The sequence below is a fragment of the Bos grunniens genome, chromosome 21 (genome assembly GCF_055505025.1).
Source record: "Bos grunniens cultivar Pamir isolate PY7600 chromosome 21, Bosgru_T2T1.0, whole genome shotgun sequence".
Taxonomy (NCBI): domain Eukaryota; kingdom Metazoa; phylum Chordata; class Mammalia; order Artiodactyla; family Bovidae; genus Bos; species Bos grunniens.
This window is the reverse complement of record NC_141185.1, coordinates 11,286,539-11,428,888: the sequence shown is the minus strand read 5'-3', so window position 1 is coordinate 11,428,888 and position 142,350 is coordinate 11,286,539. Positions and strand designations below refer to the sequence as shown.

General features: G+C 48.4%; 4 protein-coding genes across 7 annotated transcripts; 3 read left to right on the top strand and 1 right to left on the bottom strand.

Moving 5' to 3' along the window:
• Window positions 1–12,499: 12,499 nt before the first annotated feature.
• On the bottom strand, window positions 12,500–49,353 carry LOC147349073 (serpin A12-like). Of its 3 annotated transcripts, XM_086365204.1 has the most exons (6): window positions 49,323–49,353; window positions 41,923–41,980; window positions 21,400–22,050; window positions 19,485–19,755; window positions 15,621–15,768; window positions 12,500–12,986 (listed from the first exon to the last, which is right to left on the bottom strand). In XM_086365204.1, exons 2-6 carry the CDS (start codon window positions 41,951–41,953, stop codon window positions 12,795–12,797), a joined length of 1,293 nt encoding a protein of 430 aa, XP_086221330.1. In that variant the 5' UTR covers window positions 41,954–41,980; window positions 49,323–49,353; the 3' UTR covers window positions 12,500–12,794. The 3 variants fall into 3 exon arrangements, with proteins under 3 accessions (XP_086221330.1, XP_086221333.1, XP_086221332.1); XM_086365207.1 differs by lacking the exons at window positions 41,923–41,980; window positions 49,323–49,353 and adding an exon at window positions 27,719–29,102; XM_086365206.1 differs by lacking the exons at window positions 41,923–41,980; window positions 49,323–49,353 and adding an exon at window positions 27,891–28,058.
• Window positions 49,354–72,097: 22,744 nt separating this feature from the next.
• Window positions 72,098–86,750, top strand: SERPINA4 (serpin family A member 4). The gene is given in 7 exon segments (XM_086365203.1): window positions 72,098–72,341; window positions 72,344–72,658; window positions 72,661–72,738; window positions 80,627–80,900; window positions 82,429–82,588; window positions 83,567–83,640; window positions 83,642–86,750. Coding segments are annotated over 7 exon segments (1,266 nt in total). The 3' UTR covers window positions 83,763–86,750.
• Window positions 86,751–91,675: 4,925 nt separating this feature from the next.
• SERPINA5 (serpin family A member 5) lies at window positions 91,676–104,694 on the top strand. The gene is made up of 5 exons (XM_086365202.1): window positions 91,676–91,741; window positions 99,849–100,473; window positions 102,322–102,592; window positions 102,946–103,093; window positions 103,663–104,694. Exons 2-5 carry the CDS (start codon window positions 99,867–99,869, stop codon window positions 103,849–103,851), a joined length of 1,215 nt encoding a protein of 404 aa, XP_086221328.1. The 5' UTR covers window positions 91,676–91,741; window positions 99,849–99,866; the 3' UTR covers window positions 103,852–104,694.
• A 15,824-nt stretch (window positions 104,695–120,518) lies between these two features.
• Window positions 120,519–129,546, top strand: LOC147349070 (serpin A3-1). 2 transcript variants are annotated; one of them, XM_086365200.1, is made up of 5 exons: window positions 120,519–121,658; window positions 123,483–124,109; window positions 126,518–126,788; window positions 127,922–128,069; window positions 129,131–129,546. In XM_086365200.1, the coding sequence occupies exons 1-5, from the start codon at window positions 121,484–121,486 to the stop codon at window positions 129,320–129,322; spliced, it is 1,413 nt and encodes a 470-aa protein (XP_086221326.1). In that variant the 5' UTR covers window positions 120,519–121,483; the 3' UTR covers window positions 129,323–129,546. The 2 variants fall into 2 exon arrangements, with proteins under 2 accessions (XP_086221326.1, XP_086221327.1); XM_086365201.1 differs by having other exon boundaries at window positions 121,601–121,654.
• Window positions 129,547–142,350: the final 12,804 nt, after the last annotated feature.

Genomic DNA, 142,350 nt, shown 5'->3' with positions numbered 1-142,350 from the left:
CATATACGTATATCCATTCTCCCCCAGACTTCCCTCCCAACCAGGCAGCCACATACGTTGAGCAGGGTTCCCTGTGCTATACTGTAGGTCCTTGTTGGTTATCCATTTTAAATATAGCAGTGTGCATGTCCCTAAGGGCTTCCCTGGTGGCTCAGTGGTAAAGAATTCACCTGCAATGCAGCAGACCCAGGATGGATCCCTGGGTTGGGAAAATCCTCTGGAGAAGGGAATGGCAACCTACTCCAGTATTGTTGCCTGGAGAATCCCATGGACAGAGGAGCCTGATGGGCTACAGTCCACAGGGTTGCAAAGAGTTGGACACAAATGAGTGTTAAATGTACAGCATGTCCCTGCCTAACTCCCTAGCCATTTGTTGTTCAGTCGCTCAATCATGACTCTTTGCAACCTCATGGACTGCAGCATGCCAGGCTTCCCTGTCCTTCACCATCTCCCGGAGTTTTTCTCCAACTCATGTCCATTGAGTCTGTGACGACATCCAATCATTTCTTCCTCTTTCATCCCCTTCTCCTCCTGCCTTCAATCTTTCCCTAAATCAGAGTCTTTCCCCTAACCATAGGGCTACTTTTTGTTGTTTTGTTTCACATGTGATATTTTACATGTTTCAGTGTCATTCTCCCATATCATAGAGGCTACTTTTTAAAGAAGTGAGAAAGAGAAATCAGACTTCAAAGTCCCAACCTCAACAGCCAGAAATGCTCTTACCCCTTAGAGATTCCTCCAAATACCCTTCATCCCTTTTGTGTAGATCTGATAATTTTCTCACCATGGCTGCCTGCCCCTCCCTAGCAAGAGGTGTTTGCTGGTGTGTAGATGCCCTTCAAAAAGTGAAAACTCAGAGTAGAAGCCTACCTACAACTTTGGTTGTCCAGATGCCTCCTCCCTTACAGGTGTCCTCCTTTGGCATAAGGAGGATTTTAGACTCAGTGACCCGACTGCCACTGGAAACTCCAGCAGTTTTGGAGTAAGTAAGTCAGGGTTGAGATTAAAAAAATATGTATTTATTTATTTGGCTGCATCGTCAGGTCTTAGCTGTGACACGTGTGATCTTTGTTGTTTCATCTGGGAAGGCTCGTTGTGGTGCGTGGGCTCAGGGGTTGCGGCACTCGGGCTTAGTTGCTCCACAATATGTGGGATCTTAGTTCCCCAACCAGGGATCAAACCCTTGTTCCCTGCATCGCAGGGTGGATTCTTAACCACTGGACCACCATCAAGGAAGTCCCAGGTTGTGGTTGTATCAACTCTGAGTCCATGATGGGCAATTTTTTAACCTCTCTGGATTTCAGTTTTCTTATTCTGCTCTGTGACATTGAGATAATAATACAGCCCTGTAGAGCTGTTCAGAGGATTGAGGGCAATAAGGCTTGTCTATGTCAGGCCAGTCCTAACATGATAGCCGCATTCCCAACAGCTTCTTTGCTGAAACTAAATTTATGTAAGTTGGACATTTTATCATACCAAATATAACTAAAGTTTGAGAAATCTTTTTGATGAATGAATAAGTACTTTCAGTTCAGTTCAGTCACTCAGTCTTGTCCGACTCTTTGCGACCCCATGAACCGCAGCACGCCAGGCTTCCCTGTCCATTACCAACTCCAGGAGTCCACCCAAACCCATGTCCATCGAGTCGGTGATGCCATCCCACCATCTCATCCCATCGAGTCGGTGATGCCATCCCACCATCTCATCCTCTGTCGTCCGCTTCTCCTCCTGCCCTCAATCTTTCCCAGCATCAGGGTCTTTTCCGACGCTACTCCCTCTTCTCCTCCACGTCCTCATGTGTCGGCAAGCCTTTCAGTGCCTGTACTTGGTTGTGATGCCCTCCTCACTTTAATATCTCTGTTTTACCCAGCTCATCTCATCACACCCACGGGTTCGCTACTAAGATTCAAATCACTCATTACTTTCAATCTCCATCTCATCTGAACTTCCTGTATCTAACCACCTACTTGATATCTCCTTCTGATGTCACAAGTGAACCTTAAGCTTAACGTGACCCAAATGGAACTGACACTCTTTTCCAAACACACTCTCCCAAGGAAAGTTACAACTGAAACTTCCTTTCAACATCTCCATCTATGCCACCACCACTCAACTAGCTATTCAAATGTAGGATTTGTCCTTGAATCTCCTTCTTCCTCTTTCTCCTTATCAACGCATCACTTACCAGTTTAAATGTACCCATTCTGAAGGGTGAAACTGACCAGAAACGAGCAAAAGAGTTTTTTTTTTTAGGGTCTTAATTAGGGCGATCATTCCACAGTTTTGAAGGTAATTTTCACTGTCAAAATCAGTGTTACACACCATAGAGGAAGACAACAAAATCTGGATAAAATATTGCAATGCCACAGTGTCCAGCATCCAACCAAAACTGCTAAATATTCTAAGAAATGGGAAAATGTTATCTATGTCCAGAAGAAAAAAATTAGCCAATAGAAACAGATGCAAACGTGACTGAAATTACGGAATTAACAGACAGCAACTTTAAAACAGCTGTTTGTGTGTGTTAGTCATTCAGGGGTGTCTGACTCTTTGCGACCCATGGACTATAGCCTGCCAGGCTCCTCTCTCCATGGGATTCTCCAAGCAAGAATACTGGAGTGGGTAACCATTCCTTTCCCCAAGGGATCTTCCCAACCTAGGGAAAGAACCCAGATCTCCTACATTGCAGGCAGAATCTTTACCTTCTGAGCTACTGGGGAAGCTTTTACAATAAAGCATGATATAAATCAAATGTATAAAAAGAATCACATTGGCCTTTCAGAGATGAAAAATTCAGTATCCAAAATGAAAAATTGGCTGGCTAGCCTTATGAGAAAATTTAAATTATACAAGAGATCAACAACCTTGAAAATAGAGCAGTAAGAGAAACCCAAACTGATGAGAGCAAACTGGTGGAAAAAAACAGGAGTCTCAGGGACCCATGGGAAAAAATGAAGTGGCCTAATATCCTTGTAATTATAATCTAGGCAAAAACTGGGTGTGGGAAGACAGAAAAAGCTTTGAAGAAATAATTGCCAGAAATACTGTGTAATTTGCCCTGTATACACTATACCTAAGTAAAAAAGACTAAATGCAATAAAATGAAATGAAGGCAACCCTGCCAGTTTTTCCCTTATGCTGTATGATCATGCATGACTGTCCATCTGTCTAGATTGCCCTGGACATTCTCCCCACCTGACAAACTCCTTTTCAAACTTCCAGCTCCAGTTCCAAATCACCCGGTCACCAAGTATTCCTGAATCCCACAGAATGTTTGACCCTCCTTTTACAAACCCCTGCGACAAGCCATAGTGATCTACCTTCCTATGTGTCTGCCTCCCTGGTTAGAGAGTGTGGACCTTTTGTGGCTTCCTCTGGGGCAGGAAATATGATCAGGGAGTAATGGGGAGAAGACTAAAGGGGAATATAAAGATGATGGAGGCTGTGGATGGGAAAATGGGAGCCCCGAGGGCCAGGTTCTGCTGACTTACCCATACCCAGGGACTTCTGAACCATAAAGAAAGCTGAGTACTGAAGAATCAGTGCTTTTGAACTGTGGTGCTGGAGAAGACTCTTGAGAGTCCCTTGGACAGCAAGATCAAACCAGTCAATCCTAAAGGAAATCAACCCCAAATACTCATTGGAAGGACTGATGCTGAAGCTGAAGCTCCAATCCTTTGGCCACCTGATGTGAGAAGAGCCAGCTCATTGGAGAAGACCTGACGCTGGGAAAGACTGAGGGCAGGAGGAGAAGGGGATGACAGAGGATGAGATGGTTGGATGGCATCACCGACTCACTGGACATGAGTTTGAGCAAACTCTGGGAGATGGTGAAGGACAGGGAAGCCTGGCGCGCTGCAGTCCATGGGGTCCCAAAGAGCCGTACAGGACTTGGTGACTGAACAAGAAGAGCTCTGGGTCTTTGTTGCTGTGCAGGGGCTTTCTCTAGTTGCAGTGAGCAGGGGCCGCCTTCTGGGGGCAGTGTGCGGGCTTCCCACTGTGGCCGCTTCCCTGACTGTACAGTGTGGGCTCCAGGGTGTGGGGGCTTCAGTAAGAGCAGCTTGTGGGCTCTACAGCTCGGGCTCAATAGTTGTGTCACATGGGCTTTGTTGCCCCGCAGCATGTGGGATCTTCCTGGATCTTGGATGGAACCCATGTCCTCTGCATTGGCAGGCAGATGCTTAACCACTGGACCCCCAGAGAAGTCCTATTTAATGTATTCTTGCTCTTAACTGTAGAGCGGATTGGGTGCCTCAAGGCTGACCCTGCAGCACCATCTTAACCAGAAGTGACGCTTCAGAGCTTCCCAACAAGGACCCAACGTCATCCACTGTGGACCTGTGCACCTGCCTCGAGGGGAAGGGCTCCCCAGAGCTCCCGGCAACCTCTTTTGCTACAACACCGCTCATTTCTTAGCTTGCCTTGGATGGTCGCCTGACTTTCAGGAATCTGAGCCAAGCTGAGGGTGGAGATGGGGAAGGGAGGCAGGTCTAGATGGATGCCCAAGCCCCGAGGAGGTTTTTTTTCTGTTTGTTTCTAGTTGGTTTTTCCTAGTCCAAGAATCTGTGAATCATCTGTTCACAGCATGCCAAGAAAAACAACAGCCAAAATGTGACTCGTGCTGGAAGGGCAAGCAGCTTTCATGGGAGCGCACACAGTACAATGCCCTACAGACCTGGTGCCTTTAACGGGCGTCTCAGATATGGATGGGTGCCCCCCAGGTGCAAAGTAGATTCACATGCATTTCATCACCTAATCCCCCTCAAATGCCCCGTGAGATGGATATGATGATTCTCCAGGCAAGAATATACTGGAGTGAATTACCATTCCCTTCTCCAGATCTCCACTTCACAGAGAGGAAAAACTAAGGGTCGGGCCCAATTAAGTGCCTTGCCTAATGTCACAAACCAAATGCAAGGCAGAGCTTTGAACATGAACTTCAGCCTGTCTGACACCAGGGCCTCCTGCCCCAATCTCCAGCCCCTTGAAGCCCCTGTCAAAGTCCTTAAAGTAAAAGGTCATTAATTTGCAACACAATACCTTGGGTTTTAGCCTGGAACAGATGAAGAAACATTAGTGAAAAAAGCTGTTGAAATCCAAATAAAGTTCAGTTAATAGTACTGTACCAGCTTCAGTTCTTTGTGTCAAATGTCTCCTGATTGTATGTGGGCTTCCCTGATAGCTCAGTTGGTTAAGAATCTTCCTGCGATGCAGGAGACCCCAGTTCAATTCCTGGGTGGGGAAGATCCCCTGGAGAAGGGACAGGCTACCCACTCCAGTATTCTTGGGCTTCCCTTGTGGCTCAGCTGGTAAGGAATCTGGCTTCAATGTGGGAGATCTGGGTTTGATCCCTGGGTTGGGAAGATCCCCTGGAGACGGGAAAGGCTACCCACTCCAGTTTCCTGACCTGGAGAATGCCATGGACTGTATAGTCCACTGGGTTGCAAGGAGTCGGACACAACTTAGCGGCTTTCACTTTACTGGTTATATAAGATATTAGTATTGAGGATATTGGGGCCAGAGAATGCAGAAACTCTATACTATGTTCACAACATTTTTGTAAGTCTAAAATTATTCAAAAATTTAAAATTTATTTAAAGAGAATGGCCAATCAGGTAAATAAGTCATGAACACATTCCAACATTGATCTGAGACTCTGGGTGGTGGGGTGTGGGGTGGGGAAGGTAACTTCCTTGCATTCACACATTAAACGTCTGTGCTTTTTGCCCCTGACATGGACCCACAAAGTGGCTGTATCCTTCCCTTACCAGATCTGCTTCCTGATCTCCTCAAGCAGACAGTCTCTTCTTCGTTCCAGCATGTCTTTACAGCCGTTGGATGGCTGCTGACTTTCCTTTTCAACAAAGTAGACCAGGCTTCATGTTCAGAGGCTTTAGGAAACAACAGTCTCAGTGGAATTTAATCACTGGCTTGGTTTTGCTGTATATTTTTATAATTAATTTTTATTTATGTCAAGTTTGGGGGGGTTTCTATACATGACTGTGATATTAATTTTCCTGTTGAAACATATTTTCTTTTTAATGTGGATTGATTTAAAGGTCAATCTAGGTAAATAACAGAAGGAAAGAGATGAGGACTCAGCCGCAATCAGAAAAGGGCTTCAGGAATGGATGTAAGTTGGGAAATTAAGTGGAAATGGAAAGAACAGTTCACAAAGAGAGATGATGTGTTGGCCTTGACAGCTTAAGGTTACACTTGATCACTGACCTGGTGACCCAGTGGGGTTGGGAAACGCTCTCTGGCTGGGCCTGAGCCAGAGGAAGTCAGCCTTGGGACCCTAAACTCTCACCTGGCTTTTCCACACGGGTACCCTGCCTGCATGAGTGTGTGTTAAGTCGCTTCAGTCATGTCCGATTCTTTGCAACCCTATGGACTGTAGCCCTCCAGGCTCCTCTGTTCATGGGATTCTCCAGGCAAGAATACTGGAGTGGGTTGCTATGCTCTCCTCCAGGGCATCTTCCCTACCCTGGGATCAAACCCGCATCTCTCATGTCTCCTGCCTGCATTGGCAGGCAGGTTCTTTACTACTAGGGTCACCTGGGAAGCCTGGCACCCTGCCTGGCACAGACTCAAATGCTCAAAAACTACTTGTTGACTAAAGGCGTGGAAGAATGAATATGCACATAAAGCTCTGGAGTTAGTTCTGTGGATTTCCAACACGAGTGTCAAAGTATTGTCCAAGACAGCAGGGCCTTGGGGGCCATCCAGGGACACCCCATCATGGCACAAAGGGGAAACACAGGCCGGGCAAGAAGGAGGTGTTTGCTCGAACCACACAGTGCGGGGAAGAGCAGGCTGGGAAGGAGCTTCTCACCTGTGATTATCCTCGCCAGCACGCCAGCCTGTCACTTCCAGTGTGTGACCACAGGAATGACCTCCGCCCAGGCAAACAGGAAGCCAGCCTTCTGGCACCCAACGGGCACTTGAAAAGCCATCTGCTCAGAAGCTGCCTGAAGGCGTTCTGCATTAGTTGGAAGGTCAGGTTGGATCACATCCCAGGGTCCTTCCTACTCTGGGATTGTGATGTCGGGCACTTCCGTGCAGGGGCACTTCCATCCTCTCCTCTCGAGGAGTACACCCATCCGTGGGCATCTTCTGGCTCAGAAGGCTCCAGGCACTGCCTCACAGACTGAGGAAAGGAGCATCTCAGTGGTGCCACCTTCCCCAAAAGGGCAGACTGACCACCATTGTCCCTCCAATCACCATGACCTGCTCTACACGATGTTCTTATTTATTTATTACTCATACTGTTTATGATCTGCCTCTGCCTCCAAGCCTGGAACTCCCGCAAGGGCAAGGAGTTTGGTACATTTTGTTTATTGATATGTCCCAGCCCCTAGAACAGTCCCTGGCACTGTGTAGACACGGCAAATATTTGTTGGATGGCTGGCTGGCTGGACAAATGTTCCAGAGTCCCAACTCTATGGCTTCCTAGCTGTGGGGATTTGGGCAAATTAAGCGATTTTGAGCCTCAGTTTTCTCATCTGTAAAATGGAATGGCCATACTAACTTGAAGAGTTGGGCTGACAGGGACTTGGGGGCAGGTCCTATTCAGTACCAGGCTCCTAAGAGGCATTTAAACATATTCATTTGCTCATGAGGTCGGTCAGTCCACAAACACGTGGCCTGGTGAGGCCTGCGTCTGACTCCTACATCTTTCTTAGAAGACGTAGGAGTCAGTCTTTTCTAGAAAGATGAGTAACACGCTGAGAGGAACTGCGGGAGGCGGAGAGTATGGGAAACACTGGGAGTATCTGGGAGGGGTGGAATGGCAGGAACAGAGGCTGGAGAGGGTGACGCAGAGGGTGTGTTCAGCAGATCCTTGTGAAGAAGAGGCATGGACGAGCCCCCTGATGGGCCTGCCAGGTGGGCTAAGGCACGTGGCCTTCCCTCCGTGAGCAGGGGAGAGCTCGGGAAGGGGCTGGCCGTGCCTGGAACATGGGCAGTGACTGGGGCATTCTTTCTTTTCAGCAAACATGTGCTGGGCATCTTTTCCATTTCATGCATTGGCACCTGGGCCCCAGGGGACTCGGAGATGCCCAGTCTGCAGCCTTAGCGACACTTACAACACAGAGTCTGTCTGGGTCACCCTCTAACTAAACGCCTGCTAAAGTTCCCCACAGTCCTTCAATTCAAGACCACCATTCTCACTGTAGCCCAGGAGGACCCACTCTACCTCTCCAGCCTCACTGCCCACTTCTTCCTGCTTTATTTTGTTACTCTGGTATATTCATCTCATTTCAGTTTTTTGTCCACATCACTTTCTGACCTCAGAGCCTTTGCACACACTGTCCTCTCTGCTTAGGACAGTTTCCCTCTGCTCCCCACCACAGCCTTCCCTCTCTTGGTTACCCAGATAGAATTTATTTCTGTAGTGAAGAATGAAAATATAACTGTGCTCATTTCACATGCTAGCAAAATAATGCTCAAAATCCTTCAAGCTAGGCTTCAACAGTATGTGAACCGAGAGCTTCCAGGTACAAGCCTTTAGAAAAGGCGGAGGAACCAGAGATTAAATTGCCAACATCTGTTGGATCATAGAAAAAGCAAAGGAATTCCAGAAATGCATCTACTTCTGCTTCATTGACTATGCTAAAGCCTTTGACTGTGTGGATCACAACACACTGGAAAATTCTTAAAGAGATGGGAATACCAGATCACTTTACCTGTCTCCTGAGAAACCTATATGCAGGTAAAGAAGCAACAGTTAGAACCAGACATGGAATAGTAGATGGGTTCTAAATTGGGAAAGGAGTACGTCAAGTCTGTATTTCCTCACCCTGCTTATTTAACTTATATGCAGAGTATGTCCTGTGAAATGCTGGGCTGGAAGAGCACAAGCTGGAATCAAGATTGCTGAGAGAAATATCAATAACCTCAGATATGCAGATGACACCACCCTAATGGCAGAAAGCAAAGAGGAACTAAAGAGCCTCCTGATGAAGGTGAAAGGGGAGAGTGAAAAAGCTGGCTTAAAACTCAATATTCAAAAAACTAAGATCATGGCATATAGTCCCATCACTTCATGGCAAAAAGATGGGGGAAAAAAATGGAAACAGTGAGAGACTTTATTATTTGGGCTCCAAAATCACTGCAGACTGTGACTACAGCCATGAAATTAAAAGACACTTGCTCCTTGGACGGAAAGCTATGATAAATCTAGAGAGTGTATTAAACAGCAGAGACATCACTTTGCCGACAAAGGTCTGTATAGTTAAAACCATGATTTTTCTAGTAGTCATGTATGGATGGGAGAGTTGGACCATAAAGAGGGCAATGAAGAATTGATGCTTTGAACTGTGGTGTTGGGAAGACTCTTGAGAGTTCCTTTAACTGAAAGGAGATCAAACCAGTCAATCCTAAAGGAAATCAACCCTGAGTATTCATTGGAAGGACTGAGCTGAAGCTGAAGCTCCAATACTTTGGCCACCTGATGCAAAAAGCCAACTCACTGGAAAAGACCCTGATGCTGGGAAAGATTGAAGGCAGGAGGAGAAGGGGATGACAGAGGATGAGATGGTTTCATGGCATCACTGACTCGATGGACATGAGTTTGAGTGACCTCTGGGAGACAGCGAAGGACAGAGAAGCCTGGTGTGCTGTTGTTCATGGGGTCGCGAAGAGTCAGGTAGGACTGAATGGCTGAACAACAAATAAGTAGGAAATCTTACAGAAAAACTGGGACAGTGACTGCAGCCATGAAATTAAGAGACACTTGCTCCTTGGAAGAAAAGCTAAGACAAACCTAGACAGTATATCAAAAAGCAGAGACATCACTTTGCCAACAAAGGTCCGTCTAGTCAAAGCTTTTGTTTTTCCAGTAGTCATGTACAGTTGTATGACTTGGGCTATAAAGAAGGCTGAGTGCCGAAGAATTGATGCTTTTGAACTGTGGTGTTGGAGAAGACTCTTGAGAGTTCCTTGGACTGCAAGGAGATCCAACCAGTCCATCCTAAAGGAAATCAACCCTGAATATTCATTGGAAGGACTGGTGGTGAAGTTAAAGCTCCAATACATTTGCCACCTGCTGCGAAGAGCCAACTCATTGGAAAAGACCCTGATGCTGGGAAAGATTGAGGGCAGGAGGAGAAGGCAGAGGATGAGATGGTTGGGTAGCATCACTGACTCAATGGACATGAATTTGAACAAACTCTGGGAGACAGGGAAAGAGGACTGCAGTCCATGGGGTCACAGAGTCAGAGACAACTTAGTGACTGAACAACACCACTAGTCCTATTTAGAATACAGCTGGTTAAAATGAAGATGAATGAAGCACTAGACAGTGACCTTCATTTCTATTAATATTTGAAAGACCAATCAAGGTTTTACATATTATTAACTATATGAGGAAAAACACACCCTTATGCAGTTTTAATTAATAGCTATGATTCAAAACAGACATGCTCTCAACATTCAGAGCTGTTCCCAATTGTCATGTTCTCAGTGTCTGAGTCCCCAGACAAGGTCTGGCCAACTTGTTACAAACTCTGAAAGCACCTGTGACCAGCTTTCATCATGTTCACTAGAGCCCACGGTCATGTCATTATTTGATTCATGCTTGTTTCTTTCATTGGATTTAACTCCATGAAGGCAGGGGCCAGGTCTGTTTGTATTAACAACTAGCCCAGGGGTTGCTGTCCCTTGAGTCAACATTTCAGGCAGGATTTATTGTAACCCATGTGGAAGCGGTGGGGAAATTCAGATCCAGGAGCCATCACAATGCATGGGAGGTGAGTATTTTATTGAACAACTGCTTGGTAGACAAAATTCCATAAAGCGATTATTATGGATTGGGCATTGGAGGATGAGTAGGAGCTCGTTGGGCAGGAGGTGAGCATGACCGGTAGAGGAGATAGCAACTTTCAACACATGAGGAGGTGCTCAGGCTCAGAGGCTTTAAACGACATACCCAAGTCACCCAGCTACTAAATGGCTTGCCCTCTTGTCCCATGTCCCCAGTGGCACATGCCATGGACCTGAGCGAATTCCTGGGGATTCTGGTGTTGCCCTGGTGTCCTCCCACCCCCCAGCCCCCAGGCTGGTGCCTGGGAAATGGTGATTGTCAGCAAAGTGCTCCAGGGAGTGCTTTTGCCCCCACATCTGTGTCCTGGGTGCAGAATCTCAACCTTCTCACCCTTCCCACCTTCTTAAACAGAGGCTGCTTACTCTGGTGCTGCCTGATCTTAGCACTTAGCATCCTAAACTAGTCCTCTCCCTCTCTAGGCTACCTTCCCTACCAGCTTGTGTGGCAGCTGCGTCTCCAGGGCCCTGCAAGGGCCCGGGACAGAGGAGGAGGTGCTTACTGAACACACGTATGCGCACACACACACACACACGTGCGTGCACGCACATGCCAAATGGGGCAGGGCAGCTCTCTCACCTGGGACTGGATCTGAGAAATGCAATAACTAGCTGGGCCCCCAGGTCTATGTGGAACCCCTCCCTTCCCGCCCTAGACCAGATGGCATGGCTGTTTGCTGCCTGTCACTAACCACGAAGACACAGGAAGTCACTTAGTCTCTCTGAGCCTCACTTCCCACACGTCTCATACGAATGTCCATTCTGGCTGCGGGCAGGGTAGCTGTAACCAGGACAGAAGAGGCATGGTGAGCCGTGAATTGCCAGGGGATGGCAATTGCTGCCAGCTCAGACTTCTTGGAGAAGGAAATGGCAACCCACTCCTGTGTTCTTGCCTGGAGAATCCCAGGGACGGGGGAGCCTGGTGGGCTGCCATCTGGGGTCGCACAGAGTTGGACACGACTGAAGCAACTTAGCAGCAGCAGACTTCTGAGTGCCAAGCCAGTGAGGATCCCTTCCTCCTTAAACACCTTCAGCACTGGCTTTGGGTATTCACCAAGCAATCAGGTGCTTAAAGAAACCCCACACGCATACTTAGTCCTGTGAACACAGGTGCCCTCTAGTGGTTATAGGCAGACCCTGCATGGCCATGCTTTCTGGGTAGGTGAACCGAAATGATTAACTCTTCAGCTGAGCTTGCTGACAGGTTCAAACTTCATGCTCTCCACGCTGTGCCCAAAATAGCGGCTCTGGAGTCAGACAAACCTTGTGCTGGGTCTCCTGGCTACTGCTACTCTGGGTTTCATCCGCCTAATGCTGGACCAGCCCCACTGCTGTTTTGTCATCTGCCTGGATGCTTGGCTGAGCACAAAGCTCCCAAGGGGACCCTGTGCGGAGGATATCTGTGTAGCTCACATGCCAAACACCCCAAGCCAAGGGCTCACAAAGGGGAACTAACTCTTCTCAAGTGGTGTGCTAGCCTCCTCGGAGCCCTGGAGAAGTATCATTGTCCTCAGTCTTGGTCTAGTTCTATGGGGAAACATAAGTGCGGAGAGCATATGACTTTCCCAAAGACTCTTTGTTTCTGAGATTTGAGCCCAGGTCTCCTTCACTCTGAACCCCAGGCGGGTACTCTCCTTGGCTCACAGCATCCCCATATTATCCACCAACAGTCAGCAGATCTTGGGAGTGTTGTTTATTAAATCATAAAACCCCTCTGCCTACCAGGGGCGGGGGAGAAGGTTACTATCAACTGGGTGGGAATGGGGCATCTAATCCTGAAATTTGAATGGGCGGTGAGGGGGCTAAGGGGGGGAAATGGGGCCCAGAAGCCAGTGGTGCTGCCTCTTTGGATGGTGGTGTGGAGAGCTCAGGATAATGTGAGATGAGATGAGAAAGTCCCTGTGGTCTCAAGGAGACAAAACGCATCCAACCCCAGGACATAGCTGGGGTCTGCAGGAGGTCGGGTTTCTGCCTTATCTCCCAGAAGGATTAACAATCTTTCCAAAGAAGAGCAGGTTATTCATTTTAGTCTCCCAGATCATCAGCAGGAAGCGGTGGTTTATCTTGACCCGAATCGGTGTCTCCATGGGCAGCGTCTGCGCTCCGGAGCCCGCGGCTCCCTCTGTGCCCTTCTCATCCATCTTCAGGGTAGCCTTGTGCACCGCCTGCGGGAAACGGGAGTAGGGTCAGTGCTTGGGAAGCCACTTGGAGGCCCTGGATAGGCAAAAGCTAACAAGAGGCTGTGGAACAGAGCGCTTGCATGCGTGCTAAGTCGCTTCAGTCCTGTTCGACTCTTTGTGACCCTGTGAGTGGTAGCCCACCAGCCTCCCCTGTCCATGAGATTCTCCAGGCAAGAGTGCTAGAACAGGTTGCCATGCCCTCCTCTGGGGGATCTTCCCAACCAAAGGATCAAATCCTCTTCTCTTACTTCTCCTGCTTTGACAGGCAGGTTCTTTACCACTAGCACCACCAGGGAAACCCTTGAAATGAAGTATTTCCTGCCATATCAATAAATAAGGATGTCAGAGCCATCAGCTATTCCGGCCCTCCAGATGGGACTTCCTGAGCCTGGGGAGCACTCAGAAAGAACAATGCCTAGGATCCAATGATGGTCAAGGAACTAAGGATGTGAAAAATCAAATCACAGGATGCTGGTCCCAGATAGCTGAGATACATATGAAAGGAATGATTTCAGTGAAGCCAGACTCTTGCATCTTCCCAGACAGAAAAACAGTGAATTCCTTAACTTGAAATCTCTGGTTTTCCTTAATTAACAATAATCTTTTGATGTTCAGACTACCTGCCCCTTGTCACCAACTTCTATATAACCTAACTCCTTCACCCCCCCCACACCCCTACTTCCTCTGAACAGTTTTCTCAGGGTTACTTGAGATGCTGTCTTCCAGGCTTGCAGTCTTAAAAATTCCCACCGAATAAAACATAACTCTCAACTTGGAGACTGTGACTATTTTTTAAGTCAACAAGGCTCAGAGAAGAAGAGGCCTCTGCCTGAGTCACCCGGTAACTTGACTGGTGCCAGTGACCCCAGGGCTCACAGCTGCTCTGCTGTCATCAGTTAAGGATACTCAACAAGCAGATGCAGCTTGAAAGAAAAAGTGATGCAGGAGAGCATCAGTTACTGGGAGGGGAGACGGAGTGGGATTTTCTATGTTTCCCAAGACTCGCAGGGATTCATCAATGGTAATAATTGCAGAAAGGCTGTGCTGAACTTTAGCTGGATGGGAGGGAGGTGAAGGCACCCCTGGCCCAAAGCAGCCAGCCCCTCTGGACTCCTTTCATCCTCCTGGTGGAATGTTAAGAGGGAGTCTGATTCCAGGGTGGCTGTTAGAGATAACTCAGGCCCCAGATCCACCCCAAAGGTATCAACATCCGTGAGGAAGTAATGGACACTGGAAAATTGATGGGCTTCTGTTAAATATTGATACATTTCACTCCATTCTGCTGCTGCTAAGTCCCTTCAGTCATGTCCAACTCTTTGTGACCCCATGGACTGTAGCCCGCCAGGCTCCTCTGTCCATGGAATCCTCCAGGAAAGAACACTGGAGTGGGTTGCCAGGCCCTCCTCCAGGGGATCTTCCTAACTCAGGAATAGAACCCGAGTCTCTTACATCTCCTGCGTTGGCAGGTGGGTTCTTTACCACTAGCGTCATCTCACTCTGTTCTACAGAATGCTAATTATTTTACTGGCAAGTCAATAGTTGATGTCTACACATAGAATCACAGCTGTCAACTCCAGCCCCTAGACTCCACGCCTTCTCACCTCCCAGCCTCAGGCTGAGGTGCTTTCCTCCTGGAAGATCTTCCTCCCACCTGTCTCTGCTTGCTGAAATCTTCCCCGATCTCAGTGCCCTTTGAACCTCAAAGTACGATTGCCATAAAAGTATGGATAAATTTGAATTTCCAGTTAAATTTGAATTTCAGATAAATGATGAAATTTTCAGCGTAAGTATATCCCATGCAATATTTAGGCTATACAAAAAAACATTCATTCATCACTTATATGAAATTTGAATTTCGCTGATGTCCTGTGTTTTATTAATTTAAGATTTTTTTTTTAAACGTGGACCATTTTTAAAGTCTTTACTGAATTTGTTACAACATTGCTTCTGGTCTATGTTTTGGTTTCTGGGGTCATGAGGCATGTGAAATCTTAGACCCCCGGCCAGGGACTGAACCCTAACCCCCTGCATTGGAAGGCGAAGTCTTAACCACTGGACCACCAGGGCAGTCCCTGGTGTATTGCAGTCTGTCTGCTACGTCTGGGCGCCTCCCCGCACCATCTGGTCCTTCTGACTGTCACCAGCAGGCAGGGGCTCAGCCTTGGTGGAGACCAAGGGGTCCTTAGCTTGCTTATCTCTACATTATGTAGAAAAATGTTCACAACTTACTCCTCCCAAGCCTGGGTCACTTCTAGGCCTGACGACTGCTCCAAGCCTCCATCCGTTGTTGCACTGAACCAACTTCCAAAGTAGGACTAGGAGATCGACAGGTCTGATTTTGAAGACTAGAAACATGAGGCTTGGGAGGGTACGTGATTTGCCCAGGATGGACAGGGAGGCCTGGCGTGCTGTGACTCATGGGGTCGCAAAGAGTTGGACACGACTGAGTGACTGAACTGAACTGAACTGAACTGATAGGTGGTTCGGGGCAGTCAGGCTTGGCCTGACTGGTGGGGGCACTCTTGGCTCATGCAGCTGCTGTGAGAGTGTGTCTGGCCCGGGGCGGTAAGGCGGGTCCCTGAGCTGGAGGAGGGCCGCATCCCGGCCAGGCAGGCTTACCTCACCCACTTTCAGGTTCCAGTGAGGGGAGATCCTGGTGAGATCACCGTGTTCCTCAAAGATTTTGCTGATGCCCAGGTGGGAAAGCATCTTCTTCAGGTCGTAGTTACTGGTGATGGTCAACCTGGGCACAAACACATCTGCGACCCTAGGGAGGACAAAGTGACAAAGATGAACAGCGGGGCCCTGCCGTTTTTCCAGGCAGGCTTTAGGATGGTGACGAGGCATCTGGCCTCCCAGCCCCCGAGGTCTCAGAATTTTTCTCTATCCACAGAATAAAGAGAGACTCCTTAAGCCTGGACTTAAAAAAAAGAAAAAAATTTAGTTGTGCCGGGTGGGGTCTACTTCCCTGACCAGGGATTGAACTGGGGCCTCCTACATCAGGAGCTCAGCCTTAACCACAGGACCATCAAAGAAGTCTCCTGGGATGGGTTGTTAAAACATCCAGGCTCTCTGACTTGCGTTCTTATTTTTCTATCAAACTACCCGAGCCCTCATCCACAGCAATGTCCCCGAGCCCCCCTGTCTCAGGACCCCTTCAGGGCAGCCATGGAGGGTCTCTCCACTATAGCCTCAGCCACACCCATGCGCTGAGCTGATGCCAGCAATCTGGTGCTCTCGAGGTAGCAAGGCCCTGAGATGGGAAGCTGGCAGAACTGAGTTCAGATCTACTCTGCCTTCCAGGAGCTCTGTGGTTGGGATCAGATGATGTCACCTCTTTAAGCCATTTGTATGAAAATGAGGACGGTGACCATGGCAACCACAGACCAGAAGGGGCTAAAGTGCGTGCCTCGTGCATCGTGCATCGGAGGCTCAGCAGTCAGAGAGCAAGTGTTCATCCTCTCAGCCTTGAATGAGCCGCTTCAGATTCTCTGTGGTCGGGACCTGGGTTGGTGTCCCTGCCCTGGGGTCAGCCATGCTGAGGCCCCTGTGGAACCTGGGTTCCTGTCCACGGGGTCACGGACCCCGTTTCTTTCTGCCTCTCCAAGGACCTCATTCCTGCCTATGTTTTTTTTCCCTCCTGCACAGTCCATAAATGGCTTCTACTGGACTGCCCTCAGGGGCAGACCGCAGGCTCGAACAACCCTCGTCCTCAGTTCAAAAGCAAAATCAATTCCCTTGGCCTCTAGTCACATCTTCAGCTTCCAGCCCACGTCTTTCTTTCAGAGCAGAGAGGAAACGAAACAAAACAAAACTTGTCCTCCCATTATTTGTTGCTGTTGTCTCTCAGTTGCTAAGTAGTATCCGACTCTTTTGCGACCCCATGGACTGTAGCCCTCCAGGCTCCTCTGTCCGTGGGATTTCCCAGGCAAGAATACTGGAGTGGGTTGCCATTTCCTTCTCTACGGGACTGTCTGGACCCAGGGATCGAATCCGCGGCTCCTGTGCTGGCAGGCGGATTCTTTACCACTGAGCCACTAGGGAGCCCACTTCTATTACTGGCTCAAACCATTTTCCAGAGCGGCCACTGACCTTGGCTTGTTAGAGCCAGAGCCAAAAATCAGGAAGCGGCACCTGATAGTCAATCCATTCTGAAGCAGTCCCACCCAGATCCATGCCCTCTGCCCTCCCCTCCATCCCTGGGTGCTCCTTCTCTCATCCTTTGCTGGCTCCACCTCCTCGCCTGTCGCTCACCATTGAAGTGCTCCCAGCCTGCCTCCCACCAGGTCCTCCTTTCTTTTGTTTTTTTTCCCCCATCATCTGTTCTATCTTTTTTCCCTCTTGGAGGATTTCATTCTGCGCCTTGGATTTTAACATCCACGATAGGCCCAATGACTCTCAAACTTACCTTTCCACTTATCTGTTCATTTGACACAAGCTTATTTAGTGCCTACTGTATACCAGGCTCTGTTCTACATGCTTAGATGCATTTAGAACAGGCAAAAATCCATGCTTTTGAACTTGTGCTCTACTAGGGAAGAAAGACAATAAAACCATCACAACAAAAGGGAGACAAAGAGTAGATACATGGACTGGGAGTCTCAGTAAGTGCCATGGGAAAAATACACAGATTGACTTGGGGATCAGGAATGCTGGAGTAGAGGGAAAGGCTGAGCAAGCTTTCAAGGGGGCAGAGGAGTCCGGCAAGTTTCTTTTTTGTGTGTGTGTGGTTATTATTATTCTTTTTCTGAATGAAATGGGGAGTCATAGTAGAGTTAGACTTTATCGTTCAGAAATAGAATTTCTCTCCCATGAGCTGGCAGCTAAATCTGGATATCTAAGACGCGTTCTTCAATTTCTCCAAAGACTTGTTCCCATGTGAAGGAAACTCTGTTGGTTCACTTATCACTCATGGACAGCCCAGCTCAGTCCTAGCATTGTCTCTGCCTCTCTTAGAACCCTCCGCCACTCCTGACAGCATGTTGGGCGTGGCAGAGGTTCTCAGAAAAGGACTTTTGGATGGAGAATTATGGTGGAGCCAAGGTGGAAGAGAGAACAAAAGGACCAAGGAGATATCCTGACATTGTTTCTACCAAAGTGGAAGCTCCCCTTTCCATCTCATAGACCCACTGAAATGGAGCAGGGCCCTGTGGTCTCTTCCCTGCACGTCCTCCACCTGCTTTTTGTCTGTGGGAAAACTTTAGCCAAAGAATAAGTTTAATCAGAGAAGTGAGAAAAAGGCAGAAACAAAGGAAGGCAGTCAAATGAGACCAAATAATTATAGTTTAATCATCAAACAAGGTCAAAGACTTTTAGTTCCTCTCAAGGGCTCAGATAATATTCTGAACCATATCCTTCGAGCTGTCTTGTAGATACTGACAATGCTACCAGGTAGAAGCAGTTAGCTACATGATGATCAGACGATAGCCATGACACAAGTGGTCACAGTTCCGAGAACTGGCCTCAAAGAAAAGGGAACAAACCAACCCTGGATCTGAAGACTTAAAACAATCCAGATGATGATCAGACCACTGATGACCAATTTCAACATGACTGCCAGAGGTTTCTGCATGGAGCCCCCTCCCTCCTTCTATAAAAGCTCTTGGTCACTGATTGTCAATCGGCCTTTAGACAGCAGTCTGCCCTTCCTCCCATTCCCTGCCCCACTGCTGGCATCCAAAGTAAAGTAAACTTTTCTTCCCATCAATTTGTCTCTTTATTGGCTTTTGAGGAGTGAGCAGCAAGACCTCCGGTTTTGGTAATATCACCATGTCTCCTGGCTGCCACAGACCCTGTCCTAGCCCAGAAGCCTTCAAGGCGCCTTGCAGGTCTACACTGATGTCAACTCCTCAGTTCTTAATTCTAGCTCTCATCCTTCCCAAGAAAAGCTGTCAGTAGGCTCGTGCCTGGGTGAGATTCTGGAGGCTTACCTTAAATCTGTTTTAATTTTACGTTTGAAAAGAAAAGTATTTAGTGACTTCAGTCCCTCAACTATTATTAATACAACTTACTTGGCTCATCCTTCACTGGTTTCATTATGACACCATGGTTGAAAACATCCTATGTACAATGTACAACTCACAGCTCCCTTTGACACCCCACTTGGGCTTGTCCTCACCTAGGACACCTCACCTAGGGTTTCTCCTCCTTCTGCCTAGGATTCTGTCTCTCCTCATCCTTCCATATGTACTGCTATTCAGCCTTGAAGATGTGGCACCAATGCCACCTACTCCATGCAGCCCTCCCTGATCACCACTGCCCACCAAGTTGCTTCATCCTCTGCACTCTTACAATGTTTAAGTATCTACATTTCTATGACTTGTTCTCTAGCATACTTCCTACCAAAATATAAATTCATCATGGAGCCCAGAACGGGCTTATCCATGGGGTAGGAGCTCAATGAATCTGAGAAAGAAGAAGCAAAGACAATGGAGGAGAGGGAGGAAGACGGAAGGTACTGCATACGTCAGGCACCCTCCTTACCTTCGTACGAGTAACTTCTTCCATCTGGCAAAAGTGTCCGGCCCCAGGGCTTGCTCCACTTGCTTCATTCTGCCCTCCTCAGGAAGAACAAAGATGGCCGTGAAGTTGCTCTGGTAAGGCATTTCCAGGATGGTACAGGAAAGCTGGTCGTCATGCCCCACTTTATACATGCCCACATGGAACATCATGGGCACCTTCACGGTCTTGTTTCTATCCAGAATGAAATCTTCCTCTTTCGTTTCCTTTGGGTCAAACTCATGTTGCCACCTGGCTTAAGATGGAAGAATAACAGAGTGACGTAAGTGTCCTGAGGGAGAAGGGGCTACTGGATCCTGTTAACCATGGGGTCTCTGTCCCCACGGACTTAAAGAAGGCTCTGGTGTATCAGAGCCGGTGCACAGGAATCCTTGGCCTCATGCCATGCCCTGAACACCTCAGGGGACGTGAGCTTGGTCCCAGTTATCATTTATTCCAGTAAAGCCAAGACCAGGGCTGCTGACTAAGAGGGGAACTTCAGACTGCCCCAAGACTCAAGGCTCCTGAGGCTGAGAAAGCCTGTGGATTCTGTTACAGAAGCAGACCCTGGATCACACTTAGTGGGGGCTATTTGGGTCTGAGTGAAAATTCTCATGTCTACTCCAAGTCAGCCCTGGAGAAGCCACTCTCATGTAGGACTAAGAAAACTAAACTAACAGACTGCCCTTGGGAGCATGCTGAAGTGCAGTGAACTCTTAAAACTGGGCATTTTGATTCTCTATTTTTGACCCGGAGACCTCTCTGATGGCATAAACTCAGACCTGGGTCTTTCCACTTGCTACCCTCAGAGCCCCCAATATAAGGCCCTTAGGTCCAACTCCCCAAGCTCAAATGTCTGGCTTTATTGCCAGACAAAACCTTGGTCAAGTGTCTCAACCTCCCTGGGTTTCTGTGTCCTTGTTTGCCAGCTGGGGGTATTGATGGGAATCTCACAAGGCTGCTGTGAGACTCGGTGGGGAAGGGCAGCACAGCTCAGTGACTGTGGGTAGGTAAGTGTTGAGTGGATGCTCGGCACCATCACATCACTGTCGCTATGGTTCTTGCTGTCATACAGAGGACGTAGGGCCTTTGGGAAATTCCTAATTTTCCTTTCTTCCCTGCTTTGGACAGTCTACCATTACCACTCCTGTTTTACCCCATAACCATCCATCTCCTTGTGGATTTTGGGAGAGCTGAACTTCCATATTCAGGATCATGTTGTTGACAGCCCCAACAGCCTTGCCTGGTCCTAGGGATGTTGGCTTCTCATTCTCACCTATGTTGGCCAACATTTGTGTGTGTGTGCTGTGACTGGGTGTGTATCGTGTGGTAGATGCAGCTTGAATTAGGGAATATACTTTCATCTTCTTTTTCAATACCTCATCCTCAGACTTGGGGAGTCTATAACATGTGGTGAGAAGACCAAGGCACCTACCAATGTGATCATGGTCATAGTGTGATCATCAACACGGTCACCATCCTGGGCATCTACTTGGAGTGATGGAAAGCATAGCCATCAGGTCAAGAGAAGTGAATTCTACTCCTGACTTTCATTAGCTGGCTTTGTAGCTTTGAGTAAATTAATTAATCTCGCTCTGAATTTCACTTTCCTGATCTAAGAAATAGGGAAACGGATGACACTTCAACCTCTACAACCAATGTTGTCTTAGGATAATCAGTAATCATAAAAACGCACATATGAGGCATTCATTTATCATTCATTTTCACTTTGAATACTAATAACCACCCTATCAGCTATGTATCAAGGTACTCCTTTTTCAGACAGGAGAAGTAGGATTCAAAGAGAGCAATTACATGTGACTTCAGAGTCACAGAGCAAGTAAGTAGACAACCATTGAATCTGACTCAAGTCTACATGCCAACATACTCTAAGCCTTACCTCGAAAGAAAATATAGTTGATAAGAAGCATCACAGTGCCAGGGTCTATATTCTTGACTAGGTTGTTGATTTTCCCCTGGGTTTTCTGACTGACATAGTTATTGATCTGCTTCTGAGCATTTTCTGAGTTCCGGAAGTTGGTGGGGATGGTGTCTGCCTTGTACATATTCCTGACTTCTGTCAGAAACTTCTGCTGGGGCTTTACCTTCTGGTCAATAAACAAGGCATTCCCGAGCCCCAGCCTTTGGTCCTGGTTCCTCTGATTCAGCCTGTGGATGAGGTAATGGAAGGCTTCATGGAGGTCTTTCTCAGGGATGTTCCTGAAGTTGAAGCCCTCCTTGATCTCAGCCAGGGTGGAGTCCTGGGCACCCAGAGACAGCATGGAGAAGGCCATAGAGATGCTCCAGGGGGAGAATAAGATGTTATTGTCAGGGCTGCTGAAGGACAGTTTCTTAAACAGCTTGAGTCCAAAGTCTGCGTTTCGCTTTGCGAGCTCCTGAGCTGTCCCCTTTCCCTTCTCTACTTGGCCCTGACTCACAGCTTCATGATTCTCTGGAGAGAAGTTGGACTTCAGAAGACCTTCCGCAGTGAGGAGGCCAGCCAGAAGCAGGCCCAGGCCCAGAAAGGGGTTCATTTTTCTTGGAGCTTGTCCTGTTGAGTAGTAGACCCAAGGTTAGCAGAAAAGAGAACAAAAGAACTCCATTACCCTTGTCTTATCCACAAGGAAAACCAATGAAAGAAGTGATACTGTGACCAGCGTGTACTGGGCATAGCAGTTCATAAATGCTTTGACATTCATTACAACGTCTAGCCTTTGCAATCACCTCGGAGACTAGAAATGATGACATGAATAAGAAGTCTGAGTGTAGAGGATAGCTCTTGCTTACCCCTTCCCATGTCTTATAGTAACAGGATCTCAGTTCGTTTAAGGAATTGCTTCCTTCTCTGCACTGGATCACAGTAAGAATAATCCATGGTGTGGGCATCTGACCCAAGCTAAGTCATCATAGTACTCCATCCCCCTGCCACCGAGTACTTAAGGAATGAGAAGGGGACAAAAGTCGGATCAATCAGTGTCTTTCTTTGAGAATGCAAAATCCATTTTATCTCTGGGGTAACTGGCTTAATGTTAAAACCTGGGACCTGAATGTGAACAAGACATCCACATATAGAAGGAAAGGTGAGAGAGAGAGAGACAGAGAGAGAGATGGAAAGACAGACGGAAGGAGAGAAAGGAGAATATGTATTTGGTGACATCTTTGAAGTTCCTGGATTGACCTTTACCTGCAGCCCACCCACTTCCTTTTTTCCAAGTTATAAGAGCAAATGAATATCCCTTTTAGAGCTGGCTGGCTTGAGTTGGTTTATTTTTCCTTACAACCAGAGCTAAAGTTTCCTAGAGAGGAGAGGGGAGCTGTGAGCTGGTAGCAGCCAATGCTCACAGCATCACCAGCCCCAGGGACGTGCACCAGTTAGGCTCCTTTCAATTGACTGAAAGAGAGAATAAATGAAGAGCGACCCATGGACAGAGGAGCCTGGTAGGCTGCAGTCCATGGGGTCGCTGGGAGTCGGACACGACTGAGCAACTTCATGCATTGGAGAAGGAAATGGCAACCCACTCCAGTGTTCTTGCCTGGAGAATCCCAGGGACGGGGGAGTCTGGTGGGCTGCCGTCTATGGGGTCACACAGAGTCGGACTCGACTGAAGCAACTTAGCAGCAACAGCAGCAGCACAAGGCCTCACGGAGGAGAGCCCCATATCCTCACTTTTTTCATGCCCCCAAACCCTCTATGCCCAGGTCCTGTGGATACAGCCATCTTCACAGCAGACATGAGTCTTCAGGAAGCTTGGGATCCTGCGTCTGAAAATTCTATTCGATACTGCCTTTGCTTCCCATGATCCCTTTCTGTCTTCCAAAGGAAACTTTTTTTCAGGTATCTACCCTTCCCTTGGGCAGCTCACATTCCTCAGGGACAGGACCCCAACTCCACCTCTAAGGATAGCCCTGAATGGGGCAGGTAACCTCCACTCTTCTACTGCTGACCGGGGCCTGAGCCAGGCCTAATCCAGCCAGCGCACAGAGAGTTTCTTTTGTTAGTTTTCAGAGAGGGACAGAGGACTTAAGTGATCCAGTGAGGGGGTATGTCAGGGTTCTTTGCTGAAATGTTGGGGTGCTGTTTTCCTCTGTCTTCCTCTGGATGTCCTGACCAGGGAGATGTAGACCCAGGGACTACCATAGCCCTTAGTCCCATGAGGGGAATGACTCCAGGGCAAACCCAGAACATAAATAGGGTGCCTACAAGGGCTTTGCTGAGAAACTGAGGTTTGGGTCCCAGAGTAAGCTCACCTGGAGCCCACTATACCCTAAGACTTTCCATGATGCCAGTGTGCGATATGTGGTCAGTTACCTCAAGGCGAAAGAATCCTAGCAAATGCAAGTTTTGTTTTATTTCAAATGTTGGGACTACCAGGCAGACAAGAGTCTTGACTCTGATGTGTGACACTGAGGAAGTGCCTTCCCCTCTCTGAGCCTGGGTGATCTTCAAATACCTTTTACTCCTAATGACTCACTGTTTAGTAAAAATTAAAGACAGTCAGTGATGAACAAGGGCTCCAGGGGCTGTCTGAAAATAGAGTATAGAAATGAAGATCAGTAAAATTCCCAGGGTTGTTTCAGATAAAGGGAAGAAAACAAGAAAATGGAAAAGATTCAATGTCTCAGGGTAGTGGGCTGGACCGTACAAAGACTGCCTGGATTAAAAATAGAAGTTTTTCCTATCCAGAGGGGCAGGCCACGTATGCATTATTTTCCAATGCCTGGGAATGAAGAAGTGAAGACGTGGCTGTCAAGGAGCTGAGAGAACACTCTAGCAGCAGGATGACCAGCCAGGTGGGTTGGGAAGCGGTTTGAGCAACTTGCCCTGGGAGCCGAGCTTGGATCAGGGCAGGACAGGGCCAGAACTTGGAGCAGGGAAAGGAAACTGCTGGAACTCCATCCCAGAAGCACAGATGACTCACATGCATAGTTCTACAGTGATGCCCTGTCAGTGACCCCCAAAGTTGATTCCCTACTTCACTGAGTTTCAGGAATAAGATCTGACTATTGGAATAAGACCTGGAGAAGGGAATGGCTACCCACTCCAGTATTCTTGCCTGGAGAATTCCATGGACAGAGGGGCCTGATGGGCTACAGTCCATGGGATTGCAAGAGTTGGACACGACTGAGTGACTAACACACTCACAGGGCATAGGAAGTCCGGATATTGGTCTTCTCTGGCTTATGTGTTTGTTCAGTGACTCCCCAGAAAACTTTACAGAGCCTCCACATTTGCATCTAATAAATGGGGAAGGAGTGATATCCTACCCTTCTCCCCACTGGATGCTGTTACTCAGCTCGCTGCGCCCACCCCTTAGGACACAGCCCACCCTGCCAAGCCTTAGTGTCCCCTGCCTCTGTAACCTGTGTCACAGCGGTCCCCACAGGCCTCCGACTTAGGCTCATGCAGTGCTGACAGTCTGGCCTTCCTCCCCCGCAAGCAGCCCACTCTACCCCCCAGTTCTGGGCCCTTCCATCTGTCATCACAGGCCCTAAATCGACCTGAACTCGTCAGATGGGTACCAGTCCCAGATGCCTGAAGAGGCCACTTTTTTTATCCCATCAATTAAAATACCCGAGGGACTGGTTATTTCCCAATAAGTTGATAGATTGTCCAAGTTGAGCAAGTCTTTGCTCATTTTTATTTTGGGGTGTGTGTATTTGGTAGTCAAATGAAATATTGGGTTGGTCAAAAAGTTTGAATTTTTCCATATTCTACGGAAAAACCCGAGTGAACTTTTTGGCCAACCCAATAAAATAGGTAAATAAAATAAAGGAAAAGAGCAAACTGGAAACCTAACTTTGTGGACTACACAGGGGGCAGATAAATCTGTAGCAGAATTTCAGCTCATCTGTGACCATCTTGGTTTTACATTCCCTAGTAATGTGGGAAAAAAAATTTCTTCTCTTACTAGTAGTAATAGCGTGGCATGGACTCAGGACTTACTTATCCTAAAGACAGATGCAAACCAAATATATTCCAGGTATAAACCTGAAGCCCTTTGGACTAGCAGTTCAGGTGCTTGAAGTCTACCTATGGGGTGGGGGTAGGTTTACTCATGGAAGGGCAAGCCAGCCGTCACTGCATTTACCCGCAACACCATCCTGCCAAGCCCAGTAACTGGAATCTCCTTATCACAGCAACTCAGGGAGGGCGTGAAAGTGAAAGTGTTAGCTGCTCAGTCGTGTCTGACTCTTTGCAACCCCATGGACTATGGTCCACTGGTCTCCTCTGTCCCTGGAATTCTCCAGGCAAGAATACTGGAGTGGATTGCCATTCCCTTCTCCAGGGGATCTTCCTGACCCAGGAACTGAACCCAGATCTCCTGCACTGTAGGCAGATACTTTACTGTCTGAGCTACCAGAGGGCAGTGAGCTAAAATAGCACTTTTAACAATAAGAATAGTTGTAATTTTGCAAAGTGCTTTCATCCTTGTTATCACCAGTAGTTTGAGGAAACAGCACTAACAAAGGGAGCACACACAGGGTACAGCAGAACAGTTCCATGCATGGAGCTTCGGAGCCATTGTCTTCAAAGAGAAGAGACCTCCACCCACCCTCCCCAGATCTCCTGTCTCCTCCCTGTCTGCTCTATTTCTCTTCCCTGTGATAAAACCGAACAACAAGGAAAAGTTTAGGCAGTATCCGTCCTCAAGTCAAAGTTTAGGATGCTTGGGGCGAGCTCCCATCCCCTAAAACTCGAGCCCTAATGAGTGAGAGCCACCAGCCCAAGGGCCGCACTCAAGTGAGGGGGTTGTTGTTGTTCAGTCACTGAATCGTGTCCAGCTCTTTGTGACCCCATGGACTTCAGCACACCAGGCTTCCCTGTCCCTCACCATCTCCCAGAGGTGGTGGGGGTCTCTGTCTTCAAAGGCTGGACACAGGCATCCTGCTCCATCCCAAGGAACCCCAGGCCCTCAGAGATCCCAGCTTTTCTCCAAGCCTTTCCAAAGTTCTCCATAGAGTGCACAAGACCTGGATAAACTCAGAAGGCACCTGAGGGACACTTCCTTCCTAAAGATGTACCTTAGCATCCCAAAAGACCAGCACAAAAGCCCCACACCAGAGGAGACATCTCAGGCATGCTCTGTGGTCCAACCTGCTTTAAGGGATTGATATTGTTAAAAGAGATCACTCTGGACATATTAGAAGTTATTATTTTTCAAAGCAAGTTTAGAACTCAGTGGAGGTGAGACATATCCTCCTTCCCCTGTTGGAAGTGACAGAAGACCGATCCATGAAAGAACTCTAGTGACTATGGCAACAGACTTCATTCTCCTTCCCGGGAAGAAGAGGCTGAAACACAGGTCCATCATCTCATCTCTGGATTTACCCTGGAGATTTCTGCTTTCATCTTTTTAAGAACTATTTTGAGCCCTTGCTATGCATTAGGCACTAGGGCATTTGAGCAGTCCCCAAGAAGTGGCCCATGCCAGTGCTGCTGACTAGCCCATGGTCTCCTTTGAAACCCAAGCATGGAGCTCCCTCTATTAAGGCAGTGTCAACAGCCATCCCCAAAGACTTCTCCAAATCCTCAACCACTTTCCAGTTCTTTGCCTAGCCTGTTCCTCCTACCTTATGACTTCATTCTAGGATGAGGGATTATGTGGGTTGAATGACCATCGACTTTGGGCCACTTGTGCTATAAAGGGAAACCAAGGCCCTGAGTGGACAAAGGAGCTATCTGAGGTCAAAACATGCATTCTGATGGGTCAGAACAGGGATCTAATCTATTAAGACAATTCTGCAAAAATTCATGAGATGGGCTGCTTGGCCTCACTTTCTCCATGGAATAGTTGTTGTTTGTTGTTCAGTCGGCCAACTCATGTCCAACTCTTTGTGACCCCATGGTCTGTAGCACGCCAGGCTCTCCTGTCCTTCAGTCTCTCCTGGAGTTTGCTCAAACTCATGTCCATTGAGTCAGTGATACCATCCAACCATCTCATACTCTGTCACCCACTTCTCCTCCTGCCCTCACTCTTTCCCAGCATCAGAGTCTTTTCCAATGCTGGAATAGTACATGGATGGATGCAGCCTCTGTCCTTGGGAAGAGATAAAGATATACAAAAAGCTCACAGACAGGACTGGCTATGGCCAGAACTACAGGGAAGACACAGACCCGATTTGGAAGGGTCTCTTGATCTTCCTAGGCAATCCCCATCCCCACACCCTCTAGAAAAGCACAAGAGATAGACAATCTGGGAAAATGATCAGGGCCTCACCTGATCAGCACCCTCTCCAAAAGAGGGGTTTCCAAGCTCTAGAACTCCTCCAGAATTTTCTTCTAGACAACCCTTCCAGGACTCGACTGTACCCTCCTTCAAGCCGAAGCAAACTTTGTGTGGAATAAATAAGAAGCAGTTGACCTTTTCAAAGAGAAGGTCTCATACTCACAGTACATTCAGAAGAAATCTACGCAGCCAGACAAATGGATCTGCTTTTCTTGCTTTATTATTTATACTTCCATGGCCTCTTGGAAAAGTAGACCATAGGCCAATAAAATTAGATGGCCTGATTGGGCAGATGATGGAGGTTCCAAAGTAAAGGCCACACCACTTCCTCCAGGGCTTCTCATCTCAGGAGGCGGCTGCCTGATATTTAGACCACACCCACTGGGGTGTGGCTTCCCTAATGAAGTCCATTCATAACTTTTGCAACTATTATATTTCCCAATCATGCTGGCCCTGCAACCTGGGGTATTCAACCGGTAGATCATTCTGTAGTTCTGATGCTAAATATTCGACCCAAATATCACCACTGTCATCAGTGGGAGGAGGTGGAAAACAGGATTTTCTGGTCTCTAACTCCCCTTTCTTTCTTTTGATAATTTTTTCAGTCTCTTTACGATTGGCAGTTCTATCAGCTTAGCTTACATGGAGTCCTTTGAGAGAAGAGAACTCAGAGAGAGATGAATAGACAATTCAGTATATAGTTTTGGTTAGGGAGAAACAGGAATCAAAAATTCACATGGACGTTTGTGATCATTCAAGAAAATTACAAATTGGTTTTTGATGGCATATTTGTAGCTCTGAGTGATGAGACAAGGGTTGGTTTTCTGCCTCCTGGCTTTTCTGTATTTTCCAAGTTGTCCTTCGGAAACAGGTATTACTTTAGAGTTCATTCTAAGAAGATTTAAGATAAGATGGCATTTTTATCTTCTTTATCAGAGGGTGGTGATGATGTCTGAAAATGTTTCAGACTGACTGATGCTGCAATGGATCCAAGGGAGCACTTTTCAAGTCTGTTTTCATTCATGAACGCTAATGAGGAGAAAAATCATTCGAATATTCCTTCCCCATTTGGAGGTGTTTCACACTAGGTTCTGTATGAGCAAAGCACCAGGAGTTGGGGACAAACAAACCACCAGGAGTTTTCCCTCCTTTGGGATACTACTTTTGTCAGACCTGACTCTCATCCCCAAGAATGTATAGAGCAGGTGACCCAGCAATGACTTCTAGAAGAGAGGTGACCCTGGCTCTTCTCTGAGCTTGGTTCAGCCCCAGACTCGCTCACAGACCTGGCTAATCAGGCAGTGGGGATGTGGGCGCCAGATCTCCCGGAAGCAGGAAGCTGCCATCTCTCCTCACTCGGGGAGGTAGGCCCGTCTGCTGTGATGCATCTGGGTCAGGTGAGAGGCCTCCCTGTGTGACTCTGCTCCCTGAGCCCCTGACTGAAGGACAGGCGGACGGGAAGGCGGTCCCGACACTGATGGGCGCTGACAGTCAGCCACACAGACGCCGGCCCAGAATCCAGGTCAGGCCGGAAATAACCCTGCCTGCTAATGACAGGGTGAGGCCAGTGGGTGTCTGCCAGCCACACCTGCCGGCCGGGCCCAGACGCGCTCGGTTCCAGGGCAAACTCCCATGAGGATGCATGGGTGAGGCCGGGAGGGTCAGTACCTGGGCGAGTGGGGATGCCCATGGAGCCACTGGGGATGCCCAAGCACACACAGCTCCTAGGGGACAGTAGGTCACAGCGGAGGGCAGCCATGGGTGGGCTGGAGGCCAGGCCAGGCACTAAATCTCAGTGAGGAGCCGCCCACCCTTGCCGGAGGAAGCCATATTCAAGTCCTCCATCAGCCAAGGTAGACTTGCAGGGGTAGTGTCAGTGCGGAGCATCAGGGGGTCGGCTACGGGAGGTCCAGCTCCCATCTAGCACCATCAAGGGACCACAGCTTAGACTTGAGGCCTCCCCAGTCCCCTGTGGATAATGGGATTGGAGCCTAGTGTCCATCAATGGCTGGGAGGATAAAGATGACAGTCAAGTCTGGGGACATTGCAGGGAGCTGAGAGATGAGAGGCAATGCCCTGAGACTGGGCAGTGGCTTGAATATGTTTTTACAGCCTGGCCATGTGCAGGGGTGAGAGGGGAGCAAGGAGTTTCCATTTTACCCTTGCTCTTTGGTTCTCCCAGATGCTGGGCTTGTGAGAGGTCTCAGTTCAGTTCAGTTCAGTTGCTCAGCCGTGTTCTACTCTTTGCGACCCCAAGAATTGCAGCACGCCAGGCCTCCCTGTCCATCACCAACTCCCGGAGTTCACTCAAACTCATGTCCATCAAGTCAGGGATGCCATCCAGCCATCTCATCTTCTGTCGTCCCCTTCTCCTCCTGTCCCCAATCCCTCCCAGCATCAGAGTCTTTTCCAATGAGTCAACTTTTCGCATGAGGTGGCCTAAGTACTGGAGTTTCAGCTTTAGCATCAGTGCTTCCAAAGAACACCCAGGACTCATCTCCTTTAGGATGGACTGGTTGGATCTCCTTGCAGTCCAAGGGACTCTCAAGAGTCTTCTCCAACACCACAGTTCAAAAGCATCAATTGTTTGGCACTCAGCTTTCTTCACAGTCCAACTCTCACATCCATACATGACCACTGGAAAAACCATAGCTTTGACGAGACGGACCTTTGTTGGCAAAGTAATGTCTCTGCTTTTGAATATGCTATCTAGGTTGGTCATAACTTTCCTTCCAAGGAGTAAGCGTCTTTTAATTTCATGGCTGCAATTACCATCTGCAGTGATTTTGGAGGCCCCCAAAATAAAGTCTGACACTGTTTCCACTGTTTCCTCATCTATTTCCCATGAAGTTATGGGACCAGATGCCATGATCTTCGTTTTCTGAATGTTGAGCTTTAAGCCAACTTTTTCACTCTCCTCTTTCACTTTCATCAAGAGGCTTTTTAGTTCCTCTTCACTTTCTGCCATAAGGGTGGTGTCATCTGTGTCACGCGAGTGTATATTCCTCAGTTCTTTGTCTCGTCACAACAAAGATTTGGAGCGACGGATGTTAAAGCCCTTGGTGCGTCACAGCTCTCGGGTCTTGGACAAATTGTGCTACAGCTCTTAGGCAAATCAGTGTTACAGCTCCATTTTATTTAGAAGATAGCAGGAGAGAGAGAGTGAGAGAGAGAGAGAGAGAAAGAAAAGAGCGCATGCACGCGGGAGAGAGAGTCTGTGAGAAAGCGCTTTGGCTCCTCCTTTTATATGTTTTTCTCCTCCACCTGGGCCTGCCCTATGCAAATTGGGCTTAGCCAGGAGTGCTGTTTGTTCTGCCTGAAGTCTTCACTCTGGTCTCGGACCTTCCTTTGACCTTCCTTGTCTTTTAGCCACCGCCATTTTGGACTCCTTTTCCCTAGTCTACCTACCTAACAATCTGCATATCTGAGGTTACTGATATTCTCCCAGCAATCCTGATTCCAGTTTGTGCTTCTTCCAGCCCAGCGTTTCTCATGATGTACTCTGCATAGAAGTTAAATAAGCAGGGTGACAATATACAGCCTTGACATACTCCTTTTCCTATTTGGAACCAGTCTGTTGTTCCATGTTCAGTTCTAACTGTTGCTTCCTCACAGTCAAAGGCTTTGGCATAGTTAATAAATCAGAAATAGATGTTTTTTCTGGAACTCTCTTGCTTTTTCAATGATCCAGCAGATATTGGCAATTTGATCTCTGGTTCCTCTGCCTTTTCTAAAACCAGCTTGAACATCTGGAAGTTCACGGTTCACATACTGCTGAAGCCTGGCTGAGAGGTCTAGGAACATATTAATGACTATGCCAGGCCCTGACTCCAAGAGTCCAAGTCTGGTGGGAACACAGGAGAGTCCAGAGATACAGACAAGCTTGGTAAAGACTGAGGTAGAGGTAGCTGTGGGAGGTGAGAGCAGATGAGAGGCACCTGATTCCTCTTGAAGCGCTTGGGTTGGTTTCATAGCTGGGGCAATCTTGAACTGGGTCCTGAAGGATGAGTAGGAGTCCTCTGAGTGAAGACTGAGAGCAAGGGTAGCACAACAAAGGTCTTGCAGCCTGGAAAAAGTGAGTGGATGATCTAGAAAAAAATGACTCTTCTATTTCCTTTTCTCCAAAAATGGGCATATCCTATCTCTAAAGTAGTTGTCTCAGGTCTGGGAGCATGTTAGAATCATCTGGAAGCTTTAAGAATATTCATCCCCTGAATATCCCTTCTGAGCTTCTGATTTAGTTGGTTTGGGGAAAAGCCAGTGAGAGGCCACTTTTAAGAACCTCTCCTGGGGGCTGTAATAAACATCCAAGTTTGAGATTCTCTGCTCTAAAGCAACTAATTCCTGCCTGATGATTGTGGGAAGATTCTGGGACATCTCTGAAAACACTGAGCTTTCTTACATGACCAGCTATCAGTCATGGCTGTAAAGCTATAGCGATTAAGACAGTGAAGTATTGGCACAGATGTACTACTTAACAAATGGAGTAGACTAGAGAATCCAGGTCAGACACGCCTAAGAAGAGTCACCTGCTATGCGGCAAAGAGACCACTGCAATTCAGTGGGAAAGAAAGATCCTTTCAATGAACAGTGCTGGAAGGTCTGAATATTCACATGGCAGAAAAAGAACTTTGACCTCATCTCACTCCACATACAAAACTAACTTAAGAAATAATAGACCCAAATGTGAAAGATACTAGAATGAAACATATTAACTGCTGATAGTCAATGTTATTTTTACCTTAGAAACGACAACTATTGGACTTCCCGGGTGTCCCAGTGGTTAAGGATATGTGTTTCCACTGCAAGGGGTGCAGGTTCGATCCCTGGATGAGAAACTAAGATCCTGCATGCCACACTGTGCGGCAAAAAACAAACAAAAAGCCCCACTACAATTGTCAACACAGTCTTCTAGAAGAAGGTGTGGTAGAATATCTTCATGATCTTGAGATAGCAAAGACTTCTTAAATGGCACACAAAACATATGAGCCATAAAAAAGTGATGAATTGACCTTCAGGAACATTAGGAATCTCTGTTCACCAAAAGTCACCTAAGAGCATGCAAAGGCAAGACACTGACTGGGGGATGGTACTAACAAGATGTCTGTCTGATAAAGGACTGATACTATCCGAGTCTTAAACGTTTCTACAAATCAATAAGGAAAAGACAATAACTTAGAAGCAAAGGCAAAGGCTTGAACAGATACTTCATCAAAGAGGATATCCAAATTACCAAGAGGCATCTGAAAAAAGGCTGAATAACATCAGTCATCAGGAATGCGCAAAAAAAAACCCTACGAAAACCAAAACCAACCAAATAAAACGACAATGACCCACAGCAAGATACCACTACCCACCTACCAGAATTGCTGGAATTACTAGGACTGACAACTCCCTGGTGCGGAGAAGTGGAATGCTCTTTCAAGGGTGGTGGGTATGTAAAGACTGAACACGCATTTCTTACTGTATAACAATATTACACTTGCCAATTTGATTTTGGCAGTGTGCCCATGCATACACAAATGCACACACATAAACTTAATTCTTACAAGCCCATGGGGGATGGACTGCTGTCCCCCACTATGTGTGCATGAGTGCTAAATCACCAGTCTTGTCTGACTCTTTGCAACCCTACGGACTGTAACCCGCCAGGCTCCTCTGTCCATGGGGTTCTCCAGACAACAATACTGGAGTGGATTTCCATGCCCTTCTCCAGGGGATCTTCCCGACCCAGGGATCAAACCCACGTCTCTTATGTCTCCTGCGTTGGCAGGCAGGTTCTTTACCATTAGCGCCACCTGGGAACCCCTCACTCCCACTCTAAGATTAGAAAATTGAAGTTATCTCAAGCCAGATAAAGAACAATCCCTGGAATATCATATCATTATTAAGAGATGCATGTCCTCTTAAGAATATTTTGATATAAAAGAAAGAAAAAAATTCAATGTAGAGGCCATTTAGTGAAAAAGTTTGGGAGAAATTGAGGAAAAACTAGGACTCTCTCCACAGCTCCACATTGCCATCAAGTGCTGAATCCTTGGCAAGACTTTGCAGTTTTCTGTCAAATTTTCCCATCACCCTGGGCTTGGGGACAGAGAGAAGAGACAGGCAGATGTGAGCAGGCTAGGAGGAGGGAAGCAGGGACAGAAGATGAGGGAGGAGATATATGGGCCCCAGGCTGAGTGGCTGGTATTCGTCCCCTGAGGACAGACACTTCAAGATCAAGGTAATGTTAGCAGCAGAGCACAGTTGAGCCCCACATGGATCAAAAGTTAAGGAAGCTACACACTTCTCATTCTTGCAGTCAAGGTCAAGGAAACCTCACAAACTTCACATGCACAGGAAGGTTCCTCAGGGGTCAGCAAAGGGAGAGGGCACTAGCCCATAATATGACCTGCCAACCTCCCAGAGATCCCCATGTTTGATTCTGTCTTGAATAAAAGATGCCATCCACATCTGGAAGGACCCTGAGTCAGACCAGATATGGACATGGAGTCAGACAAAGCAAGATGATTGGCCAGAGGGGACCCGGAAAACTGCCCCCTTATAAATGATTTAAATCACCCCAAAAGCACGTGGCTCCCTCTGGGTCTGCCCATGTGTCTTCCCCACAAGTACTTTACTCTTAATAAACGCTCTATCAACTTAACAGATTCCCATCTCTTTGCTGGAACTCTTCCTCCAAAGAAGAGAAGAGCCTGCCTCTAGCCTCTCATCCCTACTAGGCCAGCAGTTAGGATTCAGTACCTGTACCACTGTGGCCGGAGTTCGATTCCCAGTTAGGGAAGTAAGATCTGGCTTTAAGATGCCGCACACTGCAGCCACTGCAGATCTAGGACAGGCAGAGACTCAGGTGGGGTGGGATCACTGTTACCTGCACCCATCACAGGTACACAGTGAATGAAGCCAATGCCTCTAAGAAAAACCCAGCACCATCTGTCTCCCCATCGGCTCCTCAGCCCCAATCTCAGGGATGTACTGTGACACTCAGGTGTAGCTCAGCTCCTGAAGTCATGGAGACCTGGGTTCTAACCCTGGTCAGTCCATTAGCTGGACTAATGGTGGTCCGTTAGCTGGGCCACCTTGCCCAGGTCCCCTCATCTCTCTCTGCTTCACTCCTGCCATCTGTTCAGTGGGATCACAGAAGCACCTGCTTTGCCAACTCCACCAAGATGTTAGCTATCAAATGCAATGGGCAATGTGAAGGTGGCAATTTGGTAATAATTATAATAATAGCAGTAAAAAATAATGATAATAGTAGTAGTGATAATGAACATGAGGAACAGCTGATTCTGCTCTTCCAGGTCACACACTGCTCGTCATTTTAATCCTCTGGCACTAGACAGAGTGAGTTGTTGTTCAGTCTCTCAGTCTTATCTGACTCTTTGTGACCTATGGACTGTAGCACTCCAGGCTTCTCGATCCTTCACCATCTCCCGGAGTTTGCCCAAACTCAATGTCCATTGAGTCTGCGATGTCACCCAGCCATCTCCTCCTCTGCTCCTTCTCCTCTTGCCCTCAATCTTTCCCAGCATCAGGATCTTTTCTGATGAGTCAGCTCAACACCAGGTGGCCAAAGTATTTAGAGTGCAGGGGGCTTAATGCTGCTGGAGGCCCAGGGGCAGGACCGTTCTTCCCCATCGAATGGAAAAACGCTATAATTAACAGATCAGGTAGCAGGAATAGTTTCAAGGAAGGCTGAGGTTGGTAGGTAACAGCACAGGAAAAGCTGGCCCTTTTTGAGTAACTTCTGGGTGTTTTATGTGCTGCAATGCAGTCAAGGATGGGAAGCACTCATTTCTGAGTTTTTAGGAATCAAGGAAAACAGAATGGCTCTCTACCTTGGACTAAGGAAAGGACCAAGTCACAGAGCTGGGGAAGTCGCACTGTGTGGGTGAAGAAGTGATGAGGAAACCCCCAAGACTATATATCCATTCTCCAGCAATGCTCTACAAATCCCTTCTGGGGTCCAGGACCAGCCACGAGCCATGAGTGCAGGAATGAGGGGTGAGGGAGCTCTGAAAGCCATCATCAAGGGCTCACCCTGCAGACGGAAGGAAGCTCAGGCACATCAAGGAAGTGCTTGTGTGGGGGGTGGAGGGTGGGGGTGGTGGAGATTCCTTTCATTAATCCACGTTTTCAGCACTCCTTCCAAGATGAAAAAAAGCAGTGTTTTGAAAACCATGCATGTGCTAGTAAGCAGATGCACTTTATTTATTTGCTCTCAGATGGCACCACCAGTTTCCTGATCAGAGATTATCCTTTTGCAGAGGACTGGCTCTGCAATCCAGAATAAAATGAAGGGCAATTGCTTTTGGTGAGAGAATATATTGATTGAGACTTACTCATCAGTTCAGTTCAGTCACTCAGTCGTGTCTGACTCTTTGCGACCCCATGGCCTGCAGCACATGCCTCCCTGTCCATCACCAATTCCCGGAGTTCACCCAAACTCATGTGCAGTGAGTCGGTGATGCCATCCAGCCATGTCATCCTCTGTCATCCCCTTCTCCTGCCTTCAATCTTTCCCAGCATCAGGGTCTTTTCAAATGAGTCAGTTCTTCACATTAGGTGGCCAAATTATTGGAGTTTCAGCTTCGGCATCAGTCTTTCCAATGAATATTCAGGACTGATTTCCTTTAAGATGGACTAGATGGATCTCTTTGCAGTCCAAGGGGCTCTCAAGAGTTTTCTCCAACACTACAGTTCAAAGGCATCAATTCTTCAGCACTCAGCTTTCTTTATAGTCCAACTCTCACATCTATACATGACTACTAGAAAAACCATAGCTTTGACTAGATGGGCTTTGTTGGCAAAGTAATGTCTCTACTTTTTAATAAGCTATCTAGGTTGGTCATAACTTTTCTTCTAAGGAAGAAGCACCTTCTAATTTCATGTGCATTGGACATTTTGAAGGAGATCACCATTATCTTCATTATATCCACCATAGTTTGGCCTCAGGTCAAATAACAGGGAGGGAACACAGCCCCGCCCTTCAACAGAAAATTGGATTAAAGATTTACTGAGCATGGCCATCTAGTCAAGGCTATGGTTTTTTCCTGTGGTCATGTGTAGATGTGAGAGTTGGACTGTGAAGAAGGCTGAGTGCCAAAGAATTGATGCTTTTGAACTGTGGTGTTGGAGAAGACTCTTGCGAGTCCTGTGGACTACAAGGAGATCCAACCAGTCTATTCTGAAGGAGATCAGCCCTGGGATTTCTTTGGAAGGAATGATGCTAAAGCTGAAACTCCAGTACTTAGGCCATCTCATGCGAAGAGCTGACTCATTGGAAAAGACTCTGATGCTGGGAGGGATTGTGGGCAGGAGGAGAAGGGGACAACAGAGGATGAGATGGCTGGATGGCATCACTGACTTGATGGACGTGAGTCTCAGTGAACTCTGGGAGTTGGTGATGGACAGGGAGGCCTGGCGTGCTGCGATTCATGGGGTCACAAAGAGTCAGACACGACTGAGTGACTGAACTGAACTGAGCATGGCCCCACCCATCAGAACAAGACCCAGTTTCCCCCTCAGTCAGTCTCTCCCATCAGGAAGCTTCCATAAGCCTCTAATCCTTCTCCATCAGAGGGCATACAGAATGAAAACCACATTCACAGAAAACTAACCGATCTGATCACATGGACTACAGCCTTGTCTAACTCAATAAAACTATGTGAGCCGTGCTGTGTAGGGCCACCCAAGATCGACAGGTCATGGTGGAGAGTTCTGACAAAACGCAGTCCACTGGAGAAGAGAATGGCAAACCACTTCAGTGTTCTTTCCTTGAGAACCCCATGAACAGTATGAAAAGACTATATCATACTAAGAGGTAAATAACTGATACCATTAATGGAGACAAGGAAAGACCCCCCGCCCAGTGGAAAAGATCAGATAACAGGGACACGGAGTGGGTGGGGGGGGTCAGAAGACTCAACCTGGAGTTAGACAATCTGGGTCCAGGCTCTGTATCTGCCACTGTCCAGCTTCACAACCTCCTGAAGTTACTCCATCGCTTAGGATCTTGATCTCCTCACCCATAAAACTGGGGAGATGCTTGAGAAATCCACTGGGAGGATTCAATGAGCAAGAGCCTTTGATCGGCACAGTATAAAGCACCTGCACCTCTGGATAAGCTGTTCCATGACTTCAGAATTTTGCAAGGGTCCCTCAAGACAAGACCAGTTGCTTTTCATACCCTTCCCTTCTGGGATGAATGAAAACAGACATACTGTGTGCCCAGCTGGAAATCTGCAGTGTAAGGACTAAAACCTACACTTCACACAACTGCCAACACCTTCCAGATGTGTTTCCAAACACCGGAAAAAACCTGACCTGTCAGCTCCTCTGTGTGACTTCCAAGGCCAGAAATGATTTTCCGTTTCAAATGACCAGCTAAGTCATTCTGGATGTTTCCTGCCGGTCACACTGAGAAGATATGTGGGTCTGAAAAGGGTCAGACTCCTTGTACTCCTTGAATCTCACCATATCTTTGTGCCTCAACTTGTTCACCTATAAAATGGGCCTCCCTCCCTCCCCACAATTGAGATAACCCATGCTAAGCCTTTGTGCTGTGCCTGGCATGTGGAGGCACTCTGCGGAGCTGGTTTCATTACTTGATCATTATCATTATTACATATCATTTAAAGTATTATTTTATGGTGACACTGGTCATGGAGATGGAACCCAGAAGGCAGAGCATCTCCACAGTTATGTCCACAGCTCCTTGACACACCCACTCCACCTCCCAGTCACAGCTGTCTCCTCCCTGGCACACCCTGGCTGCCTTGGGCTGGGCAGGAGATGTGCGCCACAGATGCACTTGTGGGGCTGGATGCTGGCAGCAGGAGGCAGGCACTCTCAGGCAGCCCCTGGCAGCTTTGACTCACCTCTCAGGTATAGCTGGCAGAGGTGGGGAGCAATGGTCTAAGCTCAACACTGGGTCGGGGTGTGGGAGAAACTGGGCAGAGCTGGGGCAGGACAGGGACCTGGGTAGGTCCTCGGAGGTGGCTCTGAAGCCTGAGTTGGGCACGGTCACTGACTCTGGGGTGGGGATTGGGGTGAGATGCGATTTGGGTCCACATGGGTGTTGGGAGGGAGGCTGGCAGGTGGGCCATATGTCCTCTGGACCAGTGCATCTGATCTCAGGGACTTGATCAGGGCCAAGGTAGGTACTTAGGGGGCCCACAGGAATACCGGGCCAAGGGGCTTCAGAGGTGGTGCCAGCTGGTGGCTAGAGACAGGCAGGGGGTGGAGCTTCGAGCCCATGGTCATTTGAGCAAGTCCATGGTCATTTGAGCAAGTCCATGGTCATTTGACGGAGAAGGCAATGGCACCCCACTCCAGTACTCTTGCCTGGAAAATCCACGGACAGAGGAGCCTGGTAGGTTGCAGTCCATGGGATTGCTAAGCATCAGACACGACTGAGCAACTTTACTTTCACTTTTCACTTTCATGCATTGGAGAAGGAAATGGCAACCCACTCCATTGTTCTTGCCTGGAGAATCTCAGGGACGGGGAAGCCTGGTGGGCTGCCGTCTATGGGGTCGCACAGAGTCAGACACGACTGAAGCGACTTAGCAGCAGCAGCAGCAGCATGGTCATTTGAATCAGAGCTTCAGTAGCCAGGAGTTTGGGGGATGGAGTCCAGGTGATAGGAGGTGGGAATGAGCAGGATGAGAGGGTGGGTGTCAGGAAGGGAGAAGAAACAATAAATCAAGACCTGGAAGATGGCTCTCCAGAGGTCTTCTATGCCATTGAGACAGTTCTGTTCCATGTTCTCACTCTAGCGGAGGGGCAGTGGTGGGGAGTGGAGGGGCGGGTGGTTCTGACCTTGCAGTTCTCTCTCTCTGCTCTGGTCTCTGCTCCATCTCCCCGAGTCTGAAGCACATCTCCCTGGCTTATTTCATTCATAGCCTTCAGTACTTCTGAAATGGTCTTTTTTTCACCTGCTTGCCTACTTCTGCACTGCTGGCCTTCCAGCATTTGGATACTAGCTCCTTGAGTACAGAACTTGGCACTGACCACAGCTGCATCCAAGCTCCTGGGATAGACTAGGTGTGTGCTCAGGGCAGTCTTTCCAGGTGGTGCTAGTGGTAAAGAACCCACCTGCCAATTGCTAATGCAGGTTAGACGTAAGAGACATGGCTTTGATCCCTGGGTTGGGAAGATCCCCTGAAGGAGGGCATGGCAACCCACTGCAGCATTCTTGTCTGGAGAATCCCGTGGACAGAGAAGCCTGGCAGGGGATGTGGAGATACCAAGGGAGAGCCACTGATGGGGACGCTGCTTCATGATGACAGAGCTCCCTGGCAGGTGAAGCCCAGCAGTGCCTGGCACCCATGCTACCCTTTAGAGAGTGTTGGCTGCTATTTGACCTCTACCTTCCAAACCTCCAGGACACTTGCCTTGTGATCAACCCTCACCTGGAACCCACACAGGAAAGGAAATTCTGGGAGTGTGATCCTTTCTGAATTCAGCTGACACACCTGGCTGGAACTGGTTGCTCCCAATATCTTCCCTGGTGTGTATCTTCCAGTTTCTGCACGAGAGATTGCCTTAATTCTCCCTGGTCCAAATCCCCGATCCCAGGACCCAAATCCTCCCTGCCTGCTTCAAGGGTCCTTTTGTTGTTGTTGTTCAGTTGCTAAGTGGTGTCTGTCTCTTTGTGACCCCATGGACTGCAGCATGCCAAGCTTTCCTGTCCTTCACCATCTCCCAGAGTTTGCTCAGACTCATGTCTGTTGAGTCAGTGATGCCATCCAACCATCTCATCCTCTGTCTTCCCCCTCAAGGGCCCAGTCCTGAGCCAAAAACCTCTGGACAAGAGGTCAGGGCAGGACAGGTGATAGGATGGCAGTGCCTGCAGGCGATTTCCTGAAGAAGGACAGGAAGGATGAAACTCTATGCCACCTCAGTTATTACACACACATGCACACTCACACACCTTAGTAGGATAATGTGGGGGAAGAAACAGCAGTAAGAGAAGGGCAGCCAGTCTGCTGACTACAAATGTCAATGCTGTTGCCCTTTAGGGAGCATAACCCATAGTCCTCTGGGTCCTAGTAGCCAAGGACCAGAGGAGGAAAGGAACTTGACTACATGTAGCACCCCCGGTCTCTGTGTGTACATGTGTGCACCAGCTCCTCCCTCCCTCAACTGTGACCTCGGAGCGTGGGGACAATGGCCAACACCACTCAGCACCCTTGGCAGGACCTGTCACAGCACGAAGCACAAGGGGGAGTCCCAGTGGGCTTGGGGGCTCATTCTGAGCACCAGTGTCTCATTATTTGCCATCTGTCTCCTCAAAGCCAACAGGGCAGCTTTTACAGGTTTCTTCTCTCCAGGAAGGCACCACCCAGCTTTCTGGTTAAATCCTTCTTCAACATTCCTTCATTTCATTCATTTGCAAACATGCATTTGGTACCAAGTGTGTGCTGGGCACTGGGACACAGAAATGGGCTAAAGCTGACATTGGCCACATCCTTGCAAAGCTGCAAGTGGCATCAGGGAGAGAGACCCTGGTCACCATGACCACCGCTGGCCCAGGGCGTCTGCCTATGTGGAATGCCCGCTTACCTGGGTGTTGATTGCTTTCTTTTTTATGTTGGGTTGATATTTCCCTTCCCTCCCGAACACTGGAAGTTTTGCTTTGTTTCTCCCCTGGGTATAAGTGATGGCCCAGACTTCAGATGATGACTCAGCAGACTGGGCTCGACTCGGGCGTGGAGCGTGCTCAGTTTCAGACAAAGGTTAACAGGTTTCCAACCTTCTGTCCTTGCAGATGCCAGCCAGCCATCAGCCAGGAGGCAGGTGAGGATTGTCTGCCCAGGGGATGGGGGGCCGTCCTCAATATCCAGGGAGGGGCTCTCATCTTGTGACACACCAAGTCTCTCAGAGGTGGCTCAGGCTGAAATGTAGCACTGGGATGTGTGGAAATGAAACCTGTGAGGATGTTCTAAACCTCAGGAGCCCCTGGCTGGGAGGAACCAATGGGAGTCCACGCTCAGCAGACTCCCTGGGGAGCCCCAGGCATTCCCCCACCCCCGCAGGTGGAGCAGTGGGGGAAGAAAGGAAAAATACTGGAAAGAGAAGACTGTCCTTGCATTTAAGCACGGGTGCAAAGAAGGCACGCTGAAAGCACCGTCGACAGCAAGTACATCAAACTACATGTCGAAAACATCCCACAGGGCATGACTCACCTGACGGCCTGGTGTCAAGTTCCAGCCTCATGGCTTCATCCTCGTGCTGCAGACAGCGCTTTGAAAGGAAAAGAGCGCGTTTGGCTGTCAGACCAGCCTGGCCATAGCCCTTCTCAGCTGATGTGTCTTGACTGGACAGTCAGCCTCTCAGCTCCACGTTCATCTGAAATGAACTTCCTACTCCCACACAGGGCTGTCATGAAAAGCAACTGTGGGAATGTCAAGTTTAGGGCTTGGAAGTGATTTTTATCCATAACTATAAAACAGATAATCTGTCACAGCATCCAAGGTTTATTATTGATGAGATCACTGAAACACATTTTGTGGCTTTATTTATTGCTCTATCCTTAGGCTCTGCACATAAAGGACACTCAATAAACAACTGCTGAATAAAGAACAAATGAATGAGTGAATGAATGTGATTTTCTCTTTAAAATTCTTTTGCCTATGAAAGAAAATCCAAGCTTTTACAGCTGCAATAGAGAAGAAATACTGTGTTAAAACGTCCGCACCTACCACTCCCCACCCCTTCAATCCACCAGCTGGTTCAGCTTCTTTTCCCTTCACCATTCTCTAGAGGGGCCAAATCCTTAGCTTCTCCCTCCTCAACAACCCCATCCTGTCTTCACACATCTGGGCCTTGGCTGGCAGTACCTGCCTCATGCCCTCTTGGGAGATTCTTACTCATCTTCAATATTCAGTTTAGACATCACTTCTTCCAGGAGACCTTTTTTGAACTCCCCTCCTCTCTGCTCTCAACACCATGCTTCCCTGCACTGGGTCCACCATCCTGTGGCTGGTTCTGCCAGATTTCAGTGTAGAAAAGTTACTGTTGTCAATTCTGTCTCCCCACTGAAGACAGGAGAACTTCTCTGTCCTCTCTTCCTTTCTTCCTTCCTTCCTTCCTTTTATTCATCCTTCTTCCCTTCCTCTCTTCCTTTATCTTCCCTTTCTCATTTTCATTAAATTATCCAGGCATTTTCTCCATATCTAGCATCAGGAATACAGTAGCTCATAAGACACCAGAGACTTGGTCTTCATGTAGCTTGTATTATGGTGATGATGGAGGTGATGGAGGTGGTGGAGGTGATGGTGGTGGTGATGGTGTTGGTGGTAATGGTGGTGATGACTGAGGAGGTAGTGGAGGTGATGATGGTGGAGGTGGAGATGGTGGTGATGATGGAGGTGATGGTGGTGGTGATGGTGTTGGTGGTAATGGTGGTGATGACTGAGGAGGTAGTGGAGGTGATGATGGTGGAGGTGGAGATGGTGGTGATGATGGAGGTGATGGTGGTGGTGATGGTGTTGGTGGTAATGGTGGTGATGACTGAGGAGGTAGTGGAGGTGATGATGGTGGAGGTGGAGATGGTGGTGATGATGGAGGTGATGGTGGTGGTGATGGTGTTGGTGGTAATGGTGGTGATGACTGAGGAGGTGGTGGAGGTGATGGTGGTGGAGGTGGAGATGGTGGTGATGATGGAGGTGATGGTGGTGGTGATGGTGTTGGTGGTAATGGTGGTGATGACTGAGGAGGTGGTGGAGGTGATGGTGGTGGAGGTGGAGATGGCAGTGATGATGGCGGTGGTGGAGGTGACAGTGGTGATGATGGTGTTGGTGGTAATGGTAGTGATGACTGAGGAGGTGGTGGAGGTGGTGATGGTGGAGGTGGAGATGGTGGTGATGATGGAGGTGATGGTGGTGATGATGGTGTTGGTGGTAATGGTGGTGATGACTGAAGAGGTGGTGGAGGTGGTGATGGTGGAGGTGGAGATGGCAGTGGTGATGGAGGTGATGATGGTGATGATGGTGTTGGTGGTAATGGTGGTGATGACTGAGGAGGTGGTGGAGGTGGTGATGGTGGAGGTGGAGATGGCGGTGATGATGGCGGTGGTGGAGGTGACAGTGGTGATGACGGTGTTGGTGGTAATGGTGGTAATGACTGAGGAGGTAGTGGAGGTGATGGTGGTGATGATGGTGTTGGTGGTAATGGTGGTGATGACTGAGGAGGTAGTGGAGGTGATGATGGTGGTGATGGAGGTGATGGTGGTGATGATGGTGTTGGTGGTAATGGTGGTAATGACTGAGGAGGTAGTGGAGGTGATGATGGTGGAGGTGGAGATGGTGGTGATGATGGCGGTGGTGGAGGTGACTTGTGATGATGGTGTTGGTGGTAATGGTGGTGATGACTGAGGAGGTAGTGGAGGTGATGGAGGTGATGGTGGTGTTGGTGGTGGTGCAGGCAGTCAACAAATCCTTATCCTAATAAACATGGTCAATCGCTCAGTTATGTCCAACTCTTTGCGACCCCATGGATTGTAGCCCCACAGGATCCTCTGTCCATGGGATTTTCCAGGCAAGAATACTGGATGGGTTTCCAACTTCCAGCTGACGGAATATGTGCTGTTATTTCCCTTTCCTCTGCTTGAAATTGCAACATGTTTCAATCTTCAGGAACCTCAGCTTTCATGAGTTCTCAGCCATGGATCCCTGGATGGGACTGAACTTTCTGAAGGGAGCCAGGTATCTGTGACAGACAGGTAGGAGAAATAGCAAAGGGTTCCTAGAGTGGGAAAGGGGTGCCCAAGATGGAATTCCCCCCTCAACTTGTCCTCCACTACCATCCATTCATCCATTCATTCATCCATTACATGTCTTCACTGAACATTTCTCTGTGCCTGGTAGCTTCTGGAGGTATAGTGTTAAAAAAATGCAAGGATTCTTCAATATCCACAAATCAATCAATGTAATATACCACATTAATAAATTGAAAAATAAAAGCTGTATGATTATCTCAATAGATGCAGAGAAAGCCTTTGACAAAATTCAACATCCATTTATGATTAAAAACTCTCCAGAAAGCAGGAATAGAAGGAACATTCCTCAACATAATAAAAGTTATATATGACAAACCCACAGCAAACATTATCCTTAATGGTGAAAAATTGAAAGCATTTCCCCTAAAGTCAGGAACAGGACAAGGATGCCCACTCTCACCACTACTATTCTACATAGTTTTGGAAGTTTTGGCCACAGCAAGCAGAGCAGAAAAATAAATAAAAGGAATCTAAATCGGAAAAGAAGAAGTAAAACTCTCACTGCTTGCAGATGACATGATCCTCTACATAGAAAACCCTAAAGACTCCATCAGAAAATTACTAGAGCTAATCAATGAATATAGTAAAGTTGCAGGATATAAATCAACACACAGAAATCCCTTGCATTCCTATACACTAATAATGAGAAAATAGAGAAATTAAGGAAACAATTCAATTCACCATTGCAATGAAAAGAATAAAATACTTAGGAATATATCTACCTAAAGAAACTAAAGACCTATACATAGAAAACTATAAAACACTGGTGAAAGAAATCAAAGAGGACACTAATAGATGGAGAAATATACCATATTCATGGATTGGAAGAATCAATATAGTGAAAATGAGTATACTACCCAAAGCAATCTATAGATTGAATGCAATCCCTATCAAGCTACCAACGGTATTTATCACAGAGCTAGAACAAATAATTTCACAATTTGTATGGAAATACAAAAACTCTCTAATAGCCAAAGCAATAGGCTTGAAGAAGAATGGAACTGGAGGAATCAACTTGCCAGACTTCAGGCTCTACTACAAAGCCACAGTCATCAAGACAGTATGGTACTGGCACAAAGACAAAAATATAGACCAATGGAACAAAATACAAAGCCCAGAGATAAATCCATGCACCTATGGACACGTTATCGTTGACAAAGGAGGCAAGAGTATACAATGGGGAAAAGACAATCTCTTTAACAAGTGGTGCTGGGAAAACTGGTCAACCACTTGTAAAAGAATGAAACTAGAACACTTTCTAACACCATACACAAAAATAAACTCAAAATGGATTAAAGATCTAAATGTAAGACCAGAAACTATAAAAATCCTAGAGGAGAACATAGGCAAAACACTCTCCGACATAAATCACAGCAGGATCCTCTATGACCCATCTCCCAGAATATTGGAAATAAAAGCAAAAATAAACAAATGGGACCTAATTAAACTTAAAAGCTTCTGCACAACAAAGGAAACTATAAGCAAGGTGAAAAGACAGCCTTCAGAATGGGAGAAAATAATAGCAAATGAAGCAACTGACCAAGGACTAATCTCAAAAATATACAAGCAACTCCTGCAGCTCAATTCCAGAAAAATAAACGACCCAATCAAAAAATGGGCCAAAGAAGTAAACAGACATTTCTCCAAAGAAGACATACAGATGGCTAACAAACACATGAAAAGATGCTCAACATCACTCATTATCAGAGAAATGCAAATCAAAACCACTATGAGGTACCGTTCCACGCCAGTCAGAATGGCTGCGATCCAAAAGTCTACAAGCAATAAATGCTGGAGAGGGTGTGGAGAAAAGGGAACCCTCTTACACTGTTGGTGGGAATGCAAACTAGTACAGCTACTATGGAGAACAGTGTGGAGATTCCTTAAAAAACTGGAAATAGAACTGCCTTATGATCCAGCAATCCCACTGCTGGGCATACACACTGAGGAAACCAGAACTGAAAGAGACACGTGTACCCCAATGTTCATCGCAGCACTGTTTATAATAGCCAGGACATGGAAGCAACCTAGATGTCCATCAGCAGATGAATGGATAAGAAAGCTGAGGTACATATACACAATGGAGTATTACTCAGCCATTAAAAAGAATACATTTGAATCAGTTCTAATGAGGTGGATGAAACTGGAGCCTATTATACAGAGTGAAGTAAGCCAGAAAGAAAAACACCAATAGAGTATACTAACACATATATATGGAATTTAGAAGGATGGTAATGATAATCCTGTATGCGAGACAGCAAAAGAGACAGATGTATAGAACAGTTTTTTGGACTCTGTGGGAGAGGGCGAGGGTGGGATGATTTGGGAGAATGGCATTGAAACATGTATAATAACATATATGAAATGAATCACCAGTCCAGGTTCGATGCATGATACAGGATGCTTGGGGCTGGTGCACTGGGATGACCCAGAGGGATGGTACGGGAAGGGAGGTGGGAGGGGGGTTCAGGATGGGGAACACGTGTATACCCGTGGAAGATTCATGTTGATGTATGGCAAAACCAATACAATATTGTAAAGTAATTAACCTCCAATTAAAATAAATTTATATTAAAAAAAATTCCCCCAAGGTGCCACAAATGCAGGTTTTCCTAGACAAAGTACAATGGTTCCTCTTCCTTTTGTCTGGAATCCAGTGGAAGAAAGGTCTAAAATTCATCTCTAGGTTTGCTATGCCAGAGCCTGCTATCAAGATAATTGAGTTCCCAAGCCTGGAAGTTTAACAAAAAGAAAAAAAAAATACAGTTGAACCCCTTGCTTGAGAGGCAAAGCAACTGAGATGACAATCGGGGTGCCCAGAGTCTTAGAAACCTTTGGGGCCTCAGGCTTGGGCCTGGGAGGAAGTGAGAGAGAGGTGAGGAGGATGCCAAGGGGTCCAGGTGAAAAGAGGTCCCTCTGGGACCTGGAATGCTGCCAGCTTGCGCAGACAGGTGCCATGAGGACAGGAGGCAGTGAGCACGACCACGCGGCCTCCAGGCTGGCGGGTGCCACCGGCTGGCTTTTCCCTTCACTCCATGTAACTGAAGGGGTAACGTGTGCCAGCAGCTGTCACCTCCCGCCTGGCGGGCGACAGCCTCAGCCACAGGGGCTTCTTGGGAAGATGAAAGCTCCTCTCGGCCTCTGGAGGATGGTGGTAGGAAGCAGCTTCATCACTTTTGGGGTGACATGTGATCCTGTTTCCTCTCTGTCCTTCCCAGGGGTTTTCTGAAGCGATGCCGTAAGCCAGCTTTCCCTTGAACTCCTCTTTCAATGGGACTTTGATTCTGGAGCAGTTGCGTAACGTCAGTTTGGACCAACCTCCCACCATCAGGCTGCCTGACTGACCTCCTGTTTCTGCTGCGCTGCTGGGTCTTCAAAGAGAAATCAAGGGCAGCTTCCGGTGCTGGGTAAGTGTCCTCACAGCTGAGCTTTTCTCAGTTCACCGCTCCCTCAAGGGCTGGCCTCTACCCACCTTTCCAGAAGCATTGCTGCTAACCCTTCACATGTCCAGGCTGCAGCTAAATGCTATACATCCTTTCTCCCAAGCCTCTGGGGGCTGTGCTCTCTCTTTAAACTCCCTGCCCTCCAGCTCTCTAGAGCTGCAGACAAAGAGACCCTTCAAGTCAAATTCCACCGGGTCTGGAGAGCATCCCTGATTCCTTGTAGTTGGATGAAGACACAATCTTCTCTTCCCCGCTGTACCTGACCTGCACGTTTCCAGTAGCACAGATCACAGGCTGTTTGCTGCTTGTCATCTGTTCCCTGCCTGGTTTTAATACCACCACCACCGACAGCACCCTTGACCCTATGAACCTGTGTGTCCAGCCCACATCTGGTGGACATGGGGACTCACTTCCTTCAGCCATGGGGGCATGGTCAGCAGACAGAGCCCAGCTCTCCACTCCTTCAGGGTCTGCACTTCCCGGGGGAAGGATGCACCCAATGACCAAGCAAGATGGGGATGTAAAGGTCCAGTCATTTCAGCCCAAGATGGACAACTATACTGAACGATGTTCCCTCCTGAGCTCAGGGGTGGCCAGAGCTCTGGGGAGCTGGCACTCCCGTTCCCCTTTCCCGTCTGCCCCCATCCTGTCTCCTCTCACTTCCGCTCATGGTGTTGATCCCCACCAAGGGTCTTCTACCCCAAACTCCAACTCAGCGCTGCCTGCTTTCCCAGAACACAGTCAGCAGCATTGGGCCTTCTCCTGGGCTTCTTTGTTTCTTCTTTCGTTCAGCAAATCTTGATCCAGACCTGACCACACGCAGACACTGTTCTGAGCAATTGAAATTTGGCAGCAAAAAATGTGGGACTTGAAAATACATGGGGAGAGAGATGGGAAACAGCAAATAAACGAATAAGATTGTGTAAATGCTGTGAGAATAGACAGGTAATGGATCAGAGAGTGACTTGTAGGGAACCAGCCTGGATGGAGCAGGAGGGTGCGGAAAAGCTTCTCTGAGGGAGAGAACTTTGATGTGAGTAATAAAGGTTGAGAAGGAGCCAGACATGGGAAGCCTGTTCTGTGTGGTTGTTTTGTCTAACTGCCTCCTGGACATCTCACCAAATGCTCCCAGGCCCCAAGTGGCCTCCGCTGTCCCAGTCCTTACTACACTTCTCTGCTTGTATTCATGATCTCAGGAGATGCCACCTCTGTCACCAACGATTCAGCCCAGATCCCTGCAGTCACCGTGCCCCCTCCCTGCCCCTCATCACCAGGTCCTGACGCCACTAATCTACTGCGGTGACCACACCCCCAAGCCAGTTGCAAGTTGCCAGCACCTGTCATCAGCTGTTGCAATACTCACCTGACAGGTTGCCCTTCTCTGTCACCATCCTTCTCGCTCTTGAGATCCAGATCCAGCGTCCCTTCTTTATAGAACCCTGCATCTGACCCCACCCTCACCTGCCTCACAAAATGAAGCACTCCCAACTCTGGGATCACCCATCACCTGGTGTATTAACGTGCTGGGGCCAGTGTCACAGGGAACCTCAAACTGGGAGGCTTGGACAGCAGCAGTTTATTCTCTCACAGTTCTGGACGTGGGAAGTCTGAGATCAAGGTGTCATTGGGGCTGCACTCTCCTGGGGACCCTGGAGTGGACCCTTTCTGTCTCGTCCCAGCTTCTGGTGGTGGCCGGAAGCCCCTGGTGTCTCTTGACTTGCAGCAGCATCAGTCTAATCCTTGCCTCTATCATCACGTGACACCCCCTCGTGTCTCTTCACATCATCCTAACTCTGTGTGTGCCTGTCTCTGTTCAAATTTCCTCTTTTGGGAAGGACACACATTACATTGGGGTAGGGCTCACCCAAACAGAGTCATTTTAACTTAACTACTATTGTAAAGATCCTACTTTCAAATAAGTCGCATCCTGAGACATGAGGGTTGAAGACTTCAACACATCATTTCAGCCCATGACACCTGCCAGGCTCCTACCTTAGTCTTACATCTTGGCATCACCTTCTTCCCTCCTCCATTCCCTTTCCAACATCTAGACTTGCAACAGAATTATTTTTTTTTTATTTTGCAGCACAATTCTTTTTTAAAGCACAATTTCATATCCCACTCTGATAATGAACACAAAGGGGAGATGCTTTCTGATTAAAAGGGAAGGTGGTAAGGACTGAAGGTAATCACCCTGGCCATGGCACCTTCACTAGCTGGCCTTTGAGGTCTGGGGTGCCATGACCCACAGTGGGGAAGCATGGACAGCGAGATCCTTGGTAGTGAGCCTGGACCTTGGCCAGTGGGAACCCGAGAAGCCCAGGCATGTGTCCTCACTTCCTCAAACCCAAACTTCAGCTTCAGTGTTGTCTCCCCTGATGACCTAGAGACAAATATTAACACCCTGCTTTCTCTCCCCCAACCCTGTCCTGCTTTATTTTCCTCCCTAGCACGTGTCACCCTACTTATTTGCTGTTTGCCTGGTACTAGAATGTAACTTTTGTAAGGACAGGCACCTCCTTGCTGTTCTTCCAGTGGCTAGAACAGTTTCTGGTAGCTGGTAGATGCTCAGTAATTATTTGTTGGGTGGATAGCATTTTTCTTTTAACAGCTTTATTGAGAAATAACTCTCGTTCCAAACAACTCAGGCATTTGAAGTATATAATTCAAATGAATTTCAGTGTACTCATCAAACTCGGGAAAACACAGTAGACCATCATCATGAGATTTCCTTCTCTGAATGACACTAGACACAAGTTACTCAACACTAGCTGAACAGTTTATTATGTATATTAGTTCAAGAAAAAGGGAAAATCAGGGGTTCTGACTACGAGATGAGCATTGACATGGAATTTTTTGTAGGTAATGTTTTTCTCTTATCTTGTGAGAAAACACAGGTATTATACTAAGAAATCAAACACTGTATATAAGCTGACACTTTAGGAATATATATTAAAAGTTGTATAATGTTGTTATTCAGTGAGTAAGTCATGTCCGATTCTTTGTAGCCCCCTAGACTGCAGCATGCCAGGCCTCCCTGTCCTTCACTATGTCCTGAAATTTGCTCAAATTCATGTCCATTGAATCCATTGAGTTGATGATGCCTTCCATATTATACAACATAAAAGTTGTATAATATAACAACACAAATTCATTAAATTTAAAAAGTTCAACAGCTGTGTTATGTGTATGCAGTTGTGTCCAACTCTTTGTGACCTCAAGGACTGTACTCCACCAGCCTCCTCTGTCCATGGAATTTTCCAAGCAAGAATACTGGGGTGGGTTGCCATTTTCTCCTCCAGGGGATCTTCCAGACCCAAGGATCGAACTTGAGTTTCTTGTGTCTCCTGCGCTGGCAGGCAGGTTGTTTACCACTGAACCGCCAGGGAAACCCTATAAGAGCTGTAGCTGATGTCTTTTATTTTTATTTGCTGAGAACCCGTTACCCAGAAACTTCCCCTTCCCTATCTCTGGATGTTTCCTGTTGCTATGGCAGCTGCCACAACGGTCCAGTCAGTCAGTTCAGTCGCTTAGTCGTGTCCGACTCTTTGCGACCCCATGAATCGCAGCACGCCAGGCCTCCCTGTCCATCACCAACTCCTGGAGTTTACTCAAACTCATGTCCATCGAGTCAGTGATGCCATCCAGCCATCTCATCCTCTGTCGACCCCTTCTCCTCCTGCCCCCAATCCCTCCCAGCATCAGGGTCTTTTCCAGTGAGTCAACTCTTCGCATGAGGTGGCCAAAGGATTATCAGTCCTTCCAATGAACACCCAGGACTGATTTCCTTTAGAATGGGCTGGTTGATGTACCCAAATCTGTACATGACTGATTAGTCCCAAGAGAGCTCCAGAGGCGAGCTGGGCCCTTCAGAATCTGGACTCCAAACTAAGTTATGCTTCATCTGACTGCTTGCTGGATAAAAGAGATGTGAACGTGGAGCCCTTGGCGATTTTGCTTTGCTATGTGGACTAAGAGGGGATAGATTAACTGGTGTACAGTAAGAAAGAAATATAAACCAATAAAAAAAGGAAATGGAGAGGGAGACAAGGAGGAGAGAGTGATAAGGGGGAGAGGAAGGAAGAAGAAGACAATTCAAAAGCACCCAGGATGCTCTCAACAGTGTTTAGGGGATCAGTTATTCATTCCCCAATAATAACAAACAACCATAGGACTTCAGTGGTATAGGATCAGCCTTGCTGGTGTGTCAGGAAGTTGGCTGACTGCCACCTAATCTAAGCTGGCTTCCCCCAGTATGCCTGAGTGCCTCAGCTGTGTTCCACTTCTCTCTCACTCTCCCCTAGACCAGCCTGCCCATCTTCTCCTGTGATGGCAGAGACAAAAGAACTCAAGTGGAAACATGCAAGGCCAGGGCTGAGAACTAGCCACCTTAACCTGTAGATCAGAGTAAGTCTTGCTGTCGAACCATGATCTGAATGGACCGCACTACACTTTGATGTGCAAAGCGCATGCGTGGAGGAGTTGGGGGCGTAGTCGGGGTGGTGTTTGCAATCTACACCACGGATGCTTGACTGGGATCATGACAACGTATAAAAATGAAGATTTTAATGGTCCCTATTCTCGGTGAGAGTGCTGAGTGAACCCACTTCAGATGTACCTCATTGCTCCTCTGCATGGATGAAAGTGATGCTCTCTCCAATCCTCGCTAGCAGTGAGAGCTCCTGCCTGGTCTCCCCGGACTCACAGCCTTTCCCAGATTGCTCAGGGCCTCCAACCACAGTCTGCGCTCCAGTTCGATTCATGGTCCTTTTCAGTATGGTCCCAACTTGCTCTGCTTGCCTCATCTCTCCTTTTTCTGCACTTTCTACCCTGTGGTTCAGTCAAGCAGGATCATTGCCCATCCTCTGCCACGTCTGCCAGGCCGCAGGCTCCATGTCAGTCACAGGTTGGCTGCTGGTCTGCTCCAAAACGTCTTCACTCTGGAACCCAAACTCCTTCCCAAACACTGTCACGCTGGCGATGGGAAATGAGAGCAGGGTGAGCTGCGCATGCTCGTAAGGCTTGTTCCCAGAAGGAACATGCCATCACTTCTGCACTTACTTGAATGTCCAGAGTCAACACATCACCTTTTCCCAGGGAAGGCACACCAGAATACTCCAGGTTCAAAATACCTGAAATCCTTTGTTGGGGGGGAAAAAATTAAATAGGTTGGAAAATGTTGTTGCCAAGTGTTTTCAAGTTTACAAATAAGATTTTTACAGGTAACATATTTACATGGCTATCAACAACAACATTGGGTAAAAACAGAAATGTTTCTTTTCAAAATATTTCCAAAGCATGAGGATGGTTTTTGTTTTTGAAAACTGTTACTTTCTTACTCCTAAGTAAAACCTCTTTTATATCAGATATAGATTGTTTTCTGGAAACAAATACAGTTGGAAATGAGACCCATTTTTATTGCAAAGGAAAAAGTCAACAAATTTGAAATATCTATCCTGTGTAAAAAAAAACAAAACACATCTTTAAGAATGATACTTTCAAGTACTTTACAAAAGATAAGCTGAAAATTTCTCTGTAGTATCAAAGCTTTCAACATAATTCCTTATTTTCTGAAGAGTCACTCTGAAATATTCTTTTTTATAAAACTTATTATATTGATAATATCTTTCAAATAAAGACTTTGAAAATGACTATCTTACTATAAAGTGTATTCTGGTAATATAACACATTGATAGTATAGTTTGCTTACGTATATAAGAAAAGAATTTCACATGTGGTGTTATTTCTATAAATATACCCTAAATCCTTCATATCTTCCAGTCTAAACAAATACTGCATCTGTGCCTACACTCTTTCCCCATAAAAATATTGTTTTGACTTAAGAAATAACAGTGTTGAAAAATATTATCCAATACACCTTTCCTTTAGTGTTTTACCAAAAATAGTAGTTTTTTTAAGGCATATTTCATTGCTGAAGCAGCATCTGAAAATCTAGCAAACATCCTATTTGAGACATATTAGTCTCAGTACTGTCATCCAACTATAGAGCAAACCATCCACATGAGGAATTTGTTTGATTCAAATCCCTGTTTTGAATCTTCAGCAATGTTTTCTCTGATTCATTAAGCAGTATCTGCTAACCAATGGGTCCATCTTAGTTTATTGTCATAATATTTTTCCATATATTAGTTTAGTCATTGTTCTAAAACAAACAGTATGTGATCTTTCACTTTCATTATTAAGAAAGATATCTAAAAAGAGGCTTCTTCTGGGAAATTGGTCACATTATCTTTCCTGATCTGGGTCCTGGCTCTTTGGATGGGCTCAGTTTGTGAATAATTAATGAGCTGCACACTTAAACAATATGTGATTGGTTCTATATGTGTATTATACTTAAATAAAGCATATTTAAAGAGATTCCTAAAATGTGTTATTAAATTAGATAGCATTTTACAACATAACTGATTGAAATTTACATGAGTTTAAACACTGCTGAAAAAAATCTAAAGGTTAGTATTAGTTTTTAAATAGCTGGCTAATTGTGATTATTCCACACAATCGGAGCTAATATTGCAAAGAACAACATCTGCTGAGGAGTCAATTGTCTAGAACTGTGTTCTGTAGCAAGCAACCCAAAACTTGATTAAATAACAGCTTAAACAAATGAGGGCATTTTTTTTTTCATACAGCAGAAAGATAACAGTGCTTGGCATCACGCAGAGATGTCAGGACTAGTCTTTACCGCTGCCTTGTCCTTTCTCTCAAGATCACAAAAGAGCTGCCACACCTTAAATCATCACATCTGCATTCCAGAAAGGAGGAAGGAGGAAGGGTATCATCTACATTACAAAAAAAAAATCTCCCCAAATCCTTAGAAGACATCCCATTATTTCTCTCTAGCCAAATTGCTGCTTGATTATCATCTTTAGTAGTGAGTGCGTGCTAAGTAGCTTCAGTCATGTCCAAATCTTTGCGACTCTATAGTAGCAAGGGAAACTGGAAAATGGGCTTTTTTGTAGTGCACATGGCTACTCCGTATAAAATCTGGTTTCTGCTAGCATGAGAGGAGGAGCTGGCCATTGGAGAATCACTGGGCAGTGTCACAAGGCAAGGCCTGGAGTGGTTGATTGTGAATGTAAATCTGTGTTTCAAATGGCCTTCGAGGCGTCTTGAGCACTTTGGCTGATTCCTTGTGAGAAATGGCTTGAGTATCAGAGCTCCGTATGATGGGGCTGTTGGGAACAAGTACGAGAAACAGGACAGGGAGGTGGGGAAAAGGCATTCTGTCTAGGAGGACACAGCCCTGCACTTGGGAAGAAGGACTGGCCGCTAGAGTGTGGACTGATGTCAGCCGCCGCCTGCCTCCTGTCCAAGTGCCCTTGTGCGGTTTGCAACCTGCACAGCTGTGTCCAGCAGCCATCAGTGCAACACATACTGGTCCTGCCAGTTCCTATGTGAACAGTTCTCTGTGCATAGTAAGCTTGATTATCCATAATCCACAGCTGCCTTGTAGGAATCCCTTTAAGCGGGCTATTCATGTTGTGAGAGTTACTTTAATTAACCCCTGGGTAATATATTCTGCATATTCTATCAACGCGCTGAGCCAGGCACCCAGAAACTACAGTGTGAACCAATCATCAGAAGTGGAGCCAAGGACCAAGGATAGCACTGTGGGGTGCCCCCATCAACATCACGTGGATTCTGCACATGGAGTATGCCTGGGTGTCAGGTAGCTGAGTAACGGAGCCAGTGTTAACCCATATATTATATAGAAGTAGAACTTCATTTCTTTTGAATTAAAACAAGAAAAGGTAAACCAAAAAACCTGATACTTTCTTCCTGCCCCAATGGATCATCTCATATGCTTTGATTTGCAAGCCCTGAGATCCCTGTAGAGCCAGGTGTCTGCTCTCATGAAGGTTACAGCGGTGAGAGAACAGATTCTGTATGATTTCAGTATCCTTTGTTGTTGTTGTTCTGTCGCTAAGTCATGTCCGACTCTTTGCAATCCCATGGACTGCAGCACACCAGGTTCCCCTGTCCCCCACAATCTCCCAGAGTTTGCTCAAACTCATGTCCACTGAAATGGTGATCCCATCCAACCGTCTCATCCTCTGTCGTCCCCTTCTCATCCAGCCTTCAATCTTTCCCAGCATCAGGGTCTTTTCCAATAAGTCGACTCTTTGCATCAGGCGGCCAAAGTATTGGAGCTTCAGCTTCAGCAGCAGTCCTTCCAATGAATATTCACAACTGGTTTCCTTTAGGATTGACTGGTTTGATCTCCTTGCAATCTAAGGGACTCTCAAGAGTCTTCTCTAGCACCACAATTTGAAAGTATCAATTCTTTGGTGTTCAGCCTTCTTTATAGTCCAACTCTCACAACTGTACATGATTACTGGAAAAACCATAGCTTCAACTATATGGACCTTTGTTGGCAAAGGTCTCTGCTTTTTAATAAGGTATCTAAGTTTGTCATGACTTCCCTTTCAAGGAGTAAGTGTCTTTTAATGCCCTTAGACTGTGAAATTTTTGCACCTTATTTTATGTCCCTGGATATGTTCCAGTGTCTCTTAGTTTAGTCTATGGGAACTTCAACAGAATTTGTATCCTACTGCTGTGTGAAAATTGTATAAATCTTGCATGCATGTGCTAAGTCCCTTCAGTCTTGTCCAACTCTTTGCTACCTCATGAACTCCAGGTTCCTCTGTCCATGGGATTCTCCAGCCCAAAATACTGGAGTGGGTTGCCATGCCCTCCTCCAGGGGATCGTCCCAACTCAGGGATCAAATACGACTTTCTTTATGTCTCCTGCATTGGCAGATGGGTTCTTTGCCACTAGCGCCACCCGGGAGCCCCAAATGAATCTTAATTATGCTTAAATATATATATATAGTACAACACAGGAATATAGCCAATATTTTATAATAATTGTAAATGGAGTGCAATTTTTAAATTTTTTATTAAAATATTTTACTTTAAAATATACTACAAAATAAAAATACAAAAAAGTCTAATGAGGTGAAATGGCAAACAGATAAACAACAGATAAATGGGCACAGTGGCTGCAGGTAGAGATCACTGCTTTGAAGAGACAACGGGACAGTAGGATTTGGAGTGACTTTGGGGAGAGGCTGAGCAAAGCTCTTTCCATGAGTGCCCCCCAAAGACCTCCCTAAGGAGGCCGATTTGAGCAGAGACCTGCACAGAAAAGGGACCCACCTTGGAGGAGTTCCCAAGCAGGGGCAATCGGGCATTCAAAGGCCCTGGGGTATGGCCAGTGTGTTGGTAGAACAGAAAGAAGGGCAGGGAGGCCGGACTGGAATAAGTGAAGGGGAGACTGGTGGGAGGTGAGACAGGAAAGGAAATGAGGCTGGGCCATTGATGTCTCCTGGGTCATCAGAAGGACTCTGGGTACCATCTTGCGTGAAACATGAGGCCTGTGGACCTTGGAGCATTAGAACCTCCTCTTCCCCAGACATCCATGTGCAATGAAGTCTGCAGACTCCTTGGGAGCAAGGAATGTGCCTGGTATTGTGTCCCAAGGCCCTGCATTGCAGGGGACTTAGTGAGGACTGGGGGAATGTGGGCTGCCTAGCCTTCAGGCTCCTCCCAGTGAACCCAGCTCATGCCAGTATCATCTCTCATCCCATGTAGGTGCCTCCTTTCCTCAGCCAGGCTTCAGGACCTCATCTCCAGGGCTCTCATCATCCCTGTCTTCTCTGGCCATGCTCCCTTCATCTGTATCCAAAGGAGGGGCACCTGGATGGGACATGTTAGAAACAGGCAGAAATTGGGCAACTTTCATCTCTTTTATTCTAGATTCTATTCTACTTTTAATGCAACTACCTTATAGATATGCCACAGGCAGAGTAGCACTGACTACCTATTACATGCTGAGCAAGTCATGTGCATGATTTAATTTACACCTAACCACAGCCCTATGGGGTAGGTGTCCCCGCCAATAAGTGAGGAATCTGAGGATCAGAGAGCCAAGGGACTTGAAGTGCCCCCAGCAATTTAGAAATGGAGGTGAGCTTCAGCCCCTGGGGACCACTGTGCCTCCAGAGCCTCTTGGGATACGGAGATACTGTCTGGCTTCAGAAGCCTCTGTTCAGATGCCTCATCCCCGGAGGGAAACTGCCCCCCTCTCTCTGACAGTTTCCTTAGCTCTGCTTCACCCTCTAGGAAGTTGTTCACTCTTTTTGACCCGCAGATGACCTTCCATCACTCTCTTCTGTCTCCTACCCCTGCTTTGCCATGCTTTTGCTACCTTGGCCCTATCCCAGCAAACCAAGGCTCCGTGACTCCTTGGTGGAGAGGGCAGATGGAATGAACACTGCCACCCACCCAACCAGGTTCTGACCCTGCCTCGCCCCTGGATCCTCATGGGCCTTATTAAGTTTCGACTTCCTCCAAACAGTTGGAATCGGTCAGCTGATCTCCATGCTGGCCTTGGTGGCAACCCCTTGGAAAATGTGGTAAGGGCTGATGGTCCTTTCCGAAGATCAAAACACAGTTAAAGGACCCTCAGGTGGGCCCATGGGGAGCTGATGCGAGAACCTCTTTGGGCTCAGTGAGGTAGGCTTTGAGATACAAGGGGAGAGGGGAGGCATGGGTGCAGGGCAGACTAACGAGTAGAAGACAAGAAACCCCAAAAACCCATGTAGCAATACTGTCACCTGAAAAAGTGAGCCCAGCCAAGGTCATCTCTGTCTGGTAAAAACCTAACAGAGACAATAAAATGAGGGCAGTGGGGGTGCTGAGGCTAAAAGTTCCAAAGGTTTATCAGTCTCAGGACCTTGAGGGATGAGGGAACTAAGACAAAAAAACAAAAAGCCCTCACAATTTTGCCTTTCATCAGGAGAACATGATGACGTCACCTAATTTGCTGCCCCGTTCTTCAGTGAGTCATGGCAGGTGTCGGCTCTTCCAAGTTTAGGAAACATATCCCCATCCTTTACCTGGGGAAATACATCCTCCGGTGATGCAAGGGAGCATTATTACTCCTGTTCACGGATGAAAGAACCTGCAGCTCGGGTGAGAGATGGACTCGGCCAGGTTGAGCCAGCGAAGATGGAAGTCAGGGTATGTTGGAGTGTCCAGCTTTGAATACTGGGCAAAAGCAACCTGGGCAAGTCGGCAGACACTTGCCCAGCATCTGCTCAGAGAGATGCAGGCAATTCAGGCAAAAAATGCTCTCCGTCTTGCAACCAGAAGATGAAATCACAAAACTCACCTACATCTGCAGTTCTTCAGATGCATTGTCCATGTTTTCTAGGATGTCCTAAATGCATCTTGATATTTGTTCACCTGTTTTACAGTAAATCAATTCAGAGGGCTTATGATTTATAAGAAAAATCTCTAACGGAATCTTTTCCTCCCAGGCTTCTGATCATCTATTCTGGGATCAGCAAAAAGGCTGAATTTCTGATTATCTGGTTCTGCACTCTTAGCATACATGACTAGTTGATTCTAGGACTCTTATCTGCTGAATATGGCACTTCTCAACCCAGTGCTCTGGGCAGCGTTAGTATCTGATCAGGAGGCAGTGTCAAAATGCAGCTATAGCTATTGCCCATCTTCAGATGTGGAGGGGCCTATTCAATCCAGTTCAGCCAACTTTTCCTGAGAACTTCTGTGGATGCAGGGAGAGAGACAAAGAAATCAGACCCTCTGCCCTCAAGCGTAAGTGCTTTGTAAACCCTCATCACAGTTTTCACCTCATCTTATCACCACATCCCATAAGCATGCTGGGAAGCCACCCACACAATTAAACTCTCCCTCGGTGTCCTCAGTTTACTCATCTATAAACTGGGGCTTCTCAACCTCGGCACAGTTGACATTCTGGGCTGGATCATTCCTGGTCGGGGAGGCTGTCCCGTGCACCCTAAGGTGTTCAGCCGTGTCTCTGGTCTCTGCCCACTAGGTGGCAGTAGCAATTTCTCAACTGTGACAATCCAATGTCTCATAGGCTCCCTGGGGGGCAAAATCTAACGCCGGCCCCACAGTTCAGAACCAGGGCACTAAAGCTCCTTTCAGCATCAGATTCTCAGAGTAACTCAGGTCACAGAGAAGAAAGCAGCAACCACAGAGGCCTGGGAAGGATTTTTGCACCATCTGCTGGTGACTCAAAGCCTTGTCATTGCTGAGCCTGGTGAGCCCCACTGCAGAAGGCCAGATGCAAACACCCCTGAGAGGTGGACGCTCTGAGGCTCAGCCTGGGGAAAGTGCTGGAAAAGAAAACGGAGAATGTAAGACTCGTGTCTGTGCTTTGTGTAAGGTTCACAAGTTAGAGCAGAAACCAAGGCTGATGGTGTCCTTGGTGAGGAGCTGCCGGCTTCTCTCCCACTGTGTTTCTCGATGGGAGCAATGTTGCCTCCTGGGGGACGTTTGACAGTGTCTGGGGAGGTCTGGGGTTGTCACAACTCGGGGGGCATGCTACTGGCACCTATGGGTACAGACCAGGGGTGCTGCTAAACATCCTTCATTGCACAGGATAGCAACCCCGCCCCCAAGAAAGAATAACCCAGCCCTACATGCCAATAGAGTTGTGTTGAGAAATTCCATTCTAAACAAATCACTGAGCTTTCTAGAGTGTTCCTTGCCTCCTGGGGCAGACTGGGCCTGAGTACTCATAGATACATTCCAATGCACACCTGCGGAGTGTGGGGAAATGCACAGACTTTATGGGAACTGCATTTGGAATAAGGTATGGTAGCAGGGTTAGAGGGGGTTGGAACAAGGGCAGACTTGCTTTAAATCCAGCCAGCAGGGTTGTTTTCCCTCCTTATGAAGCAAGCCATCCACCTGCAGCACATTTACCTGATGGTTCCCACAGACCCGGCCCTGGGCTGAGTGGACAAAGTGAGTTGGTCACCCAAGTTGGCATTTCTGAGGAAAGAAAGACTGTCCTTGAACATTAGCTTGGCCACTTTCTCACCAGTGAGTTGGGGAAAGGACTTGACCTCTGGAGACCTCAGTTTCCTCATCTGTAAAATGGGCATAATGCCAGCAGTACTGAGCTTTCACAGTAGTTGGGCTCATTCGAAGGAAGTCAGGGGGCAGGGAGGAGCTGGGCAGTGGCACCATCAGCTCACACTCAGGACTGGACCTGCCCTGGGCGCCATCAGCTCAGCTTCCAGGCCCTCACGAGGGGGTGAACGTCGCTGCCCTGAGGGGGACTCAGCTGCTCTCTGCCTTGGGTGCTCCTGCCTCTGCCTCCCCAGGTCCTCTGCAGCCTCCAGCTCCTCCTCACCCTCCCACATTAATGCACTCTGTGCCTTCCTGAGTAAGGGGCTCTCACCAGTCAATCAATCATTGGCCAGGATCTGGGCTTCCCAGTGGCCTCCCCAAGGCCTGTGGCCCCCTCAAGACCTGTCCCCCAACCCAGGCCTATAGCCCCTATGGGAAGGGGTGAGCTGCAGGTGAGATTCCCCACCCAAAGCCAGGGCAGGGAAGTCAATGACACACAGTAGGGTCACTCTCAGTGGGGCTGAGCTCATAGGTGCCTCAGCACCTATGCAGAACGTGGCCACGCACCTGCCTTCAAGGTCAGGATGATGCCGTCAGTTCAGGGAGAGCCAGGTGAAGGGCAGAGTGCTGGCTTTCTGTAAAGGAAGGAGGCGCACAGGGAGCATGGCCGGTCCCCACTGAAGGGCATGGGATAACCAGGTGTCAGCATTTGGGCTGAGCTTGGAGAGCTTCGTCTTCCAGCTGATCCTCGGAAAACCCTATGCAGTTGGAAGGACAGCCTTCTTTTCCAGATGTGGAAACTGAGGCCCAGCCCTCAGGGAAGGAAATCCCTGCCCCTGGAGGTTATAAACAGCAAGTGCCAAGGCCAGGGCGGATGGCAGGTCTGTCTGATTGCAAGCTTGGCACAGCACAGTTGCCTGGACCCTAGGTCACCCGGGAGGGCAGATGGAGGCGTCCCCACCGCAGCCCGGAACGTCCCCTCCACCGCCCGGAGCCCTGGCACGTTAGCTCGGGGGGAGTGCAGGCTGCAACTTGGCTGTGACAGGGGCATCCAGGGCAGGGCTGTGACATCCAGGGGCAGGGTGAGCCTGAATAAATGCTGGTAGATCCCGCATGTGTGCATGGTCGATCGCTCAGTCACGTCCAACTCTTTGCCACCTCATCAACTGTAGCCCACCAGGTTCCTCTGTCCAAGGAATTTTCCAGGCAAGAACACTGGAATGGGTTGCCATTTCCTACTCCAAGGGATCTTCCTGATCTTGAGATGGATCGCAAATCTCTTGTGTCTCCTGCACGAGCCGGCAGACCCTTTACAACTGTGCCACCTGGGATTTCTGGCAGACCCTGAAGAAGGGAAATTATGGATGTTTGGCAGAATGCTTAAATGTGGAGGACAACACGGTCTAATGCTGGCTGGAGAGGGCAGGGCAGGAAACCCCGTGTGTTAGATTGAAGCATCGACTATATGAATTTCCGGCACTTGCCATTGTTCACCTAAACATCCACAGTGATATGAAGGAGCAGCTAGAAGGGGCGTCTCCAACTTGGCGCTGGGGGCTGAGTGGTGGGATCAGGGAAGAGAGGGGCTGTGGATGAGCAGGAGATAGCATTCCAGGATGTGGGACAACAGCGTGAGTAAGACGAGGAAGCCAGCACAGCACGGGTGCATCTCGGCCTGATCCTTATCTGGACACAGCAGACTGGACCTGGAGCATCCCAAGGCTCCCCTTTCGTCGTCCTCCCCAGCCTGGACGTGGGACAGGCCTGAGCACAGAGCCTTCCTTCTCTCCCAGTGGACCTGAGGAGGCGGCTCCTAAACCCCCTACTCTGGCCATCCAGATGGCCCTTCTCTGCATCCTGGGAGGAGGGGGGGAGGGTGTGTAGCCGGCGATAGCTGGAGCCGCTCCCCGGGGAGGAGCTCGGGGCTGCTTTAGGAGGGACCAGCACCCTTGCCCATGTGAGCAATGAAAAACAGGTACGAAAACTCAACCCTTGTGACTTTGGTCTCTAGGAAACTTAGCAGCAAATAGCCTTGTGAAAACTTCTAACTCGTAAATATGCACGTGCTGTGACTTTCCAGCTGTGGCGTTCTGTTTCTGTTAATTTACTGTGTCTTTGATAATATCTTGAAATCAGGTAGGGTCAGCCCTCCAGGTTTGTAGTTTTTTTATCACGGCTTTGATCAGCATTCTGACTTCATTTACATTTTTCCTGATGGTGAGTCTAATTTTTTAATTTTTAACTTTTAAATTTGAATCTAGGGAAGGTCCCTTAAGCCAGTCTCAAATCCTTTAACGAACTGAATGAAACATAAACCTTTTTTTTTTCTCCCAGGAATGCAGGGTTGGAAAAGGCCTTGAAGATCTATTGGCACCAAGGTCATTGCAAACTGACAGCAAACAGGTTGAACCAGTACAAGCTGTACTGTTTGGTGTGGACAGATTTATAAAACTTACTTAAATTAGAGACCCACATTTTAAAATTGGGATTACTCCTCGCTTCCTCATTAGTTGCTCAGTCATGTTTGACTCTTTGCGATCCCATGGACTGTAGCCCACCAGGCTCCTCTGTCCATGGAATTCTTCAGACAAGATACTGGATTGGGTTACCATTTCCTTCTCCAGGAGATCTTCCGAACCCAGGGATCGAACCTGGGTCTGCTGCATGGCAGGCAGATTCTTTACCATGTGAGCCAAAATCGAGATAAATCACATTAAAAAAAAAAGAAAAGAAAAGAAATCCAGATTTACAACTCCCTTGGGACAATCAGAAGGTTCACTGGGGCTGTCAGAAGATCAGACACCAGGTTCATCTAGACCTTCAACAAATGTTGAAGCCTAACTCTTATGGAGAGTTAGACCATAAAGGAGGCTGAATGCTGAAGAACTGATGCTTTCAAACTGTGGTGTTGGAGAAGACTCTTGAGCATCCCTTGGACTGCTAGGAGATCAAACCAGTCAATCCTAAAGGAAATCAACCCTGAATATTCATTGGAAGGACTGGTGGTGAAGTTAAAGCTCCAATACTCTGGCCACCTGATGCTAAGAGCCAACTCATTGGAAAAGATCCTGATGCTGGGAAAGATTGAGGGCAGGAGGAGAAGGGGATGACAGAGGATGAGATGGTTACATAGCATCACTGATTCAACGGACATGAGTCTGAGCAAACTCCGGGAGATGGTGAAGGACAGGGAAGCCTGCTGTGCTGCAGTCCATGGGGTTGCAAATAGTTGGACATGACTGAGTGACTGAATAAAAATCTACTACATGGTAGACGCGGCCCTGGGCACTGAGAATTTCTCACGGTGCTTCTGAAACTTGCTTCATTGTCCTGTTAACAGCCTGGACCTTGAGACGGTTCAATGTGCAGCCCTTACTGGTCTGGCCACCTTCATTTACAGAGGGGGAAACTGAGGCCATAGAAGGAAAGAAACCTGCTAAATGCCACCCAGAGACTACTGACCATCGAAGAACCGGCACCCAGGTCTCCAGTACCCATTCCCAGCTACATAGCTCTCCTCTCGGCCTCTAGCTGGGGGAGCCTATTACTTCCACACCTCCCTGCTCCAGTTCCTATTATCAGCATGTTCTCAGCAGCACCAGCGGCTCTCACTGCCCAGGTCTCGAAGGCAACTGACGAATCAGAACCCATGAAGACTTCCATCTGAGTGACTCTGCAGCCTCCTTCGGGTTCTTGCCTTTTTTTTTTAAACTCACTGTGATCCAAGCATCATGTACACCCAATCCATCCATGCCTGCACTGAAAGCAGTCGTTAGAACTGACGCAGAGTTCATTGTCAGTTAGCTGTCTCTCATGCGTTTGGTTCTGCCCATGAACCTGCGGGAGGTTGGTGCCCTCACCGGCTGGTTCTCCTCCCGCTGCCCCGGCTCCCTCTGCTTGGTTTCTATGGTGAGTGAGGAGTGAGGAAGAGGGACACCACTTTCTTCTCCAGAAGGTGTCTGTGGCAACGGGAGCAGTGGATGCAGATCCCCCTGGGGTGTCTCAGACGCCCCATCGCCTGCCTCATCAGTGACGTCCTGAGTGACTTGGGCTAAGCCCTCTCCCCTTGGCCTTAGCTCCCAGCCATGCTTGTCTGCATGCTTGTCCCTTCTCCTCACCCATGTCTTGGTTCAAATGTTACCTCCTCAGGGTGGACTGCCCTGACCAGCCACCTCCCAATCAGTCTGTATCTCCCCGCAACATGTTCCTTCCAACACTGACCATGATCTGATAGTCTATTAATTATGTGTTTATTTATGCCTCGTCCATCATCTGGACTACCACGGCATGTGTTCCATGAGAATGGAGACTTTGTCCTCCTCAAAGCCCAACTCCCAGAGCCTTGCACAGCACTGGCATACAGTAGGTGCTCAGTAAATGACTGATGACCTGATGAATGGACTTGTGCCTCCTCTCCAGCCTCCGCCTTCCTCACTCTTGAGAACAGCCCCTGTCCCGTGTGCTGTCTTGCTACTTAGCGTCTGTCAGGTGATCTGTGCTTTAGAGTCCTTCTTTAAAAAAAAGCAGAAAAAATCTGCTCTAAAAAAACCCTAAGTCTGGACTGTTCGGAAAATTCACAGTTACATAATGAACCACCCAGAATCTCAGTCATTGAAAGCAGCGATCACTCTCTCACTTACTTGAAGGTTAGTGGTGGGACATTCAGGCAGAGTCTTGCCAGGCAGTTTTTCTGCTCTATATGGTGCTGGCTGCAGTCATTCACTCAGCTGCGTGCACAGTGCGGCTGTGCGGGGCTGAGAGGTCCCGGAGGCTTCACTGGCATTTCCGGTGCCCCGTGCTCCTCCCTGTGACCTCCCTTCCCCTCTCTCCCTCCTCCCTATTTGGTTCCATTGGGCTTCCTCCCAGCATGGCCGCCCCAGGTCAGCCTCCTTACCCGGCAGCTGGCTTCCAAGAAGGAATCTACCAGCATGTGAAAGCAGAAGCTGCTGATTGCAAGGCTCAGCCTCAGAAGTTCACACAACATCACTTCTGCTCCAAATTATTAAGACAAGTCACAGGGGAAGCCCTGATTCTGGTGGAGGGAAGGAAAATAGACTCTACCTTTTGATGCAGCACAGACTTTGCGGCCACGTCTGCACAATCACTCATAAAAGCCTGTCCTCCTTTACCTCACAATCCTTAACAGCCCTAAATGCTGAGACCCAGCTGGTTGTGAGCTAAGGAGTGCAAAGGGGCCTAAAGTCAAGACTGTGTGTCCCACCTGCCTTTGGTTAGAGCTGTGCAGAGCCAGCAGGGCTCACAGACAGGAGGGAGGGAGACAGAGTCTGAAGGACTGAGTTGGCCCTTCAAGAGCAGAAATCCCTATCTCCTCCTTTCCTTCTTGTCCAGAATGACTTTGACCTGAAATTACCTGCTCAGGATCAGATAGAAAAGCCTCATGGCTAAGATGATACATGCTCTGCCCAGTCAGAGAGAAGAGCCTAATGCCTTTGAATCAAACCAAACCAGGATCAACCTAAATGCCTCCTCCTCCGTGAAGCCTGCCCTGTGTCTCCTTTCCAATCCTTTGCTCTGTGGCTATGGACTTGCCTAGGGCTGCCTCACGCTGTTGCTACTTGTGGTCAAACCTTGTCTCCTGCTCCCCGAAGGTCAAGGTGGTGCCTTGGGCACCTGTGTGTCCCCCATGCCAGTTCTCCCACCCTCCCCCATCCCCATCATTCACACGCTGATCCTTGGGCACAGTGGGGTCTTTGTACCCATCATCATTCCATGATTCATTCTTCTACAGAACTTTTTTTCATACTGTTCACCTGTCTGGAACACTGTTCCCTGCCCCACCCCTCTCCTTTAACTTGGTAACTCCTCATTCATATCAGCTCTCATGTCCCTTCCCTGGGAATCCCTTCCTAACCCTCATCTCCACCTGCCGCCAGTAAGTAAGTCCCTGTACTATCAGTCCTAACTCCTGAACTTACCCTTCACAACTGTATGCTACAGTGCATGGATCCAGCCAGTGAGAATGTAACAGTGTTGCTCCTGATGGCAGGAGCTCAGTAAGCAGCTGGATGAATGAATGAATGAATTCAGAGACAGGCTGAAATCTCCCCCTTGAGCCCCTGAGAGTTTCTATTTCCCCTCCAACCTGTAGTCAAGTCTGAGCTCAGGAGAGGGTATGTGGTGGTATGGACAGTGCTGTGTGTATAATTTTCTGAGCTGCTGCTGCTGCTGCTATGTCGTTTCAGTCGTGTCCGACTCTGTGCGACCCCATAGATGGCAGCCCACCAGGACCTGCCGTCCCTGGGATTCTCCAGGCAAGAACACTGGAGTGGGTTGCCATTTCCTCCTCCAATGCATGAAAGTGAAAAGTGAAAAGTGAAAGTGAAGTCGCTTAGTCGTGTCCGACTCTTAGCGACCCCATGGACTGCAGCCTACCAGGCTCCTCCGTCCATGGGATTTTCCAGGCAAGAGTACAATTTACTTGCCTTGAGCAAGTTCTATCCCCCTCTATAAGAGGAAATGTTTGGCTAGATGAGCTAGATTTAACATTCTTTTAGAATAGCAGAGGGTGTGCTTTCCCAACCACAAAAGCCACCTTTTTTTTCACCCAAACTCCCAGGGTGAGGGTTTTGGGAATACCTGACGTTAGAGGAGATGCCTGTGCCATTAAGAAATAGTAGTTAAAAAAAAAAAAAGAAAAAGAAAAAGAAAAAGAAATAGTAGTTAGCCCTCTGGTGGTGAAATATTAAACTGCAGGGAAGTCACACACTGACCCCATGGACTGTAGCCCACCAGGCTCCTCTGTCCATGGGATTTTCCAGGCAAGAATACTGGAGTGGGTTGCCATTTCCTTCTCCACACACATCTGGGAGTTGATTAAAAAGGCAGATGTCTGGATCCACTCTACACCACCCTCATGATTCTGATTCAAGAAACTTGGGGAACATCTGTGATTCTCTGCTTTTAACAAGTGTCCCTCTTGTGGAGGACCTCAGGGCCACGTTTGAACAATGTTGGTCTTTGGAAAAAGGCAACCACCTCCTTTCTGATGTCAGTAGTTAGAAGTGGAAGTTGTCATTTGGGCTTTGGAGCCAGAGATGCCAGAGTTCAGATCCCAGCTCTCCCATTTACTAGCTGTGTGACCTCGAGCAAGACAGGTAACCTCTCTGGGCCTCCGCTCCACCCCAGTGCTGCAGAAGGGGAAGAGGGAAACTGACATGGATCTGGGCACAATTTAGGATGCCATCTGTTTCCCTCCTATGAGCCTTCCCAACGGTAAGCACTCCTAATTTGTCAGATGAGGAAAGTGAGGTTCAGAGAGGTGGAGTGATCTGCCCAAGGTCACACAGCGCAGTGGTAGCAGAGTGTGTCTAACACCCAAACCCAACCTCTGTCTAGAGCATCACAGGGGCAGGTGCCAGGGCAAAGGGCAGTCACTGGGTGCAGTGGGGTCAGGCTACCTGTCCCTCCAGCTGTAGCCAAGCATGTGCTGACCCCTGGAAGCCGTTGCGTCAACCTCTAACTCATTGCAGAAGGCAGACCAAGTAGCAGAAACCCAAATTGTGGACTGGTGAAGAACAAATCATTTGTTTTAACATGCATGAGACCAAATATCAATAAGCATCTTTCCTTCATTCATTCCCTCGGTAAATACTGCTGGCACCCCTGCTACCCGGTATGCTATACCCTGTCCTGGCACTTGGGTTAGAGCCGTGAACAAAACTGGAGCTGATGTTCCAGCAGAGTGACAGTCTGTCCCTGTAGAGAAAGAATAGTTCAGAGTGCAAATCCTACCTTGGAATCTGAGCTAGCAACTTCTCTGGGCAAGTTTTTTTTATGGGATAGTATTGTGTGTGTGTGTGTGTGTGTGTGTGAGAGAGAGAGAGAATGAAGTGACATCAGAATTCTCTGTCTTACCTGGCACATCAGGTTCCTCTCTCATCCTGGTGTTGATGCCTTATTGTGTTGGTAATTTGGGCACGTCCCTGAACCTTCTGAGCCCCATAGCAGAGCTGGGACTTGGGCCCTGGGCCAGCTGAGTCCAGGCCCGTGCTGGGACCTGTCCTGCCCAGCCTGGGGCTCCCGGCCCTGTTTCACTGCTCTATACTGGTGTACAGTCCACTCAGTTCCACCAAGTACCTGGAGACCTATTCAGGAAAGCCTATTGGAGGAAGCCTGCATGGTCTAGGGCATCTCATTCAGGACTCCGAGGGCCACATCACTCCCCAAATGGTCTGAAGAACAGCCAGACATCACCCCTACCTACAGCTATCCCAGAATGATTCAAGGCTGCTGGGGCTCCCTTTTTACTGCTCCCTGTTTACTGGAGAGACAGCAGCTTCATTTCCATGATTAGAGAGGAAGTGTGAGACTGGATTCCTGGGCCAAGGAGGTGTCTGTTCTCACCCTTGCTCCTGGGATGCAATGTCCTTGCCATCTATACTGTGTGATATCTTGGTGGGTTACATTGCAAAAACATGCAGCTATAAAGCTGGCAGTGAAGTGAGTGAAGTCGCTCAGTCAAGTACGACTCTTTGTGATCCCGTGGACTGTAGCCTCCCAGGCTCCTCTGTCCATGGGATTATCCAGGCAAGAGTACTGAAGTGGGTTGCCATTTCTTCCTCCAAGGGATCTTCCCGACCCAGGGATCAAACCCAGGTCTCCTGCATTGCAGGCAGACGCTTTACTGTCTGAGCCTCCAGGGAGGCTAGCAGGCCCCTCTGGAAATCTCCTAGTCCAGGATTGCACTTGGGAGGCTGTGGGCAGGGTCTAGCCTCCAGATGGGTCTCACCTGGCTGCAGAGGGATGACTCCAGTTCCTCATGTCCACTATTCCCCACCTGGTCACCCTGGAAGCTGCCTTCCCGGGTTTGAGAAGGCCCTGGAGTTTGTTGCCTCTGGTCTGGCCCAGCTCTTCATTTGTAGGGGGTGGGGATCAGACTGAAGTGGTAGTGCAGGGCAACAGACACCCGGAGAAGGGGATGGTTAGATTTAAGCTCACAAGGCAACTGAGAGGCAGAATGAAGACTAGGCCCACTAAGGGGTTCCCCTGACCTGCAGGGAAAAGCTTGTATCAGGCAAATCTCAACATGTAACACAAACTGGGAGGGTGAACTCTCTTGGGGCCCCAGCAAGGACGGCGGGTTCTCCTGGGGGAAGGTGAGCCAACTCGCAATGAGGTCTCTCTGTTTTGAGATTCCACGCTGTACCCATGGGTCTGTTCATTAATAATTACCTGATAGGGGAAGTGGTAGGTGGGGGCAAAGAGGCTTATCCAATCTTCCTGGGCTTGATAAACCCAAGCCACATCCCTGGGTGACCTTTAGAGCTGAGACAGCTGCCTGGGGGGCCACTCCAGGACTGATTGTGCTGTGAGTAACCCTATAAGGGCGGCAATGGAGACGATAAAGAGAAGATGACGAATCGTCCTGGACTGACCAGGACTGAATGTTCTGGAACAAAACTTTCAGTGTCTGGGGCAAAACTAGGACAGTCCTGGGTGAACTGGGACCACCGATCACCCTCATTAGAGGTGACAAAGGCTAGAGAGTCCCTTACATATGATTGCACCCACCTCCTTGTGGCCCTGGGTGGGGGGACTTGTGTTCATACCCAGAACAGCCTTCTCCAGCCACACACAGCTGGGGACTCAAGTCTTCCGGCTACAGGTGCTTTTGAAAAGCTCCTGCCAGAGGGGAATTATGTGTAATCTCACCGCGAAGCTGGAGAGAGTGTGTGAGAGGAAGCGAGGGGTGTTCCCTAGTGAGCACAGCAAACTGAATAGATGAGCCAGTGACTGTGCGGTCCCCACAGCCAAAGATATTTACTATTTGGCTCTTTAAAAAAAAAGTTTTCTGACCTCTGGTCTCAGAAAAAGATGACAGAGATTTGAATAAGGGTCATAGCAGTAGAGGGGCTGAATGGGGTGGGAGTGGAGGGAAGGCCAGACAGATAGTAAAGGGTGACAACCGGGTTTGGAGCCTGATAACTAGGTAATGGTAGGGACGTGTGATGGAGCAGAGAAGATTTGGTGGAGAAAATCTAGCATCCTGTTTGGTGCAGGTTAAGTCAGTCTAGTCAAGGCTATGGTTTTTCCTGTGGTCATGTATGGATGTGAGAGTTGGACTGTGAAGAAGGCTGAGCGCGAAGAATTGATGCTTTTGAACTGTGGTGTTGGAGAAGACTCTTGAGAGTCCCTTGGACTGCAAGGAGATCCAACCAGTCTATTCTGAAGGAGATCAGCTCTGGGATTTCTTTGGAGGGAATGATGCTGAAGCTGAAACTCCAATACTTTGGCCACCTCATGCAAAGAGTTGACTAATTGGAAAAGACTGATGCTGAGAGGGATTGGGGGCAGGAGGAGAAGGGGACGACAGAGGATGAGATGGCTGGATGGCATCACTGACTCGATGGACGTGAGTTTGAGTGAACTCCAGGAGTTGGTGATGGACAGGGAGGCCTGGCGTGCTGCAATTCATGGGGTCGAAAAGAGTCGGACACGACTGAGTGACTGAACTGAACTGAACTGAAGTTCATTAGGAAAAGGGACCAATTTTATTCCTGAGACTTTGGACAAATCATGTTCTGAGCATCAGCGATTTCATCTGTACAGGGATGATAAGAATACCAGTTCTATTTACCTCTATGTGGATAAGAGGGTCAAACAAAATAGCATAAAAGCAATTTTGCAAACTGTAAAGAAAACCACAGATGTTTGTGGAGTCAATGCTAGCATAGCCGTTGTTTAGTGGCTTTGCTGTGATGCGTCACTGGGTTAAGGAAATAAACTCATATGGTACAAGACAACCCGGGCTGAGTCCAGAGCCCTCTGTTCTAGCTAAGATATTAACTCGTTTGATGACTTGGTTGAGACACTTTGGGCCGAGATCAGGTGCGTTCAGAGTGGTATGGCTGTAGACAAGACACTTTGGGAGTCTGTTACCCCGTCTCTGCAATGAGAATGGAGTCTAGTACCATGCAGAGCTCACAGAGATGGGAAAGGAAATGAGCCGGTGGACAAGGAGCCCTGTGCTTTGTAAATCTGAAGTCTGGCTATAGGATGCCAGGGCACCTCACATGTGGAGGTGCTGGGTGTTCGCTCGTCCCCCTCAAGCTCATGTGCAGAAGCTGAGGGACCACTTTCATCCTGGGGCCCTGCCCTCTGCCAGCCTTCTCTGAGGGGTGGAATGTTCCACTGGGGAGCTTCCTGGGCACGTTTTTTTCTCCTACAAACCTGAGAGCACAGAAGATGCATCTGGCTGGCTTCCTGCTCCTCCTTCTGGCTGGACGACTGGTCCTTTCTCAAGGTCAGCTGCATCCCAAGCACTACGGCCAGGGTCATGCCCACCTCCCCCGTCAGGCTCCCGGCACAGGTGAGGGCTTCTCCAGCCTCAAGATCAACCCAGGCAACACCACCTTTGCCCTCCGCTTCCACCGCCTGTTGGCTTCCCAAGGCCCTGGGGGCAGTATCTTCTCCCCTCCGAGCATCTCCACAGACTAGCTATGCTGTCCCTGGAGGTCAGCTTGCACAGCAGGACTCAGATCCTGGAGGGTCTGGGCTTCAACCTCACACAGGTATCAGAGTTCGACAGCCACCAAGGCTTCCAGAACCTTCTGCACACTCTCTACCTCCCAGGCAACAGGCTGGAGATATGCGTGGGCAACGTCTTGTTCCTGAGCCCTGAGCAGCTGCTTCTTCTGAGAATCCTCAAGGACTCCGCAACCTTCTGTGAGTCTAGACTCTTCTGCACCAACTTCAAAGACTCTGTGAGCATGACCCAGCTAATCAACCACCACCTTAGGGAGGAAACTTGGGGAAGATCGTGAATTTGGTCAGCAAGCTCAATGCCGATACTACGATGATGCTGGTAAATTACGTGTACTTCAAAGGTCAGTGTGTTGGTGAATCCCACTCTTCCCTTTCCCCCTAACTTACTGAAGGCTCACGTGTCAAAGAGAAACCCCTCAAAACAGAAAGTGGATGGATTGAGTCTGATACATTGAGCAGACTTCAGGAAATTTAATGTTAGAGCATCAGATATTTAAGTTTGTATAATATTGATTTCCATCCCTTCATACTTCTGGACAGGTTTTCTTATTTATTTTTTTAATAACAACAATGCATGTGTGACAAACATCTTATGAATTCATATCAAAGCTTTACCCCTTATCAAGAGTGCAAATCCAGCAGGCTGTTTGCTTGAAGTGAGGATATGAGTCCCTGCTTCAAGTTTTATTTCTAAGGATCAAATGATGTCACATATTTATATGTTCCTTAGAGGAGGGCCTGAAGGGATTGGCAAGCTTTAGGTCCCAGCCAAATCCAACAGACCACCTGTTTTTGTAAATAAAGTTTTATTGGCACACAGCCACACCCACTCATTTATGTATTATCTCTGACAGCCTTTGCAAGACAGAGATTAACTCTTGCTACTGAGACAGAATGACCTGTAAAGCATAAAATATTTACTTTCTGACCCGTTGCAGAAGAAGATTGCAGATCTCTGAGCATTAGACATGCTCAATAAATAGAGCATTTGCAATTACTCTAATGACAACAATTTTGAAGACCTTTAAAAATACATAAAAGTATAAAAAATACATGGAAGTATAAAAGAAAAAATAGAAGTTGTCCATAATCTTACCTTCCTGAGTGAACCAGCATTATTTAGCCTAATTCCTTCCAGTCTTCTATTTATACACATATGTTGATAGAGTTGAAATCACAGGTGGGGACGTTTTTGTACAGTGTGTATCACGTAGGGTGCCATCCAGGGAGCAGAGTCACCGTAAGTGTTAAGAGAAAGAGGATTGTCCTAGGAATTAGACTTGGTGTATTTGTGGGAGGGACTGGGGAAGTGAAGGTCTGGAGGAAGAATTTGGAGGGACAGAGAAAAAGGCACTGGAGCTGGTAGACAAGTTGGAACTTCTCTGGAAGTCTGTATGCCAGCTGGGCACATCCAGCCACCAGATTGTTTCTACATAGGGGGAGCCTGGGAAGAGGCCCAGGCCGTAGTCTGGGGACACAGTTGGGCACCATGGAGGAGCTGGACGTTGAACGTGGAGGACAGCATGGGTATCTGCAGCACACACCTCCTCTGGTCTGTCCATCATCTCGTCTGTCCCTCATCTCATCTGCCTTCAACGGGCGATGGCTGTTTCACATCTGACTCCCAGTCTCCTGCTGTGACCACCTTGAATCTACAGGAAACACATTCTGGGAAACAGCCCCAGATTAACAATTCAGCCACACTGGTCATTGCTTGCATTTTACATGTAGAATTTTTACACGTAGAATTTTTACACACCATTGAAAATTAAAAAAAAAAAGTACGTGTAGGATTTTTACACACCATAGAAAATTAAAAAAAAAAAAAAATTCTGGGAGGAGCCAAGATGGCGGAGGAGTAGGACGGGGAGAACACTTTCTCCCCCACAAATTCAGCAAAAGCGCATTTAAATGTCGAGTAAATTCCACAAAACAACTTCTGAATGCCGGCAGAGGACATCAGGCACCCAGAAAAGCAACCCAACTCTTCGAAAGGAGGTAGGAAAAAATATTAAAAACAAAAAAAAAAAGAGACAAAAGAGGGAGGGACGGAGTTCCGTCCCGGGAAGGGAATCTTAAAAAGAGAGAAGTTTCCAAACATCAGGAAACCTTCTCACTGCCGAATCTGTGCCGAACTTTGGAAGCACAGAGGGCAACATAACAGGGAGAAAAAATAAATAAACAATTTAAAACTCGCAGATTGCGAGCCCTACAGTAACTCCCCCAGCAGAGAAGCAGCGCAGACGCCTGCATCCGCCATTAGCAAACCGGGGCGGGGCAGGGAGGCGCGGCGTGGGCTGCATCGCTGAGAGTAAGAATCTGGCCTGAATACCCTGAGCGCTATCTGAGCGAAATAATTTGGGCTAGCAAACCAGACTGTGGGATACCTACCACGCGAAAAGCCAGCCCTAACCTAAGACCGCCAGGCCCGCGCACGAAACAAAGGACTGAACAGAGATAGCCGGCTGCAGACCTTCCCCCTCCGGTGACAGGCAGCCAGAGCCGGAAGGGGGCAATCGCAGCCCCAGAGAGACATTATCTATAAAATTGTAAGCAGGCTTCTTTGCTAACTAAAACCTCTTGGGGGTCTGGACGGTCAACATCTGCCTGAGAAGGTGCGCCGGTTTTACATCCAGATTACTGAGTGGCGGGGAGGCGATAAGTCGCAGCATTGGCGCTCGCCTGGGAAGAGCAAATTGGCGCTCGGACCTGGGAAGAGCACAAAACGCAGGCCCAACTGAGTCTGCGCCTCTGAGGACTACCCGAGTGCCTGAACCTGAGCGGCTTGGACCTGGGAGGTGCATGCAGCCCAGGGCCAGCCTCGGATTGTTCCCGGCGGAACAACCTAGAGTCCGAGCAGTGTGGACAGGGAGGCTACACGCGCTGTGAGCGGGGGCAGACCCAGGGTGGCTGAGGCACTGCGAGCCCACGCCAGTGTTATTTGTTTGCAGCATCCCTCCCTCCCTCCCCACAGCGCGACTGAACAAGTAAGCCTAAAAAAAAAAAAAAAAAAAAAGTGTCCTCCACCGTGCCCTTTGAGTCAGGGCGGAAACCAGATACTGAAGAGACTAGCAAACAGAAGAAGATATAACAGAGGGAAACGCCTTGGAAGCTACAGGCAATAGATCAAAACCATGTGGTTACTACGGACTACATAGGAAGGGGCCTATAGATCTTGAGAAATATAAATCTGACCAAGTAACTAGCCAAAAATGAACTGAACCCACAACACCCACAAAAAAAAAAAAAAACGAAAAAGTCCTAGATATATTTTTATTATTTTTACGATCATTCTTTCTTTTTTTTTTTAATTAAAAAAAAAATTTTTTTAAGTCCTCTATTGTTCCTTTAATTTTCACTTTTATAACCTATTACTTTGCAAAAAAAAAAAAGACCCTATTTTTTTCTTCTTCAGCAAACTTCATATATATATATTTTATAATTTTTTGACCTTGGTTTTTTTTTTTTGTTTTGTTTTTGTTTTTTTCTTCTTTTCTTTAACATCGTATTTTTGAAATTCCAAACTCTACTCTAGATTTTTAATTTTCGCTTTTTGGTATATGTTATCAATTTTGTACCTATAGTTTTTTTTATATAATTTCTGTGACTTTTTTTTTTTTCTTTTTTTTTCTTTTCTTCTTCTCTGTTTCTTTCTCTTCTTCTTTTATATAACATTGTATATCTGAAATTCCAAACTTTACTCTAGATTTTTAATTTATGCTTTTTGGTATTTGATATCAATTTTGTACCTGTATTTTCTTTATAATTTTTGTGACATTGTTCGTATTTGTTTGTTTGTTTTCTCTCTTTATTTTTCTTCTTTTTTTTAACATTGTATTTTTGAAATTCCAAACTCTACTCTAGATTTTTAATTTTCGCTTTCTGGTATTAGTTATCAATTTTGTACCTGTACTTTCTTTATAATTTTCGCGACCTTGTTTGTTTTTGTTTGTTCGTTCCTTCTCTCTTTCTTTTCCTTCTTCTTTTCTTTAATGTCGTATTTTTGAAATTCCAAACTCTACTCTAGATTTTTAATTTTTGCTTTTATGTATTTGTTACCAATTTTGTACCTTTAAGGACCCAATCTTCAGGACCCATTTTTCACTAGGGAGTGAGATTACTGGCTTGACTGCTCTCTCTCCCTTTGGACCCTCCTTTTTCTCCACCAGGTCGCCTGTGTCTCCTCCCTAACCCCTCTCTACTCTACCCAACTCTGTGAATTTCTGTGTATTCCAGACGGTGGAGAACACTTAGGGAACTGATTACTGGCTGGATCTGTCTCCCTCCTTTTCATTCCCCCCTTTTATCCTTCTGGCCACCTCTGTTGCCTTCCTCCTTCTTCTCTTCTCTGTATAACCCCGTGAACATCTCTGAGCGGTCCAGTTGTGGAGTGCACATAAGGAAGTGACTACTGGCTAGCCCACTCTCTCCACTATTGATTCACCTCATCTCATTTGGGTCACCTCTAACTCCCTCCTCCCTCTTCTCTTCTCCATGTAACCCTCTGAACCTCTCTGAGTGACCCTCACTGTAGAGAAACTTATCATCTTTAATGTAGATGTTTTATCAATGGTGTTGTATAGAAGGAGAAGTTTTGAAACTACTGTAAAAATAAGACCTATAATCGGAAGCAGGAGACTTAAGTCCAAACCCTGACTCCAGGGAACTCCTGACTCCAAGGAACATTCATTGACAGGAGCTCATCAAATGCCTCCATACCGACACTGAAACCAAGCACCACACAAGGGCCAATAAGTTCCAGGGCAAGACATACCAAGCAAATTCTCCAGCAACAAAGGAACACAGCCCTGAGCTTCAAGATACAGGCTGCCCAAAGTCACCCCAAAACTATAGACATCTCATAACTCATTACTGGACATTTCATTGCACTCCAGAGAGAAGAAATACAGCTCCACCCACCAGAACACCGACACAAGCTTCCCTAACCAGGAAACCTTGACAAGCCACCTGTACAAACCCACACACAGTGAGGAAACGCCACAATAAAGAGAACTCCACAAACTGCCAGAATACAGAAAGGACACCCCAAACTCAGCAATTTAAACAAGATGAAGAGACAGAGGAATACTCAGCAGATAAAGGAACAGGATAAATGCCCACCAAACCAAACAAAAGAGGAAGAGATAGGGAATCTACCTGATAAAGAATTCCGAATAATGATAGTGAAATTGATCCAAAATCTTGAAACTAAAATGGAATCACAGATAAATAGCCTGGAGACAAGGATTGAGAAGATGCAAGAAAGGTTTAACAAGGACCTAGAAGAAATAAAAAAGAGTCAATATATAATGAATAATGCAATAAGTGAAATTAAAAACACTCTGGAGGCAACAAATAGTAGAATAACAGAGGCAGAAGACAGGATTAGTGAATTAGAAGATAGAATGGTAGAAATAAATGAATCAGAGAGGATAAAAGAAAAACGAATTAAAAGAAATGAGGACAATCTCAGAGACCTCCAGGACAATATTAAACGCTACAACATTCGAATCATAGGGGTTCCAGAAGAAGAAGACAAAAAGAAAGACCATGAGAAAATACTTGAGGAGATAATAGTGGAAAACTTCCCTAAAATGGGGAAGGAAATAATCACCCAAGTCCAAGAAACCCAGAGAGTACCAAACAGGAAAAAAAAATAAATTCTGCAATAACTATAAATTCACAGGAAGTTGCAGAGTTGTGTGGAGAGGTCCCATGTACCTTTCACTCAGGTTCCCCTGGATAATGTCTTACATTTGCTGCTGTTGTTTAGTTGCTCAGCTGTGTCTGACTCTTTGCGATCCCACGCAAAGAGCATTAGACATGTCTGCCTCCTCTGTCCATGGAATTTCCCAGGCAAGAATACTAGAGTGGGTTGCCATTCCCTTCTCCAGGGGATGTTCCCGATCCAGGTGTCGAACCCACATCTTCTGCATTGCAGGCAGATTCTTTACCACTGAGCCACCCAGGGAACATCTTACATAATTGTATACAGTTGCAAACCAGGAATTTATTTATAAAATTTTATTTTATTTATAAAAATAAACAAACTTTATTCAGATGTTATCAGTTTTCACATGCACTCGTGTGTGTGTAGTTTTACGCTCTTGAAAAATTTATTTAGATCTCATTTTAGTGGCTGTACAATATTCTATTAACTCCATTCAACTGGAAAAAATAATATAATTTACAGGTATAATATACACTCTCACCACACCCAAATCTCTGGCCAGAAATAATGAAGTTTTTGGTGCTCTCTTCCTGTAACCTTCTTTCCAATTGGGTTAGTGCTCGTGGCACAAGCAAAAGGCTCTCCAGAAATAGAAGAGAAATAGCCTGCCCTCTGACACATTTGCCTGTCACCTTGGGGATATAAATGTAGCCTCAAGCCCTCAATCTAGGTCACATGGTGTGAAGAGTGGAATGACTGTGGTTTATCTTTAAAAATGAAAAGTACCTAGAAGAAAACAAACCAAAGATGTGCAGCATCTTTCTAGATAAAATTATATTGAGAGATACTGAAGTGGGCAAACAAACAAACAAAAATAGTATACTGAATTTATGAATAGGGAGACTTAATGCGCTAAAGATGTCAGCCCCCCAGCAATTGATCTAAATTTTTTAATGTAATCCCAACAGTTTTGGGGGGAAATTTTTGTTTATTTTTGGCTGCACTGGGTCGTCACTGCTGTGCACAGGCTTCCTTTAGTTGCCGTAGGTGAGGGTTACTCTCTGGCTGTGGTGTGCAGGCTTCTCTCTGTTGCTGAGCATGGATGGTAGTATGCGAGGGCTCAGTAGTTGTGACCCATGGGCTGAGCTGCTCTATAGCACATGGGATCTTCCTGGACTACAGATTGAATCTGTGTTCCCTGCATTGGCTGATGGATTCTTAACCAGTGGACTACTAGGGAAGTCCCTCCTAACAGCTTTTTAAAAGATTATTTTTGGTGCCAGTTAACAAGCTGATTCTAAAATGTATGCGAGAGAGCAAAGGGCCAAGAATAGCTAAAAAGGGAGAACCTGCCTGCTGGGGAGCAAGACCAGTTATAAATCTATATTAATTTAGACTGTGTGGTACATGTAGACCAAGGGGACAGAATAGAAAGGCTGGAATAGAACCCAGAAGTGGCCCGTTGGATATACAAACATCTGATATTTGAAAAAACCTGCATGATAGAATGTTGAGAAAAAGGATAGATTTTTTTTTTTAAGTGGTGTAGGGACAGTACCCTCATGGGGGGAAAAATGATTTTGTACGCCTCCCTCCTACTGATAATAAGCATTCATTCCAGGTGACGTAAAGCCCTAAATGCAAAAGGTAAGAGCAAAGCTTGTAGATGATGGAGGGAAGTATCTTCAGGACCTGGAGGTGGGAAAATGTCCCTGGGTAGGACACAGAGATCTAACCATAAAGGAAAAAACTGATATGCTCGCTGCATTACAGTGGAGAATTTCAGTCACCAAAGCACACCATTATGAAAGTGAGAAGACAAGCCAGGGAGGAAGAAAGCTCACTGACAACATACAGAATTGATCAACAACTAGTGTTCAGAGAGCTGCAAATCACTAAGAAACAGCCCTATAGAAATACCGGTCAAAAACGTCGCCTGGCACTGAGCCAAAATCAAACAAACAACCCGCTACCAAAACTAATAAAAAACTTCCGTGTGCTCGTGCTAAGTCACTTTAGTCATGTCTGACCCTGTGCAGCCCTATGGACTGTAGCCTGCCAGGCTCCTCTGTCCATGGGATTCTCCAGGCAAGAATACTGGAGTGGGTTGCCACGCCCTCCTCCAGGGCATCTTCCTGATCCAGGGATCGAACCCGTATCTCTTACATCTACCTGCATTGGCAGGGGGTTCTTTACCACCAGCGCCACCAGTTGATCCATAAACACAGAAGAGTACTCGATCTTACTTTAAACTGAGAAAGGGCATGTCTGAAGCACAATGAGCTACCACTACACGAACACCAGGTGGACAAAATGAAGTCCAACAATTTCAAGTAACTGGTGAAGACATGAAAAGATCTTGCTGGGTATCCTCTTGGGTCTCTTACTTTAGAATCTTTCTGAACCCCCAGGTCCATGCCCCAGGCAGGTCTGGTGTTGAACTGATGGGATGGTAAGGTAAGGGTCTGGAGTGATGGTTGGGGGGGTGTGTTTCTTGGATGGAGGATGGGCTTATTTGTCCACAAATGCCTGCTACCCTCTTCCCTTCTTCCCTCCAGCTCTGTGGGAGAAACCATTCATCCCTTCCTTGACTGCTCCCCACAACTTCTATGTTGATGAGGACACCACAGTCAAGGTGCCTATGATGCCACAGGATACCCAGCACCACTGGTATCTTCACGACAGGTACTTGCCCTGCTTGGTGCTGTGGACGGATTGCCAAGGAAACACAACAACCCTCTTTATCCTTCCTAACCAAGGGAAGATGGAGCAGGTGGAAGAGGTTTTGACTCCCAAGATGCCAACAAGATGGAGCAACTGGCTCCGGAAGAGGTAATCCATCAGGGCATGGTGCAGGCTGTGTCTTCACTGTGAACCCTTCCAACCAGAGCCAGTGCCCCAAATTGGCAGGGGGATCACCAAATTTTGGAAGAAGTCTTACTTTCTCCAAGACTTTCCATGCTGCTGCTTAGTCGCTTCAGTCGTGTCTGACTCTGTGCGACACCAGAGACGGCAGCCCACCAGGCTCCCCCGTCCCTGGGATTCTCCAGGCAAGAACACTGGAGTGGGTTGCCATTTCCTTCTCCAATGCATGAAAGTGGAAAGTGAAAGTGAAGGCGCTCAGTCGTGTCCGACTGTTAGTGACCCCATGGACTGCAGCCCACCAGGCTCCTCCATCGACGGGATTTTCCAGGCAAGAGTACTGGAGTGGGGTGCCAGGGCCTTCTCCGACTTTCCATGGGTTTCCTTAAATAAGGATTGCCAATACTGTATCTAAATTTTGCCCTCATTAGTGAAGAGAGAACCAGACTAGGAGTTAGGAATCCTGGGTTTAGATGTAGCCCTTATACTACCCACTCCAGGATCCTTGCCTGGGAAATCCCACGGATGGAGGAGCCTGGTGGGCTGCAGTCCATGGGGTCGCATAAGAGTCGGACACGACTAAACAACAACAACTTGTACTGCACAAGTCCGGGGTGAAGAGACACCAGCTCTCTGAGGGTCCACCTTGTGCAATGAATGAGTAGATTTCTGGTCAAGATGCTGACCATTATGCTATAGAGGTATTTAGCAAAACCACACCCACCCACACCAGCAAGTACCAAGGAAGCTTTCACATCACCCTGAGGCTATGAGGAGGAAAAGTCTTCAAACACACTTGAGAAAAGGACCTCAGGTCAAGGCCATATGGGGGTGGGCAATTCACACAACTCATGTGGTAGAGGAATTCTATCCAAAGAAATCACCGGTTGCAAACAAGTGAAAACCATGGGGCCCCATCAGTTCAGTTGCTCGGTTGTGTCCAGCTGTTTGCGGTTCCATAGACTGCAGCACACCAGACCTCCCTGTCCATCACCAATTCCTGGAGCCTGCTCACACCCATGTCCATCGAGTCATTGATGCCATCTAACCACCTCATTCTCTGTCATCCCCTCCTCTTCCTGCCTTCAATCTTTCCCAGCATCAGGGTCTTTTCCAATGAGTTAGCTCTTCGCATCAGGTGGCCAAAGTACTGGAGTTTCAGCTTCAGCATCAGACCTTCTAATGAATATTCAGGACTGATTTTGGCCCCATCAGAGACAAAGGCAAAACTGCCGCATGAGGAGACCTGTATCTCCTGACACGTGTGCAGAAAACCACCTCTGTTTAGAAGAGCTGCCAAAGGAAGGAGACCTTGCAGATGGCTGACCCCGGAGTCAAAGGAGCCTGGCTTTAAGTCACTGGGAGCACTCACTAAGGGCATGGCACAGAACTCTGATGAAGTGAGGGTAGGGAGCCAGTGCCCTTGAGAAGACCCCAGCCTAGATGGGACCCCTGGCTAGTTCAAGAGTCCAGTGTTTTAACCCACTGCCTCTTTCAGCCATTTTTATGGGAAGCTCAAGTTGTATCTCCCCAAGTTCTCCATTTCTGGCGCCTATAGATTAGATCAGATTTTGCCCAAGCTGGGCATCACAGACCCGTTCTTGCAGCGGGCTGACTTGTCTGGCATCACGTAACAGCTAAACCTGCGGGTGTCCAAGGTAAGTCATCCATGGGTATCAACCCTTGGAGACCTTGGAGGGGAACTTCTACCTCTTGGAAGGTGCTGGGTGCTGGGTGCTCTCCCGGCCACCATGTGAAGTCTCAGAGCCCGAGTTTTACTCAATAATCCCTGGGCATAGGGAGCCAAGAAGTAACCCACCATGTGCTGGGTGTGGTGCTCGATGCTGGGAATCCAGGGGCCACCAGGCCCCTGCCCTCAGAGAGCTGTCCCAGTCAAGTCACAGATGGTGGCAACAAGAGTGACAAATGCAGAGACCGAAACAGAGGAAGGACGCAGACGAGGCTGGGTTGTTTCACCCATTTCTAGGTGAAAAAAAGGGACCTGTGACCTCAGTTATGTAAGATAAAGTTGTGCTAGAGGGTAGAGTCTTGGGCTTGAGAGTTCAAGTTTCAGTTCCGCCTCTTATAACATTAGAAGTTCTGCATCTTATGACCCTCCTTTGACTCCACAGTCAGCCGTCTGCAATGTTACCCAGCCTCTGGATTTACCTTCCTCATCTGTAAAACAGACATAAGACATTGACATCATAGGATGGTTAAGAAAATTAAAAGAGTGTAGGCACACAGTGTGTGCTCAATAAATGATCACAATCACCATTGTATAAATAAGGGATCTTTAGCTCAATGACCCTCCCCACGGTGCAGAAATTCCTGCTGTGTTTTCTCAACAAATGGCTTTGGTCTTCAGTGGTTTCTGGTCTCTCCAGGCTTCCCTAAGCCCTGACTCATGCTCTCTGGTGGCTCAGATGGTAAAGAAGCTGCCTACAATGCCCTGGGTCAGGAAGATCCCCTGGAGGAGGGCATGGCTACCCACTCCAGTGTTCTTGTCTGGAAAGTCCCATGGACAGAGGGAGCCTGGCAGGCTACAGTCCATGGGCTCGCAAAGTGTTGGACACAGCTGAGCGACTAACATACACACGCTCTCTCGGCGCTAACACTAGCCATTTCCCTTTCAGAGTTTCCGCAAGGCCATCCTGGAGGTGGGTGAAGTTGGCACCCAGGCTGCAGTGGCCCCCGGCAGTTTTGCCACCTTTTGGCCCCCGGGACAATTGCTAAGCCCTTTGGTTTAACCAGTTCTTCCTTGTGATCTTTTCCACCAATGCCCAGAGCATCTTCTTTCTGGGAAAAGTGGTCAACCCCACAAAACCATAGCCCTCCCAGGGCTGGCTTGTCTGTTACAAGCAGGAGGACGTAGCCTGGAGGGAGAGGCATGAGCAGCTCTGGGCTTGGAGTGGAGGATACAGAAGATGCTGAGGATCTGGGGCAGAAGTTGTTGGTGAAGGATGCGGGTGGTATCTGAAGGGTGTGGACTGGACACCCAGCTCCTCAGGGCTGTGTCACCCCAGACAGACCATCTAACCTCTTTGAGCAGGTCTACCCTGGAAAGTGGGAGAAATGTCCACCACCAGCCGCACCGCCCAGGGTAGTTATACAGATTAAACAAAATGATGGCTACGGGGAGCCTGGCTCAGCGCTTCCCATATAGTGGATACTCAATCAATGCATCCCTTTCCTATCCCTCTGGGGTTTGCCTGTGGTCCCCTGGCACACCTGGTCCAGGACGCAGTGGTGAGATGTTCCAAATTTCAGTAAGTTCACGAGGTGTGTGTGTGTGTGTGGTAGGCAGTCGTGGTGTGGGCAGCCAGTGGACAGGGCAGGTGCCGTTTCAGAGCCAGGGTTCAGAAGGCCTTGGCAGGGAGAGTGTCCACCAAGGCATCTGCTACCGAGACTGGAGATGGAGGCTCAGGGAGGCAAGCTATTGCAAGGGAGCTCAGGCCCTGCCCCACCTGTGGTCACGGGGATGTGGCCAGTATCCCTCTCAGAGCAGATTGCCATGGCCACGGACTGAGCTTCACAAGGAGAAGTGTGAGATGTAGGAGTCTAGAGGCCTATCTTCCCATCCCTGCTGTGCCATCGAGGTGCTCTGAGACTTTTGTGGTCCTTCCCCCTCTGGACTTCAGTGTCCCCACCTCGGTAATGTTAGCTGGCCCAGTATTAAAAAGCAGAGACATCACTTTGCTGACAAAGGTCCATCTAGTTAAAGCTATGGTTTTTCAGTTATGGTTGGATGTAAAAGTTGGACTATAAAGAAGTCTGAGTGCTGAAGAGTTGATGCTGTTGAACTGTGGTGCTGGAGAAGACGCTTGAGAGTTCCCTGGACAGCAAGGAGATCAAACCAGTCAATCCTAAAGGAAATCAGCCCTGAATATTCATTGGAAGGACTGGTGCTGAAGCTGAAACTTCAATACTTTGTCCACCTGATGTGTAGAGATGACTCATTGGAAAAGATCCTGACCCTGGGAAAGACTGAAGGCAGGAGGAGAAGGGGACGACAGAGGATGAGATGGTTGGATGGCATCACTGACTTGATGGACATGAGTTTGAGTAAACTCAGGGAGATAGTGAAGGACAGGGGAGCCTGGCGTGCTGCAGTCCATGGGATTACAAAGAGTCAGACACGACTTAGCAACTGAATAACAACAGGTGGCCCAGCTCGGACCGTCTTTGAGTTTGTGGGGTGAAGCCTCTGAGGAGGGACCACTCAGAGTCTGTGAGAATAAACCTCTCCCCCTCCCATGGGAGGAGGCAGGCTGACAGGACCTGGCTGTGTTTGTCCTAAACCTCAGTAATTTCCAGCAAATGCAAGGTCTAGTGGGTTTTGTTCATTTGTCTGTTTTGAAGGTGAGTGTCAGAGGCAGCAGGAGGTTTCACAGCCACAAAATCAGAGTTTACATTGGTGACAAGGAAAAGTAGACTGAGCACCATCTACAGAGCTGACAATTATTCAAGAATCAAAATATTCCAGGGACTGTGTGACTTGGTCCTGGTCCTTGGCCCAAATAATGCCACGATGGCAGAATAGAATCATGTCAGGAAGCTAGGAAGCCAGTATCTGGAGCAGGAAACAGACAACTTTTTTGACGGAAAAAGCCATGGGGAACAAACTGAGGAGCGGAAGATTCTGGGGTCTCCCCCATTTTCTCTGTAACACAGCTGATGGCCTCAGGTGTCACCGACAGAGAGAAGATCCTATAGGAGGAAATATCTCAGCAATGCCAGCCCAGCGCTAACCACACCAGCTCTGGGCTACAAGGTCAGGAGCCTGCCAGGGCTCAGCACCAAGTCCTCCAAGGCCCCGAGGACCTCACTCTTTTCTTGCCAACCCTGGTTTAATTGGTCCATTTCCCCCTGCACCTGCTGGGATGTTGGATTCTATTTTTCAACAGCCAGGCAAGAGATAGTTAAGCGCAGGCTGACTCACTTCCCTGTCTGCCCCTACAGCAGCAGGGGGTGGGTGGATTTGAGTCCCAGACAAGCCTGGAAGAAATGCAGGCCTGGGGTTACCATGGCGATGACACTGCTGGAGTGAGGTGAGGAAGAGAAGCTCTGGTGTGAGGAAGGGGAGGAGAGGGGTGCAGTCCCCTTGAGAGTGATGCCTTCTTGTTCTGATTAAGCTCATCTCATTCCCTCCTCTGCTCAAAAGCACTCAATGGCTCCCTATTGCCTCCAGGATAAAGTTCATATTCTTCCAACTGTAGTCAAGGCCCCCATCCCAATCTTGTCCCTGCCTGCCTCTCCCGCCCTCAACTCCTCTCTTGCCTTCACTCACCCAGTGACTGCACTCATGGAAAGTCTGATGTCTTCCCAGGCTACCCATAGCTTCCCACCTTTGGGCTTCTGTCCCTTCAGATCCCTATCACCCAGAATGCTCCCTTCCCCATCTCTGAGAATCTATTAGGATTTCCAACAAGTGCCTCCTGCTGTCCCTAAGGAAGACGGTCTTCCTACTATTAAACATGGCTGGCTGACATTAATCTCTGCCTCCCACTGGGTCAACCCTGGCCCCTCCTAGACGGAACATCTCAGAGGGAGGACCCTATTCACATTGCATTCCCTTCACTCACCTTAGTACCTGACCCCAGTGCTGATCATCTGGTCTGGCACGTGACTCAGGCCCAACCAATGGTTCGTGACTGAATGAATGGATGGAAGAGGCTGTACCCTGAGCAAGGTCCCCATGTTATTTGTTCTGTATCACCACCCCCCGACACACCCCAGGAATTGATTGGGTAAATATTTAGTCCAGCTTCTCAGATTTCAAAATGTCCTTTGGAGCATTAAAAAAAAAAATTAAAAAGATCTACAGGGCTGTGTGTGACCCTTGTTTTGCTACTTGGGAGGCACACTGTGGGCATGGAGTTCAGTGTCGGGAGGTGGGGTATGCTGGTGATTTCTGTCATTCTCCTCTGGCAGGAAAGGCACAGTCTTTCTTCACTTTGCAATTGGAGAGCGGAGGGAGGCAAGGGAGTGTCATGAGTGTCGTGGTGGAGCTTGGGGGACCCGGATGCCAGTGGATGGATGAATTGCCCCGCCCTCATAAGCAAGTGTGGAGAGAAACATCGTGGGTTCATTAGGTTATTCATTCTCTCCTTCAACAAACAGTGGACTGGCCACTAGCCAGGAAGCCAGGGGGATTTCCTCAATGGGAGAAGAGGCACTTGAAATTTGGGCTGGGACAGAAAGTCTGCATTCCCAGCGTCTCTGTTACCCGCACCGAGGACAAGCTCTTACCTCTCCAGATTTCACTTTCCGCACCTGTAAGTGGGTACATAATCCCGCAGCGTCTATAAAGGTAGGGAGCAGATGGACATGGGATCCGTGGAAGATCCAGGCCTGGGAACCCCCAGCTCTGATGGAGCCTGTGAATGTGTGGACATGTGAAGGGCAGGAGAGTGTCTGTTCCATCCCCGGCTGCCTGGGAAGGCGAAGTGTCCTTCTCTGAGCCAGAGCAGATCTAAGCCTAATGGTTTCCAAGCCCTGAGCATCTGCAGCGAGCAAGGCACAGTGACAAGTGCTTTCAGGGAGTTACCAAGAGGCCACGAGCATCTGAGCACAGAGCTGGACTTTGGAGGCAGAATGCCTGTGCTTGAACCTGCACTTGACCCATGACGGAGTACACGAGTTGGTTAGTGTACTAATTTTGCTCTAACAAAGGACCACAGCTGAGTGGTTTAACAACAGAAGTGTATTATTTCACCCTTCTGGAGGCCAGTATGCCATGATCAAGGTGATGGCAGAATGGTGGAGTTGGTTCCTTCTGAGGCTCGGAGGGGGCATCTGTCCCGGCCTCTCCCCTGGCTTCTGGGGATTCCCTGGCCATTTTTCCTTGGCTTGTAGATCTCCGCTTCGTCTTCACATGGTGTTCTCCCTGTGTGGGGGTCTCTTCCCAGATTTCCCCCTTTTACAAGGACGTCAGCCATACTGGATTAAAGGCCCAGCCTCATTCCGAATGACTTCACCCGAACTAATTACATCAGCAATGACCCTATTTCCAAATCAGGTCACCTCCTGAAATGCTGGTGGTTAAGTCTTCAATTTTGGGGAGATGTGCTTGAACCTCTGACCCGATGCGGGACTTGGGTCCCCCGTCTGTGCCTCAGTTCCCTCGCCTGTGAAATGGAGATGAGGCACCTAACGCATGAGTAGACTCTGGATGAGTCACTGTATCTAAAGCACCTAGCTTTGTTGTTCCACAAATGCTCACTACTGTTATTTCATTTTATCTCTTATCACAACTCTCCCCTAGAGCAGGGTCACAACTCCACCTCCCCGCAAGAGCTGGCAGGTGGCCTGAGCAGGTAAAGCAGGCTGACAGCCATGGGGACCAAGAAGGTGGAATAATAAGAGCCCCCATTGAAAGACATTTCTGTTCCACGTTGTCACACTCACTTGGGGGTGACAGAACTCAGTTCTGCCCAGGGTGAAACTCACCTATTGGGAATAGTACTCTTCTTTGCTCTGGATGTCAATGGAAAAATAAATCTAGCATGACTTACTCAGTCCTTAAAATCCCCATATCCTGGCCACTGACTCATCCTACTATCTCAGTTGTTGTGGACTGAATTGTGTCCTCCAAAAGTTTGTATATAGAAGCCTGAACCCCCAGTGAATGGGCCTTCAGGGAAGTAATTAAAGTTCGGTGAGGTCATAAAGACGGGATCCTCATCTCATAGCACTAAGTGTGCTTATTAGAGGAAGAGACACCAGAGCTTGCTTCTTCTCTCTCTCCCTCTTTCTCTGTCCCCACACAGGCACAGAGAGGGACTGTGTTAGGACTCAGCAAGGAGGTGCCATCTACAAGCCAGGAAGACAGATCTCACTAGAAACGAACCTGAACATCACCTTGGTCTCAGACTTCCAGCTGCCAGAACTGAGAAACATGTTTCTTTTGTGTGAGCCCCTCCATCTGTAGTCTTTTGTTTTGGTAGAGCAGACTAATCTGTGCCCTGAGACACCCTCAGAACTTTCTCTTTCAAGTGTTCCCGTCCCCAGCCCCCCTTCCTTCAGAACCTGAGTGGCAATGGGGAGTCAGGGCTTGCCCTGTTCCCCAGATTCTCAAGCTAGTCCCTAGACTGTAAGCCTGGGACATGGTACGTGGGGTGCCTCCACAGACATACACACGGGCTGGAGAAGTCTTTTCAGCATCTCGTTTAGCCCCATCTTTCATCAGAAACCCGTTTTAAGGTATTACACTAGTCTCCCATCGCTGCCGTAACCAATTAGGACCAACTGGGCAGGGTAAAGCAACACAAGTTTATTCTCTTATGGCTCTGGAGGTCAGAAGTTCAAAATGGGTCTTCCTGGGCCAACATCAAGATGTCGTGTCAGCAGGGTGTGCTTCTGGAGTTCCTTGGCCCAATGCCCCACATCCCATTGTTTATTTCCTCCTGCTTCCCTGGTCATGTCTCCTTCCAAGAGACTCTCAAAAGGTAACAAACACTGATTCCCTTGCCTCCTCTGACTCTGCTCTCTCTTTCCCCCCGATTCTGCTTCTCTCCCTTATAAAGAAGGGCTCTTATGATAACACTTAGGACTCACCTGGGGAATCCATAACAGTACTCCCCAATCCCGTTTCAAGATCAATCAAAGTCCCTTTTGTTCTTTCAGGTCACTGTCACAGGTTCTGGGTGTTAGGACATGGATATCTTTGGGAAGCTGTTGTTATCCATACTACACACATCTTCGGTTGCTGCTGCTGCTAAGTCGCTTCAGTAGTGTCCGACTCTGTGTGACCCCATAGATGGCAGCCCTCCAGGCTCCCCCATCCCTGGGATTCTCTAGGCAAGAACACTGGAGTGGGTTGCCATTTCCTTCTCCAATGCATGAAAGTGAAAAGTCAAAGTGAAGTTGCTCAGTCGTGTCCAACTGTTAGCAACCCCATGGACTGCAGCCTACCAGGCTCCTCCGTCCATGGGATTTTCCAGGCAAGAGTACTGGAGTGGGGGTGCCATTGCCTTCTCCATCTTCAGTTGCTAAGTTGTGTCTAACTCTTTGCCACTCCATGGACTGCAGCCTGCCAGGCTTCTCTGTCCTCCACTGTCTCCCAGAGTTTGCTCAAATACACGCCCATTGAGTCTGTGATGCCGTCCAACCATCTCATCATCTGTTGTCCCCTCTCCTCCTGCCTTCAGTCTTTCCCAGCATCAGGGTCTTTTCCAATGAGTTGGCTCTTCACATCAGGTGGCCAAAGTATTGGAGCTTCAGCTGCAGCATCAGTCCTTCCAATGAATATTCAGAACTGATTTCCTTTAGGATTGACTGGTTTGATCTCCTTGTGTGGGACTTTGTTCTTGCAAAAGACACTCAAAAGGTAACAAACACTGATTTCCTTCCTAGAAAGCATAGTTTGGGAAGCTCTTGGTTATGACTCTTTCTTACATCACGTGGCACGATGGATGGAAAACAGAGCGTGAACAAATGAGACCTAGTCTCCCCTTGTTAAGGCCTCTCCCTAGCAGCCGTGTGCTGTTGGGCTGATCACCTACCCTCTCTCTACTTCCATCTTCTCACTGATTCCTTAGGGGTTCCAGCACCCATCTTCCAGTGCATGGCGAAGGTCGTGAGCACACGCCAAGCACCTGATGCCCAGTAGTGACTGTGCTTGTCTCTAGATTGAGGCAAAGCTCAGTATTATCCCCTTTGCAAGGTGGCTGGAAGTACTAAACTAGATAAAGGGCCAAAACTGGGTCCAAAATTATGGGGCGAGAAAGCAGATGTCTCAGAGGTTCTAGAGGGACCCTGTTTGCTGAGCAGCAAGGTCACGTTCTCTGGGTAATACCCGACCCTCTGTTTCCTCTACCAACTGCACACCCCACATTTACTCACACAGCCTTCTGGGTCATGGCCACACACTGTACACCCCAGTTATTTGGAAGCCCCAGGCATGAGGACATTGGCAATGAAACAAAGGTTGAGCCAACACCCCACCACTTGGAAACAGTCTTGAAAGAGTGGGGCTGAGTTTTGAAGCCCCAATGTCAAGGTAGAAAAGAACAGTTCAACTGAGCCCACAGAAATCCTGGGGACAGACTTTTGCTTTGCAAAATACAGTGGCCTTGAAGCTGGTGGCCTGAGCAGTCAGCCCCACTCTGTCCCTAACTGATGCACATCTCTAAAAAGTCCCTTCATCTCTCTGAGCCTCAGTTCAGTTACTGGTACAATAAGAGGGGTGGAGACAGTGATCCCTCATCTCAGCCACTGTGGTGGTGGTGGTGGTGGTGGTGGTGGTGGTGGTGGTGGTGGTGGTGGTTTAGTTGCTAAGTCATGTCTGACTCTTGTGATCCCATGGAGGCTTCTCTGTCCATGGGATTCTCCAGGCAAAGACCCTCTTGATACATCTAATTTCCACCAGGAGCTGGCTGTAGGGGTCCATGAACCTCGTAAGTGCACAGCCTGCATAGAGCTTGGGCTCTCATTTCCCCAGATTTGCAGCAAATTGGCTGCAGGAAACGAAGCTAAAGAGGGTTTGGAAGGGTGTCTTTCTTTGTGTCTGGACAGCTGGTCACCTGTCCAGCCTGGTCCACCTGGGGTGTTTGTGCCATAGCAGTTGGTGGCTGGTGTAGGGTTTTCAGGGCAGTGAGGGGCTGATCCTGGTCAGAGCTCAGCCCTGCAAACGACTGGACAGGGAGGGGCCAGGGAAGGGGAGGAGCCCCAGAAGGGGCGGGGCCAGGGGAGAGGCAGAGTCAGGGCTCTGCTTGGTTAGTGACAGAACCTGGCTCTAGTCCAGCCAGTTCTCTACCAAGCCCTACGGACAGTCGCCTCTGCTGTGTGCACACTCATCACCGGACAAAGTAAGTACAGGCAGTGTGGACCGAGAACCTGTGGGGCTTAGGGTGGTGGTGGGGGAGTGGGGGAATGGCCTCTGGAGTTATGGCATTTGGAGGGCTTAAAAACTCTGGAGGTGTCCCAGAGTGAGCAGGACAGTGGTGGGGAGGGAGGAAGCCAGGGCCTGAAGATTAAATAAAGTGGTGATTCTCACCCAAGTGTGATTTGCCTCTTGGGCACTGCTTCATCTGGAGGCATTTTTAGTTGTCATAACTGGACTGGGTGCTGCTGTTGGCTTCCAGGAGGAGAGGACAGGCCAGGGATACTGTGAATACTCTACGCTACACAGGACAGCCCCCACTGAACGACCTGGCTCGAAGTGCCAATAGTCCTGAGAAACCCTGAACTAAGTGGTGGGGACACGACGTCTGGTCCCCGGAACATGCTGGACAAACCATAGCTTCTATTGTTTTCTGTGCCTGGAATGTTTCACCTTCAGAAATCAGGAAAAATGATCGAATACAATCTGTTTCCCTAAGATAAGGCTGGCCTGCCAGGAGGTTGCCACCCAGAGTGGTCATTTGGCCATTTGCTAAGTAAGAAAATGTAGACATACAGTGAGTGGAATTTTCAGTTTTTCTAAAGATAAGGCTTTGCGCATGAAACACAACAATAAAAGGGAAACTGCTCCTCTGGGCCGACATCCTATTGACAGATCAAGAAACCACAGCTTAAAGAATAAAGGGGGTGGGAGGGAACTTCGGGAAGTGGTGGATGGCAGTGATGATTTCACAGGTGTGTACTTCCCTGCTCTCCAAACTCATCAAATTGTGTACAGTAAATATGTACAGCCTTTGGCAGGTCAGTCTGACCTCAATAAAGTATTAGAAAAGAAAGAGAAAGGAAACTGAAGCTTAGCTTCAGTGCGGAAGTTATTCAAGGTCAGCTGGCAAGTTAGCCCCAGGAATGCCAGGGCTCAGCCCTGGATGCCCAGACTGGCTCACTTCCATGACTCGGTGGCCAGCACATGTTCTAACACCTCTGAATTACAGAGAAGGAGCCCGAGTCCAGTCATCCATCCACTCATCCATTCATTCCACAGGAGTGCTGGAGCACCACCTCTTGACTGAACGCGTCATGGCGGGACCAGTAGAGATGGAGGTCCTTTCTTGCAAGCACAGGTTCTAGTGGGGGAAAGGCTTGGACAAAAGAAGCCCGCAGCACACGCATATGTAATTTCACTTCTGTAACTGGTGGAGCCATGAGAGAAACAGTCAAAGGAGCCCTTATAGAGAATAGCAGTGGTGAGGGTATGGCCAGGTGTGGACAGGGTGCCATCAGGATAAGTGGAAGCCTGGACCCAGAGAGCAGGTGGCGTTAGTGAAAGAGGCGGGGAAAGGTTTCCAGGAGGGAGGGTGGAGTGTACAAGGGCCCAGGACTGGGACAGGGCTTCTGTGTTAGGAACTGAAAAACAAGACGTGTGTCCTGGGAGGCAGAGCTGGTCAGGTGCGGCTGGTGAGAGCCAGACAGAGCTGGCAGCCTCATGGGTTATCGTGTAATCACAGTTAGGTTTTACCGAGCCAGTGGGCAGCAATGGTGTCCTTAGGCAAGGGAGGGTCCTGCCCATGTTTGTGATCGAAGGGGATTATTTCAGAATATACTTATGTATGTCGAATGGCTCTCAGGGGCAGGATAAGCAGAGTCCAGGAAAAAGAGGCTTCCACTGGGATGATAGCAAGGAAAATGCAGCGAGGCAGGCAGATTTCAGAGCTAGAAACCGACAAGCCCTGCTGATGGTCTGGAGATAGAGAGGGAGGTTAAGAAAGGCCCAGGCCCCTGATTCCAGAAAGCTCTTCCCCCCTGGCCTGCAGGATCTAGGGGAAGTTGTGTTTTATCTCTCCCTCTCTGCCTGGGTTCCAAGTCCTATCTCTCTCTGTGTAATTAGCAGATAGTAGACAGACCCTCCTGAGCCACACGGCCACCTCCCACAGCTGAGTCCAAAGTCGACCTTGGTGGGGCTTTGTTGCCTAACATTTGGAATAAACACCAGCAGATTTCCAGGCTGGATGGTGGGACACCAGTGGGAGGACCGCCCAGGACCTGCCTATCCGACGCCCAGCCTCTGTCATCGCAAGTCCCTTTGGCCTAGGGTGCCAGATCAGCCCGATCAATTTGCTGTCTTCCCTCTGACACGTGGGAGCATCTCTGCAGACACACTGGCGTCAGGGACCCAGGAGAGGGTCAGCCAGGCCAGGCTCTGCCAGCACTCAGTGGGGGCTGGTCTCCTGAGAGCCAGGTTCACAGAGCCTGAAGACTTTCCACTGGCTCAAGGTTGGCACGAAACTCTGTAAGCTGTATATTTGCCCCCAGAGGCCCATGAGTGCAATTGCAAAGCCTGGACTTAGAAACTCAGAAACCTGAAATGAGCACCCCCAGGCCTCTACTGTCTCAAAAGTTACCTCTCTGACCCTCTGTTTCCTCTCCTGGACAACTGTGACAATGATACCAACTCCATGTTGCTATGAAGTGAAGTGTTAGTTGCTCAGTTGTGCCCAGCTCTTTGTGACCCCATGGACTGTAGCCCACCAGGTTCCTCTGTCCATGGGATTCTCCAGGCAAGAACACTGGAGTGGGTTGCCATTTCCTTCTCCAGGGGATCTCCCCAATCCAGGGCTCCAACCTGGGTCTCCTGCATTGCAGGCAGACAAGGAACATGAATGAGCTATTTCAGGTGAGCAGGTTAGGAGACACCTGGGAATCAGAAGAGGGGGAACAGCATGTCATCCTCATAAATCGGAGCCAAGAGGCAGCATGTACACCAGTCAGAGTCTGGATTTTAACCCAGATCCATTACTCACTGGCTGGAACGAGCTATTCCATTTTGCTAAGCCTCAGTTTCTTGCTGTTGTTTAGTTAAGTCCGGTTCAACTCTTTTGTGACCCCATGGACTGTTGCCCGCCAGGCTCCTCTGTCCATGGGATTTACCAAACAAGAATACTGGAGTGTATTGCCATTTCCTTCTTCAGGGGATCTATCCAACCCTGGGATTAAACCCACATCTCCTGCATTGGTAGGCAGATTCTTTACCACTGAGCCATCAGAGAAGACTCAGTTTATTTGGCTGTAAAATGGAACTAATAATACTTTGGGTAAAGATGAAATGTAGTTATATTTAGAGAGCATTTAATCAGTCCTTAATAAATAGTGGCATCAATAAGAGGGAGAGAGCTAAATGGAGCAAGGTTTTCTGGGCCCCAAACCTGAAGCCCAGAGGAGCCTGAGAGAAGCAGCTTTAGTCCGTCAGATTGCTGATGTTTCAGAGGGGTGGCCAGTGGTGGGGCCACCAGACCTCCAGGCCTGGGAGGGGAAGGGCCTGGCCCAAGGTCACCAGGCTGTTGCCAGGGACAGGAGGATGGGAGGTTGGAACTCTCACTCCTGCTCCCTGACCAGCTGCCCCTGGGCTCTGCTGTCCAAGCAGGAAACTCCTCTGTGGCCTGTAACAATTCTTTGAAAGCATTTCTTTTATGGTAATTATCAGCTCAGTGTTATCTGTGTGTGGGTGTAGAGGGAGGGTTGAACTGAGTTGCTTCTTAAGCAGCATCCTGCTACATTGATGATTCTAACACTCTTCGGACCAAAGGACACAGCGATCATGCCACCCACCCATGCTCTTTAAAGACCTTCGGGAAGGTCACTCTCAAAGTGGGAACAAAAAGGGAGTGTCAGCATGGGAAGCCTGGACTGCTTCTTGTTTATTTTTTATTTGGCTGCCTTGGGGAAGCAGGCTCTTTGTTACATCCTATGGGTCCTTCGATGTAGGTCACACACCCTCTAGTACGGCACCCAGGCTCAATAGTTGTGGTGCATAGGCTTTTTCTGTAGCATGTGGGGTTTTAGTTCCCCGAACATAGATCGAACCCATGTTCCCTGCACTGCAAAGCACATTAATGACCGCTGGGCCACCAGCAGAGTCCCCAGACCATTTCTCAATTCTCTGCAGAGGCAGAGAATACAAAATTGGAAGGCTGTGACACAGACAGGGGAGGACCAGGGATCTGGGGAACTGAAGGGTGTGGCGGTTCAGAGCGTGAGCTTTCAGGGTCCGAACTGGGTCTGAGCCCAAGCTCTGCCACTACTAGCGAGTGACTCAAACTCTTGGAGCCTCAGACGACCCATCTGTAAAACGGAGCTGATCTCGTGGCCTCGGCCTGCACAGTCTTGGAGCAGAGCCTGGGTTCCCAGCCAGAGACTGAGGCCAGGTCACGGCGGTGAGAGCACCAGATCCTAGCCACTAGACCAGTGGTCAGTGACAAGTCCCTGTCCTTCTGCTTTGCAAAAAAGAATTCTCACAAAATGGAAAGTAGTGAAACAAGTGAAGTATTAGGAGGAAAAGGAGTACAGTAAGTGTGGATAGACACACAGGCACACTCAGAGGGAGAGTCACTGAGTTCGCATCCTCATGGCAGTTTGAATTACTTTTATGGGGCATTTCTTCCAGGTTTCCTTTGGCCAACAATTTTGATTTCCTGGTTCACAGTCTATGTTTGGCATAGCTCAGGGTCTTCCCATGTGAGCACACGCATCTCTTAGCCAAGATGGATCCCACCGAGGAGGCTCACGGGTAGAGCATTTCTTGACATCACTCCTTGGCCCTCCAAGAAGCCTGTCTGGTCATGTGTGGTCAGGGAGGTCTCCTGACTTCAAGAAAGAGAAACATGTGTTTTCTGGGTAGGGTCCAGCCCACTCCCTTACTTGTCCTGCTATTCTCGTCTTGGAGTTTCGGTCCACAGAAAATGAATCTCCAATCGCTCTTCCCCTGGGAGTCCATCTACCTCCTGCCTCATAGCCCGTAATCGAACCTGCGTCCACGGGTGTGTGTGAGGCTAAAGGGACTGATGTGTGTTGAGACATCGCAGCACCCAGCAGTGGCAAGTGCTGTCAGTGGACCTGGGCCTCCCATGGGCACCGGGACCTCTGAAGCCGCTGTGTTTGGCTCAGGGTCACTGGAGGTTCGGCAGACGGAACATCCTAAATGAACTTCCTTGGTGGGCTCAGGTGTAGTTTATTTTTTTGTTTGTTTTTGATAATGTGAGAAGTAGATTTATTTATTTAAACTGACACACATTGCATAGACAGAATCTGGTTTGTCTCAGAAGATGAGAACAGCCCTGGTAGAAACAATCCACAGAGTGTGGGCCATCTCAGAAGGCGAGAGGCCCTCGGGTACAATTTGGAGGCCAGGAGTGCTGAGTGTGACTTGCTTGAGTCCATCAGTTTCATTCAAAGACAGGAGGGTCCACGGACCCCCAGGCTCACTGGTGTCCTCCCACCAGCCATATCCAATGCAGCAGTGGGGGGCCCTTTGGAGTTTGGTTTTGCGTGGGTCTGTGACTCTGTGGCCATGCTCGCCCTGAGCCTGGGGGGGCCTGATGTCATGGTGTCCATGGGGGGAGCACACCCAGCTGAAGGGGATGCACACCGGGCCCATCGTGGGAATTAGTTGTCTGGCTGCCACTGGGCTCCCGTGAGAGCGTGTGTGTGAAAGCGTGTGCCCCTGCATACAGCTGGGGAAGCGGGGGTCTCGAGTGGGGCTTTGGTCCATCATGGCCACACTGCCAGCTCACACTTGGACAGCACGTCTGCATAGGGCCCGGTTCCAAGCCATTGCTTATGTGGACTCCTTAAAGCCTCAGCCACTCCTGGTGTGGGTTCTGTCCTGACCTCCGTCTACAGGCAGCAACACTTGCTCCATATCACACTTGGAGGAGCAGTGAGGTTGGGATTTGAACCTGGACTGCTGCCTTTAGAGTCTGTGCTGTTCACAGTGGGTGGAAGGAGGGCTTTAGGAGGCCCAGGCACAGGAACAGTTTCTGGGTGGACAGGGGGAGTCTAGGTAGGTGGCAGGGGAGAGACTGAGGGTGGAGGACAGGCCAGAATGATGGCAGAGCCCCAGGGCCCACCTGAGAGTCTGTAGAGAGACAAGAGGTGAGGGCGTCCTATCTGGGGGAGGCAAAGAAGAGCGCCGGGGAGGTCAAACAACACACGTTCATGGTCTCACAGTCCTGGAGGCTGGAAGGCCAAGGTCAAGGTGTTGGCAGGGCGGGTTCCTCCTGGGGCCTTGCTGCTTGGCTTGTCTGTGATTGTCTCCTTCTCCTTCCTGTGTCCCCACATTTCTCGTGTGGTCACCCCTCAGTCTGTGTGTGTCTGTGTCCTAATCTTTTTTTTCTTTTTTAAATCCTTGATTATATTTATTTTTAATTGAGTGATGATTGCTTTACAATATTGGTTTGATTTATATCAATACATCAACATAATCAGCCATAGGTATACATATGTGCCCTCCTTCTTGAACCTCCGTCCCACGTCCCACCCTTTTCCAGCCCTCCAGGTTGTTACAGAGCCCCAGTTTGAGTTCCCTGAGTCACACAGCAAATTTCCATTGGCTATTTTCCATATGTTAGTGTATCTGCTTCCATGCTGTTCTCTCCATTCGTCTCACCCTCTGCTTCCTCGCATGCCCTTGTCCATAAGTCTGTTTTCTAATCTTTTCTTTCAAGGACACCAGTCGCACTGGATCAGGGCCCTGCTCCAAAGACCTCATTTTAACTTAAGAAAGTGAAGTCGCTCAGTCGTGTCGGACTCTTTGCAACCCCGTGGACTGTAGCCTCGGAGAAGGCAATGGCACCCCATTCCAGTACTCTTGCCTGGAAAATCCCATGGATGGAGGAGCCTGGTAGGCTGCAGTCCACGGGGTCACTAAGAGTCGGACACGACTGAGCGATTTCACTTTCACTTTTTACTTTCATGCATCGGAGAAGGAAATGGCAACCCACTCCAGTGTTCTTGCCTGGAGAATCCCAGGGACGGGGGAGCCTGATGGGCTGCCGTCTAGGGGTTGCACAGAGTCAGACACGACTGAAGCGACTTAGCAGCAGCAGCAGGAGCACTGTAGCCTACCAGGCTTCTCTGTCCATGGGATCCTCCAGGCAAGAGTACTGGAGTGGGTTACCGTTTCCTTCTCCAGGGGATCTTCCCAACCCAGGGATCGAACCCAGGTCTCCCACATTGAAGGCAGACGCTTTAACCTCTGAGCCACCAGGGAAGCCCCCATTTTAATTTAACTGCCTCTTAAAGGCCCTGTCTCCAAACACAGTCACATTTGGGGGTCTTGGGTTTCTGGACATCAGTGTATGGATTTGGGGGGCACAATTCAGCCCATCACAGAAGAAGAGGGTAGTCTGGGAGCTCACACTGTGTGTGTTAGTTGCTCAGTTGTGCTTGACTCTTTGCGACCCTGTGGACTGCAGCCCACCAGGTTCCAGGCAAGGATACTGGAGTGGGTTGCCATTTCCTTCTCCAGGGGATTTTCCCGACCCAGGGATTGAGCCTGGGTCTCCTGCACTGCAGGCAGATTCTTTACTGACTGAGCCACCAGGGAAGCCCTGGGAGCTAACAGTAAGAGGACAGAATTTCCTTAAGGGAGGAAGGTGCCTCTGATGAGGGACTGGGTGGCTTTATGGGGTCCTAGAGCAGCCCCTGGGGAAGGAGAGGGAGACTGATGGTATCCTGTGTTCACGCGTGAAGCACAGGAGCCTGGCACTCTGCCCACCACCTGGATGCTCCGAATGAACAGGGACAAATCCAGCAGTGTGGCTGAGACCACGGGGAGTAGCTACCCTGAGCTCATAGCAGGAAATGAGGTATTGCAAATGCTACGCCCCAGCAAGAAAGTGAGGGATAGGGGTCATTCAGGGATACAGGCTGTTCAGCTTCTGGTAACCTCAGAGCTGCTGAGCAGGCAGAATCCTCAGTCCTCTGTGATGGGTACTTCCCTATGGATGAGAAGCGTCTTCTTGCCCAGTGCCCACAGGGGTCTCACTCCTCCGCCTGTCCTTCTTCTCCCTGCCATAGATACCCACGTCCCCGAGCCTCTGTCCTTCCGCCCCTCTGGGGCTCTCTAAAACCTCACTCCCTCCCAGCCGCTGGGGTTCATCATCGCCCTCTGAGGCTGCTGGTGGGCACGGTCGCCCCCTTCGGAAGGTCAGCCCTGCCCCTAATCTTCCGATCTTCTCACGGAGAGGATGCGCTAGCCACCCATCCTTTCTGAGGTCATCTTCCCACTCTCCCTTTCAGAACGAGGGGTTAGCCGCGATGCGTCTCTGTCTCTTCCTGTGCCTGGTGCTCCTCGGGCCGCGGATGGCCACCCTCCGGCGCTCCCAAAAGAAGAAAATCCAGGAGGTGCCGCCAGCGGTTACCACGGCGCCGCCAGGCAGCAGGGACTTTGTCTTCGACCTCTACAGGGCCTTGGCCGCAGCCGCCCCTGCTCAGAACATCTTCTTCTCCCCTCTGAGCATCACCGTGAGCCTGGCCATGCTCTCCCTGGGTGCTCAATCCAACACGAAGGCGCAGATCCTGGAAGGCCTGGGCATCGGCCCGGGGGAAGACTCGGAGGAGGAGCTCCACAGCGCCTCCCAGAGGCTGCTGCGCGAGCTCCAGCAGCCCCAAGACAGCCTCCAGCTGAGCCTGGGCAACGCCCTGTTCACCAAGCCCAGGTTGCCCATCCAGGAGGCCTTCCTGGGTGCCATGAGGACTCTGTACCTGGCAGACACTTTCCCCACGAACTTTGAGGACCCCGAAGGGGCCAAGAAGAAGATCAATGATTACGTGGCAAAGCAAACGAAAGGCAAGATTGTGGACTTGATAAAGAGCCTGGATGGCACCCAGGTCATGGTCATGGTGAATTACATTTTCTTTAAAGGTAAGACCCTTGGGCTTGAATCTGAACTTGCTCTTTGCAGATGCTTTTTGTCAAAAACAAACAAAACAAAAAACCCCCAATCCCTCCAAGACGAAACAAAACCAGTTCCCACACACATAAACGAGTGGGAGGGGGTTTAGTACTCTCTGGTCCCTGATGATAGAGTGAAGTCAACGGTCAGCCAGGTGAGACGATGCCTTCTTAGCCTTCTTGGTGCGTATGTGTGTGTTTAGTCGCTTCAGTTGTGTTGGACTCTGTGTAGCCTGCCAGGCTCCTCTGTTCATGGGATTCTGTGGACAAGAATACCAGAGTGGGTTGCCATGCCCTCCTCCGGGGGATCTCCCCAACCCAGGGGTTGAATCTGCATCTCCTGCATTGCAAGCAGATTCTTTACTGCTGAGCCACCAGGGAAGCCCCTCTTAATGCTTCAGGTGGTATAAAGAGCCTGATGCTGTTTCCTCCACTGGGGAAAAGCCAGCTCCTATTTGGGCCCCCAGGAACACTTAAAGCCACAGCATCCACATAAACTCTGAAGCATGAGTTTGTCAAGGCCACGATGCCAAAGAAACGGACACCATGGCTACTCAGGGAAGGACTGTGGGTCTTAGACGTGCCTTAGAGGGCTTTTGCCAGCTGCTCTGAGGCACCCACGTCCTCACCTCTGTGCCTTCCTGGGAGCTGGTTCCTTAGCCCAGAAATTCTGGGACAAGAACCTATTCCTCTGAATTGTCTTCTCTCCCCCACTTGAGAGTCAGTCTCCCCATCTTTGTCTCCCTGGCATTTCTTGTAAATATCCCTACTCATCTTAGCTTGTATGCCTGCTTCTCCTTCTAGATGCTGAGTCCTGAGCACCCTATATGGGGCCTGACTGAAGATAGAGAGGGGAGTGGGGAGAAAGGGAAAGAGGAAACTAGTTAAATTGGTACCCAAACCCCCTTCCTGTGGTCACAGAGAGTGAGGATCAAGCTTGCCTTCTAAGAGTTCTTGTCCTCATGTCCAGGTCTAGGCTTCAGAGGACAGCTGTGAAGTAAGCTAACTGGCCCGTGGGAGTTGGATCTATATTTGATAACTACTAAGAAGATGAATGGAGAAGGCAATGGCAGCCCACTCCAGTACTCTTACCTGGCAGATCCCATGGATCGAGGAGCCTGGTAGGCTGCAGTCCATTGGGTCGCTAAGAGTTGGACATGACTGAGCGACTTCACTTTTACTTTTCACTTTCATGCATTGGAGAAGGAAATGGCAACCCACTCCAGTGTTCTTGCCTGGAGAATCCCAGGGACAGCGGAGCCTGGTGGGCTGCCATCTATGGGGTTGCACAGAGTCCGACACGACTGAAGCGACTTAGCAAGAAGATGAAAGCAATTACTTGTATCACTTTGAACAAAATACCCATATGAAACAGACTGAGCAAGAAGAAGCACAACCAAAGACTTCCCAGCAGGAAAAATCATGTTTTTTTCAGGACCCTTATGAACCTTTCCTCCAAACCTAGATTGAAATTCAATATTGGGAAAAGAATGGAAAAGAGAAGAACTCACCCTCCTCAGTGGGATATTTGAGCTTGAGTACCAACATCAGAGAACCAGACAAACAGCATTTAGGGTAAAGGGTGCCCGAAGACATGAAAACCAACCTCCTTGTTTTGCAAATGTGGGAGCATAGCCCCACAAAGTTCTAGTCTGTCCCCTGAATTAAGAAGGGGCTTGTCTTTATATTGAAGAGGCTTTGCTGTCACTTCTCCCAACGATACTGCTCTAAAGAGGATGCTCTCTGGTAGGTTTACTGTGAGCACACTTTTCATTGGTAGCTGACAATTTCTAATTCCTTTTCCATTTCAATCTGTAGCTAAGTGGGAGACAAGCTTCAACCTCAAAAGCACCCACGAGCAGGACTTCTATGTGACCCCAGAGACGGTGGTGCGGGTCCCCATGATGAAACAACAGGACCAGTTTTACTACCTCCTGGACCGAAACCTCTCCTGCAAGGTGGTGGGGGTCCCCTACCAAGGGAACGCCACTGCCTTCTTCATTCTCCCCCGCGAGGGGGAAATGGAGCAGGTGGAAAATGGCCTGAAGGAAAAAACACTCAAGAAGTGGCTCAGGATGCCCATGAAGAGGTATTCTTCACACTACTCTGGGCCAGCCTGCTGCGGCACACCCACAGGGCCACACGGCAGTGGTGGGAGCACTCACCTGGCCCAGGACCTGCCTCCAAGCCCAGAAGCATCATGTGATGTCCCAGCTCTGGGGCCTGAGTCCCCTAGCTGGAGGGAGCAGGGCTGGAAGCTGGGTTTTCTGGTGGGACATCTGAGTGGGCAGTGACCACTGGGGACAGCTCAGGTCCAAGTCCAGAGTTGGATGGGTTCCTTTCTAGACAACAGGTTGGAGGAGCATTAGGAAACCTAGAGATAGCAGTAATATGAGCCAGTGCTCTCAGAGAGTCTAAGAAAAGGTCCTCTTCTCTTTCCAGGCGGCTTGAGCTTTATCTTCCCAAGTTCTCTATTGAGGGCTCCTATCAGCTGGAGGAAGTCCTCCCCAAGCTGGGGATCAGAGACATCTTCACCTCCGACGCCGACCTGACCGGCATCTCCAACCACTCCAGCATCCGGGTCTCTGAGGTGAGCCCAGAAGCTCCTGAGCATCTGCTTCTAGAAACTTCTATCCTTTTCTGTTATATTCTATTCCATTCTATTCACCCCATCCCTCATTCCATATTCTTTCTCTCTCTCTCTCTCTCCTCCTTTCCCTCAAGAAGCAAAGGTTTCACTTTGCCTCTTGTCCTCTGAGCAGTGGGAAGCTGTATCCAGCGCCATGTCTTGCAGGTGTCTTGTCTTAAGCAATCAAACCTAAGAATCAGAGGCTGACTCCTTCACTTACTGCGTGACCTCCAGCAATTACTAGACCTCTCTGAGCCTCCTTTCTCTCTATAAACTCAGAGAGTCACACCCTTGCTGTGAGAGGCAGTGAGAATTCAATGAAAAACATGTGAGCACTCACCCCTAAGCCCTGGGGGCACAGTAATTGTTCAGTCACCTCATCTCCTGTCTGCTTCATGGCTCAGGAGCACAGAAGTTCAGATAGTGGTGCCATTGGTAGAAGCTTGGCTGTTTCCCCCGATGGCATCTCCCTGCCCCTGGTGGCTCTGTGACACCTGATGTCTCCGTGACGCCTGATGTCTCCCCTGTAGATGGTGCACAAAGCTGTGGTGGAGGTGGATGAGTCTGGAACCCAAGCGGCTGCAGCCACGGGGATGGTCATCACGTTCAAATCTGCCCGATTGGGCTCTCAAAGGATAGTCTTCAACAGGCCTTTTCTGGTGCTCATTGTGAAGAACAGCAAACACATCCTTTTCTTAGGCAAAGTGACTCGCCCTTGAGATGAGGATTTCTCAAGGGGCCTCCATAGTGGAAGATGAATGTGCACGATGGCTGTCTGTCTTCTGGGAGTTGCTGATTTACACAGGTTTGGTTGACTAATGAGACTCCCACAAATCATAATATTAAGAACATCATCAAAACACTGATGACTGCTTTTTTTCACATGATTGCAAGACATGGGTGCCTTGGAGAACATTTGGTTTTGCCCTTGCCTTTCATCAGTGGAGATTAGCCCTGAGGCCCAGAGAGGTTGGTTGACTTGCCCAAGGCCACACAGCATATTAGTGGCAGAGAGAAGCCCAGAATCTAAGCACCTGTTACCCAGCCCAACACCACCAGTTTCTGTAGGAGCATTGTTCCAGTAGATATTTCCAACAGGAAGTGTATCCCTAAGCCTAGCTTCCCACCTTTTGGCAGTACCAGCTATCAGTTCATCATGGCTTGGAAAAAAAATGCTGGGATGGGAGTATGAAATCGGGCTTCTGTCCCAGCTGTGTGACTTTGGGTAATACTATACCTCTCTGGACTTCAGTTTCCCCATGTCAGGTGAGGGACTGAAGAACCCTTGAAATCATATAAAAAGGCTAGAATGTTCCCCACCAATCACTGTTGATTTCAATGCATTTAAGTGCCACTCATCTTTTAAGAAAAGCAGGTGGACAGCCGGGTAGACATGGCCAACCCGGGATTGTACTGTCCTGTGGGTTAAGTTACAACCTCGTGGGCTTGGCTAGGTGTGGAAGAATGGAGGCCTGACGCGAATACTAGAGTGTCATTTGAAGACCCTAATGACTAACCGTGGATTTTAGTGTCAGCAATAACAATAAAGCATTTTGCAAACACTGGATGTCATTGTCCTTCTGGAGGTAGTGCTGGGAATGGTGACATTCCTAGCTTACCATGTTCTAGGACCAATGCTAGCTGCTTCACCTGGATCGTTAGACTTACCCTTCACAATATCCTGTACCAGGCAGGCAGTCCTCTTACTTCCATTTTACAGATAGGGAAGATGAGCCTTGTTGGGAACAGGTAATCTCTCCAGTCACACAGCTCCTTGGTGGTAGAGGCAGGATTGGACCCTGCGAGTGTGGCCTCAGGACCTCCCTCTCAGCCTTGGGCTCTGCTGCAGAGCAGACATGACCTGGAAACAGAAGCTCAGGTCAAGTGCATCAGGGCACCAGCTCCGCTGTCATCCAGGTAGGCTCAGTCTCCTCCTTCATGAGTCCCATGATGCTTCCCCATCTGTCAAATGAAGGGGATCAGGCACATTCCAGCATCAAGGAATGAATGAGTGAAGGAGTCCTTCACTTAGTCTCAGACGGTCCCCTAATTCGCTGCCCCCAGGTCTGACCCGTGAGTGCCTGTCACCCCACTCTGCATGCCCATGGCTTGCTTCTCATGAGCCTGTGCTCAGGAGACCCTTGCCTGTGTGGCAGGTGTGTGCCCCTTAGAACTAAGGTCAGAACCCCGAGCTTTGACCATCCCTTGAGGTAGGAGCACTTACTATGTGCCAGCCACACTTTGCATCTGTGATCTCTGATCCTTCGACAACCCTGCATGCCTATCAGAGTCCCCATCTCACAGAGGACAGCCTGAGTGCATGCCCAGAGCCCTCCAGTGAGAGGCCCAGGCTCGGGGACCCAGATGGCACGAGTATGGGCTGGCGGCAGGGCAGACGCTGCAAGCAGCACCAGGCGGCTTGTCCTCGCGTGTGCGCCTCGGGCTTGGGAAGCTGGGGAGGATGGGGCCTCTTCGTGGGGCCTGACTCACTCCTGGGTGCCTTTTCCTTTCGTAACACCTGGTCTTTTTTTTTTTTTGGCAAATATTTCTCTCAGCGTTGACTCAGCCAGTCCAAGGTCAGGGGAGGCCCTGACTGTACCACGTGTCTCTGGCCAAGGTCCAGCGCTGTCTAAAGTTCACTCAGCAAATAGTCACTAAATGCCCCCATGTGGGGGACCAGCCCGGGCTCGGGGCAGCTGATTTGGGGGGGCCTGGAGGGAAACTCTGAGCTGGGAGTCAGCACCGCTCACGTGAGTCAATTGTCTCACCATCCTGGGATGAACAGATCGATAGAGCCACTCAGACAGAGAGAGAAGGAGGGTTACATTCTGAGGGGGCAGGCGAGATTTTTGCCAAAGAAGTGACCTGAAGTGAGCAGATAGGGCTTCATGGGCAGCAGATTTGTGTACAGGGCTGGGCCGTCTGGCCGGGGGAACAGCTGGAGCAGAGTGTGGCTGAGGAAGCTGCAGTGTGCACGGGAGATGGCGGCGGCTTCAGTGTGGGCCAGGGCCACATGGGGAGGAGAGCAAGGAGGGAGGAGGGGACGGTGCTTGTGGTCCGTGACAGGGACCCTGGACACTTGTCTCCCATCCTGAGCTTCAGCGTGGTTTGACCATCCTCGCCGCACCTAAGTCACTCCCGGGACCCCTTCCGGGCTCGGCCTTCCACCTGTGTGTCCATAGGTGCCTCACACAGCCCTGCGGGGGGCTTTCACACCCATCCACACCTGCTCCTCCATCGACCCCACCAGGCCTGTCTCATAGGTGCCTGCATTATAGGCATGGCTGTCCCCATCCGGGGCCTTCCCAGCTGGCACTAGTGGTAAAGAACCCGCCTGCCAGTGCAGGAGATATAAGAGACACAGGTTCAATCCCTGGTTCAGGAAGATCCCTTGGAGGAGGGCATGGCAACCCACTCCAGTATTCTTGCCTGGAGAATCCCATGGACAGAGGAGCCTTTTGGGCTACAGTCCACAGGATCACAAAGAATCAGACACGAATGAAGCGACTAGGCATGCACACACACCCACCTCTGGACCTTCTTTCTTAGCCCTTATATTCATTTTCTAGGGTTGCCATAACAAAATTCCACAGATGGGGCAGCTTGACAACAGACATGTATTATCTCACAGTCCTGGAGGCTGGAAGTCTGAGATCAGGTGTCTCCAGGGCTGTTTCTCTCTGAGGGCTGTCTTTGGTGTCTGCAGATGGCAGTCGTCTCTCTGTGTCCTCACGTGGGCTTCCCTCTTGATCTTCTCCCTCTTGATCCCCTCCCCTTCCAATCTTCATCAGTCGCGTCGGATGGTAGTAGTGCTAGTCGCTCAGTTGTGTCCGACTCTTTGCAACCCCATGGTCTGTCCATGGGGCTCTCCAGGCAAGAATACTGGAGTGGGTAGCCTTTCCCTTCTCCAGAGGATCTTCCTGACCCAGGGATTGAACCCAGGTCTCCTTCGCTGTAGGCATTTTCTTTACCATCTGAGCTACCAGGGAAGCCCATGTTGGATGGGGACCCACCTTAATTTTAACTTAATCACCCTTTTAAAGATGCCACCTTTGAATATAGCCACATTCTGAGGTACTGGGGTTAGGACTTTAACATATGGATTTGGTGAGGACATAGCTCAAAGTCACCCATCTTTGAGTTCCTTGGAAGCTATTACCAGATTCACTGCTGTTCTTAGGCACCCATCTTCGCTTCCCTCTCTGACTACATGCACTCTGAGGCCCTCCCCACCGTGGACTTCAGAGAGCAGAGGAATGGTTCAAGGGCCCAGGATTCCTTCCCCCACCATTCCCAGCAGAAACCCAGACCAGAAAGAATGACCTTGGTCTCCAGAGAAAGCACTTCACACCCCATGGAACAACCTTGGCTAGCCTACCCTTGTTTATTTAACTCTATCATTTGAAGGCTACTGTTTAAGCGGTTCCTACAGGGAATCAGGCAGGGAGCTAGGACAAAGATGTAAACGGTGAGCCTAGCAGATGCAGGCTTAGGCAATAACCAGGCATGCACACAAATACACAAAATTACAGACTGTAATGAGGGCTATCCTTTTGTTCCCAGATGTTTATTAAATATCCCTTGGAACTGCTCCAGGTGCTGGAGATAAATGAAAAAATGAACAAAGATCTCTGCTCTGGGCAAGCTATATTCTAGCACTGAAAGACAACAACAAAAAAGAGAGAAAAAAATCAAAAAGTAAAATATGTCACATTGTCAGTTGATGACAAAGTGCTATGAAGTGTGAGTTTGACAGTCGAGCATAGGAAGTACAGAATACAGGACAGAGACTTGACATCCATGAACTTGACTGTATGATCAAGGTCAGCTTCACCAGTGGTGTGGCGTGTCATCATCCTGGGTTCTCTGATATGGAGTGACCAGAAAGGAGCATTGCCTCGGTGGGATCTTCCCCCAAACATGTCACTTCCTCACTCTGATCATGAGAAAACACCATATAGACCACAGCTGAGAGACCTTCAACAAAATACCTGGCCAGCCCTACTCTTCAAAAGTGTCAAGGTCACACAAAGCAAGGAAAGCCTGATGCTATGGACCAAAGGTTTGTGTTCCCTCAAAATTCACATGTTGAGGTCCTCACCCTGCAATGTGATCGTGTTAGAAGGTGGTGCCATCGGGAGGTGACTAGGTCATGAGGGTGGAGCCCTCATGAATGGGATTAGTGCCCTTGAAAGAGACACAAGAGCTCGCTCTTGTCCTTCCCCACATGAGGACTTAAGCAGAAGAGAGTCCTCACCTGACTATGCTGGTTCCTGATCTCAGCCTGGATGTTCAGCCTCCCAAACTATGAAGAGTAAATTTCTACTGTGTATAAGTCACTAAGCCTGTGGTATTCTGTTATGGCAGCAGGACAGTTTCAGAGACCTAAAAACTGTCACAGGCCAGGTGAAACTAAGGAGACCTGGAAACTGAGTATAATGTGGTTTCCTGGATAGGATACTGGAGGAGAAAAAGGACATTAGTGGAAAAAGTGAAATCCAAAAGAGTCTATACCATGCCAAAGTTCGCTCCTTAGTTTTCGGAAATATGCCACGGCTACATAAGATGTTTATGTCTCAAGAGCTCTCTTCACTGTCATCACAACTTCTCTGTACATCTAAAATTGTTTCAAACTAGAAAATTGACTTTTTCCAGTGAGATGTTAAAAAAAATGTAGAGAAGAGAGTAGGTATGGGGTTGGGTGGGGCAGAAGCAGGGGACTAGTTAAGGAGGAGAATGGGCACCAAGAGACAGGCAAGGACCTTCTACTGCTGCAAGACAGAGAGCTGTAGGTGGTGGAATTGAAGCCAAGAACTGAGGGACAAGCAGGGATGAATGGGGAGACTGTTGCTTGTACAGAACGTGAGTGAAGGCCCAGCGATGGGAGAGTGTGTCCTGTTCATGGAACTGACAGGGGCCGAAAGATACAGGCGGCTGGAACCCAGGAGGATCAGTCTTCACCAGCACCAGTTAGACTATGCAGGGTGCCAGGGCGGTGGTGGGGGTGGCAGCGCTCCTAACAGTGGGTGGCACTTGGATGCCACCTCCTGAGCACCCGCACCACTCAGAGTCCTCTGCATATATTGTCTCAGTTAATGAAGAGGCAGAGAGGCGCCTGCACAAGGGGTTGGGAGGGCAAGTGGGTGACATCAATGACATTCTCCCATTTTCTATAGAGCCCCACTCCAGAGCTGACCATCCACCACCTTTCCCCAAGGAATGAGGTGGGGATGAGATGACCCCCACCTGGCAACAGCTACAGACACAAAAGTGTTTTGCCCAACTGAGAGAATCCAGTGTGAGAGACCACATGCCATTCCTGATGATCATTTTCCATGAAGACATAAAGAGTACTGACAAAAAAAAAATAATAATGCTCCTACACATGTCCAGATGTGCTTGCTACTTGCTCATATGTGCACACATAGGCACAGTCTTCTGGGGATACGTGGCTGCTAATTCTCTGGTTGAACTAGAAGCTGAGCATTCATTGTATACCTGGGGGGTTGGATGGGGGAGTGGTCCCAGAGCCTTCCCCTATCTGGGTCCTTGCTTCTCCATCCCTCCCCCAGAGAGGCTGTGCTATGAACCATTCATGGCTCTGAGCAGGAGGTACGTGTTCCTTCTGATGTTATGGACCTGGGCTGGGTTGGGGTGGGGCAGGCTGGAGGTTTGGGAAGGCCAGTCTGGCAGGTCGGGTGGGTGTGTGGTGAAAGAGTATGAGACGGGCCCAGCCTCTGCTCCCCGGTACTCAGAGCCAAACACACAGTATGTCCATTTTCCCCACTGCCATGTAGGGTGATGGTAAGGAGGCTTGGAGGAAACCAGGCAGGGGCATATTGAAATTACCAGCAGATTAAAAATCAGGGACTTTACTTTTCCATCAAAGGTCTGTCTAGTCAAAGCTATGGTTTTTCCAGTAGTCATGTATGGATGTGAGAGTTGGACCATAAAGAAGGCTGAGCACTGAAGAATTAATGCCTTTGAACTGCGGTGTTGGAGAAGACTCTTGAGAGTCCCTTCGACAGCAAAGAGATCCAACCAGTCCACCCTAAAGGAAATCAGTCCTGAATATTCATTGGAAGGACTAATGCTGAAGCTGAAACTCCAATACTTTGGCCACCTGATGGGAAGAACTGACTCATTTGAAAAGACCCTGATGCTGGGAAAGATTGAAGGTGGGAGGAGAAGGGGACAACAGAGGATGAGATGGTTCGATGACATCACTGACTCAATGGGCATGAGTTTGAGTAAGCTCCAGGAGTTCATGATGGACAGGAAGGCGTAGCCTGGTGCACTCCATGGGGTCACAAAAAGTCGGACACGACTGAGCCACTGAACTGAACTGACCTGAACTGAAGGCAGGGGCAGGGCCCTGACCTTACACCTGACACCCGTGTTTCTCAGTCTGTGATCAGTATCACCAGAGACTGGGGGGAGAGGTGGGTGTTTGTTAAAGAAGCCTCTTCCTGGCCCCTACGGGAGGAATCAGTCAGTGTGTTTAACAAGCCCCCCTCACCCTCGGGATTCTGATGCACAAGCAGAGCACAGAGTTATCCAGTTTGGCTCAGATCCCAATGAATCCACACCCCCTCCTCTCTGCAGCTGCCACTACCAAGCTTCAGTGCCCAGGGACTCTCATACACTCACTCTCTATGCCCCAAGGGCCTGGATACTCTTCAGTTTTAGCACTTTCTCAGAAGGCAATGGCACCCCACTCCAGTACTCTTGCCTGGAAAATCCCATGGATGGAGGAGCCTGGTAGGCTGCAGTCCATGGGGTCGCTAAGAGTCGGACACAACTGAGCGACTTCCCTTTCACTTTTCACTTTCATGCATTGGAGAAGGAAATGGCAACCCACTCCAGTGTTCTTGCCTGGAGAATCCCAGGGACAGGGGAGCTTGATGGGCTGCCGTCTATGGGGTCGCACAGAGTCGGACATGACTGAAGTGACTTAGCAGCAGCAGCAGCAGCAGCAGCTAATCCTTGCAGAGCCACTGCCCGGTGATAAACACAAACACCGGCACATCCTCAGGACTCTGCCCAGAGGCACCTTCCTGACTTCCCCAGATTCATCTCTGGACCCCCACCCTCCACCCCTTCCTCCATGACTTCCCACACTCTATACTGCCCATCTCTCTACATGTCTGTGTCTCTCACATACCAGGAAATCCCCGAGGGCTGGCCCCAGTGCCTGGCATGGTCCTTGACCCAAAGTGGGCCCTCAACAAATGTTAGGTGAATGAATTAAGGAGCTACATAATGGAGATTCCAGAAGATTCCATGCCTCTGCCAGTCCTCAGTCCACTGCCTAAAACCCCTATTCCTTGAGCCCTGGATGCCTACCTGAGTGCACTGTGCAGATGGGGCTGCTGATAACACAGATAAATATGAATTCCAGATAATGAATCCCTTTTTAGCATAAATATGTCCCAGGGATTGTGGGGTGGGTCCCAGGAATTTGTTTGCCAAATCTGACAGCTCTGTCTGTAGAGAACAAGGGGGAGAGAGAAGCGGCCATCCCCACGGCCAGAAGCCAGCAGTGTTCCCTGAAGAGCTAAGGGGGAAGTCATATCACAGGGACAGCAGACAAAGGCTTTTCCTGTAAGAGGGCGGGAACAGATTTCGAAGAGTCAGAGGAGGGTCTATTCCACCAGGAAGGACCAGGAAGGGCTCCCTGCCACATGCTGTGCAGCCCGAGATAACACAAAGGGGTGGACTTATGTGTGATTGCATCAAGCTGAAGCCCAAGACAGAACTTCTCAGAGGTCCCCTTGTTTGTGAATGGAGTTGAAATCCTCCCGTGTCCTGGGATGAACTGAGAGACCTGAGGATTCCCAGGTGGTGCTAGTGGTAAAGAACCCGCCTGTCAACGTAAGAGATGCAGGTTTGACCCCTGGGTTGGGAAGATCCCCTGGAGAAGGGCATGCAACCCACGCCAGTATTCTTGCCTGGAGAATTCCATGGACAGAGGAGCCTGGCGTGCTAAAGTCCATGGGGTCTCAAAGAGTCGGACACGACTGAAGTGACTAGCATGCATGCACACGAGGGTTCTATAGGGACAGCTGTGCTCTATGGAATATGCTTTGTGACCTGCAATGCTGGTATCCCAGCTGCAGAGGTGGGTGGGGCCAGACCATGTGGCTGCTGATGGATCAGAGGATGGAAGGGAGGCCAAGGGGTGGATGTGGGAGCTTCAAACGCTAGTTCCCTGAATAATCTGTATCCTTAAAGATGTTCTGAGGACCTTTCAGAAAACAGACTGAGAGGGAGCAGGCAGGGAAGAGAGCAGGCAGCCCAGGGGCCAGTGACCCAGGGAGCAGTGCCGGCAGCTGGGACCAGAGTGTGGGCAGCAGAAACGGAGAGTAGGAAGTAGGTTCCCGGGAAGCAGAAGAGAATATCTTGCCCACACTGAAGGGGAGGCTGGAGGAGGGAGGGTGCCCCAGGTTCCTGGCTGAGCTGGGGAGTTAGTGGCACAGTCCACAGAGATGGGGAGCAGAGAACAGAGGGGTGGGGGTGGGGGTTACTTAGGGCATGATTGGTGGGATAGATCCCAAGGAGAGAAGCCAAGGAGGAGCAGTGTCAAAACCCTGATTGCCAGAAGTCTCTGAAGCATGGTGAGAGCTGCAGCATCCCAGGTAAGAGGTGGGAAGTGACCCATGCGACCGAAAACTCAGCAGGTGGAGATCACCCTGCTATGGAGAGTGGATGATCTAGGAGAGGGTCTCAGGTCAGACCAAGCTGCTGAGAGGGCACGGGAAGAAGTTGGAGAAGCACATGAGGGCTTGGTCAACAACACCCACATTAACCAAGGGCCCTGCAGCCTGCCGCATCTTTGTGCCCTGAAAGTGAAAGTGAAGTCACTCTGTCATGTTGGACCCTTTGCGACTCCAAGGATTGTGGCCTACCAGGCTCCTCCGTCCGTGGGGTTTTCCAGGCCAGAGTCCTGGAATGGGTTGCTATTTCCTGCTCTTGAACTTTCTTCTGATTGATTGGTGGTGAGGTAACTGGGAGTCAGCATCATCAGCTTTCTGGTTCCAAGTGGTCTGGGATCTGTAGTGGGCAGCTTATAGTTAACTTCTCCCACCTGATGAGGGTTTCAGTATCTGCAAAATAGTTCAAAGGTTATGGTCCAGAATATTATCTATAGCCCTTAGGGAGGAAATAAAGGTCCTTGATTTTGTTTAATGGCTAAAGTATTTTTATTTTGTCTTGCTTGACTATTTTCCTTTGCTTCTGGATTTTCTCACTGCTATGGTTCAATTTATTCCTTGGAACTCAGGGAAGGCCCCATAGGATCCTGGTCCATTATGTACATTACCTGTACCAGATCTTCCCACAGGCTGGCCCAGAGCAGAGTCAGGACGCCTCCTCCTTCCTGTGGGCTGCACTTGCTGTCTCTGTAACCAAGTTGAGAACAGGTCAGCCAGGAGTGGGGCTGTGTTTCTTGGAAAGGACAAGGGCGTGGGCTCTAAAACCAGCTGGCCTGGTGCAAAATCCTCACTGGGCACTCACTGCCCTGCAACCATGGGAATTCGCTTCCTCTCTTTGTACTTCAGTTTCTTCATATGTGAAACTGAATAACCGAAACTGCCTTAGAAGGTATCTGTGAGAACTTGAGTTCTTAACATAAAGACTAGCTCACCTGTGGTTACATCCTCATTATGACTAGGCCTCTGCGCAGTGAAGGAGGAATTGATAATTTGTATAAAAACAGGGAAGGCAAAGGGAAAGCCCATTTACTGAGGCATCAAGTGTATGGCACACGCCGCGCTGTGAAGCTGGTCTGCTCTCTTCTGTAACGTTCAAATGGCCCGGTTTACAGTCTTCCCCTAGCCTGAGTCAAGTGGGCAGGTGATGTGGATTTGGGTTTATCTCCTGCTGTATAATAAATCATTCTAAAAGTTCACAGCTTGGAATGATAAAATTTTATTTATTATCTTACAGTTTCTGAGAGTCTGGAATCTGGGACGTATTAAACTGGGTGGTTCTGGCTCTCTCTTGTGAGCTTGGGCAGGAGGGCTACAGACCTGCCCAGAGCTAGAATTCCATGATCAGACTTACTCACATGGCTGGTGGCAAGAGGCCTCAGTTCTTTGCCTTTGGGTCTCTTCATAGGGCTGCTTCACACATGGCTCCCCTTCAAGTCTGTGTGTGTGTGTGTGCGTGTGTGTGTGTGTGCGTGCCTGTGTGTGTGAGTGAGAAAGAGAGAGAACCCAAGACAGAAGCAGCATCTTTTTACAACCCAAACACAGGAGTGATACCCCATCCCTTCTGCCATATTCCTTTCATTAGAACCAAATCACAAAGTCCCAGGTGGCACCAGTGGCAAAGAACCTGCCTGCCGATGCAGGAGACCAGGAGATGTGACAGAGGTGGGTTTGATCCCTGGGTTGGGAAGATCCCCTGGAGGAGGGCATGGCAGCCCACTTTAGTATTCTAGCCTAGAGAATCCCATGCACAGTGGAGCCTGGCAGGCTGCAGTCCATAGGATCCCAAAGAGTCGGACATAACTGAAGCGACTTAGCATGCACACACGCCCACTAAGTCCACTCTAGCTCCAGGAGAAGGTAGTTAAACTCTGTCTCTTAAAGGCAGGATTATCAAAGAATGTGTGGACATACCTCTAAAATGACCTGCATATTGTAATTTCCAAATCCAGTGAAGTCACTGCCCTGGTAGTAGAGCCTTTATTAAAAACGAGTGGGAGGAATGAATGAGCAAGTGAATGGGTCACTGAGGAGGGTATTTCTGTCCTGTCTGACACCGAGGAAAGAGGCTGAGGCTTGGAGAGGCTGAATTGTGGTTACAGTTGTTAGGATGGGGGTGGCTGCTCTGATCTCAACAGTCCTTGTTACCCAGAAATTCTCAGATGTCACCCAGAGCCTGGAGGGCAGTGCTGAAAGGGAAAATGATGATGCAAAGTACAAAATTCCCTCCTCAAAGGCAAACAAGATACAGCAGGAGGAGGAATGGATGGCTAAGCATCAGGCAAATCAGAGACAGGAATTCTCCCTGATCCTGCTGAATGCTTCTGCAGTTGCCTCCAGATCTGATCTGTGTGGGGACCAGGCCAAGGGCCAGCTGGGTTGTGCTGAAGGGGATTTGCAAACGCACCTCCGATCTATAGTCAGTATCTCCCCTGCAACTGCAAGACTAGGTCCATGCAAACGCAGCCAGAGAGCATAGGTGTCAGGCAATACAGATCTCCTCTCTCCATAGTTTTCCAGGGGAGAGCAGATTCCAGAGTCCCCTCGCTTATAACAGAGAAGGTGGAAACTGCTCTGCAGTTTGAGTAGCTGTCAATTCTCATTTCTTCCTTCTAAGAATTCCTTAAAGAGACACAATTGATGAAAGAGGTTCAGAGAGGTAAAGTAACTGCCTTAACTCAGCTAGTAGATAGGGGCAGAGACAGATGTCAAAGGAGCCTCACTGAGTGAGACCCTGCCCATGATCCCTGCCAGCTTGCCTCCCACTCAGGGAGCAAACAAGGGCATCTACTGCTTGTTTTTGCTCCCTCTTGTTGCAGTGTAAGTCCCAATAAAGCCTTGCCAAAATTTCTCATCTGGCCTCTTATCAATTTTTACTGATTAAAGAGTCCAAGAACTCAAGCCAGTAACAGACACAGGTGGGCGGCCCTAGGGAAGCAAGAAAGCAAAATCAAGAATTAAATTCATGAAAAGGAATGAACTGACAAGGATGATTATACTTTGTATGACTTTTTGGTTTAAATATTGTCTATTTTTTTATGTTTTGTTCTTCCAGATTTAAGGAACCCTTTTGGTGGCGGAGAGGTTAAAGCATCTGCCTGCGATGTGGGAGACCCGGGTTCTCCCTGGATCCCTGGATCGGGAAGATCCCCTGGAGAAGGAAATGGCAACCCACTCCAGTATTCTTGCCTGGAGAATCCCATGGATGGAGGAGCCTGGTAGGCTACAGTCCACGGGGTCGCAAAGAGTAGGACACGACTGAGCGACTTCACTTTCACTTTCTTTCAAAGCATCTGTGACTTGCAGCAATTTGATATTGTTTAACTTTGTAAACAAATATAAAACATTTATGGATTCCTCCCCAACTGAACTCTCCAGGACTCAGAAACTTTTTAAGAGTGTGCTTATTTTCATGGCAATTTAGCCATTTGCATAAATTCAAAATAATCTACTCTCTTTAGAATAGGACACAACTGGAAAAACATAGAGTTATTACCAAGATTTTGTCTGGAATGTCATATTCAAGAGTATGCATAAACTCAACTTTTACCAGGCAGCTTTAAGGGACTAAGATTGACTTTATAGAGCAAAAAAAAAAAAAAAAAAAAAAACCACAAAAAAAACCCCAGGAAAAATAGGCTGGTACCTTGCTTACAAGGTTGCCAGCTATCTAATTAGGTGAGTAAGGAAGGTAGGTACAAGAGCTCAAGATATTTGGGGGATCTATCTCAAGAAGGGAGGGAATTCACCTAAATCTACAGGCATTGCAGGTAAAATCTGATGGTAAGTATATGGGTTGGCTTTCCTGGACTTCAGAGGCCTTTAAAAGTTTAATCTGGGACTCCTGGTGAAAAGTTCCAGGAAAGCAGATTCAAAAGAGCTTATGCTTTCAATTGCTTTTTTGTTACACTTAGATAAATAATCAGGACAATTTTGCTGATACCAGACTTACTTTAATGAAAAAAATCAATCTTAATTTAGCAATATTTGGTGGGATGAGGGTGATTTTAGAAAGAAAAATTATGTTTCAGTAATGTGCCTCTGTGGATAATAGATTCTAGTCCTGTTAACTGTCTTTGAGGTTTTGGTATTTACCTGTGAACTAAACTAGAACTGAATTTTAATTTCTTCCAATATCAGGCTCGGACTCTCAAAACAACTGTTTTCAGTGTTTCCTCTAATCTTTTTGACTTAGAGTCACTGAGAACTAAAACTGCCCTTTTCCTGAGGCCATACAAGCTAAAATTGGACAACTTGATATAAACCTCATGGAAATTACCCTAATAGCTCATGTATAGGCATGCTTTATGCCAATTGTTGTATGAGTGATTCAGAAAGTTTATATAAACACCAAAGGCCATCATCAGAGGCATTTCTGATGATGCAAAAAGAGGCTTCAACACCTTGGCATCTAGAAATCTTCTTCAACTGGCTCCCTTCTAGACTTGGTGCCTTATGATGATCAGAATTGCAGCTGGTCACACTAATCATTCTTCTAATTTGTTCTCTATCATTTTAAAATTTCATATGCTTTGTGTCTTCCATTGCTGTACTATGACAGCCTCCAAAAGAAGAATGGTAGCTGACTTCTGGAGGTGACTGATTTATCCTAAAAGATTCTGCCTAATGAAGATCCATGAACTTCTCCTATAGTGAGTGCTGCCTAAGACTCATTTCCTAGATGGCTCCTCAAACGTGGCCATAAACTCTCTAAAAGCATATCTCCTGCATGACCATCTCTTTCCCTCCTTCATAAGACATGATTTTCTGGGAAGAAGTCTTCCCAGCACCAAAGAAGTCAATGCTAATGCCAAGCAAACAAGCAGTTGATCACCAATGCTTTTGTCAAAAAGATCTTGAGCAAAAGGTGTAAATTTGGCTAGAAAATCAAAATGGAGTCAATATTGCCAAAAGACTTTGGCCACCTGATGTGAAGAACCAACTCATTGGAAAAGACCCTGATGCTGGGAAAGACTGAAGGCAGGAGGAGAAGGGGACGACAGAGAATGAGATGGTTGGATGGCATCACCAACTTGATGGACATGAGTTTGAGCAAGCTCTGGGAGTTGGCGATGGACAGGGAAGCCTGGCGTGCTGCAGTCCATGGTGTCACAAAGAGTCAGACACAACTTAGCGACTAAACTGAACTGATTGTTAAAAGACTCTCTAAAATGGAGTCTGGAGGGCACTTAAGAATTGTAACTAATACACATCTCAGCCCAAATGGAATCTGAGCTTTAACCAATTATTTTCTTAACATCAACGTCCAGAATATCTGCCCAGTCTTCAGATTCAAGATGCATACCAGATTCTTATCCTAAAATAATTCATGACTACCTATCTACTTATTGGAACCTTATCTTTAAAAAATCTTGACAGCCTATCTCTTAAGGGCAATCATTTCCTTTCTCGTGTCAGAGTCAGTCATAATTCTTGCCAGATAACTTTAACAGCCTTATGGTTTTTGTCTTTATAAGCTCCAGACTTTTCTCTTCCTTGGAACACTCTTTTGATTTTACCTGAATAGATATCTTTCAAACTGCAATTCCAAAGACTCTATGTTGCAGGCTTCTGTGTTTTTTTTTTTTTTTTTTTAGCACATAGTCTGCTCTCCATCAACATCTTAGGTTACATGGCTGTGCCCCATCAACCTATAAGATGTATATGAATCACTTGGGGAGATTATCAGAAGACAGATTGTGTATTAGTAGGTCTGGTATGGGTCCCAAAAGTTTGCTTTTCTACAAGCTCTTGCAGTTGGTCCCCATGCCACATTTGAATACAGTAATGGTGTCAAAGCTTTTTCCTCATGGCCAAGAGTATCTTTTAAGACATCATCATTATGCCATTATTATTTTTTTTTCCTTTTGTGTGTTTCATAAATATTTATGGGATCTCCTGGACACAGAGGAGGGGATATTTAAAAAGGATTCCTGGCTCAGGAGGTAAACATGTTCCAATAATTCTGTAGCCTCAGTGGCCTATAGAGAGATGTCCTGGAGGGTATTGCTTCAAACATAGGAGCCATGAGATTCAGCAACAGTACAACTGACATTATCTTTGCTTACATTCTGTGTCGTAATTCCCTTATGTTCTGATCAGGCCCTAGTGACACTGTGCCATGACCATCCTTGCATAATCGATGCTGTGGAAATGAAAAAAAGAAGTCCTGTATGAACACTAGGGACCAAGCAGACCAATGAAGTTTCTAAAAGCTCAAAGAAGAGGCTGAAACATGGTCAGAGGTGACCAGAGGTACGTGTGGCCCTGGAGTATTAGCTTGGAACTCTAGGTGACTGGTGGCACCCAGGACATTTTAGACCTACACATCATCCTGCAAGTTAGTTGGAAAAAGTAGGAAACTTTTCTGCCTTTACATCGCCTGGAGGTCCAGACTAAGCCATTTCGGTCTTAAGGAAAATGATGGCTCTCCTGGAGTTAGATAATTCGAGAACACACAGGGAAAATGTTGGGACAATGTTAATAATGATACCTAATGTCTATTCTCATTGTCTCTCAAGGTAATTATCCCCTCCCCATTTTTTAGCTAGGGCATGGCACCCCGTGTGGAATATTGGCTACACCAAATAGCCTCCCTTGCAGCTAGGTGTGACCATAACACCAAACTCTGGCTGATGGGACAGAAGCGGAAATGATATAGGCAACATCTAGCACATTTCATTCAAAGAAAAAGGTGTGTTTTTCCCTTTCCCTCTGGCCCTTACCTGGAATGTGGACTCAGCAATGATCCGTCTGGGAAAGGGCAAATAAACATCAGAGATGGCAGAACAAGATAGAAGGAACCTGAGTCCTGACAAAGTAGGGGCCAACATGTCAACCCACTGTCGGCATCTGGACCTACATGGGAGGGAAATAAACTGCAGTTTTGTTTCATCCACTGTTTCGTTGGGATTCTGTGTAGCTTAAAAAATACGTAGCTATTCTGGAAATATCTGGTGCCTGAAAGGATGTAAACTTTCATTTCCAGAAGGATGGGGCCAAAATCTTCTTAGTCATATCAATGCTTTACAGCCAACAAGTATTTACTCAGTACTTAGAGGCGGCAGCACTGTACACCCACCCCCCAAACCCCCACCCCCACTATCAAATCCTACTAGAGCTTACGTTTAGTGCTATTTCACTTGGTGTTTGCAGAGACCTTGGTCAGGGAAATTTTGTTATCTTCATTTCAGAGGTGAGGAGATTAAGGATGAGGGATTTACAGTAAATTGCTTGAGGTCACTGGAGAAGGAAATGGCAACCCACTCCAGTCTTCTTGCCTAGAGAATCCTATGTACAGAGGAGCCCGGCAGGCTGCTGTCCATAGGGTCGCATAGAGTCGGACACAACTGAGTGACTTAGCATGCATGCATGCACTGGAGAAGGAAATGGCAACCCACTCCAGTGTTCTTGCCTGGAGAATCCCAGGGATGGGGGAGCCTGGCGGGGTCACACAGAGTCAGACATGACTGAAGCGGCTTAGCAGCAGCAGCAGCAGCTTGAGGTCACACCTGGTGAGGAGTACTCCTTTGATTGAGATATTCAGTCCAAAGCCAGTGGTTTCCAAACTTCTTGGTGGAACTCCTACAGGTCACAAAGGTCTGTCAAGGGTTGTCATGGATGGAGGGTTGTGACTATGAGGGATAAAAGGGAAGGATTTTCCCATGAGCCCTAGAAAGACCTGGGATTAGCTCAGAGAGAAATCTAAGGGGACATCAAAGCCAGAGATGAAGGTCAGCTAGCTATTTTAGGGTAAGCCAATAGTGAAGGGGTAAGGACAAAGGCTGAGACACAGCAGAACCCCAAAGACAGATGGTACCAGAGGACAGAGGCCACAGGCCCTCTCACGGCCCTCACACCCCCTCTCTGGGAAAGTCAATCTTGCTGTAGTCAAAGCACATTACCCGTTATAACATATCTGAGATTGTGTTTGGCGATTCCTATCACATACACACAGGTACACACATATACACAAATTAAAGAAAGGTGGCTTGTAAAGGAAACACAACGCAATGAGAGGGGGGCAGTCCCAGAGTGACACAACTCTAGGGAATGTTTTCCAAAGTCCTTCCCTACAGTCTTTGGATTATTACACAGTCCTCAATGAGGATATCATAAACAGGGGGGAAACTAACAAGGCCAACATTGTTTTAAAAATCACAACAATCAGGGATATTTTTCAATCTCCTTTTTTATATTTTCTGAATTTTCACATACTCTTCAATGAGTTTTCTTAAACAGGAGAAAACATTCTCAAGGGAAATTTTTTAAATGTATTTTCAGTTTTAACAGACAAAAAGTTAGTGAGATAATAGCATTGAAACATGTATATTACCATATGTGAAATAGATCACCAGTCCAAGTTCAATGCATGAGACAGGGTGCTCAGGGCTGGTGCATTGGGATGACCCAGAGGGATGGGATGGGGAGGGAAGTGGGAGGAGGGTTCAGGATGGGGACACATGTACACCCATGGCTGATTCATGTCAATGTATGGCAAAAACCACTACAATATTGTAAAGTAATTAGCCTCCAATTAAAATAAATTAATTTTTTTAAAGAAAAAAAAAAGTTAGTGGTTTCTGTAACTAGGTTGTTCAAATAGATTTAACCTGTTTAACAGACCAACCTGTTACCAGGAATGGTCATCTGCCCATTCCAGTCAGAGGACAGAGTCCTGTGTTGTCCCCGCCAATGTTTCACAAGCCTGGGAGGAGGGCTTTGCAGGATAAATAGGCAGCAGCACCCAGGAAACTCCAGCATCCGGGCAGGCGGCGGCTCTGGATCCACTGCCCACACCCTGCTCTCGCAGGCAGGTAATCCGTGATGCTCCCACACTGGGAGCCAAGGGACCCCTTTCCCAGGGTGGTTCTGGCCTTGATCAGGGGTTGGTAGAACTTGAGGCATAAGGGAGGCGGGAGGACATGTGTCTGATGCTGGGAGGGTTCTGAGTCTTCTGAAAACCAGTCCTCTCTCTGGGTCTTAGTTTTCATCCTGCAAAGGGAGGGATGTGCCACCAGGGCTCCAGGGAACATTTCTGCCTTTGAGTCTTTGAGGTTGTGATTCGAGCCAGCTGTGCCACATACAGCTGTGCATCCACCATCAGGTCAGAGCTCTCTCGAGGGCCCTGAGGTGCATCTCCTTGCCTGGCACACGGTGCTACTCTCAGAAAGCCCTGGAGATGGAATTAGTGCAATGCATCCCTCTGGGCAGAGGCTGCAGGGTATCCAGGGGGTTTTTCTGGGCTCCACTGTCCAGGGCCCCCAGCCAAGTGGACAGGAACTGAGTCTGTCCAGAGCCAGACAGGAACTGAACAGAGCCAGCCCTCCAACATGGCCAAATATACAGGAGCTACTTTTCCAAATATAATTTTAGAGGAAAATGTTTAACTCTTTTCTAAAGAAATGAAATGGTTGCATCAGCCCCAAGTTGGGGCAATTGCTTACCTCCGTGTCCAGGCTTGTTTGGGACCTTTCCCCTGGCCTCTGGGCAAGACTTGACAGGCTCCTCTCTTCCAGTTCCTCCTCCTTCTCCCCTCCCCACCACATCACCCCAGCAGCCCTCTTTCTTCTAAACCCTGAGATGAAAGGCAGAATTTGAAGGGAAACTGCCCTCTTTGCTGAGGTCACAGCTTTGATCTCAGTCTCTCCTGAGGCTTCTGGGCAGTATCTCGGTCTTCTGTCCCCAGGGATCACAGTCTGGCTTGTAGAGTCCTAGTAAGGGTGGCCAGTGGAGGGGGTGACATGTCTGGAACTCCTCTTAGGAGCCCAGCACCTTCTTCCTGTATGTCACCTGAGCCATTCCACATGTTGGACAGAGGTGGGAACTGAGGATCAGAAAGGTGCAGTCACGCTCGTCACCACACAGCACTCACAAGTGGTCCAAACAAAATCCTCGACCAGGTCCCTGAGACTCCGAGCTCACCCTGCTTCTCCCCACTAGGAGGCCTTTCCCGGTTCTTGTTGGGAGCACCCTTCATATGTCCACGTGGCAGGGGCTGAGCAGAACGCTCTGCCCTCCTTGTTCTTTGCACCAGCCCTCCTCAGGGCAGCCAGGCTCCAGCACGGCTCCCGCTGCCTGTGGCGGCCTCTCTCCTGAACCCTCACTGTGACCAGACACCTCAAAAGGGAGAGCCTCCCTGAGGTCACAGCCTTGTCCTCAGAGGGGGGGAGAGGTGCTGTGTACTCTGATCAGTGCAGGGCTCCTTCCTGGGGGGACAGAGAGGGGGCATGGTGGGAAAGGAGCCCTGCTTCCTAGGCCCTCTGACAGTGTCTCCCGGTAAGAGGGAGGTGGGTTCTCGCTGGACAGCACCTCACGCCCATCACCAGCTTCCCCACCCTGGAGCCAGGCACCCCAGGCTCCTCACCCCCACTACTCCACTGCTTGCTGTGTGACCTTGGAAAAGCCCCTTCCCCTCTCTGTGCCCAGCTTCTCCACTGGGGAGATTGGTAACAATCACAGCACTTGATCAAAGGGTAAGAGGGAGCCCAGAGCCTCCTCATTTGTGTTGGGAGCCCAGGAAGGTTCCTACCTGTGGGAGGTCACAGAGCAGCAGGGCTGAGAGAACAGAGATGCGAGGGACAGTGGCGGGGGTTGGGACGTCATCTGACACATGGAGACTTAAGGAGCTTTGTTTTCAGACATGAGGGCAGAGAGAACTTCCTTCCTCCTGGCTCTGGGGCTCCTGGTGGCTGGGATCCGCAGTGTCCACTGCTTCCCAGAGAATGTGGTGGTGAAGGACCAGCACAGAAGGGTGGATGGCCACACATTAGCCTCCAGCAACACCGACTTTGCCTTCAGCCTCTACAAACAGTTGGCTTTGAAGAACCCCAATAAGAATGTCATCTTATCCCCGCTGAGTGTCTCCATAGCCTTGGCCTTCCTGTCTCTGGGGGCCCGTGGCTCCACCCTGACAGAGATCCTGGAAGGTCTCAAGTTCAACCTCACAGAGATCCAGGAGAAAGAAATACACCATAGCTTTCAGCACCTCCTGCAGGCGCTCAATCAACCCAGCAACCAGCTGCAGCTGAGCGTGGGCAACGCCATGTTCGTGCAGGAGGAGCTGAAGCTGCTGGACAAGTTCATAGAAGATGCCCAGGTGCTGTACTCCTCTGAGGCCTTCCCGACCAACTTCAGGGATTCTGAAGCTGCCAGGAGTCTAATAAATGACTATGTGAAGAATAAAACCCAGGGGAAAATTGAAGAGCTGTTCAAGTACCTTTCCCCGAGAACGGAGTTGGTGCTAGTGAATTACATCTACTTTAAAGGTGGGTGCCTGTTTGATTCAGAAGGAAATGCACCTTTAGTTTTTGTTCTCAGGGTTATTTCCATTCCAGCTCAGCCAACTGTGTTTTTAGGTATCATAGAGGGAGCTGGCATCGGTGAGGGGGTCTTGGGCACTAAGACCCTGTCCTGACCATCAGTTCAGTAGCTCAGTCATGTCCGACTGTTTGTGACCCCATGGACTGCAGCACGCCAGGCTGGCCGGTCCTCACCAACTCCCGGAGCTTGCTCAAACTCATGTCCGTTGAGTCGGTGGCACCATCCAACCATCTCATCCTCTGTCATCCCCTTCTCCTCCTGCCTTCAACCTTTCCCAGCATCAGGGTGTTTTTCAGTGAATCAGTTCTTCGCATCAGGTGGCCAAGGTATTGGAGTTTCAGCTTCAGCATCAGTCCTTCCAATGAATATTCAGGACTGATTTCCTCTAGGATTGACCAGTTGGATCCCCTTGCAGTCCAAGGGACTCTTAGGAGTCTTCTCCAATATGACAGTTCAAAAGCGTCAGTTCTTCGGTGCTCAGCCTTCTTTATAGTCCAACTCTCACATCCATACATGACTACTGGAAAAACCATAGCTGATGCTAAAGCGTCTGTCTACAATGTGAGAAACCTGGGTTCAGTCCCTGGGTTGGGAAGATTCCCTGGAGAAGGAAATGGCAACCCACTCCAGTATTCTTGCCTTGAAAATCCCACGGACGGAGGAGCTTGGTGCAGGCTACTATCTGTGGGGTCACAAAGAGTCAGGCACGACTGTGCGATTTCACTTTCACTTTCACCTCTGTCAGCAAAGTATTGTCTCTGCTTTTTAATACACTGTCTAGATTGGTCATAGCTTTTCTTCCAAAGAGCAAGCATCTTTTAATTTCATGGCTGCCGTCACCATCTGCAGTGATTTTGGATCCCAAGAAAAGAAAATCTGTCACTGTTTCCATTGTTTCCCCATTTATTTGCCATGAAGTGATGGGACTGGAAGCCATGATCTTAGTTTTTTGAAAGTTTAGTTTTAAGCTGTAATTTTCACCCTCCTCTTTTACTTTCATCAAGAGGCTCTTTAGTTTTCTTCGCTTTCTGCCATAAGGGTGGTATCATTTGTATATCTGAGGTTATTGATATTTCTCCCAGCCATCTTGATTACAGCTTGTGCTTCATCCAGCTTGGCATTTCCCATGACATACTCTGCATAGAAGTTAAATAAGCAGGGTGAACAATATACAGCCTTAACATACTCCTTTCCCAATTTGGAACCAGTCTGTTGTTCTATGTCTGGTTCTAACTGTTGCTTCTTAATGGGTCTTTGTCTATCTGGAGGTTCTCTAAATCAGAGCTGTTATTGCAGCACACAAGGGCAAGGGAGCCATTAACCCTTTGCCTGAGCCATAGGGAGACTTTTTATTCACAAACTTGCCTGGCTGCCTGGAGGAAGGGGCTTTCCTCTAAGGTCACTCTGGAGTGGCTGGGAACCCCAGCTTCTTTTAACACATGCAGGGAAGGCCACTGCTCCGCACACTGCAGAGTGGTCAGGTGCCTAAGCAACACCCACTGGGGGGACATATTCACCCTGAACTGGGAACTCCTGGCAGAGCCCTGGGTAGCCCTCCTGGATCTGTACTTTCCTCTGTAAATGAAGCCATAGATTCCCAGTTCTCTGGAAAATTGTTAATAATCCAGGCCAGATCTAATATGTTTCTTCCTTGACTTTTCTGTGTTCTAATTTCCTACCACCCTGACCTGCCCCAGGACTATCTCCTCCCCAGGGGTACCCCACCAGCCCAGCTTTCCCTCTCCTCCTGTCTCTAACCATGGGGATGCAGGCAGGGGTGGAGACAAAGCAGGAAGCAGGGGTGGGTATATCCTCCATGAAGCCCCAGGGCACCAATCTCCCCAAGAAGCCCACCCCCTGACATTAAGGTCTCCATCTTACATGGGGGACACCCAAGCCCCCTCTTCTGCCCTCCGGGTTCCTGTGTGGCTCCTGCTCCAGCCAGGCTTACGGCCATGGGGATGGGTGTCCTCCCTACAAAGCCAACGACTAATGCCTGGTCGCTAACATGTCCCCTTGAAGGACCAGGTGGTCCCATATCTCCCCAGGCCCAGCCTCATCCCCATCTCTCCCTTGCCCTCCACATTCCTGTTGACTTCACATGTAGCACAACTAACCAGCTTTGTTTAATGCTCCCCTTCTCAATCCTGACCTCTGGGGTTCACCACCATCCCCAAGGACTTAACCACCTGCCCAGGTGTATGATCACACCTAGCAGGTCCATTCCCAGAGGCACGTGGTGGGAGGGGCTTCTGCCATGGGGAGGGTCTTCCCCAATAAAGGACCAGGGCCGAGGAGGGAGAGACTGCAGCTCTTGCACTCACAGACTCTTCACCTGTCCCCCCATCTCCAGCCCAATGGAAGACCCCCTTTGACCCCAAACACACTGAGCAGGCAGAGTTCCACGTGAGCGACAACAAGACGGTGGAGGTGCCCATGATGACCCTTGACCTGGAAACCCCTTACTTCCGGGACGAGGAGCTGGGCTGCACGCTGGTGGAGCTCACGTACACCAGCAACGACAGCGCCCTCTTCATCCTCCCCGACGAGGGCAAAATGCGGGACCTGGAAGCCAAGCTGACCCCGGAGACGCTGACGAGGTGGCGAAAGTCCCTGCAGCCCAGGTGACTGTCCCCAGGACCCAGAGCTGTGGGTTCAGCTGCCTTCTTGGTCCTTCCCCTTCTACCTGGACTCCTGACCCCCAGCAATAGGGCCTCAGGAATGTGCGGGGCAGGGGCAGGATGGGAGAGCCCACCACAATGACCTTGCCCTTTGCTGCCTGCCTGGCTCAGTGCTTAAATCCTTCTGTAAGTTGATGACATCTGAGAGGGCGGGAGCTGAAGGTTTGGCTCCCATTAACAAGGGCTGAGTCATGAGAACTCCACATGACCCTCAGTTTTCACGAGCTTCTCCCCTGACTTCTCCTCTTGAAGGTAGAAGGATCGAATAGAATCGGGTGAGGGCCCAGGTGTGATGGGCTCTGAGGACCACACTGGCGCTGTCTTTCCATTGTAGTCACTCGTTTATCACTCACCCAGTCAGCACTGGTTGAATAGGTTAACTGAGGACATGCTACGCCTCAGGGACTGACTTAGACCCTGTGGTAGGTCAGCAAATAAACGCTAAATTCTCTGTCCTCATGGCACTCTATAATTGTGGAAGACAGACTGGAAATAAATATAAATACTTTATTAGGTTGAGAGGGGACAAATGGGGAGGTGGGGAGAGTAAAGCACAGTAAAAAGGGAGAAGAAAATTGTATCCAGAGGTAGTTTGTGATCATAAATAGGGTGGCCCTTAGGTGACGTTGCAGTGAGAGACTGAGCCTTCTGGATGTGTTGGGAAAAAGCATTTCTGGCCAAGGGAATAACAGGGCAAAACCTCTGAGGCAGGAGCGAGCCTGGTGTGGTTGAGGATTATTGAGGCCAGAGCAGGAGAGCAGAGGGAGTGAGAGGGGAAGCTGGGCAAGGTCAGGGTCCCCCCCGAGGGTGGACTCAGGTCACTTGCGTCCTTGCAGACTCCTTAAGCTCCCCCTGCCCTGGTGCCTGCCTGGCATGTTAGACTCCTGCAGATTGGAATGGATAAGTAACAAAATAAGGGGATTTATCTCGAGGGATCTAGGAACTGAGAACGAGAGTCCTTATTCCAGGGAGAAGAGGGTGGGTTAAGAGGAATCGTTGGAAGACCATGCTGTGAGATGGGAAAAGGCAGACATCTTTTCAAGCAGGTGTTCAAATTTATTTTCCTTGTTTCCTAGACGAATACATGAACTCTACCTGCCAAAATTTTCCATCAAAAGCAACTATCAACTGAATGACATCCTCTCCCAGCTGGGCATTAGGAAAATATTTGCCAACGCTGACTTGTCAGGAATCACAGGGACCGCGGACCTGGTAGTCTCCCAGGTGAGTCTTTAAAGTGTGGACAGTTCATCCTCCTATCAGAGCACAAAATGTGGAGGCCAAACAGATGACAGGTCACATTGAATTTGTAAAATATTGCTTTTCCTGCAACTCAGTCTCCCTCCCGGGGACTCCCCAAGCCCAGGAGAGCTGGGTTACCATCACAGTGACATCAGGTCCCACCTTCCCTGAATTATAAAGTGACACAGAAGCTTGTCATTGAGAAGGACCCGGAGTGGAAACAGCAGTGGACCCCATATCAGGCTCCATCTTTCCCTGCCTTTTGGGGGAAACGATCACATTTCTGCATCCCCCAACTTTTCGTCTTTAAAAGGAACATATAGTTGTTGGTTCCTGTTTGGTGCCTAGCGGAGCAGGTAAGAGGTTATAGGTACTAACAAAGTCTGTAAAGCAACCGTGGTGAAAATGCACTAAGAGTAGGCGAGAAAACACCCAGTGTCCTGGTGCTGTGATCCTAGAGGCAGAGAAGCCAGAGTGAATGGTGGGGTGGGGGTGGCTGGGCAGCCCTGCAGGCTCCCCTGCACCCCACCTGCCATAGGACCTGGTAAAGGAGGCACAGATGCTATGGGGCTTCATGGTCCAGGGCTGGGAAGCCAGGCCTAGGCAAGGGAGCTGAGGGCTCGGGGACATGTCAGCTGGGGCAGGACAGGAGCAGAAAGCAGTGCTCACCCATCAGTTGCTTCGACACGGAGGGACTGTGGACAGTTGCCTGCAAGAAAAATGACTTGACCTGGCCCTTCCCCTATACTAGGCAGTCTTCAGAGACAGCACAGTCTCTGGGTTAGGAGAGTGAGTCCCTGTTCTTTTCCTATCTGATGCTGGGCACATCGCTCACAGACGTTGCCTTCAGTTTGCACATCTATCTATCACAACTATGCAAACCAGTTGACAGTTTGCTGGGAGGACAAATAAGTAGAACAGATGGACAGCGGAGTGACGGGCCAGCGGCAGGTGGGTGAATGTCAGCCCCCTTAGAGGCGCTAGGTGACTGCTCACCTCCACCTGCCCCGTCTCCAGTGGGTACTGCTCTGGTGTCCCCACAGGTGGTCCACGGTGCTGCGCTGGACGTGGATGAGGAGGGCACGGAAGGAGCTGCTGCCACGGGAATCAGCATGGAAAGAACGTTCTTGAGAATCATTGTGCGTGTCAACAGGCCCTTCCTGATTGCCGTAGTTCTCAAAGACACCCAGAGCATCATCTTTTTGGGGAAAGTCACCAACCCCAGTGAAGCCTAGAGCTCCGCTCTGAGTTGTGGGTCCCCTCCCTAAGGAGCAGGGTGCGCAGGTCCTGGGTGCAGCCTGGCCCCTGGGCACTGAGGATCCACCCTGCCTGTCCCCACCTGCTCACCTCTGGGGAGGTGACAGGGACTCTGCTGGGAGCTCCCCATGCACAGGGAGTCTGTGTCCGGGTCACAGGGAGACTCTGAAACCTCTGACAGCAATAAAGCACTTTCCTCAGACTTGCCTCTTTCCTGTGTGTCTCCATGCAGCTGCTGCCTGAGCCCTGAGGCCACCCCCACCCCCAACTTACCACATCTGCTCAGCCCACCCCAGACTCTGAGCCCCTCCCTCTGCCCCAGCCTCACCAGCCATCCCAGGAGCAGGCTTCACACCCGTGACCAAGCCTGCTGGACCACAGGTCCAGGACTGAAAGGGGCCCTGCTGCCTGATGCCCACTTTCAGAGGCTCTGATCCCAGGTCCATGTTCACCCCTCCCTCCCCAGGGCACACAGCGTGCCCTTTTCTGGCACAGCCCCTGGACCCTGGCATCCTGCAGCTGAGCTGGGTCTTCCTCCCCCAGAACCTCCCCTCTGCCTTCCAGCAGCAAACCTGGGAGACTAACTGCTTCCCGGGTCCCAGCTGAGCTCCTCCACCTCCTGACCAGTTCCACCTCCTCCCCTGACAGACGATCCCCATCAGGCAGAAGAGGTGTGCCAGGAGGGAAAGAGCAGCAAACACACACCTGTGATAAGAGCAACAACCCAGCCCTGCCTCCTACTGACGTATGGACGGCTGTGTGATCTCCAGGGAGGACAGCTCCAAGTGGTAATGATGGCGTCCCCCGCCACTGAAGGGTCGAGAGCTCTCTTTTAGGTAGCCCGCTAAGACCTCTACCTGGAAGAACCCATTTTTAGTCCTCATGATGATCATAACAGATACATCCTGTTACTCATCCTACTTTACACATAAGGAAACTGAGGAACAGAGAGCCTATGTAATTTCCCTCAAGTTCACACAGCTACTAATTATGGCTGGCAGAATTTATCCCAACCTCCTCGATCAGAATACTGTGAGCCGCAGAGCCATTCTGCCCCATAAATGCTTCCACAGTGATGGTTCTCTAGGAACTTCAGATCTGAAGGGCAGGATGTGAGGAAGCAAGGCTCTGGATGCTGAGAGCAGAGGGCCAAACTTAGTTTGGGAGGTCAGGAAAAGCTTCCTGGAGAAGGTGATTTCTGTGATGTCATCAGAGGGAGAATAAGAATGTTATGGTGTGAAGAGACAGCAGAGTGTTCTGAGCAGCAGGAAGAGTGCGGGTGACATTTTCAAGAAGCTGAAAAATATGGGCAGATCTGAAGTAGGAAATGAAAGGCTTACACAGACAGTGTGGCCATGATGGAGCCACTGGACCTCAAGTGGCCTGGCAATCAGTAGCAATGCTGGAAAGGTTCCAAAGAGTCCTAGGCGGCTTTAAAGGAATTTAAACAGAGCATTGATGTGAGCAGATGTGCATGGTAGAGAGATGACTCTGGCTTCTATGTGAGAAGTGATTCAGGATCCAGGTCAGGGATACAGGCTGGGTATTGTCGACTTAAAAAATACTCACAACCTAAAAGTTGAGAGTTATGTTTTATTTGGTGGAAATTTTTAGGACTTCAAACCCGAGGAAGAGCACCTCAAGTAACCCCGAGCAAACTGTTCCCAGAAGGTAGGGAGAGGAGTCAGGTCATATAGAAGTCTGCCACAAAGGGCAGGTGGTCTGAACATCATAAGTATTTTTGTGAGTTAAAGAAAACCAGATATCCCAAGTTAAGGAATCTAGAGCTTTTCTCTGTATGGGAAGATGTGGGAGTCTGGGCTCACTGCAATCACTCCTTTCTCATGCGTCTCAGCTATCTGGGGCCAGTATCCGGCGTTTTTCACATCCAATGTTCTTCAGTGCTCACTGTAGGGAGTGGCTGCAGCCTGAGTGCTGTGAGAGGAAGCAGGTATTCTCCTCCTGAGTGCCCTTAGGACTCAGGAATTCTCTTTTGGAGGAGTTGCTGATATCTGTGACATCCTTGTTTACGGATATGGCAGGACATACTCCATTTCTCAGTATTCGACAAGTTATGGCAGGAATTGGGGCCAAAGTGGGTCCAGGCTTGAGAGGGAGAATGGGAAGATTGGAGGCCTGTGAAGAGAGCATTAAAGGACTGTGGGTGGATGTGGGTAGAAGAAGGAAAAACAACCCACATTCAGTTTGGCTCCTGGGTGATGACAAGGCAACCCCCGAGGAAGGACCCCCAGCAGGAGGAGCAGGTTGTGGGGGAGGGGACACCTCTGGGTTGGAACCCCAGGGGTGTGGTTCCCAGGAGGCAACCAAGGGACCTGCTCAGGGAGGTGTTCTGGAGAGAATCAGGCTGGAGAGAAGCATGAGGATTCGTGCCCCCAGGAGGGGCAGGTGAGTGGTGATGGGAGGAGGCCCCCTAAGCTGGGTACCATAGGATGTGAAGAGGAGGAAACCTTAAAGGATGCAGCACCAAGGAGAGCGTGCGTGGAGAAAAGCTGTCACTCGAGGACCACCGGAGAGGTACTCAGGGGACGAGAGGGGCCTTAGGGGTAATGGAAGGATGAGTGGTCCATGGGATGCAGCGGTCTAAAGCCACAGGGGGCAGGGCAAAGGCAGGGCCAGCCTAGTGAGCAGAGCCCTGCCTTGGCTGGAGGGGGAAAGAGAAAGAGGTAGAGGGGGGCAGACGACCTTTCTAGAGTTTAGTCTTCAGCTTGGCAAGAGCTAGCCTGGAGTTGGCTTCTGTGCTTTAATGACGCTGGGCCCATTTGTATGACCTCAGGAAAGATTCAGGAGGTGGGGTGACCAGCACCAGGGCTGCAGTGTGGCACAGTCCTAAGGGGAAGTTAATAGTGGTGACTTGTTTTTCAGCCGCTAAGTTGTGTCCAACTCTACAACCCCATGGACTGCAGCACGCCAGGCTCCTCTGTCCTCCACTGTCTCCCGGAGTTTACTCAAATTCATGTCCACTGAGTCAGTGAGGCTATCTAACCATCTCATCCTCCGCCATGCCCTTCTCCTTTTGCCTTTAATCTTTTCCAGAATCAGGGTCTTTTCCAATGAGTCGGCTCTTCACATCAGGTGGGCCAAAGTATCTGGGCTGTCCCTTATTACCTGTGTGACCCTGGGGGGGCAAGGCCCCTCACCACCCTGAGCTTCTGTCTCCTTGCTTGTAAAATGGAGGTGAATACTGTTACCTTAGAATAAGAATATCAGTTCAATTCAGTTCAATTCAGTCGCTCAGTCGTGTTCGACTCTTTGCGACCCCATGAATTGCAGCATGCCAGGCCTCCCTGTCCATCACCAACTCCCGGAGTTCACTCAGACTCACATCCATCGAGTCAGTGATGCCATGCGGCCATCTCATCCTCTGTCGTCCCCTTCTCCTCCTGCCCCCAAATCCCTCCCAGCATCAGAGTCTTTTCTAATGAGTCAACTCTTTGCATGAGGTGGCCAAAGTACTGGAGTTTCAGCTTTAGCATCATTCCTTCCAAAGAAATCCCAGGGCTGATCTCCTTCAGAATGGACTGGTTGGATCTCCTTGCAGTCCAGGGGACTCTCAAGAGTCTTCTCCAGCACCAAAGTTCAAAAGCATCAATTCTTCAGCGCTCAGCCTTCTTCACAGTCCAACTCTCACATCCATACATTACCACAGGAAAAACCATAGCCTTGACTAGATGGACCTTTGTTGGCAAAGTAATGTCTCTGATTTTTAATATGCTATCTACGTTGGTCATAACTTTTCTTCCAAGGAGGAAGCGTCTTTTAATTTCATGGCTGCAGTCACCATCTGCAGTGATTATGGAGCCCCAAAAAATAAAGTCTGACACTGTTTCCACTGGTTTCCCATCTAATTCCCATCAAGTGATGGGACCGGATGCCATGATCTTCGTTTTCTGAATGTTGAGCTTTAAGCCAACTTTTTCACTCTCCACTTTCACTAATAAGAGTATAATGATATATAAATAGGAATGCCCTTCCTAGTCTCTTTAACCTCTCCAGAAATTCCTTAATTTTAGAGAAAAAATGTATCCTGTGGTGCCAACTGCTCTGAGGTAGGTGTGGATCTGAAGGTGAGGGTCTGCCTGGCTTTGAGATCTGGGGCAAATACCTAACACTTGTGCCTCAGTTTTCCAGTCTCTCAAGTGGACATGAAACTATCTACCTTGCTGAGATGCAAACAGATTTCAACAAAAACTAATCATGCACAATGCCTGCCATGATGATAAGGACTTCATATTTAGATTGCATGTGTGCATGTGTATAAAACACTTACATATAACACATGACAGCAACCCATAGGTGTGTATATGAATGCCACGATGCCTCAGGATAACAACTTTTCTTCTTTTAAGATACCAGTCTCTTCATCTATAAAATGGGACCATCAGTCTTAGCCCCATCAGCTTCATGAAGATGAGCAGGTCAAAGGAGATAATGGGTGTGAATACCCCTGGAGACCCAGAGAGCACTGTACAAATATGAGGAAGACTGAATTCATTTGCTGAATTAGGAGCATGGTTAGGAGAGAGGTGTGTAACTTTACTGGCTCTTTTGGAAAAAATAAAAGACCTCCCTGCACTGGGATTTTTCTTGCATTAACCCATGCTTTTGGGGACCTTCCAGAGGAAGGGAACTCATGTTCCTTAATTCAGTACTTGCCTTCAGGGTTCCTCCAAGTGAAGATCACAGTCCTCTTGCAGAAGAATCACTTGCTGAGAGAAGAAAGGAGAGGTTCTGAAATACAGAGTCCATGACTTACTTTTGTCCTAAATCAGAATCTCCTCGGGGTGAGTTCAGGGCACTTCCATGTTAAACAAACTCCCCAGGGAGTTGTCAGGGGCAAAAGCTAGAAAAACCTTCTTTGAAAGAAACTCAACAAGTATCTCAGATGGTAAAGAATCTGCCTGCAATGCAGGAGACCCGGATTCAATCCCTGGGTTGGGAAGATCTCCTGGAGAAGGGAATGGCAACTCATTCTAATATTCTTGCCTGGAGAATTCCATGGACAGAGGAGCTTGGTGGCTACAATCCATGGTGGGGCATACAGATCAACTAACACTTTCACTTTCAACAAGTAGCATTAAAACAGGACAGACAATGAGTTCTCCATCACTGGAGGTATTCAAGCAGAAGCATCCAGGCTTCAGAGGGCAGATGCTGACTGAGTGCCTCCTATGTCAAGGCAGCAGGGGAGGCTTCCCAGATGCTGAGCAGACTGGGTCTGGGAGTGATTGAAGCTGCGATTCCCAGGTGGAGATTCCACACTGGATACATGCTGTCTCCCCTCTGAAGAGCATGTGATTCTCAAGACTGCTGTAGTGTCACCCTGAGCTCTTCCACCCAGGCCTCAAGCTTCCCCTGGGTCTACTTTTCTATATATTTGTGGATGGTTTCAGGTCAAGACCATATATTGTCACCCTGCTTACTTAACTTATATGCAGAATATACCATGCTGGGCTGGATGAACCACAGCTGAAATCAAGATTGCCGGGAGAAATATCAATAACCTCAGATATGCAGATGACACCACCCTTATGGCAGAAAGTGAAGAACTGAAGAGTCTCTTGATGAAAGTGAAAGAGGAGAGTGAAAATGTTGGCTTATAACTCAACATTCAAAAAACTAAGATCATAGCATCTGGTCCCATCTCTTCATGACTAATAGACCGGGAAACAATGGAAACAGTGACTAACTTTATTATCTTGGGCTCCAAAATCACTGCAGATGCTGACTACAGCCATGAAATTAAAAAGCACTTACTCCTTGGAAGAAAAGCTATGACAAACCTAGACAGCATATTAAAAAGCAGAGAGATTACTTTGCCAACAAAGGTCCGTCTAGTCAAGGCTATGGTTTTTCCAGTGGTCATGCAAGGATGTGAAAGTTGGACTATAAAGAAAGCTGAACGCCAAAGAATTGATGCTTATGAACTCTGGTGTTGGAGAAGACTCTTGAGAGTCCCTTGGACTGTGAGGAGATCCAACCAGTCCATCCTGAAAGAGATCAGTCCTGGAGTGTTCATGGGAAGGACTGATGTTGAAGCTGAAACTCCAGTACTTGGCCACCTGATGTGAAGAGCTGGCTCATTGGAAAAGACCCTGATGCTGGGAAAGATTGAAGGCAGGAGGAGAAGGGGACGACAGAGGATGAGATGGTTGGATGGCATCACTGACTCAATGGACATGGGTTTGGGTGGACTCTGGGAGTTGGTGATGGACAGGGAGGGCTGGCGTGCTGTGGTTCATGGGGTCACAAGGTCGGACACGACTGAGCGACTGAATTGAACTGAGTGTGTCAGCATGCCTAGGGCCCCCAAGCCACAGAGCTCTCTGAGCTTGGAGAGATGCTTATCCATTCCCCTGTTGACTCATTCCTTCAACAAATACTCGGCAATCAGGACACAAGGGACTGGCAGCCTGGATCCAGCCTGGAAAGAGCTCACCAGCTCCACCTGTGATGGAAATGCAAAGCCCTGATTACAGCTCCATGAGCACTGGCAGTCAGAGGAGGCCTAGACAGGAGAGCATGCATAAAGCAAGCAGGAAGGGAGTTTCTGGAAGCTTTCCTGGAGGAGGTGGCCTCTGAGCTGAGATGGGGAGATGGATCAGGAGTGCACCAGAGAGGGATATAGTCAGAGAGAGGAGCATGGTCAAGGTCATGGAGGTAGGATGAGCTGGCACCACACAGCTTGTTGCCCACATGTGCAGCTCTTGGAGCACGTGGGAACAAGTGTTCTTGTGAGGAGATGGCCTGTGGCCAACTCACCAAGCTGAGCGGGGACCAGGACTCCAGCCCCACCTGCAGTTCCGCACTCACCTCAAGTTGAAATCTTTGCCTGAATCGTAGAGGAACTGGGGATAGACAGCAGATCACTAGGGCCGTTGGCACAGAAGCTTGTCCCTGTTGTGGGAAGTGACAGGCTAGTCTCCTGAGATGATACGAACTATTCTGAGGCTCCTTTGGCCCATCACCCGCCCTCAGAACCACCATCAGTGAGGTGAACAACCCTCAGAGGTGTGTGGGTATCCACGCATGGAGAAGAATGAGTTGTGGGCATGGGGGTTGAGGTCCTGGGCTGCAGGCTCAGGTGTTTGGGCCTGACTCTCTGAGTATGTTTCCTCCTTTGCCCCCTGGCCACCCAAGGTTGCCACTGAGAAACGGAGAATTTCCTGCCATATCTGTAAACAAGGATGTCACAGTTGTCAGCGACTGCAGCTCTCCAATATGAGCCCTAAGGGCACTCAGGAAGAAGAACACCTGCAGGATACGGCAGCCATCAGATGCAGATGCAGCCACTCCCTGTGGTGAGCAGCAAGAGAGCTGAGGATGTGAAAACACAGGATACTGGCCTCATATAGCTGAGATACATATGGGAAAGTGAACCCAGACTCTTACCTCTTCCCATACATAGAAAAGTGCTAGATTCCTTAACTTGGGATATCTGGTTTTCTTTAATTCACAAAACTGCCAAAATATTTTTGATGTGCAGAATACCTGCATTCTGTTGCAAACTTCCATATAACCCGACACCCCCTTCAAGTCAATATCATGAAGCTGAAACCAGAGATGTTGATAGAGATTTGTTACACCAAGGAAGGCTGAGCTCATTGGAGCCATGCTCCAGCCTCTCCTGGGTCATTCTCTCCTCTGGGACACCTCCTTGTGTGACACTGTCTGTCACAGGAGCGCAGCCCAGGTCAACGATCTAGCCTCCAAGAAGGTTGAGTTATGCCTCAGATGTCACAATGGTTTATTTGTTTTGGCTGGAGTGGTTTTCCGTGGTAAATACAAATCAATAGAACTTTCAACTTTAATGCAGCATGAACAGAAAAGTTAATATGTACTCAACAGAAAGCATGTTTGCAAAACTTTTGCAACTCAAAAGCCTGGTCCTTTCTGAGCAGGCTTGATGGCAGGGATGGCACACAGGTGGCCTCCAGACTGAGCACAGAGTCAGGGTGAACATGGGTTAATGCGTTTGCACCAGACTTCATTTCCTCCCAGCTTCATTCTGACTTCTCATCTACTGTCTGGAAATAAACACCCACAGTCTCACTTCTCCTTGACTTCTTAGGAATCTTCAATTTTTTCTCTTGATGTTCACTAAAGGGAGGGCAAGGCAGGGCTGTTGATGAGATGTGTGGTTTCATTCCTTCCCTCCTTCATCCTTCATTTGTTCACTATTGGGCACCCACTTCATGCTGAGGATGCATTAAATCCTGAGAAACAAAGCACAATCTCTCCCACAAAGATTTTTTTGCTTCAACAAATTTTAGTATGGAGAAATTCAGATATATATAAAAATAGAGAGGATGACATAATGAATCTTACATACATTTCAGCAGCTTCAGTCATTATCAACATGCGGCAATATAATTTTTCCTGCCTCCCAAACCTTTTCCTCTTTTGGGTTGTCTGAAGAAAATTTTACATACTTTGTAATTTTGTTGTTGTTCAGTTGTTAAGACATGTTCAATTCTTTGAGACCCCATGGACTGCAGCAGACCAGACCTCCCTGTCCATCACCTACTCCCTAAGTTTACTCAAACTCATGTCCATCAAGTCGGTGATGCCATCCAACCATCTCATCCTCTGTCATCCCCTTCTCCTCTTGCCTTCAATCTTTCCCAGCATCAGGGTCTTTTCCAAAGAGTCAGTTCTTCGCATTAGGTGGCCAAAGAATTGGAGTTTCAGCTTCAGCATCAGTCCTTATGAATATTCAGGGTTGATTTCCTTTAGGATAGACTAGTTTGATCTCCTTGAAGTCCAAGGGACTCTCAAGAGTCTTTTCCAACACCATAGTTCAAAAACATCAATTCTTCAGTTCTCAGCCTTCTTTATAGTCCAATATCACTTCAATACATGACTACTGGAAAAACCATAGCTTTGACTAGACAGATATTTTTTGTCAAGTTAATGTCTCTGCTTTTTAATATGCTGTATAGGTTGGTTGTAACTTTTCTTCCAAGGAGCAAGTATCTTTTATTTCATGGCTGCAGTCACTATCTGCAGTCATTTTGGAGCCCAGAAAAATAAAGTCTGCCACGGTTTCCATTATTTCTCCATCTATTTGCCATGAAGTAATGGGACCAGCAAATTTGGAAAACTCAGCAGTGGCCACAGGATTGGAAAAGGTCAGTTTTCATTCCAATCCCAAAGAAAGGCAAAGCCAAAGAATGCTCAAACTACCGCACAATTGCACTTATCTCACACACTAGTAAAGTAATGCTCAAAATTCTCCAAGCCAGGCTTCAGCAATATGTGAACCGTGAACTACCAGATGTTCAAGCTGGTTTTAGAAAAGGCAGAGGAACCAGAGATCAAATGCCCAACATCTGCTGGATCATGGAAACAGCAAGAGAGTTTCAGACAAACATCTATTTCTGCCTTATTGACTATGCCAAAGCCTTTGACTGTGTGGATCACAATAAACTGTGGAAAATTCTGCAGGAGATGGGAATACCAGACCACCTGACCTGCCTCTTGAGAAACGTGTATGCAGGTCAGGAAGCAACAGTTAGAACTGGACATGGAACAACAGACTGGTTCCAAATAGGAAAAGGAATACGTCAAGGCTGTATATTGTCACCCTGCTTATTTAACTTATACACAGAGTACATCATGAGAAATGCTGGGCTGGAAGAAGCACAAGCTGGAATCAAGATTGCCGGGAGAAATATCAATAACCTCAGGTATGCAGATGACACCACCCTTATGACAGAATGTGAAGAGGAACTAAAAAGCCTTTTGATGAAAGTGAAAGAGGAGAGTGAAAAAGTTGGCTTAAAGCTCAACATTCAGAAAACGAAGATCATGGCATCTGGCCCCATCACTTCATGGCAAATCAATGGGGAAACAGTGGAAACCATGTCAGACTTTATTTGGAGGGGTGCCAAAATCACTACAGATGGTGACTGCAGCCATGAAATTAAAAGACGCTTACTCCTTGGAAGGAAAGTTATGACCATTCTAGATAGCATATTGAAAAGCAGAGACATTACTTTGCCAACAAAGGTCTATTTAGTCAAAGCTATGGTTTTTCCAGTGGTCACGTATGGATGTGAGAGTTGGACTGTGAAAAGGCTGAGCGCTGAAGAGTTGATGCTTTTCAACTGCGGTGTTGGAGAAGATTCTTGAGAGTCCCTTGGATTGCAAGGAGATCCAACCAGTCCATTCTAAAGGAGATGAGTCCTGGGTGTTCTTTAGAAGGAATTGATGCTAAAGCTGAAACTCCAGTATTTTGGCCACCTCATGCAAAGAGTTGACTCATTGGAAAAGACTCTGATGCTGGAAGGGATTGGAGGCAGGAGGAGAAGAGGACAACAGAGGATGACATGGCTGGATGGCATCACTGACTCGATGGGCATGAGTTTGAGTGAACTCCGGGAGTTGGTGATGGACAGGGAGGTCTGTCATGCTGCAATTCATGTGGTTGCAAAGAGTCGGATATGACTGAGTGACTGAACTGAACTGAACTGATGGGACCAGATACCATAGTTTGAATTTTTTGAATGTTGAGTTTTAAGCCAACTTTTTGCTTCCCTGGTGGCTCAGAGAGTAAAGCGTCTGCCTGCAATGCAGAAGACCTAGGTTCGATTCCTGTATCAGGAAGATCCCCTGGAGAAGGAAATGGCAACCCACTCCAGTATCCTTACCTGGAAAATCCCATGGACGGAGAAGCCTGGTAGGCTACAGTCCATGGGGTCACAAAGAGTCAGACAGGACTGAGTGACTTCCCTAACTCACTCACTCACTTTGACTCTCTTCTTTTACCTTAATCAAGAGACTCTTTAGTTCTTCTTTGCTTTCTGCCATAAGGGTGGTGTCATCTGCATATCTGAGGTTATTGATATTTCTCCTGACAATCTTCACTCCAGCTTGTGCTTCATCCAGCCTGGCATTTCTCATTATGTACTCTGCATATATTTAAATAAGCATGGTGACATTATACAGCCTTGACATACACCTTTCCCAATCTGGAACCAGACTGTTTTTCCACGTCCTGTTCTAACTGTTGCTTCTTGACCTGCATACAGATTTCTCAGGATACAGGTAAGGTGGTCTGGTATTTCCATTTACTGAAGAATTTTCCACAGTTTATTGTGACCCATGCAAAGGCTTTGGCATAGTCAATAAAGCAGAAGTAGATGTTTTTCTGGAACTCTCTTGCCTTTTTGATGATCCAATTTGATCTCTGGTTCCTGTGCCTTTTCTAAATCCAGCTTTAACATCAGTAAGTTCACAGTTCACATACTGTTGAAGCCTGGCTTGGGGCATTTTGAGCATTACTTTGCTAGTGTGTGAGATGAGTGCAATTGTGTGGTAGTTTGAACATTCTTTGGCATTGCCTCTTTTTGGGATTGGAATGAAACTGACCTTTTCCAGTCCTGTGGCCACTGCTGAGTTTTCCAAATTTCCTGGCATATTGAGTCCAGCACTTTTATAGCATCATTTTTAGGATTTGAAATAGCTCAACTGGAATTCCATCACCTCCACTAGCTTTGTTTCTAGTGATGCTTCCTATGGCCCACTTGCCTTTCCATTCCAGGATGTCTGGCTCTAGGTGAGTGATCACACCATCATGGTTATCTGGGTCATGAAGATCTCTTTTGTATAGGTGTATTGTTGCAGCATTCAGAAAACAAAGATCATGGCATCCGGTCCCATCACTTCATGGGAAATAGATGGGGAAACAGTGGAAACAGTGTCAGACTTTATTTTTTTGGGCTCCAAAATCACTGCAGATGGTGACTGCAGCCATGAAATTAAAAGACACTTACTCCTTGGAAGGAAAGTTATGACCCACCTAGATGGCATATTCAAAAGCAGAGACATTACTTTGCCAACAAATGTCTGTCTAGTCAAGGCTATGGTTTTTCTTGTGGTCATGTATGGATGTGAGAGTTGGACTATGAAGAAGCCTGAGTGCCGAAGAGTTGATGCTTTTGAACTGTGGTGTTGGAGAAGACTTTTGAGAGTCCCTTGGACTGCAAGGAGATCCAACCAGTACATTCTGAAGGAGATCAGCCTTGGGATTTCTTTGGAAGGAATGATGCTAAAGCTGAAACTCCAGTATTTTGGCCACCTCATGCAAAGAGTTGACTCATTGGAAAAGACTCTGATGCTGGGAGGGATTGGGGTCAGGAGGAGAAGGGGACGACAGAGGATGAGATGGCTGGATGGCATCACTGGCTTAATGGACGTGAGTCTGAGTGATCTCCAGGTGTTGGTGATGGACAGGGAGGCCTGGCGTGCTGCAATTCATGGGGTCTCAAAGAGTCGGACACAACTGAGTGGCTGAACTGAACTGATTGTTGCCACCTCTTCTTAATATCGTCTGCTTCTGTTAGGTCCATACAATTTCTGTCCTTTATTGAGCCCATCTTTGCATGAAATGTTCCCTTGGTATCTCTAATTTTCTTGAAGAGAACGCTAGTCTTTCCCATTCTATTGTTTTCCTCTACTTCTTTGCATTGATCACTGAGGAAGGCTTTCTTGTTTTGCCATTCCTTGGAACTCTGCATTCAAATGCGTATATCTTCCCTTTTCTCCCTTGCCTTTTGCCGGTGCCAGCCAGCAAAGTCGATCAGGTCCCGAGAACGTGCACGGCGGGGCTAAGAAAGAAACTAAAGCAAGAGACTACAAAGATGGGGTCGAGAGGTTCAGACACGTCACCACGAAGGGACGCAGTCTGACCCCAACTTTATTCAGTATCTTATATTTATACAGAAAAGCGTGAGAAAGACAAGACAGTTGATGTTTTTTTCTTGGTTGGCCTATACATCTTACAAACAGTCACAAGAAATCTTGAGAGCATGGGAATGGCACCCTGTTATTATTTCTTACACCAGATAACATTTCTCTGTGCGTGAGAAGTTTGCACAGAACTCCAGGTGCCTGCAGTAAATAAGCGCCTAATCTCTGAGGTGGCGGGACAGAGAGCTATGTTTGCAAGCAAACCCTCAAAGACTGAGGCAGCTCCCAGAGCTGT

Coding starts and splice junctions, on each gene's coding strand:
- LOC147349070 (XM_086365200.1), top strand. CDS start 121,484: ATGGTCATCTGCCCATTCCAGTCAGAGGACAGAGTCCTGTGTTGTCCC. Junction 126,789..127,921: donor CGAAAGTCCCTGCAGCCCAG/GTGACTGTCCCC, acceptor CTTGTTTCCTAG/ACGAATACATGAACTCTACC. Junction 128,070..129,130: donor CGGACCTGGTAGTCTCCCAG/GTGAGTCTTTAA, acceptor GTGTCCCCACAG/GTGGTCCACGGTGCTGCGCT.
- SERPINA5 (XM_086365202.1), top strand. CDS start 99,867: ATGCGTCTCTGTCTCTTCCTGTGCCTGGTGCTCCTCGGGCCGCGGATG. Junction 100,474..102,321: donor GAATTACATTTTCTTTAAAG/GTAAGACCCTTG, acceptor TTCAATCTGTAG/CTAAGTGGGAGACAAGCTTC. Junction 103,094..103,662: donor CCAGCATCCGGGTCTCTGAG/GTGAGCCCAGAA, acceptor TCTCCCCTGTAG/ATGGTGCACAAAGCTGTGGT.
- LOC147349073 (XM_086365204.1), bottom strand. CDS start 41,953: ATGAGGCTGGAACTTGACACCAGGCCGTCAG. Junction 22,051..41,922: donor ACTTGACACCAGGCCGTCAG/GTGAGTCATGCC, acceptor ACTACTCAACAG/GACAAGCTCCAAGAAAAATG. Junction 19,756..21,399: donor CAACTATATTTTCTTTCGAG/GTAAGGCTTAGA, acceptor TTCCATCTTAAG/CCAGGTGGCAACATGAGTTT.